The 144179-nt window shown below is 34.5% G+C and overlaps 4 protein-coding genes, 2 long non-coding RNA genes and 1 pseudogene across 8 annotated transcripts; 1 reads left to right on the top strand and 6 right to left on the bottom strand.

Moving 5' to 3' along the window:
• Positions 1 to 75990: 75990 nt before the first annotated feature.
• On the top strand, positions 75991 to 87099 carry LOC141712159 (LEAF RUST 10 DISEASE-RESISTANCE LOCUS RECEPTOR-LIKE PROTEIN KINASE-like 1.2). 3 transcript variants are annotated; one of them, XM_074514983.1, is made up of 4 exons: positions 75991 to 76753; positions 85531 to 85566; positions 85687 to 85944; positions 86046 to 87099. In XM_074514983.1, the coding sequence occupies exons 1-4, from the start codon at positions 76000 to 76002 to the stop codon at positions 86975 to 86977; spliced, it is 1980 nt and encodes a 659-aa protein (XP_074371084.1). In that variant the 5' UTR covers positions 75991 to 75999; the 3' UTR covers positions 86978 to 87099. The 3 variants fall into 3 exon arrangements, with proteins under 3 accessions (XP_074371084.1, XP_074371082.1, XP_074371083.1); XM_074514981.1 differs by lacking the exon at positions 75991 to 76753 and adding an exon at positions 82057 to 82888; XM_074514982.1 differs by lacking the exon at positions 75991 to 76753 and adding an exon at positions 83732 to 84752.
• Positions 87100 to 88145: 1046 nt separating this feature from the next.
• Positions 88146 to 93750, bottom strand: LOC141714139 (PR5-like receptor kinase; annotated as a pseudogene).
• Positions 93751 to 98115: 4365 nt separating this feature from the next.
• LOC141714138 (putative mitochondrial protein AtMg00310) lies at positions 98116 to 98568 on the bottom strand. The gene is made up of 2 exons (XM_074517676.1): positions 98233 to 98568; positions 98116 to 98130 (listed from the first exon to the last, which is right to left on the bottom strand). The coding sequence occupies exons 1-2, from the start codon at positions 98566 to 98568 to the stop codon at positions 98116 to 98118; spliced, it is 351 nt and encodes a 116-aa protein (XP_074373777.1).
• A 1846-nt stretch (positions 98569 to 100414) lies between these two features.
• Positions 100415 to 102191, bottom strand: LOC141714137 (uncharacterized). The gene is made up of 2 exons (XM_074517675.1): positions 101283 to 102191; positions 100415 to 101083 (listed from the first exon to the last, which is right to left on the bottom strand). Exons 1-2 carry the CDS (start codon positions 102189 to 102191, stop codon positions 100415 to 100417), a joined length of 1578 nt encoding a protein of 525 aa, XP_074373776.1.
• Positions 102192 to 102769: 578 nt separating this feature from the next.
• LOC141712158 (uncharacterized) lies at positions 102770 to 105132 on the bottom strand. Its single transcript, XR_012571533.1, has 3 exons — positions 104780 to 105132; positions 103087 to 103261; positions 102770 to 102997 (listed from the first exon to the last, which is right to left on the bottom strand). It is a non-coding gene; the product is annotated as an uncharacterized LOC141712158 (long non-coding RNA).
• A 3094-nt stretch (positions 105133 to 108226) lies between these two features.
• Positions 108227 to 109207, bottom strand: LOC141714136 (uncharacterized). Its single transcript, XM_074517674.1, has one exon. It carries the CDS (start codon positions 109205 to 109207, stop codon positions 108227 to 108229), a length of 981 nt encoding a protein of 326 aa, XP_074373775.1.
• A 16979-nt stretch (positions 109208 to 126186) lies between these two features.
• On the bottom strand, positions 126187 to 127299 carry LOC141711049 (uncharacterized). Its single transcript, XR_012571202.1, has 3 exons — positions 127154 to 127299; positions 126565 to 126664; positions 126187 to 126474 (listed from the first exon to the last, which is right to left on the bottom strand). It is a non-coding gene; the product is annotated as an uncharacterized LOC141711049 (long non-coding RNA).
• Between the last annotated feature and the right edge of the window lie 16880 nt (positions 127300 to 144179).

Raw genomic sequence — 144179 nt, 5'->3', positions numbered from 1 at the left:
GTTGCCTCTGAAGCTTAAGGATCCAGGAAGCTTTACTATTCCATGTACTATTGGGAAAGTGTCTTTTGACAGATGCTTATGTGACTTGGGAGCTAGCATCAATCTGATGCCTTTGTCAATCTTCAAGCAATTGGACTTACCTGATCCCAAACCAACTTACATGACCTTGCAGTTGGCCGACCGTTCTATTACATATCCGACAGGTATTATGGAGGATGTCTTAGTCAAGGTGGATAAACTCATCTTCCCTGCTGATTTCGTCATTCTTTTTATTCGAGGAGGACAAGAAGATTCCAATAATCTTGGGAAGGCCTTTCTTGGCAACTGGCAGAACCTTGATTGATGTGTAGAAGGGTGAGCTTACAATGCGAGTGTTGGATCAGGATGTAACTTTCAATGTGTTCAATGCTATGAAATTTTCTACCGATAACGAGGAGTGCTTAAAAGTGGAGTTGGTTGATTCGGTGGTCACATCGGAACTTGATCAATTGCTAAGGTCTGATGCCTTAGAAAAAGTCTTGTTGGTAAATTCGGATAGTGAAGATGACGAAGGTGATGCGCAATTGCAATATTTGAATGCTTCTCCCTGGAAAAGGAAGATTGATATGCCTTTTGAATCTCTTGGAATGAAGGAATTGAACAAAGCTCCTAAACACCTCAAGCCTTCTATTAAAAAAGCTCATAATCTTGAGCTTAAGCCTTTACCTGAACATTTGAGGTATGCTTTTTTAGGTGATGCATCTACTCTGCCTGTCATTATTGCATCTGACCTTTCAGGTAGCGATGAGGAAAAGTTTTTGAGAATTCTGAGAGAGTTCAAATCGGCTATTGGATGGACTATAGCAAATATCATGGGAATCAACCGTTCTTACTGCATGCATAGAATTCTATTAGAAGAAGGTAGTAAACCTACAGTCGAGCAGCAAATAAGACTTAATCCAATCATGAAGGAAGTAGTAAAGAAGGAAATTCTGAAGTGCCTAGATGCAGGGATCATTTATCCTATCTCTGACAGTTCATGGGTAAGCCCGGTTCAGTGTTTACCAAAAAAGGTGGTATTACTGTGGTAGCAAATGAGAAGAATGAGCTTATTCCTACAAGAACAGTCATGGGGTGGAGAGTCTGTATGGACTATAGGAAGCTGAACAAAGCCACTAGAAAGGATCACTTTCCCCTGCCTTTCATTGATCAGATGCTTGACAGGTTGGCTGGTCATGAGTACTATTGTCTGCTGGACGGTTATTCGGGTTACAACCAGATTTGTATTGCTCCAGAAGATCAGGAGAAAACTACCTTCACTTGTCCATTCGGTACATTCGCCTTTAGACGAGTTTCTTTCGGACTGTGTGGTGCACCAGCCACATTTCAGCGATGTATGGTGGCCATCTTTTCTGACATGATTGGCCAGAATGTGGAACTGTTCATGAATGACTTCTCAGTCTTTGGCGATTCTTTTGATGAATGCTTGCAAAATCTTGGACACGTCCTCAAGAGGTGCGTTGAGACCAATCTGGTTTTCAATTGGGAGAAATGTCACTTCATGGTGCGTCAAGGCATAATTCTCGGGCACAAGGTTTCCAGTAAGGGTCTTGAGGTGGATAAGGCCAAGGTGGGGGTCATTGAGAATCTTTCCCCTCCTATTTCTGTCAAGGGAATTCGCAGTTTTCTTGGTCACACGGGTTTCTACAGGCGTTTCATCAAAGACTTCTCAAAAATTTCAAATCCATTGTGCAATTTACTAGAAAAAGATGTCCCTTTCAAATTTGATGACGAGTACCTTGCAGCTTTTATGACATTGAAGAAGAGTCTAATCTCGACACCAGTCATAACTGCACCTGATTGGAATGAACCTCTTGAGATGATGTGTGATGCAAGTGATTATACAGTTGGAGCAGTTTTTGGGCAGAGGAAGAACAACATATTTCATGTGGTCTACTATGCTAGTAAGACTCTAAATGGTGCTCAACTGAATTACACTACTACGAAGAAAGAACTTTAGCTATTGTTTATGGTTTTAAGAAATTTCGATCTTATCTATTTGGGACTAAGGTGACAGTTTTCACGGATCACGCCGACATTCGATATCTTGTCTCGAAGAAGGACTCTAAGCCTAGATTAATTCGATGGGTTCTTTTGCTCCAAGAATTTGAACTAGAGATCAAGGATAGAAAGGGAACTAAAAATCAAGTTGCTGATCATCTCTCGCGATTAGAGAATCCTAATGCTACTTCATTGGATAAGACATTGATAAATGAGTCTTTTCCCGACGAGCAGTTGTTTGGAGTGCAATAAGAAGAGCCGTGGTTTGCAGACATTGTGAACTACCTTGTGAGTAACATCATGCCTCCCGACTTATCTTATGCTCAAAGGAAGAAGTTTCTACATGAAGTGAAGTGGTACATGTGGGATGAGCCGTTTCTTTTACACCAGGGAGCTGACCAAATCATCAGGAGATGTATTCCTTACAGTGAAACGGGGGGGATCTTGCGAGATTGCCACTCAACAGCTTATGGAGGACATTATGGTGGAGAAAAGACAGCAGCTCGTGTTCTTCAAGCAGATTTCTTTAGAAGACATTGTTTAAAGATGCTCATCAGTTTGTTTTGAAATGTGATCGATGTCAATGTGTGGGTAATATGTCCACGAGGGATGAGATGCATCTTAATGTGCTTCTCGAGGTTGAGGTCTTCGATGTTTAGGGAATTGACTTCATGGGGCCATTTGTCTCATCTTGCAACAATCAGTATATCCTGTTGGTGGTTGATTATGTGTCAAAATGGGTTGAAGTTGAGGTGTTGCCAACGAATGATGCGAAAGTGGTGCTTAATTTTCTTCACAAGCAGATATTCACAAGGTTTGGGACTCCAAGAGTCATAATCAGTTATGAGGGGTCGCATTTTTGCAATCGCAAGTTTACTGCTATGATGAAAAGGTATAATGTGAATCATCGCATTGCTATGGCTTATCATCCTCAGACAAATGGTCAAGCTGAGGTATTAAACAGAGAGATCAAGCACATTTTAGAGAAAGTAGTGTGTCCATCAAGGAAGGATTGGTCTTTGAAGCTTGATGAAGTTGTTTGGGTGTATAGAACAACATATAAGACTCCATTGGGAATGTCGCCATTTTAATTGGTCTATGGCAAGGGGTTTCATTTGCCCTTGGAGCTCGAGCATAAAGCATACTGGGCTTTAAAGAAATTGAATCTGGACTTAGCTGCAGCTTGAAAGAAAAGGATGCTTCAATTGAACGAACTTGACGAATTTCGACTTCAAGCTTATGAGAACAACAAAATATATAAGGAGAAAGTCAAGAGGTGGCACGATCGGGGTCTAGTGCTCAAGAAATTATTCCAGGACAACAAGTGCTTTTATTTAACTCCCGCCTTCGTCTTTTTCCTAGAAAGTTGAAGTCAAGATGGTCAGGTCCTTTTATTGTCAAAACTGTGTTTCCACATGGAGCGGTGGAAATTTTTGAGAATGATCCGGGCCAAGAATTCAAGGTAAATGGTCAAAGGTTGAAGCGTTATTATGGTGATACGGAAAACCGCGAGGTGGTTAGTGCCGTTTTATTGTCAACTTGATCTCGAGATTCTACGTCGAGCTAGCGACGTAAAAGAAGCGCTTCTTGGGAGGCAACCCAAGTATGTTGTACATTAGTAGGTAGAGGAAGCAAGAAGAAAGGAAAAAATTAGAAAAAGAAAAAAAATTCAGGGCCAAGTACAGAAGCTAGGCGCGCCCGCGCTGTTCAAGCGCGCGGCCCCACCGTTTTTCCAGTAGCTGAGCGCGTCCGCGCTGTCCTAGTGCACGGCCGCGCTGGTTTTTCAGAAGTAGAGCGCGCCCGTACTATCTCAGCGCGCGCCCGCGCCGGTCCCTGTACGAAATTTTTTTTAAGGCGGCAGTTTATAAGGTAAAATCGGGATTTTAATTCCAAAATCAATTCAAACCCGATTTCTACTTTTCCACACCCCATAATTCCCTCTCCCAATCAATTCTATTATTGCCACGATTCCCATAATCAATCCCACTTCTATTCCTTATCAAATTCACACCCCTCCACCTATAAATACATACACTTATACACAACTTCTCCACCAATTCACAAACTCTCAAACACAAATTCTCTTTAAACACTTAAGCTTTTATTCACTCTTTTTCAATCCGATGGCACCTAAGACAGAGAACTCATGTTGGAAGCAACACCACCGATTCATCTTTTGCTGGTGGTGTGAGACCTAGGTTTTCTACTCCTGAAGCTGAGGAGGAGTATACGAGGCTTCTCTCAAAGCCTATTGCTAAGGAGAGAGGATTTCTGCCATCCGAGAGGGATGGTAAGTTGTTGGAGATGATTTTGGAGATGGGTTGGGTTCCTTTTTGTGAGACTCCCGCTGCTGTGCCCACGAGTGTTGTGCGGGAGTTTTACGCCAATGCCAAGGCAGAGAAGAATGGCTTTATGGTGGTGAGGGAGATGACTGTTGAGTATAGTGCTGATGTTATAAGGAGGGTGATTGAGCAGCCCGCGAGGAAGCCCGGATAGGATAATTGGAACGATAAGACACCGGAGGACTTTAACTAGGATCTGATCATTGCTACTCTCTGTGTTCCTGAGACTCATTAGAAGTTCAAGAGGGGCACTACTGATTACTCCACATTCCCTGCTTCATGCATGAACAGGTTTGCACGAGCTTGGAACTCATTTATTTGTGCTAACATCATACCATCTTTGCATGTGTATGAGATTACTGTGGAGCGTGCTCGTCTGCTTTGGGGTATTCCGCAGGGTGATTACATTGATTTAGGGATGGTGATCTAGCAGGGGATCTTGAGATTTTTTAGGGGAGGTACTACAGGTGTTATTCCTTATGCGTCCGTTGTAATGAAGTTGTGTGTGGCGGTTGGTGTTCATTGGCCCGCACATGAGCAGCTGCAGCTTCCTAGTGCTCCTATCGATAGTTCTACGCTGCACAAAATGGTTGAGTGGTATGGCAGCAAGCCCGATCCTAAGGGGCTTGGTTATTCTTATGATCGTCTACTAGGAGGACGTCTAGCCCCTCAGTCATATGCCGGTGCACTACTAGAAAAACATCAATAGACATCGGCTAAAAATCAATGTCTATGAATGCAAAAATCCAATGTCTTCGTGGGTGATGTTAAAGACCCCCCATTTAACATCGGTTTTAAACTGATGTTAAATACAGCATATAACATCAGTTCTTTATTTAAAACTTATTTCTGTATCTTGATATTAAATTTCTCATGCATATCTAATCTTCATATATCATCATAATATGATATTTTTATCAATTGAAATATATGTAAGTTAAGCAAAATCTTTCAATTTAACTAATAAACTGATGTTACAAGTATTAGTAACAACAGTTTTCATCAAAAACCGATGTTAACAATATCTTTGACATCAGTTCTTAATTGGTAACCGATGTCTATTTGTAATAAACTGATGTCTATAATGCTTAATAACATCAGTTTTTTATTTTAAGATTTTTTTTTGCTGTAGTATTTAACATCGGTTTTTACTGATGTCAGACTAATGTATTAAGCTTTGACATACATCATTTTCCATTGTAATGATGTTTGTACCTATTTTATTAATGCACATTTTAAATATATAGATTCCAAAAACCAATGAACTACCAAAACCAATTGCTGCACAATACCAGTTATCCATATATCTAACAACCAATATTCAAACATCCGGTACAACGGATGCATCTAATCCAAATATCAAGTACTACACATATCCATCCATATATTCTACTACTGTTTATACAAAGAATTTGACTTGGTACCGACAATAGCATGTAAAATATCATTTGAGGAAAGCCCTTGTTCTTCTGCATTTTCCCACTCCTTAGTAAAGCTCCTGTAGCCTCTGGTCCCGTATGATGACAACAAGTTTTTGACAGACCTGAGAGGATTAATTTTATTGTAGAATACTTCAAAATATTAAAACAGTAACAAATAACTATCCTAAAACAACAGAAATAAAGAAAAACACCAAAAAAGCATGACATTTACATGCCACTTTACTGTCTGAAGACTAGTTGCTAGTTGACGCATATGATTGTTTACCGAAGTAAGTAGCCTATGGTCAGGTTTACGGTTTTATTGAGCAAGACTTTGCTCGAGCAACAAAACTCAAAACACTGATTCCATCCTATAACAAAAATCAACCATTTAAGTCATAGCATAAGCACCAAGTAGATAGTAATATTTCAGTTATCAGTGGAATGATATAGCTGTCCATAGATATTAACATGCCTGGCTTCGCAGGTCAGATGGTATTCCACTAGGATCCTGTCCAAAGATCTTGAAAATAATCCTATTTGTGCGGCTCTGAAATCAGTTGATACATATATGTAAGAGTAAACTTCAAGTTTGAACCCGAAAGCAGATGAATAAATTTGTGCTTGACCTTGAAAAAGGTAAGCCGTTAGTTTAGCATAACCCTGTAGCTCTAATGCATTCACCAAATGCTTTTTATATATAGACAACATTAAAATCAACAAACTTTTTAAAATAAAATGAATAAATATAACCTGCAATCTAAAAAATAAATTAACAAATATATAAATATATACGTATTATATAGCATGCAAAACACTTTCACGCCCTGTGTATTACAGACAATAGTACATTCCATTCAGGTACTAACTCAAAGGTTAAGATTTGTAGGTCACGTTGTGAAGACATATTCTCATTGTAGGATAGAACATTAGTTTATAAATAAAAAGTACAGTACTCTTCAAACACACTGATACTGGAGCAAGCCACCGGGGTTGGCTTTTTTGTGTAGTTCCAAACTTATCACAAAAAGTGTTTGTGAAGTCACTTTGTTTCTAATTTGCACTTTTCAAGCAAACCTCAAATTCTTTGATTCTATAAACAATACAATATATTAATCGACTGACAAACTAAGATACAATTTTATTTAGCTGCATATTAACATAAAACTTAAATTGGGTTATCGGAAGAACAACTAATTTGAATTCTATGAAGTGCAAGTATTTGGCATTCCTGTTTGCAGTAATAAGTAAGCAGTAATGAATAAATAACCATCAAAAGTGCTGAATAAGGTTGTACAAAATTTAAGATGCAAGAAAAAAAATAACCATAATGCTAAACTATACAAGCAACTCCAAAAGGAAAGATATCTAAGAAGTGATTACCTGTATATTTAAATAATGCCACACAGGATCCAACTCAGGTTCCAGATCCAATAAGAATCTCACAATATTCTCAAGCTGCACCAAACCATTGGATAACATTTCAATATTCTATAAGATTATTTAGACTAATTAGCATACATTTGTAACATGTAGTTTAAAATGGAAGAGGAAGGAGGATGAAGGGATTGCAAAGGAAAACAAGCACTCCTATTTACCACTAATAACTGAAAAAAATAAAATACCCACGGTGATGAAACCTAATCACAGTGCAAAGTAATCTGACTTCTTCATTGAACTTTTGAACTGTTTGAAAAAATAGAGTTGTAATCACAAACAAGTCTATTAGCATTTTACAGAGGAGCATGTAAAAGATGTACTAGATGTAAGGATATGTAAATCTGTCAAAAAGAAATATCATATATAATTTAAGATACATAGTCAACTGCTAATTAAGCTCTAAAATGTATATAAATTTTAAAAAAATGAAACTAGAATTGAGTAATACTGGATTATGGCATAATCAGTACTTCTCAATCGTACCTGTTCAGCAATAAATGTAACTCCGCCGTGATTGGTCATCTCATAGGTTTCGCCAAGGATTGCTTCCAGGTTCGTTGTATGGCATAATACACAGAAATAAACCAGCACGCTACAACAAAATAATTGTAAGTTTAGCAGCTAAGAAATTAAAAAAAGAATGTACATATATAGAAGAATGAAGTAATACACAGGAACCCTTACATGCATATACCAATCACATATATGGATCCTCACAATCATCTGCTAGATCTAATAGGTATGAGTATTCCATTTTCTGTAGAGAAATTAAGTACATCAATACAGTTCACATACATGTACTTGTATAAAAAATAGATGTGCAGCTGACACAAACCTCAGCCATCTTTTGAAGCATTGACATGGGCTCAAAAATGAGAACCGGGAGGGTCACCAATGACGTGAAATCAGCACCTAAATACTTGTTCATTATCTTCCAGTAACCATCTCGATCCTAAAAGAAAAATCAAGTGCATTGAGTTGAAAACTTTAGGTTAAGAATGTTTTAAAAAGCGGACGCATTTGCCACCACTGAACCTGCAATTGTGCGTGTGTGTGTACGTATTAGTATATCAAAATTATAATCTACAACTAAAATTAAAAATTTGACATCAGTTACATTACAAATTGAGTGGTAGGTTTATAATTCACTAAATGTTATGAAATTTGGATTCGGAATAATATTTCTGGTTATGCACCTACATGTGTGTATGCAGGGTCAACCAATGCAGACTACTAACTAGAAATTTACAAACAAGTCTTAGGCTGATATTTTATATAAAAGATGGTGGTTTGGTAGAATTTTTATATAATATGGACTGATGGAGTATGTGATAGTTAAAGGGTTCTTGGGCAAACATTATCAACCTCACTCCCTTTTGGCCAAACCTCATCAACCTCACTCATTTTACACGAGGTTTAGGGTTTAAATCTTGTCAAAGGAGAGGTAGGAGTGTGAGTTTAATCTATCCAAAAAAAGACATCAATGTAACTCTTGCTTTCATCTTCCCTTTTGTGCTTCTACTTCAGAATCTTCAGTCCCTCCATCAGGAATTATAACTTCCAAACCCTCATATCCAACCAGGCTAACAGAAAAAAGAAATAATCAAAACATTAAGCAAATGAGCTAGTTGTTTGTTTAACATTAAATATAAAATTTAACACTAAAGTCTAAAGTATACTACAAAAATAAAGAATGAAGAAAATAATGAGGACAAGAAATATGAGAATTTAATCAATTCAAGACAAATACACTGACTTTGGCGCAAAATGGGAAGTGGGAGTACCAAATACTAGACTATTTGAAAGTTATCATTTTACCAGAAACATAATTAAACCTTATTACAGATTTTTTGTGAATACAATAGACTATATTTAAAAATCTTATTGACATGGACTTCACATCGACAACCTGAAACTAGCCTGTGCAATCCCTACCCTAAGACGAAGTAGCATATCCTCTTCTTATATAATTACTCATTGCTAACATTTTATTAATCATTAAGTTACAAATTTACCTACATAGATTCCTATAAATCCCTCTATTAACACCTAAAAATCAGAGGAGCAAGAACTTAATAGGTAGTCATAGGTCAGATTATACAACTGGTCTAGAGCATTAAACTTGGTAAGTCCAAAATGGGTAATTTAGTGCTGAGGATTAAAAAGAATACAAGATCTGACTAGAAAAAAACCATCTATAAGACCTAATGAAGACCCGAAACATAATTTCCAACCAAATTAGGTAAACTAATAAGTAAGCAAAAACCCCAGCTCCCTTATTCCAAGTCCAAACTCAATTAGCACAAAACAAACTTGATATCAAACAAGAATTACAAAAAAAAATCAATAATGAGCAAGAAGAAGTAAAAAGAAAAAAGGACTGAAAGTTGAGCATACCCATTTCTTAACCATACATATACATTTTTTCCATCCAAATCAGGTAAGTTGAGTAATACTGTTAATTATGCCTGGACAAAGAAATATTACCATCTAAATCAGGATTCGATTTCTGCTCTGAGTTGAATAGGAACGTCAAAGATATCACCAGCCAAAACCATACTTCTTGACTAAATCCTAATTTAGAGTAAGTTGTTAACTCTCCATTCAAATTCAAAGAGAGATTGAGACAACAATAAAATAATTAAAAAATTACCCAATTTAGAGCAATCACTAAACTAATAAAAAAATACAAAATTTGGGTTTCAAGTTTAAACCCCCAATTCAAAAAATTAGGGTTTGCAGCTTACCGAATTCAAGTTTTAGCCACCAACTTAGATTTAATCTCGATCTTAGCTTTAAACTCAGACTCGAACAACCTTCCCCGACCCTTTAAATTTTGACTAGAGCATGTAGAGAGATAGAGAGAGCAGAGAGCACAAAGATAGATTATTCGAGTATAGAGAGAGAGAGAGAGAGAGAGAGATGAAGAGCATAGTCGAGCAAAGAGAGAGAGAGAGAGAGAGAGAGAAATCGAGAGATGTTCTTCAGTTGACAAAAGTGAGAGAGGAAAGAGATGAGATTTGGATTTGTTTGGTTTTATGTTTTATGTTTTAAGTCTATGAATTTTAATTTTTAATTTAATTTTAATGTTATATTGAAAAGACGGGGATCTGTGACTTGAAATTTTTCTAAGGAAAAAATGAGGGGGAAATTTTTAAGAGGGAATGAATTATTTGGTTAAGGGGGGAAAGGGGGAGGCGCGCTTGATAATTTTTTTAAAACAGACATATAACATCGGTTGGTCTAAAAAACTGATGTGTATCTTACAAAAAGATATCGGTTGAATAAAACCGATGTAAAAACATCTTTTACATCGGTGCCAACAGCAACCGATGTTTAAGAGGCGATGTCTATTCTACTTTTTCTAGTAGTGGTGATACGCAGCAGGCTAGCAAGGCAGCTTGGAGAGCCGAGTTGGGAGAGGAGGCCGGTCCATCGCAGCAGCAGCAGCAGGAGGCAGTAGGAGCAGATATGGTAGCTGGTTTGAGTTCGACGTAGTATAGACGTCTTGCGAGGAGGATGGATGTGATGCACGACATCCACAGTCAGTTTACACGCGATCTCACCCAGGCACTTGGGACAGCATTTAGAGCTATGGGAGTTGACATCCAGTGGCCAGTTTTTGGTGATGATTCCGTGTATCCACCTCCGGACACACCTGACACTCCAACCGTTGAGGGTGATGATTCTGATTCTGAGTAGGTATGACTGATTCCTTACTATTACCTTCACTGAGGATAGTGAATATTTTAAGTTTGGGGGTAGTAGTTTAAGGAATATGTTCGTGTGAGTCTCATATAGTTTGCATGTTCATGATTGTTTAATTCATATAGTTGCATATATTTTACCATGTATTTTTTTTATTTTTGGTAGTTTTTATGATAATTTGTTCATGTAGTTTCATGCATTTGCATTATATTATGATTCCCTTAGATAATTTTTCCGATTAATTGGTGATATTGATTCTAGTGTAGTGATGTCATATTTAGTGATGTTGAGTCTTGTTGGATTGATTTGCATGCAAGAGACATTTGTATTTCACTAAGTCTTATAGGTTGCTACCGTGCTAGATCATAGTCATGATTTGTTGGTTTGTCGAGGTTTAATCGCTTGTTTATATCTAAAATTTAGGATATTCTCTTAATAATAAAAGACATGAATATTTAAAAATTGGAGGAAATTGGATTTCATTGCTAGTTGTGTGGCTAGGTGTCAAATGGCTAGTAGCCGGCTCATATTTTTATGAGTAGTCTAGGGTTGAATGAGATGGAGCGAAACGCACTCATTCAGAAATTATTAAAAAAAAGAAAAAAAGAAGCAAAAAAAGAATAAGTGTTATGTATAATTGATCACGAGTGGGCTCTTTAGTATTCGAGTTATTAAGTTCTTAGGGGACTTTGTGCGTAGTGACCTAAGGCTTTTATAGTCTGGGATCCGTTAACCTAATGCTCGCTACATGGGTGCTATTGTATAAGTCTTTTGTTGACCTCATTCATTGCATGATCAAATAAGCATATATGTTTTGTTTTGTTTGAATAAAAGCATGAATCCATGATTAACTCCGATATAAGAATTGAAGTGTTATAAGTTATATTGAGTCTAGCTTTTATTCTGTTTATAAACTTGTGATTGTCTTGATAAGTAGTGAGTTATGATTGACGATCTAGTTGCTATAAAAAATCTGTAAGCATTTGCATACACGCACGTCTCTGGTATGTAGATTGATTTGTGAGATGTGATGGATCTTTATGCGAATAATTGCATTTACTAAGGTGTTGCTAGTTTATTGGTTTAGTTACTCTTTGGGGATCATTGCATTCATATTAGTTGCATTCATGCATTTTGATTTCTTGTTCTTTGAGTCTGTTTATGCTTGAGGACAAACATCGATTCAAGTTTGGGGGTGTATTAGGTGGAATTTATGACACTTATTTATGTTCTAATAAGCTTTGAGTTGGTGTATTTGTACTCAAGTTATTTGTGTTTTAACGTGTTTTCAAGTGTTTTTGCATTTCAGGCTTTACTTCGTGAATCAGGTGAATTAGCATTGTTTTGATGCTAATATGGTGTTTAGGATGTGTTGAAATAAAAGCTTGAAAGATTGGCTCGAAGCTGCGAGGAATAAAGAAGAAGAAAAAAATAAGTTTTGGCAGAAGGCAGGCGCGCACACGCTGGTGTTGCGCACGGCCGCGCAGGGGGGACAGAAAGTCAGTGCCCCGACACTGGTGAAGCGCGCGCCCACGCTGGGTCGGGATTTAAAAATCCTGATTCTTGTGCAATTTGAATTCTGGACTCCTGGGAATGCATGGACTGCTATATAAACATAACTTAGGTCATTTTTTAGATATATTCAGATATTCAGAGTTTTCAAGACATCAAGGAAGGAGAAGACGACAAGAGACCTTTTGGCACAATTCAACAAAGGCGAAGATGATCTAGTTTATTCTTGTAAATCTTTGTTTTGAGTTATAATTTGGATGCTTGTTTCTTGTTTTGATGAACCTATATTATTGTGTGTACTTGGTTTTATTTATTCGTATAAAGACTACGTTTGATATATCATGTTTTCATTGGAACCCACATTGGTGATGAGTTTGATTATGGGCTAATCATTATCGTAGGGTTCTAGCAGATTTCTTTATGGATTTCTTTAGTTAAATTGTTTGATGCCTTAATGTGTGGTGATTGTTTGATATCCTAGTTATGGTTATGCTTATTCGTCTTGTGAGCGTCGCGAACTTATAAGATAGCGTGTTAATTCTTAATGAAGCGAAAGTGAATTTAAGGATTTAGAACTTGCCATACTAGCATAGGTTCGTGTATTGTTATGCATGATTCGTAGGTAATTTTAACCATCTTACTTGCCCTATGTAATCAAGATAGATAACTTGTGTTTAAACCGTTATGTTGTCAAATTCTATAGACATATAAGGTCTCAATATAATTGGTGTTTATTCAGCTTCTATCTCTTTTGTGGATATCTGGTAGAATGGTACTCGCGTAACGAAAGTTGGCGTTTATTAGTTTCGTGTTATCTGATTAGTGTCATCATCATTGCATGCTAAGATTGAGATTAATAAAACTATTGAATGAAGTACTTAATGAAGTTAGAATCCCATGTTTGTCATATAGATTAATCCAGTCTATTTTGTTCTCTTAGTTATAATTGTTAGCGTAATTCTTAGTTATAAACATCCTCACTTTGTTATTGTCTTAGCATTGAATAATAACCATACATTGTTGCTTAGGTGCATAATTTAGATAGTTAACCAATATAGTCTCTGTGGGATCGAATTTGATTTATATTGTATACTACTTGCGAACTCGTATACTTGCGTGTAAAATTAGCGTGTGTTTAGCGACTAACAACACACACTCAAATATATTTACACTCAAGCACTTACAGGAATACAAGTGAAAGCATGCCCATAATAATAACTATTAATAATATGTGATTTGTAAAAAGGCCAACTTATAAATAATTGTCAAGCATAAGTTCAAAACAAGACCTACAAGGTCCACGTTATATACAAGGTCTACATAGCAAACAAGGCCCACAAGACACATACGGTGTGGATATGTTGTGCAAGAAAAAATGGAAATGGATAAGAAAATGTGCAAGACAAAATGGAAAGGGACATGATGTTAACACCTGCAAAAAAGCCAGGCACATGATCTGGATTTCGGGACAAAACATAAATGACACATGGTAGCTATTGTCCCCCCACATGGACAAGGGGTCCCCCCACATGGACAAGATGTCATGTGGCTTTCACATGATAAAATGACCATTTTTAAAGGCAACTCGACCAACTCTATAAGAAAGTCGACAGAGACCCAGACTATGAAATAATTGAGTCTCCATTCACTGTGGGACTGGAAGCTCAATCCCGAGACAAGAAGGCAAAACATCCTCAACTGAGATTCTAAAATGGGGGATAAGAACCTGGATGATTTTAACCAATTTTTTGATCAACATATGGCGCTTTATGATTACAATGACTTAACAAAATGTTAGTTATTCGCCTCTACCCTTGAAGGTGATGCTCAAAAATGGTTCTCCTTACTAACTTCTTTGAGCATTGATACTTGGATGGAATTCAGAGTTGCTTTCCTCCGTAGGTTACGCGCAGACCGTCCTCAATACATCCACACTTTTTCCCTTAAAGAAATTGTTCAGAAAAAAGGAGAAAGCTTTGACAATTACATCCTCCGCTTCAAAGAATAAGTAAATTGTGTCACTTATGTAGACCAAGTTGAATCTATTAGTGCATTTAGACGTGGTCTATATTCTTATGAATACAAATATTATGTTCTTTATCTAATCCCCAAAGACCCCAAATACTTAGCCAAAGTCTATGCAATGACATCTGAATATATCACCATAGATAGTGAACTTCGAGTTATGAGGCTTACGCGATAAATAAAGCACTACAAAGTAAAGGGTGATCAACACACTCTCAAAGAGTTCAAATATCATCACAAGGATAAGAAGAATAAAAATAATGGCTCTGGCCATCATAACCACACTGTGCATGATCATGCTCTGCATGTCATTATCCCGACCGAACAGGGATTTCCAACCATGACTTTGGAGAACCTTCAACAATATAACTCCATTATTTTGTAAAAAATTTCACCTTGTTTAGGGCATGATCAAATTGATCTTCTTCTAAATAATATTACATTAATATAATTACAACTGAAATTACATAATCTAAATTATCATACTAAATTCAGAAATCATGATACTTCAAAAGAAAGATTTAGTACAACAAAGTAGTATTTTTAATAGTAGGCTTGTTATAACATGTATTCATATATGTATGACTAACACCTTATATGGTCGTATAAGTCATTGCTGCTGATAGTGGACAACATAAGGACATCACGAAACATTATACTAGATGTGATGAGAGAATCAAATAAACAATGATCTTTTCTCCCAAATATGGTCACTTTGAATAATATAATTTTAACGCAAAGATTTTTATAAATTTATTCATATTCGTCAATTATAAATATTTATAAAATATATTCCGCACCATCAATCTTAATTTCCAAATTAATTATAGTAAAACATGTTAGTGACTCACAAGGTTTTAGGAGCTAGTTATGGTAATAAATTAGTGTGTCTTCCATATCTTATCATTAAACATTTATGACAAATCATTTTGTGATATATTCTCATTTTGAACTAAAAATATGTCCGACTATAAGTTTTATGTATTTTCGTGTTTGCATACCTAAGTGTAATGTGTTGTGCAAGACATGCATGTACTATAACAAGACTAAGTCAAATTGACAGCCCTAAGTAAGTTGTATGATAATCTAAGTTTGCATCTTGTATTGTATCACTTAAGTCTGTAAAAATGAAAATAAATTAGACTGGAGTATTTTTCTGTAGACAGTCTCAAGCCTAAGAATAAACTCTGGAAGAAGATCATGAAGATCATGCCTTAGAGAAAATGTGAAGAAACTTGGAGTTGAATAAATCTGTTTTGGGAAAAACATTCTAAGTCAAGAAATCTATAAGTCATAGATTATGTTTATAGAGAAGTCATCCGAGAACTCCAGAATGACTTATCGAGCAGTCAAGAAAAGCTTATAGAGAAGTCTCAGAGATATTAACAAGACAAATTGAAGACATGAAGATTGGAGATATCGACAAGTCATTTCTTTACTCGAGAACTCTGAGATATCGACAAGTCAAAATATCACTACTAAACTCAGAGATATCGATAAGTAAATTCTACATGCAAAGAAATGAAGACCTCGAAAAGTCAAGTTCATTCGAGGACTCAGAGATCTCGATAAGTCAAAGTTCATTCGAGAACTCAGAGATCTCGATAAGTCAAGATTATACTCGAGAACTTAGTGATCTCAACAAGTCAATTTCACAATCGAGAACTTGGAGACTTCGATATGTCATATCAACTATAGAGTAATAAGAGATCTCGATAAGCCGTTGTACTTATCGAGAGGTCTAGTTCTCTATATGAATAACTGGAGATCTCGATGTAAAGCTCAAGTATAAAATGCATATCAGTTTAATATACGGGATTATCAATCAACAAACAAATCAATCAGTGATTTGAAAAGTCTACAAAAGCAGCTTGAAGAGTACAAGATCAAAGGCCGGGATTAATTGACAAGTCACATACATGCACGATTTGCAAAGATACACTAAGCCAGAAATAAAAAGTTTTATTTAACTTAAAGTAGGGTTTAGTTCATGCTAATGCATGTTGTGTAAAACCAGTGGTTACTTTTCTATAAAGTAAACTCTGGATGCTTTATTTCAGTTGTAACAAACAGATCTAAAATCTTGTAATTCTTAAGAGAGAAGCTAAGTTCTTTATCAAAAAAGAACCTAGAAATTTATAGCAAAATACTAGCTTGATTTTAATATAAAATTAAGTGAGTATTTAAAGATAAGTGTGTTCATGTGCATAATTAAATTATTCGGTTAAAGCATATTATCTTTACAATACAGATTACTTTGTTCACCATTATTAAAAGTTCAAGAAGCCATTAAAATTATTTCAAACACATTCACCCACCCCCTATGTGTTGTATTCATTACCCAACAAGTGGTATTAGAGCAAAATCTAAAAGCAAAGAGATTAAAGATCTTGAAAGAATGAATATATAGAAACTTAGCAGTATCAAAATCCCCACCTTTAATAGATCTAACTATACACTATAGAAAAAGAAAATATTGTTGTTTATTAGGATGGTCAATCCACTATACATTCAGATCCTCAAAAATGGGCCTTTCACTCCCATGGTAAGAGTTGAGGAATCTACACATGGAAACATGGTCATTCCAGCACATTATGCTCCTAAATATCCTTCAGAATATACTAAACCTGAAAAAGAAAGTCTCTCTAGATAGTGGCTTACAGCTAATTTTGTTAGAGTCACTTGACAATGTAATGTACAATAACATTGTCAATTGTGACACAACCAAAAAAATCTAGGAGAAAATAGAGATCTTAATGTGAAGGGACAGAGGAGGTTAGGTCAAATTAAAGGAGGATTCTTGTTTCTCAATATGAAGGGTTTATGGCTAAACCAAAAGAAGGAATCATTGAAATTTTTAAAAGGTTCAAGAAACTGATAAATGACTTGCTGCTACATGATAAATATTATGAATCTAAGGAGGTTAACCTAATGTTTTTGCTAGCCCTTCCTAACCATCTTGAACAAAAGATATTAGCCATAAGAGAAGGAAGAGATTTAAGCAGAATGACTCTAGAAGTTCTATATGAAATCTTGAAAACTTATGAACTTGAGATGCTGCAAAGAAAGTCATTGAAAGCATATCATGATTATATTGTTGATGGTTCAAGTGCTTAGTTGTAAATGACAGAGAAGAAAGTGGAGATGAGCAAGATGATCAAGTTTCAGTTGTTCAAGATATAGAACAAAAGAACAATGGACCTTAGAAGAAAGTTGTGTTGGAACTGGAGGAAGATGAATATTATACCTTGGATGAGCTAGATGAAATGGACCAATCCATGGCTTACTTGGCTAGGAAGTTCTCCAACATAAGTGTCAAGAAGCCAAGGTTTTTCAAAGGCAAGGGACAATCTTCCAACAACAACAATTGGAAACCAAAAACTCAGTACAATTCAGTTAGCAAAGGTGGCTACAAAACATGATATGTGGACAGATCAAAGAAAAGGTGCTTCAACTGTGATGAGTTCGGTCACTTTGCTACTGAATGCCGAAAGCCTAAAAAGGTGAAGAAAGACAAGGCATATCTTGAACTAGAAGTAAAGTATGAAGCTCTCTTGAAGAAGCAGTCTGGAAAAGCTTATATTGCAGAAGGAAAGAGTTGGGATGACACTGATGTTGATGATGAGGATGAAGAAGTTGAAAATTATGCACTCATGGCTTTTGAGTAAGGAGAAGCATCTACTTCAAAATCAAAGGTACTAACTCTAACCTTTATTGATATAAATATTGGTCAATATAAGGAAACTGTGGAAAAGATGAATGTCGAGATGTTTCATATACACACTAGCTTAGTGGCAGCTATTGAGGAAGTCAGTAGGCTAACAAAAACTAATGAGAAGCTTAAGAGTGAAAAGCAAAAGATGGATCTACTGCTTGTGGAGTTTGAGTCAGTCAAGTAAGAAAATGAATACTTCAAAAACAAGCTGAAGTGTGTCAATGAGATTGAAGCTATGTCAAGAGAGAAGATTGAAAAGAATGAAGTTAAGTTGAAATCTTTCAGGAATGCATCTGAGTTGATTGGACAGTACCATGAGAAGAACAAGCCTTGTGCTAGTATAGCCATTGGTCTTGATTATGATGTTTTGAATAACAAGAAGAAAGATATAGGTGGCAAAGGAAAAGCAACATAAAATGAAAATGTTCCAGCTATGCTGAAAAAGGTTGGTTCACATATGTTTAAATCATGTAAAGTAGACTTCAGTGAAGAAGAGTTGATCATAAAGCAAGAAAGTGCTAATGAGGACAATGAGAAGAAAAATACAGAAACAACTCCATCTTTCAAAACTGAAAAGAAACCCATGGCCAACCAAGATTCCAAGATACCTATCAAGGAAATGAAAACTGATGATGCAAGAAAGAAAAAGAAGAATAGAAATGGAAAGATTGGGATAAACAAGAGCATCAATTTTGGTTATGTTGCAGATGCTCCTAGGAAATAATGTCAAAAATATGGCTTTGTGAATCATCTAACTCACCTTTGTAAAAAGGTTGTTAACAAGTCAGTAGAAGGAGCATGCAAGTACAATGAAGCAAATGCAAATGATCCCTCATTCTGTGACAAGTTTGATTGCATCCCTCGTAACTTGAAAGTAATGAAAAGTTGCCACAAGCTGAGAGTAGACCTCAAGGAAGTAAACATTGGGTCTACATCAAAAAGGGAAAATATACAACAATCAATGAATTCTATCTTATCTGAAATAACTCATTCTGATTTTGCTCACCTTGTTAACAAGAAGAAAGTGCTGAATACACTTAAACTCATTGTGTGCAGGGCAAAAAGAAGAAAGTCATATGGATCATAGACAGTGGATGCTCAAGACATATGACAGGTGATATGGCCATGCTATCATATTTTGAGAAAAAGGCTGGCCCATTAGTAACTTTTAGAGACAACAGCAAAGGTTTCACAATGTGATATGGCAAATTAATTTCTGGAAATATTATCATTGAAGATGTAGAACTAGTAGATGGACTTGAAGTGAATCTTCTCAATGTCATCCAATTTGCAGAAAAAAGTTTTAAGGTTTTATTTAACAAAGAAGAATGCACTTTTATCAGCAAGAAAACTGGTGAAGTAGCTCTGAAAGGAGCAAGAAAAGGAAGCTTATTTGTTACAGACTTGGACTCAGCAAATGAGGATGGAATTTGTTGCTTCTACATCAAGGCATCTGTAGAGCAAAGCAAACTATGGCATAAGAAGTTGTCTCATTTAAATTTCAAAGCAATCAACACTCTAGTTAAAAAGGAGCTTGTAAGAGACATGCCTAATCTGGAATTTGCTCGAGATGAAGTCCGTGATGCTTGTCAAAAAGGAAAAATGAAAAGATCAAGTCATAAAATTAAAACTGTGAATTCTATAAGTGCACCTTTGCAACTTATTCACATGGACTTATTTGGACCAGTTAATGTCCAGTCAATTTCGAGAAAAAGATATGCACTGGTGATGGTGTATGACTACTCAAGATATACATGGGTATAATTTATGCACTCTAAAGATTAGACTCCACATAAATAATTAAGCACATTAAGAAGATTGAGAAGCAGGCTGAAGATCAGAATTGTGGGAAAAGATTGAGGAGTGATAATGGAACAGAATTTAGGAATGCAACCTTAACTGAATTTTACAAAGATAAGGGCATTGTTCAAGAATTCTCAGCTGCTAGAACACCTCAACAAATTGGGTTAGTCGAGAGAAAGAACAGAACACTAGTAGAGGTTGCTAGAACAATGCTGCAAGATACAAAGTTGCAAACTAATTTTTGGGAAGAAGCTGTTAACACTGCATGCTATACTCAAAATAGATATCCCATTAACAAGAATCTTGACAAATCACCCTACTCAATATTGTCTAAAAGGAAGCCTATTATAAAGCATCTTCATGTGTTTTGAAGCAAGTGCTATGTATTGAAGGACAACTCTGAATATGTGGGAAAATTTGACTCCAAAGTCTTCGAGATAATTTTTCTGGGATATTCATTGGAAAGAACTGCATACAAAGTTTATGTGATTGAACAAAAGAAGATTATGGAAAGCACATATGTTACTTTTGATGATGACATATTTCCAGGCTTAGAATGCCTTGATGAAAATAAAGCAGAAGCCCTTAAGTTTAAAATCTCAACATTGCTAGTGATTCTGATGATGAAGCTGAAGTCAACACAAATCACAGAATAAATGAAGATTCAACTGAACAAGTGAATCATGAGAGTGGAAGCTCATCTCATGGACCTGAATTTGATAGCACAAACTCAGGGGGAGAAAGAGGAGAAAATTCTGGAAGTCATGCCAATAATGAAGAAGAAGAAGAAGAAGAAGCAGAAAACACAAGTCAACAATGTCAACTGAATAAGTGAATCATGAGAGTGGAAGCTCATCTCATGGACCTGAATTTGATAGCACAAACTCAGGGGGAGAAAGAGGAGAAAATTCTGGAAGTCATGCCAATAATGAAGAAGAAGAAGTAGAAAACACAAGTCAACAAACTCACACAAGGAAATGGGATAGGAGTCACAATGCAGATGCAACCATATGTGATCCCAATGTTGGAGTAAGGACTAGGAGTGCAACTACTAATAAATGTCTTCATGCATATTTTCTCTCACAAGTTGAGCTAAAGAAAACTGAAGAAGCCCTTCTTGATCCTGATTGGATATCTGCTATGCAAGAAGAGCTAAATCAGTTTGAGAGAAACAAAGTATGAAAATTGGTTCATGTACCAAAGAATAGAAGTATTATTGGAACAAAGTGGGTGTTCAGGAACAAAATGGATGAAAATGGAATAGTCGTCAGAAACAAAGCAAGGTTGGTGGTAAAAGGCTATTCACAAGAAGAAGGAATTGATTATGATAAAAAATTTGCTCCAGTGCAAGACTTGAAGCAATAAGGATTTTTCTTGCATTTTCTGCACATTTAAATTTCAAGGTATATCAAATGGATGTAAAGAGTGCATTCCTCAATGGTGAGCTGGAAGAAGAAGTATATGTGCAACAGCCACCTGACTTTGAAGATCCAAAATTTTCAAATTTTGTATATAAGCTACTCAAGGCTCTCTATGGACTTAAAGAAGTACCTAGAGCTTTGTATGATATATTGTTATAATTTTTGATTAAGCATGGATTCACTAGAGGCACTATTGATAAACTCTATTCTACAAGAAGCATGGTGTTGACATGATCCTAGTTCAGATCTATGTGGATGATATCATCTTTGGTTCTACTAATGAAAAGCTTTATCCAAGGTTCTCTAAGCTCATGCAGAGTGAATATAAAATGAGCATGATGAGGGAACTAATTTATTTTCTTGGACTTTAAGCCAGTCAAAGAAGTGATGGAATCTTCATCAGCCAAACTAAGTATGTCAAAAATTTATTGTAAAAGTTTGGTATCGTTGACTGTTCACCTGCATCTACACCCATGTCTACAACTACAAAGTTGGATGAAGATAAAAAGGGCAAGAGTGTAGACATTTCAAGCTATAGAAGAATGATTGGATCATTACTTTACTTAACTACAAGTAGACCAGACATCATGTTTGCAACATGTCTGTATGCAAGATTTCACGCCGATCCAAAAGAATCACATTCCATGGTTGTGAAGAGGATTTTCAGATACTTAAAGGGGACTCCAAACTTAGGATTATGGTATCCTAAGGGAACTGGTTTTGAAGCTGTTGGATACACAATTGCAGATTTTGCTGGATGCAGGGTTGACAAAAAGAGCACTAGTGGAAGCTGTTAGTTTCTTGGACAAAGACTCGTATCCTGGTATAACAAGAAATAACAATCTGTGTCAACTTCCACAGCTGAGGCTGAAAACATAGCTGCTGGAAGTTGTTGTGCTCAAGTGCTTTGGATTAGAAATCAGCTAATGGACTATGGCCTAGTATTACACAAAATTCCAATTATGTGTGACAATACTAGTGTTATGTCTATTATGGCTCATCCAGTTAATCATTCTAGAACAAAGCACATTGATGTTAGGTACCATTTTATTAGAGAACATGCTACAAATGGCACCATTGAGCTCATTTTTGTTACAACGGAAAAACAATTAGCTGACATTTTTACTAAATCTTTGGATGAAGCAACTTTCACTAGACTTGTAGGTGAAATTGGTATGTTAAATTCTTCATCCTAAGTAAAGAACTCAGTTAATGTGTTGCAGCAGATTAATTTCTAGTAAATCAAAACTAATTTGATTTAATTGGAAATTAACTGGAAAATGAATTATAAATATTTTAGAAATCTCAGTATATTTATTTTTCAAAAATTAAAAATTTTAGCATGGAATTTTTCAATTCTAAGTAAACTGTTTAAATTTTGATTTGCATTTTCAATATGTAAAATTAGCACAAGGCAGAATCAAAGTGATCAAAAGTATATAGCGAACTGAATTTTCGATAAGTCTAACTGACTTATCGACAAGTCATTTTGAGACTTCTCGAGTGAGTTCTCGATAAGTCAACTTTCTGACTTCTCGAGGGAATTCTCGATAAGCTTCATTATGACTTATCGATAAGTCATTGTAGAGTTCTCTATAAGTGTTAACTCACAAAGTTTTCTACAAGAAAAATTTTAGACTTATAAATAACTCATAACTGAAATAATTTAATCCAATAAATTATTTTGGTAAAATCCTTTTGGCAAAATTATTCTGATTTTATTTTGATTTATTCAAATTAAAATTGGAATTAATTCAGTTCATTTTGGACAAACTGCGTATTTATTTGACATCTCGATAAGCTTATTTTTAGTTCTCTACAAGAATAAAATAAATTGGCTTATCGATATATTTTTCGCTATTCAAGTTCTCGACAAGTCATTTGCTTTTACTATAAATACTCAGACATCTCGACATACATATACTTACGCCTTCGAGAACTCTAAGTGACCTAGCATTTTCAATTCCAAACCAATTTCTCTCTCATCTCAAATCCTTTCTCTCTAATTTATTTTACCCATTAATCTTCACATACACGACAATGGCATCAAACGTTATTGTACCCTTTATCCCAAAGGAGACTGTTAGGTCCCAATTTGTTTGTAGAAGGGGGGGTTGAATGTAAACTATACCGTTTAATCGAATAAAATACGGAATAAAAAAGTGAAACAAAATTCAAGTTAAATAAAACTTTTATTAAACTTGAAAGGTGTTACAACTACGGTATCGGTTACAAGGGATTAATCTCAAATCAATTATTACAAATCTAGAATAAATTCGACATGAACTTTTTCTATTTTTGCAATTAAAAGATCAAATGCTAAATGCGATTTGAGATTAAGTTCTAGGGATTTTAATCCGCTAGATTGATACACAAGAACAAGATAAAGATTTCTAGTTGATTGGATTTAACTTTACAATCTAGAAATTTAATCTTGAAGAAAGCAGATGAAAAATGAAAATATTATGCCTTTGTTTTCTGCTTCTTTTTCTCTTGACTTGTGTGTTCTGTATGTTGATATCTTTTGAATGTCTTCTGCTGCTTTTATTTAATCCAACAGTCGAGTATAATGTATTGGCATGACAATCTCTTTGAGCTGGCAAGACAATCTGAATGAACTAGCAAGACTTTCGGTATGACTATCAATTGTCATACCGATTGTCATAGAAGTTCAAAATCAGATTGTCTTACTGAATTAATAATAGATTTTAATGTAATAAAAAATCTGATAAGACAATCCTTTTGAATTAGCATGACTTTCGGTATGACTATTGATTGTCATACCGATTGTCATACTAATACAATCAGTTGCCTTTGAGAATTAATAACAGATTTTAAATCAATTAAAATCCTGAAAAACCTTAATATTAATTCTGAATTAATTAATCAATTAATTCAATTAATAATATAAATTAATCTTTGCAGATATGAATTTATTCTCTTAATTAAATTATATGACTTAATTAATTAATAGAGAAGTTAATACTAATCTTGAGCAGCATCCATTCTCCTGTAATATCTTCTGAAAATCACTGAAATATATGAATCAATTCCACCACTTCAACGTTGACACTCGATGTACTATCTGGTTCATGAGTGACTAACTTCCGTGACGTTTCTTCATGTCTTGACTTTGATTTTCTTCAGACTAAATCCTTGTAATTAATTGATACCCTGACGAGATCTCTGTCACTTGGTTAAATCCACAATCTTGATTTATATCATTGAGGCTTGATCAATTTCTTGAGCTTCTTCCAGTGAATTAAGTCTTCAAGTTTGTAGATGAATAATGTTTCTTAACCCTTTGACACATGTTACTTTGTGAGATCTCTCTGATGATAGATCCACTATTTACTTATTACATTCTTATTTGAGTTGAGTTAAATCCTCGAATAAACGAATAGGCTATGACATATGCCTTCCAATCTCCCCCTATTTGCTTGTTAGACAATAACAACAAATACTTAGAGGATAACTCAACTAACAAATAAGAAAAAGATATAAACAGTAGTGCAAAGTAAATAGCAGAAAAGTTCTGGATTATATTTAACATTTTCCAGATTCCAAAAGAAATTTACAAGTGAATACAAGATAGATGTTCCTCTAGCCTGAACATATAACTACATTAGACTATCTTGATTCATAAAGCTCTAATCATATTACATTGAGTTTTGAGCTAATTGATTTCAGTTGTCTTCTCTTCTGACTTCACCTTCTAAATCTTGAAACAACTCTTTGTCAAAGACACGATCCTTTTCTGAAGTGAAGCTTGCTGGTCTGACTGGTTGAACTCCAACTGACTTCAGCTTATTCTTGATCTGATTGTACCTTTTTAATATTCTTTTCACAATAAGCTTGAATCAAATCAGCAGCTTGAGTCTTCAACATGGATGAGTATCCAGCAGTTCTTAAATGATGTTCCATCCAGACCAGATGCTTAGCTGAGTAGTCTTTAAGAGATTGTACATCTAGCTGACAGATTTGAAGACAATCAGACTTAAAGAATCTCACCTGATGAGGATTGTTGACCACTTGAGGACTAGCCCTGCTGGCAAACTCTTTAAGCCTTTCTCGAAGAACTTCATTCAATTCTGAGCTTCTTTTTACCTTGTTGAGAAGAACCCAAATCTCTGACAAAGAACGATTCTCAAACAGATGAAGTGACACCTTGAAAGATCCTTCACTCTGACAATATACAAAAATGCTCATCTCATTTAGGGATCTATCAAAAACAGTTGTGATCCTTGAGACTTCAGTCTTGATAGCATTCATGTACATGTCATTGTTAGGATTTGAGATTTCCAGCTTGTCAAGAAGATGTAGGAACTGTCTATCATTGTTAGTGCTCAGCTGAGGCATATCAAGTACTCTCCTAGCTTCATCCCATTTCTCACCAATCTTCAGTCTGACATCTCTTCTCCTTTCTTGAGCCTTAATGTCATGAAGACGTTGCTTTTGAAGAGTTTCTGTTCTTTGTATGTCTTTCCTCATGTCAATAATCTGGGAGACCTTTTTGAGTTCAGCTTCTTTTCTTTTCATCTCTGACTGCTGCTGCTGAAACTCTTTCTCAATGATAGGATCCACTGTAGCTTCCTCTTCCCAATCTCCAAAATCACTTTCCTCTTCAGCTTCAAATAAACCATCTTTATCTTCCAAGACTGGTTCAGTGGGAATGTCAAAAATGTCAAAGTCATCATGTTCTCCACTGTAATAGACATCATCAGCCTTTCCTTTGTCCCCAGCAGAGGTATCTTTTTCTTTCCCCTTTCCACTATTCCCTTTCTTCTCCCCCTTAGTTGAGGGATCCTCTACTGACTTTCCCTTAGATCCTCCATGACCTCCATCACCTCCCGAGCCTGAGCCTCCACAAGATGGCCCTTCAAAGTAAGTCCTTTGTTCTTCATTGGGACAGTGAGAATTTTTGATCATGTAGTACAGGTGCTTCATCCCTTCATTCAGATGTTCCATACCTGTCTCTATCTTCAGAAATCTAGAGGAATCCAGTAAATGATTCATTTCAACCAGATCTTCAAGAGAAGTCATCCTTGTATGTAGAGAGCAGAAGTCAAAAATGTCATCAGATGATAAAGTTGGAGTTTCCTGAATGGAATTGAGCTTTGGTGTGACAGTGTTCTTGAGATCTGAGATATCATTTCTTATGAGTGCCAGCTGATTGTTGACAGAGGTGGAAGAAGAAGACCGTTCAACCACTTGTGCTTTGAATGCTTGAGCTTCAGCTTGGCTTTTAGCAAGTTCTTCTTTTAGAGCATCAATCTGAGCTAACAGGTTTTCAGTATCAGTGTATGTGTGTGCTCTCACCTGAATTTCACTCATGTTTGGTTCACTCACCTCACGTGCTTGTGTTTCTCTCAATATAATTGCTCGTGAGGAGTCTTCCTGTTGCTGTTCTTCTGTACCTGCAGTTAAAATCACCCTAGCCTCTTCAAGAGAGGTCAGTGGTGGTGCAATGGGAATTTGCGAGTCCCGATCCTCAGTCAAACCTATCATTTCATGTGAAATAGATGTCTGAATTGCTTCAGGGATAGATTGACCGAGTTGCCCTCCACTTTCTCCAGATAAATCTGCGAGTGGAGAATCCCGTGAAGGAGCCAGAGGTGTTTGATCTGGGAGGGGAGAAAATGACTCTATTAAGGGTGGCTGAGAGTCAGATTTTCCCTCAGAAGCATGTGACTGCTCTTCTGCCGTAACTATGGCAGGCACTGTAACAGACTCTATGTGCACTCCTCGCTCTGTGTCCTGAGTATCATCTGTGGATATGTATGGTTCCATTGTGAGTAATGGAATTATGCTTGACTCAGTACAAGATGCCATGGCCCTATGGCGAATTTCAATAGATTCATCCTGTTGAGAGAATGTCTCTAGTAACTGTTCATTGGCCATTTCAAAGTCCATGTCCTGTTGGGAGGACAAGGATGGGCTTTCAGATGCCTCAGTATAAGTTCTTCTTTTCTTTGGAGGAGGCAGAGCTGAGGGTTCACTCACATTTAATAATGCACTACTTCCTATTAATCTTCTGGGTAACATTTTAGACAGTGGGGGAGAGGTTGAGATAGAATGTGACTCTGTGTTTGGCTCTATGACCTGGGATTGAAGCTGTGGTTCTACAACTTCATAGTCAGCCCTATCAACCACTGAGGGTCTTTCAACAGAAGTAGGAATGGAGTGAGAGTGAGGAATTACTACCTGTAATGGAAGAGCATCTGATGTTGGAGGAGCCTGGGTGGCTTGAACCACTGGAGGTTGAGGATGCTGTTCATGACCGGGAAGATTGAAAATAGGTAAAGGAATATAAGTGGCCATGAAAGCAGATACAAGTACTGGAACTTGCATGAATTTGAAGGTTATGTCTTGGCGGGTGTAAATCTTTTTACTTACTGGAGGGGGTTCGGTTACTGCAGAGTTAGCAAAAAGGGCTTTATGTTCAGGTGTGAGAAGATGATCTGCTATAAGCATGAGAAAACGAGCATAGTAACACGAGACCCTACGATTTGTAGAATGATCACGTAAAGCAGTAGTGAGACGTCTCAAGAGAATGGGAAAAAGTAATTTGCCAAAATTGATCCTTTGATTGAAAACAACCGCAAGACCAATATACTGCAGAGTGGAAGTGATGTTGTGAAAGTTGGATTTAGTGCAGTTGGCAAACACTTTAGAAAGTGTATCGAAGAAAATATCCCATTCAGACACCAAATTGGATTTTGAAAGTTTGGTTAAATTGATCACCCCCTGATAGTGAATAGCATGGAAAAAGTTTGTGATATCATTTTCAGAGGGTAAACTACAGAAATTGTCCAATGGAAAATTTAACGCCTGATTGACTACTGTTTCATCAACCACATACTGTGTGTTTGCCACGGTGAATGAAAAAGATTTTGAATCATCGGCCACAGTAGAGGTTGTGCAAATCAGTCTAAGCAGATCGACATTTAAAATCACATTTGATTTAATAGCAGAGCTAACAATCGAATGGTCATTTAAATATCTAATCCAAGGCTTAAATTTTTCCACATCACATTTTTCCGGATTAAAATAACCAACCTGATTATGCGCGACAATTTGGAAATTGAGAGCCATTTTAAAATAATAATAAGACACACACTTTCAGAATTTTAAGAATAATATTAAGAAAATTCGAATTAATTAAATTAATTTAATAATTCGAATTAAATTAATTATAATCGAAAAATTTAGACAGGAATGTATCTCGTTAAAATTCCTAACTCACAAACACAGTTTTGAAAAACCAAAAGACACAAATCAGAAATTAAAAATATAATAAAATAATAAAAAAAATACCCAAAATAAAAAAAACAGAAATTGATTTTGATTTGATTGATTTCTTTTAACAAAAATCCAACAACACTTCTGTATGTATATACTTGTATGTATATATCACAGGAGTGATGATTTTTGTATGCTGAGTAAAAACTCGAGCAAGAAACAATGGTGACTGTGGTTGAATCAAAGAAAGAGAGAGAAAGAAGGAAAAACTGTTGAAATTTTTGAAAAACAAAGAAAATGAACTGACGAAACTTAAAACACACACAAAAACAGGTTAAGTAGTATAACTGGTATGACAATCCGGGATTGTCTCACCGATTGTCATACCGATAGTCTTACAAGGCAAAAACAAATTAGAAAATAGAAGAAATAGGAGTAATAAAAATAATAAATACTAAATATATATAACTGGTATGACAATCTGATAGTCATACCGATTGTCATACCAGTACAAAATAAAACATAATATATCTAAAATTAATTTTATTAATAAAACATAATATATCTGATACCAATAGTCATACCGATTGTCTTTCCAGTTATAAAATTAAACTGATTAAATAAAACAAGTATTAGTACTGGAATGACTTTCAGCAGGACAATTTAATTGTCTTGCCGATTGTCATTCTAGTATAAAATAAATTAGGTATTTTAAATATACTGAATAATTAACATAATAAACAAAATTTAAACTGAAATGACTTTCAGCAAGATAATTTAATTATCTTGCCGATTGTCATATCAGCTTTAAACACAGAAAAACACATATATATATATATATAAATATGTACTGAAATAAAGACTTATATAACTTAGTAACAATTCATCAAATATTTACAAAATTAAAATAATTAAAATATTTCAGAGATAATAATATTTTCAGTCCAAAAATAGATTTCTTTTGAATTTTAACAAATTAAATTCATAGAAAAATATTTTTAGAGAAAATAAAATATTCTGAGACATTAAAATTAACAATTTGAGTAAATAAATAAGATAAGATAATAAAAATTCCATAGAAATAAGCAAGAAATATGATAAAATGATAAAATAAATTTGCAAATGAGTTTTTCATTTATGAAAAATTCATTTGTAAATTCATTCAAGAACAGATCTCAGATATTAACTAAATTAATCACTAAAACTATTCAACATGCCCAATTTACCAACTAATCTGGTAAATGTGGATTCATCAAGTGGTTTAGTGAAAATATCTGCTATTTGTTCTTCTGTTGGAACAAAAAATAGTTCAACAGTACCACTCATGACGTGCTCTCTAATAAAATGATACCTGATGTCAATGTGCTTTGTCCTCGAGTGCTGCACAGGGTTGTTGGTGATGGCTATTGCACTTGTATTGTCACATAAAATAGGAATTTTGTTCAATACAGAGCCATAGTCTCGTAGCTGGTTCCTAATCCACAAGATCTGAGCACAGCAGCTTCCAGCAGCAATATATTCAGCCTCGGCCGTTGAGTTGGAAACTGTTTGCTGTTTCTTGCTGTACCATGAGACTAGCCTGCTTCCTAGGAATTGACAACTCCCTGAGGTGCTTTTCCTATCAACAACACTTCCTGCGTAATCTGAATCTGTATATCCAACAAGGTTAAAACCAGATTCTTTAGGGTACCAAATACCTAGATTTGGTGTTCCCTTAAGATATCTTAAGATTCGTTTAACAGCAACGAGATGAATATCTCTAGGATCCACTTGGAACCTTGCACATAAACATGTAGCATACATAATATCTGGTCTACTTGCAGTAAGATAGAGTAATGAGCCAATCATACCTCTGTAGCTTGTGACATCTACCTTAATGGAGTTTTCACATGGTCCAAGCTTGACAGCTGTAGTTGATGGAGTCCTTGCTGATGCAGAATCCTCTAGATTGTACTTTTTGAGGAGTTCCTTGAGATACTTGGATTGACAAATAAATGTTCCATCTAAGCTTTGATTTACTTGTAATCCAAGAAAGAACTTCAGCTCTCCCATCATGCTCATTTTAAACTTGCTGTGCATTAACTTAGCAAATCTCTTACAGAGATTATCATTAGTAGACCCAAATATTATATCATCCACATAGACTTGGACTAATATAGTATCATTCTTATGTTTTTTAGAAAAGAGAGTTTTGTCTATGACACCTCTAATAAAGCTATTTTCAATAAGAAATTCAGAGAGAGTGTCATACCATTTTCTTGGAGAATGTTGTAGCCCATAGATAGCCTTGAAAAGAAAGAAGACAAAATCCAAATGATCTGGATCTTCAAAACCAGGAGGTTGCTCTACATATACCTCTTCATCCAGCTTTCCATTCAGAAAGGCGCTCTTGACATCCATTTGATAAACTTTAAAGTTTGAGAATGCTGCGAATGCCAGAAATATCCTGATGGCCTCAAGTCTAGCCACTGGAGCATAGGTTTCATCATAATCAATGCCTTCAGCTTGAGAATACCCTTTTGCTACCAGTCTTGCCTTGTTTCTTGTAACCACACCATCTTCATCTAGTTTATTCCTGAATACCCACCTAGTACCAACAGCTTTCTTGTGTGTAGGTCTAGGTACCAGTTTCCAGACTTGTTGACTTTCAAACTGATTGAGTTCATCTTGCATAGCAATCACCCAATCTGGATCAGTTAGTGCTTCTTCAATCTTCTTAGGTTCCATCTCAGAAAGAAATCCTGAGAACAGACACTCATTTTGAGTAGCACGTCTAGTTCTGACTCCAACATCTGGATCACCAATAATCAACTCAAAAGGGTGAGCTTTATTCCAGACAGTCTGTCTTGGAAGATTTGATTTTGATGATTCACCTTGAAATTCATTGTGATGTTGTGTCCTACTAGATGATCCTTCAGCATCTCCCCCTGAGTTGTTGCCATGTTGACTTGAAGATTCTCCATCAGTAGCAGTGGTATCTCCATTGTTACCAAAGTTTCCATCACTATTACCTTGAGTATCATTATGATTAACAGGTTCTTCACCAGCAATAACCTCAGGTTCTTGACCATGTTCTGATTCGGAATCTGACATATCATCAAACTTCAGTTTCTCAGAAGGATCTTCAGTTTGGATACTAGGGAGTTTAGTGTCATCAAATGTAACATTGACACTTTCAGTTACTTTGTGTTGATCAATGATATACACTCTGTATGATCTTCTTCCATATCCAACAAAAATACCCTCATATGCATTTGCCTCGAATTTACCACGACGCTCATCTCCATCCTTGAGCACGAAGCATCTGGCACCAAATACATGAAAGTATTTGATAGAAGGTTTCTGTTCATTCAAAATCTCATAAGGAGTTTTCATGAAGTCTTTGTTGATTAGAGTTCGATTCTGAGTATAACATGCAGTATTGACAGCTTCAGCCCAAAAGTACATTAGAAGACCTGATTCACTTAACATCGTTCTTGCAGCTTCAATCAATGTACGATTCTTCCTTTCTACCACTCCATTTTGCTGAGGGGTTCTAGGAGCTGAGAATTGTCTGGTAATCCCTTTGTCTGTACAGAATCCATTAAGAAGTGAATTCTTGAATTCTGTTCCATTATCTGACCTTATTGCTCTAACAGGGATGTTAGAATCTAACTCAATCATCTTGATATGATCAATCACAACTTGTGGTGTTTCATCCTTAGAGTGAAGAAATAAAACCCACGTATACTTGGAATAGTCATCAACTATCACAAGACAGTAACACTTCTTTGACATCGAAAGAACATTAACTGGTCCGAATAAATCCATGTGCAATAATTGCAGAACACCAGTTATGGAAGATGTGTCAGTGCCTCTGTGACTTGCTTTCTTTGACTTTCCTTTCTGGCAAGCCTTACATAGTCCTTCTGGAGAGAATTCCAGCTGAGGCAGACCTCTTACCAATTCTCTTTTTACAAGAGAATTCATTGTTTTGAAATTGAGATGAGAAAGTCTCTTGTGCCATAGCCAACTCTCATCTGACGATGCCTTTGCATAGAAGCAATTGACTTCAGGATTGCTTCCAGAGTTCATATCAGCTACGAACAGATTTCCTTTCCGGATTCCCATTAAGGAGGGTTTTTCACTTTTCTTGTGCAGAATCTGACACTTCAGCTTGTCGAATAAAACATTGTAGCCGTTGTCACAGAACTGACTAATGCTAAGCAGATTGTGTTCAAGTCCTTGCACAACATACACATTTTCAATGATAACATTTCCAGCTAGCAAACAGCCATATCCCTCCGTTAAACCTTTGCTGTTATCTCCAAAGGTAACCACTGGGCCAGCTTTCTCAACCACATTTGATAGCAGGGCTCTATCTCCGGTCATATGTCTTGACGATCCGCTGTCAAGAATCCACACTACCGGTTGTACCTGTTTAATGCCCTGCAATACAAATGGATTAGACCTTCTTCGGAACCCAAGCTTGGCTGGGTCCGGCATACTTATAAAATTGGCCTTTATCAGGCAAAACAACATTCTTAATTTTAATATTCTCAACGTTCTCAATGACTGAACATTTGACCTTGTGAACAACCTTGACAAATTTCTGTTTAGGCTTAGGCACAAATGTCTCCTTTCTAGCTTTAGGAGGACTAGTAGTCTTAGACCTATCATTCTTTCTATTATTCACATGCTGACGAGGAGTAGTCTTATCATTAGAAACATGCTTACCATTAAAATAAGCAAACATCAGATTAAAAGCACAAGACATACAATCAGGAACACCACATGCTTTATGAGAAGGATTAACAATAGGCAACTTATGCATGGTAGACATGGCATTTGTGTTATCCAACTCATGTGTGTCTGAGTTAGTCTCAGTTGCTTTCACAACCTTGACTGGAACTTTTGACACACTTGACTTGGAGACAGCTTTCTCATTAGCATTATCTTCAGCACGGATTTCTTCTTGAATAATAAAAGAGGTCTCATCAAATGGTTCATCAATTGATTCTTTATAGAGGGGTTCATCAACACCCTTAAGCACCTGTGGTACTTCCCTGCCTTTAGCACAGGCATGAGGAAGGGAGTTTATGCCTAATTTTCCAATAGCAGCATTATAATCATAACCTATACCAGATGTTTGATTAACAGCTTGCTTATTGTAAAACTCTTTGGACTTCGAACAAGAATTAAAGTAAGCTTTAACCTTAGCCTCAAGACCGGTGATCTTGTCTTTGAGAATAGTTTCGAGTTGTCTATAACAGTCAACTCTATTCTCTAGAAAAGATACTTGTTCTTTTAATTTATCTTGATTAATGTGCACAAGTCTTAATTCATTGACCTCTTTCTCAAGATCTTTGATTTGTTGATTTAACAATTCATTATCACGACGAGCACAATCTAAGGAACCTCCTAGATGATAAACTAATTCAGCATCAGTAAATTTTACCTCTTTTCTTGACGATGAGGTGTTTGCATCACTAGCCATGAGAGCAAGATTCCCAACTTCTTCATCTTCACTGTCAGTATCATCCCAGCTTCTTCCCTTTGCCAGGTAAGCCCTTTCAGATTTACTCTTTTGATTAGAATCGTAAGAGTTCTTCCTTGCTTGTTTTGGCTTCCTGCATTCTGTGGCAAAGTGTCCCAACTCATTACAGTTGAAGCATCGAATGGTGCTTCGATCAACCATCCCTGTTTTATACCCACCACTGCTGGTGTTAGAGGATGAAGATCCACCTTTCTGGAATCTGTTATAGTTGGACTTGTACTTGAACTTGGGATTCCTTTTGAATCTGACATTTGAGAATCTCTTGACAATCAGGGCCATTGACTCATCCTCCAATTGCTCCAGTTCTTCCAAGGAATAATAATCATCTCCTGATTGATTTGTAGTAGGAGGATCAAATTATGCTACTATCACATTATCTTCAACCTTGGAAGACTGTACCATTCTTTCTGACTGTTGAGATTGTTATTGATATTGTGGTTGTTGTTGTTGTTGTTCATCAGCTACTAGAGCAGTAGACGTGCTGACCACTCTTCCTTTCCCGTAAACTTCCTTCTACTGAATCTGCTCCAACTCATAAGTCTTTAACACACCATAGAGCTTTTCCAAAGAAATCTCACTCAGATCTCTTGCTTCTCTTATGGCAGTGATTCTATGTTCGAGATGAGTTGGCAGTGTTAAAAGGAACTTTTTGTTGACCTCCCTGATGGAATAGTATTTACCATTAATGTTCAGGTTGTTGATCAATGCATTGTACCTCTCAAACACTTCAGTGATTCCTTCCCCTGGATTGGATTTAAAGTATTCATACTCAGAGGTTAGGATTTCTAGCTTGTTCTCCCTAACTTCCTCTGTGCCTTCATTAATAATCTCAATAGTTTCCCAGATATGTTTGGAATCTTTACAATTCATCACATGTCTATTCATCAAAGGATTAAGGGAATCTACTAAGATTAATTGAAGGCTAGCATCCAGGGAGGCTTCTATTATTTCAGTAGGAGAGACGTCCTCAGGATCTTTCACATAAGTTCTCGCTTTGGTGATCACCACATCATTTTCTATTACTTCTGGCTCAATAACCATAGGAATTTTTGGACCCTTCTTTAACACTTGCAAATATTTGGGATTAGCCACTTGTAAAAACAGTAGCATCTTCTTCTTCCACATAACATAATTTTCTTTATCGAAAAGTGGAATTTTAACGGTTCCAACTTTTTGTGTAGTCATTATGAACTTTTTGAGTGAATAAAAAATTCAAGAAGTGAAAGAAGCACAAAAGTCTAGGATCTAGATTTGTACGTTAATCAGAAGGCTCTGATACCAATTGTTAGGTCCCAATTTGTTTGTAGAAGGGGGGTTGAATGCAAACAATACCGTTTAATCGAATAAAATGCGGAATAAAAAAGTGAAACAAAATTCAAGTTAAATAAAACTTTTATTAAACTTGAAAGGTGTTACAATTACGGTATCGGTTACAAGGAATTAATCTCAAATCAATTATTACAAATCTAGAATAAATTCGACATGAACTTTTTCTATTTTTGCAATTAAAAGATCAAATGCTAAATGCGATTTGAGATTAAGTTCTAGGGATTTTAATCCGCTAGATTGATACACAAGAACAAGATAAATAATTCTAGTGGATTGGATTTAACTTTTCAATCTAGATTTTTTTTTTGAATAAAGCAGATGAAGAATAAAATGTTGTGCCTTTGTTTTCTGCTGCTTTTTCTCTTGACTTGTGTGTTCTGTATGTTGATAATCTTTGGAATGTCTTCTGCTGCTTTTATTTAATCCAACAGTCGAGTAGAGTGTATTGGCATGACAATCTCTTTGAGCTGGCAAGACAATCAGAATGAACTAGCAAGACTTTCGGTATGACTATCAATTGTCATACCGATTGTCATAGTAGTTCAAAATCAGATTGTCTTACTGAATTAAAAATAGATTTTAATGTAATAAAAAATCTGTTAAGACAATCCTTTTGAGTTAGCATGACTTTCGGTATGACTATTGATTGTCATACCGATTGTCATACTAATACAATCAGTTGTCTTTATGAATTAATAACAGATTTTAAATCAATTAAAAACCTGAAAAACCTTAATATTAATTCTGAATTAATTAATCAATTAATTCAATTAATAAAATAAATTAATCTTTGCAGATAGAATTTATTCTCTTAATTAAATTATATGACTTAATTAATTAATAGAAAATTAATGCTAATCTTGAGCAGCATCCATTCTTCTGAATATCTTCTGAAAATCACTGAAATATATGAATCAATTCCACCACTTCAACGTTGACACTCGATGTACTGTCTGGTTTATGAGTGACTAACTTCCGTGATGTTTCTTCATGTGTTGACTTTGATTTTCTTCAGACTAAATCCTTGTAATTAATTGATACCCTGACGAGATCTCTGTCACTTGGTTAAATCCACAATCTTGATTTATATCACTGAGGCTTGATTAATTTCTTGAGCTTCTTCCAGTGAATTAAGTCTTCAAGTCTGTAGATGAATAATGTTTCTTAACCCTTTGACAGATGTTACTTTGTGAGATCTCTCTGACGATAGATCCACTATTTACTTATTACATTCTTATTTGAGTTGAGTTAAATCCTCGAATAAACGAATAGGCTATGACATATGCCTTTCAACTCTGCTCCTGGAACTCCACAGCAAAATGGAGTTGTTGAAAGGAAGAATAGAACTCTCATTGAAGCTGCACGTACAATGCTTGAAGAAGCAAAGCTTCCAACCTATTTCTGGGCTGAAGTTGTGTAGACTGCTTATTTTACTCAAAATGCAACACTCATTAACAAGCAAGGAAAGACACCATATGAGATGGTGAAGAAAAAGAAGCCAAATCTGAAGTATTTTCATGTATTTGGATGCAAGTGTTTTGTTCTTAAGACTCATCCTGAACAGCTATCCAAATTTGATTTAAAAGCTGATGAAGGAATCTTTGTTGGATATCCACTTTCCACAAAAGCCTTCAGAGTCTATAACTTGAGAACAAGAGTGGTCATGGAATCTATCAATGTCTCTTTTGATGACAAGAAGATTACTGGACTTGAAGATTTTATTGATCATGATCAGCTGAGATTTGAAAATGAAGACTCAAATTCTGATACTGATAATCCTGACAATCTAAGTCCTGATACTGCAAACTCTGATGGATTAACTCTGATGTTATTGAAACTGTGGTGACTACGCCAAAGGAAGATGCACCTATGCAGGGGGAGCATACTCAAGATCTTACCACATCTCAAGAAGCATCAGAACATACAACTGGCTCTTCAAGTTCTGATTCATCAAGTTCTGATAAGCCAAGTTCTGATAGTTCTGAAAATCCAAATTCTGAAGAATCCAACTCAGAGAGCATAGTTTCAGGGGGAGCATCAGAAAATGAAAATGAAGACAGCATGGATCATGGGGGAGCATCCAGTTCTAGAGAAAACCTTCCATCTGCAAGGAAGTGGACTAAATCACATACACCTGATTTGATAATTGGAAATCCTGATGCAGGTGTCAGAACTAGAACAGGTACTTCAAACGAATGTGTTTACAATTCTTTTCTTTCTCAGACTGAGCCAAAGAAAGTGGAAGAAGCTCTTCAAGATGCTGATTGGGTGCAAGCAATGCAGGAAGAGTTAAATGAATTTGAAAGAAACAAAGTCTGGACCCTAGTGCCAAGACCAAAGAATAGATCTGTTGTTGTTACAAAGTGGGTATTCAGAAACAAAACTGACAGTGATGGCATAATTACAAGGAATAAGGCAAGGCTGGTTGCAAAATGATATTCTCAATAGGAGGGAATTGATTATGATGAAACATTTGCACCAGTTGCTAGGTTAGAAGCCATAAGGATATTTTGGCTTATGCTGCTCACAAAAAGTTTACTGTCTTTCAAATGGATGTGAAAAGTGCTTTTCTCAATGGAGAATTGGAGGAGGAAGTATATGTTGAACAACCTCCAGGCTTTGTAGATTCCAAATATCCAGATTATGTCTACAGGCTTGATAAAGCACTTTATGGACTTAAGCAAGCTCCTAGAGCATGGTATGAGACTTTAGCTCAGTTTTTTCTGGAAAGTGGATTTAACAGAGGAACTATAGACAAAACACTGTTCTACCTCAACCATGGAAAGGACTTCTGGTCCAGATTTATGTTGATAATATCATTTTTGGATCTACAAATGACAGACTTTGCAAAAAGTTTGCCAAACTGATGCAGTCAAGGTATCAGATGAGTATGATGGGGGAACTTAACTATTTTCTGGGCCTTCAAGTCAAGCAAAATGAAGAAGGCACTTTTATTTGTCAAACTAAGTACACCAGAAACTTGCTGAAGAAATTTGGAATGCAAGATTGTTCAAGTGCATCCACTCCCATGGCCACTGCAACAAAACTGGACAAGGATATTGGTAAATCAGTAGATATTACTGATTACAGAGGTATGATTGGCTCTCTACTCTATCTAACTGCTAGTAGACCTGATATCATGTATGCTACCTGTCTTTGTGCAAGATTTCAAGCAGATCCAAGAGAACCTCACTTAACAGCTGTGAAAAGAATATTCAAGTATCTTAAGGGAACAGCTGATATGGGATTGTGGTATCCCAGAGAATCAGATTTTAAACTAATAGGTTACTCAGATGCAGATTTTGCAGGTTGCAAAATTGACAGAAAAAGCACAAGTGGAAGTTGCCAATTTCTTGGAGGCAGATTGGTTTCTTGGTTTAGCAAGAAACAAAAGTCAATTTCCACATCAACTGCAGAAGCAGAGTATATTGCTGCAGGAAGCTGTTGTGCACAGATTCTTTGGATGAAGAATCAGTTACTGGATTATGGGTTAGCATATTTCAAAATCCCTATTTACTGTGATAATCAAAGTGCTATTGCTATGACAGGTAATCCAGTTCAACACTCAATGACAAAGCACATCAGCATTAGGTACCACTTCATAAGGGAACATGTGGATGAAGGTACAGTGGAATTGCACTTTGGTCCAACAGATCAACAACTAGCAGATATCTTCACAAAACCACTGTGTGAAGCTACTTTTATAAGATTGGTAAATGAACTTGGAATGGTTTCAGGTTCTTTCTCTAAATCTGCTTAGTTTTGTTCTGATGCATCAGACTTTATGATCAGTATTTATAGAAATTACTCTCTTTATGTATTTTGTGCTTAATTGAAAATTTGCTTAAGTACTGACTGTTGTCTGATGTAACTTTCTACACTCTGAAAATGATATGCCTGTTTATGTAACTATTCAATCCTATGAGGATACCTGTGCTAGATGCTGACCTAGTACTCTTCAATATACTAATGATCCCATGTTAGAAGTAACTATTTATGTGGAAATCCATTGACACAAGCAATTTCTGATATTGAGCCTAGTTGAGTTTACTTTGTCTATCTTATTACTAAGTCACAAACTAGAATATTGCTTCTCATCTGTTAAGTTTTGATGCTAGTAAATCTGTTGAATGTACTAAGTGCTGACAAACCTCTTTTATCAAAAGAAAAAGAAAAGATTTAAGGATTAAAATTCAGGTACTCCTTTGAGATCTAGATTAAAAATGTGGAAGGAACGACCCAAGTGCATTGCTGGTATTAAGTAAATATGCATCAGAAAAGCAAAATATTTTCTTGGTAACTTTTCACACTCTATGATTACTGGAGAAATACTCTGATAATAGCATAAATTCTGATAAGTAGTCGTAACTCACTTACACTGAGAAGCCACTGTAAAATGGAATTTAAAAAGATGCACAAAATTAGCACAAAATGGTTGAGGTGGACTCAAGCATGAACTCATTCAAAAGTAGGTTTCAGAATAATGACAGGTTTTTAGTAAAGTTTTAGTTATGCCTTATTTCTAAGATGTACTGAAGTGAATCAGACTTTACTCTTTATCTGATAATTAGCTTAATACACACACTAAACACTCCATATGAATGATGAAAATAACTGTGGTGATCCATGTTATTTTAGATGAACAGTTTCTGTGTCACATTGCACAAATTTTGAGGACAAGTTCTGATTGCATGTTCTGATGATTAAGTTCTGAAGAATTTAAATCAGAATTTGTGCGAGGATTTACTAAAATAGGCGTTCATTTTTTGAGTTAAGAAATTATGTTCTGATAACTGTTAAGTTCTGATATAGGTCTAAGTTCTGATATTACATTCTGATCCTTTACTTGACTTATTTGTGGATAAAATCTAAAAACAGTCTCATTTTAAATCAGAACACGTTTGGGTAGAATATTAACAGTCAATATCATTAGGGATAGTGGTTCACGTACACGTACAATAATTTTTACTTGTTACTTGTGCGCATTAACCCTGACTTACACTTCCAATGACTGTTTTTCGTCTTCCCAGTCTCGGGAGACGAGGTAGAATTAATTCTACCTGTCAGCATTAAATTCCCTTGCATCTCCTGGCATTCTTTTGCCTATATAAACAACCACTTCACATCAGCCTTCACATCAACTCTTTTATCACAAACTCATCTTCATTTTCTTTATATAAAAAACACCATGGTCAATTACAATATGTTTTTGAACTATGAAACTTTCAACATGGAGCTGAGCTGTGAAGCCTGGCAGCAAGAATGGCACGTCACTATCATTCCTGATGAGATATGGGACTCAGTTCCCCAGGAGGTACTCACCCACCTCCTGTTCTTCTACATGGATTAGCATCGCCATCTGGAGCGATTGGAGGAGGAAAGGCTGGAAGCTCTCCGCCAGCAAGAGCGAATCATCCGACTCGCTATTCTGTTTGTCGAGAGTAGGAATAAGAAATGATTTATTTTCTTCTTCCTGTTTTTCTTCAATATCAGCCTTGCCCTGCTTCTTGAGCTAGGACTAAGGCTGTTGATGTTAGGTTTAGAAGCTTAGGAAAATCTTGTAAAAGTTCTGATGTAATTTAAATTTCATGAATGTATTCTCTTAATATATTAATGAAATTTCCTTTTTTTTGCAAGTTCTTGTCTCTGTGATGTTCTGAAATGCATTGATAAATCCTGATAATTATTCATATTTCGATGACCATTACAATTTAAATTTAAATTAAGTTCTGATTTTATGTTATCAGTACTTGTTCCCCTGAATTATTTTGGTCATTCTCACTCGAATTTTTTTTTCAGAATATTGGTGTCGCGGTGAAAAATAATTGAATAAGTGGAAACAGTTTCAATTTTGAATTAAAACTGATTTACCTTGATTAATGGAATTACTGGGTAAGTGGAACGGTTTTCCTTGAAAAACTGCAAGTGGGTAAGTAATGATTACTATTTTCCCGTGCCCATTAACTATTCATTATTACTGCATGTCTGACAGGTGTCCAACAGTTACATTTTTTTTTTAAAGTATAAGTAAAACAGAGAGAGGATTTTCTAATCTTTTATTCACTTTTACACTTTATCTCTCTATTTGCTTTTACTCTCTTTCTACTCCTGACGTTGGTTTTTCATTTAGACATTTTATCAAACACCTAACAGGCACTTTTAAATCTCGATTTTTCTCATGGCACCTAAGGATTTAATCATTGATGGAGCTAAATTTGTTCCAAACAACTATGCTGCAATTCTTGATCATGCTGAAGCTCCATCTGAGTTGCATTTTGTGCAAGATCTTCTTGCACACAGTGAAATCAGGTATGCATTGACCCAACCTTCAGTCTTTTTCGGCCAACAAGTTCAGACGTTTTGGCGGACTGGGCACTTTGATAATGGTGGTACACATGGTACTCCCAGTATTGTTTTCGAAGTGGATGATTCTACACATGTGGTAACTCCTGGTACAATTCGAAAGGCTCTACATTTACCAGAAGGATGTACTTTTTCAACCCCGGAGGAATCAGCTCTTAAAGAATTAATGGCTAGTTTGGGGTATGAGCAGAGTTTGGCAAAGCTTGGGCAGTTGAAACGGGCTCATATCAGAAAGGAATGGAGTTTCTTCTTCGACTGCATCACTAAAGCTTTTGGAAATAAGTGTTCCAACTTTGATGCAATCCCTAAAATGAGTCAGCACATCGGGTATGCAATCATTAACCAAACTCATTTTGATTTTGCAAATGCTATGATAGGTTTTATTGGGGATAGGATGACAGAAGATAGGAATGTTGTTTACTTTGCTAGATTTTGTCAGCTTATATATAATTTTTGTTGTGCTGATGAACCCCAACCTACCACTGACTTAACTGCACCTTTCAAAATTCCAAAACGAGCCTTTAATGATTTGGTAAATGCTGATCTTAAGAAAACAGTGGTTAGACCTTTACAGATTCCTCAGTCTGTAAAACAGATCTTGGTAAATGCTGATCCTGACACCTATAGATCTGTTTATCCTGATATCCAACCTACCACCACATCTCAAACACCACAGCAACCAACAGAACATACCACTCATACTACTCAACCATCCCTCAGAACATATCTCAAATCATATCTCTCCACTTCACAGACAGCTCAACCCTCATCCTCAGCACCTACTGTGAAGCCTTCATCTTCCAAGCCTAAGAGGACAAAGGCTGTTCCTCAAACACCTCAGAAGAGAAGGATGATTGTTTTGAGAGATGAATCTGACAATGAGGAACAGGTTTCTACATCAGAACCTGTTGTCAAAGAAGCTGAGAAAGTTCCTTCTCAGAAGGATTCTGCAATTGGGGAATCTAGGCTTCTCAAAAGGCTTAGACGAATGACTATTGATGAAACTCCCAAGCAATCCATATCTTCAAAGAGATACAAGAAATAGAGGGCAAAAAGGCCAGTTTTAGATGATGAAGAAGCATCAGCTAAAGAAGGAGATCAGGAATCTCTGATCTCACAAGAAAAGGAATCTGCTAAAGTCACTACTTCTCCATTAACTCCAACTCAGGAAGCTGTTACTAAAAAGGCCAACACACCATCTGTGTCTCCTGTTCAAAAGTCTGTATCTCCTGTTGACCCAGGCACAAGTGCTGACATTGATATCCAGACCTTGGTTGTGCCTGAAGTACTTTACTTAGAAGCTCCAACAACAACTAATCCATCAACAACACCTGTTACTGATGTTGTTCAAACTCAAGAATTATCTACTACACCTTCTCTGCATCTAGATGCTGATGATCAGAAAATATGTGAGCATCAGGATATGGCTGTCGATCAGAACTTGGATCCAGATTAGCACTTAGAAGATGATGCTGAAGCCTCAATTGCTTCGCATACTGTTGTTTTGTCAGAAGATGCTAATTCTGTAAGTTCTGATGCTGCAAATGCTGGAGATACTAGTGATGCTGCTCTACAAGCAGATACTGATGAAGCAGGTCCTTCAGGACATGCCCCTCAACAAACAGTTCTTAAATCTGAACTTGTTAAGAAGTTTGTTACCAGAGAAGCACCAGTGCCTTGGAGTGAAACTCCTGCTGGTCAGGAATGGAACTCAATTACTTGTGTTCCATCTGCAAAGAATCTGGCTGAGCACTTGACAAAAGCTGATGAGATGTTAAATACTGATGATTTTAAAACACAGCTTAGAGTCACTGCATTGAGTACTAAACATCTACAAGGTCTCCATTCAACTACTCATGCAGTGCTACACAAGATTCAGGAAGAATTCATCAAACAGAATCAAATTCAGAAAATTGACAAGAAAAAATTCTTCCAACCTACCTTTGACCGAATTGCTTATATTGAGAAGACTCAAGAGAAACAACAAGCTCAGATTGATGATATTCTGAAAAATCAAGCTTCTCAGCAATCTCAACTTAGTGAAATCCAAGCCTTAGTGGAATTGCTTGTCTCTTTTCTATTACCTGCTGATGCCAAAAAGGGGGAGAAAGTAATTAAGTCCAAATGCAAAAATGATAAGACACTGAAAGGGAAGGATGATGAAAAGGATGACCAAGGAAACTCTGGAATGGGTAGAGGTCATAGTCAAGGTAGAGGTTTCTCATCAAGAAAAGCTGAAATCACAAGCCACAGGACAAGTTCTGATGCTGGAAAAAGAATTAGTTCTGCTACTGGTAAAAGGATAAGTCCTGATGAACTTTTAGATCTTGATGAAGAAATGTCAAGACAGTTATTTCTTCAGGAAAATCCAGGAATGGACTTGGAGAGTTTAATGGAAGAAGAAGCCAGACTTAAATCAGAAAAAGTCACATCTAAATCTGAAGCTTCTGGTAAAAAGACACTTCCAAAACTCAAAGGCATTGTGATAAAAGAAAGGACAAATACTGAAGCAATATTGGCTAAATCACAACCGCAGATAGATCTAAGATCCAAGGGTAAAGAAAAGGTTGGTGAACCTATCAAGGTTTATGTGCCTCTTGAGAATGAAGAAATTACTGATGAAGATGCTGATTTTGCTCTGACTTCAAGAAAAGTTCTTAAGACAACCTCTGACATAGCTCAAGTTGTTCAGAGTCAAGAGACAGTAAGTTCTGATATTTCGAAGAAGCAAGTAACCTCTGACATAGCTCAAGTTAACTTGATATCAGAAGATAAATCAAAGACACTCCTACCAGGATTCACTAAAGCAAAACAGACTCAACCTTTGAAGACTGCTGCAAGTGGTTTTGAAGCAAGAGTAGTTACTGGAAAGGAAGCAAGAGATAAAACTGGATTGGGAAGTACTGATAAAAGAAGAATACAGAACACTACCAATGATCCAACTTCCTTGAGTGAACCAGGTATTGGAGCAACTCCTGAGAGATTGAATCAACTAGAATCTGTACAAATGGTTTACCATACCTACTTGAAAGAACACATCTTGTTGTACTTCATGACAGATGGTAGGGTTTATCATATAAGGCAAAATACCATTCCATTGAAGTATTTTGAAGAATTGGAGCATGTACTATTCTTACTTCAAGTGAATGACAGATTGACAGGAAGTGCTACAAACTATTTGAAGGATCAGATTCAGAGACAGAAAATGCTTTATTCTGTTAAGTCTAACAGCACATATGTTCCAAAGTACAGAGATCACAAGGGTGATATAGTTGAAATGAAGCCCAACACTGCTAAGATTATAACTACCTTTCTGGGTTACAGGGCTGTGGAATTCAATCTTGAGTCTGATAAAGCTTATTTGATCAGACTGGATCAGGATATAAGAAAAGCTAAGATTAATGATCTCAGGGCTGCAATCTTTCAAATCGGTGAAGATACTGCAGAGCTTAAAGATGCTAAAAGGAGGATGATTGATGAACTCAAATATGCTGAGAGATGTTTGTTGAAGAACTATCTCAGAACAACTCCTGACATCAGAGAGATCAGAAGATGAAGCCAAGTCAAGATCTACAACTAATTAAATTCTGATATTTGTACAGATTGAAGTTGTTATCAGAAATTAAAGATTGGTAAAGCTTTAAGGACTATAAGTTGTAGTTATCTAGTCTAATTCTCATGCATTTGTACTTAATGTTTTTGACATCATCAAATATCTGTTAAACTTGTATATTATACTAATTTACAAGTTGGGGGAGATTGTTAGATATATTTGATAATGTCATGGCTAATATGATTTATGTTTAGTTTTCAGATTTTACTTAAACAGGATAAATCAGTACTTACTGGAAGTCAGGACTTAAGGATATCAGTACTTATATTATCATGAGATAATCATCAGAAATGGATATCAGAACTTAAGTACTGAAGGACGTTCAGATAAGGACAGCAGCTGATTAAAGGAAAGAAGATCGAGATAAACATAAGAAGAGATATGCATGAAGAAGGAATTGTATGAAGAATAGAATACTTGGAAGAAAAGATAACTGATTGATATATTTTAGGAAGCAGAATTATACTTTATATCAATTAGCAATTATCTTGTAACTGTGTAATATATAAACACAGACATAGGGTTTACACTATAAGTGTTATCATTATCGAAAATACTATTCATTGTAACCCTAGCAGCTCTCGTGATATTTGTTCATCACTGAGAGGTAACAGTTCCATACTGTAACAGAGTTTATTGTTTCAATAAAGTTTGTTTTCTGTTACTTGAGTTTTTAAAGTTCGATTTGATTGTACTTTACACTGTATTCACCCCCTCTATAGTGTGTGTGTGACCTAACATCAATACTGTACATTAACAAAACAATGACGATAATCAACCGAGGTAGTTAAGTACGACAATATATAGGAATAATATAATTTAAAAACTCATTTAACTTATTGGAAATGGAGATATCGATGTGATATGTCTTCAATGTCTGTTTTGTTTTATATATTCCACATGAATGTGATCGAGGTCGCCTTCCTCGCCACTATCGTTCCTAAGCAGGTGTCATGTATCTAGTCGGATCATTCGGGTCCAGATCCGAATCCGTGGGCTCATCATGCAACCTTAAAGTCCCCTTGTCATTTCCCTTCTTTTTGCTTTACTAGAACCTTTTGCATTTCCCTTGCTAGCACCTTTTCCATTGCCCTTGCTAGCACCTTTTCCAATTCCCTTGCTAGAACCTTTTCCATTTCCCTTTTCTTTCTCTTTTCAACTTCCTACCCGTTACCTTGCTTGCCATCGTACACAATACCATTGTAATCAAGATGAAAGGTAGCATCCAAGCAAAAAGATCCTATAAATATAAGAACATACTAGCACAAATTAGGATACATTAAAATGTATATATAATCACAGCACATAAAAATGCATATAAGATGATTGCACTAAATCGAAAATAAAAATCAACACATAAAAATCTTTGATTACGAAATTATCCAATAATTTCTCAATTTATCCAACAATTACACAATTAAACCATCAAATCAACTTATTTTCACTATATATTCAATAAATTAAAGCTTCAAAACTCGTATATAAGGTGCAATTATAAACTTCGATAACAGAATGAAACTACAAGAGCGTAAAGAGCAAACAACTAAAAATTATAACAAAAAATCAATTTTTATTTACACCTATATCCAACAAACTGACGAAAAACCTTATATTTATACTTATACTTATATTCAACAAACCGACGAAAACCGACGAACACTTTTCATGCAAAAAACTCATCAAAACTGAAAATATTCATTATGAAGTGAAAAAATTCGATTTGAACTTTGATTCATACTTTACATATACACAAAATATATATACATACTTCGATTCATAGATTTACACACACACACAATATATATAGTAAAATCGAATGAAAAATACTCACGTTGAGAGAGAAACCTGAAGAATAGAGAGTTGATTTTGAGGTAGAAGCACGATTTCTTCGTTGATTTTGAGCTATACTTTGCTAATTGATTTCTTTATTTTACAGAGAGAGTGAAAGGAAAGAGATAAAGAGATAAAAGGAAAATGAAACGGGTTTTTATGATATATATACCAGGTTAAAACCGACCGAGGTGGTGGTCGATTTTGATCTTGAAACCTGCACAACATGCAAAACGACGCCATTGATATTAAAGGCAGGGTTTTTGATTTTTTGTGAAACAAATTCCGCCTAAATATACGTCGATCGGTTTTATTACTGGGCGGTCGGTTATGCCAACCCTAGAAACCCTAATGGTCGGTTTTGTCTAACCCTAGAAACTCCTAAAATTTAAAACAATCTTATAAAAACATGATTAATTTTAATTAGATAGCCTAATTTTTGGTACATTTGTTCATTTTCATTGAGTATATCCATCATTACGGTTAGATCATGTGTATTGTATAATTTTAAATTTGTATTTATTTATTTCAATTTTTCGAGGATATTTGCTAATTTACTTATAAAAATGTATTTATCCTCGTTAAAATAATATTTTTTTGTGTATAAACATATTTTGATATGAATTTAACATCCATATGGTTGGATCATTTAAAATAAATTTTTTATGCTATGTACATTGGATGTTAAGTTCAACTTATTTTGTCTACAGAATGACGGCATACTAATTGAAGTGATGATGTTTAACACTATAATATTTATAATTCTAATTAAATAGCCTAATTTTTGTTATATTTATTCATTTTCATTAGTTATATCCATCCATACGGTTAGAACATGTGTATAGTATAGTATAATTTTAAATTTATATTTATTTATTTTAAGTTTTCGAGGATATTTGCTAATTTACTTCTAAAAATGTATTTGTACTTATTAAAATAATCTATTTTTTTGTATATAAACATATTTTGACATGAAGTTAATATTCGTACGGTTGGATCGTTTAAAATAAATCGTATAAATTTACAAAATTCAATATTGATTGGCTAGGTCAAAATCGACCGATGTCAAATGTGCACTTTCGATCGATTTTACTTCAGAAGCTACCCTAAATATAGATAAGCGACCGTCCTGTAACCGACCGTCAGGTGAAGAAGACTGTCGGTTATATGAAGAAGATGGTTGTTATATACTTGATCGGTCGGTTTTCTGGGATATAATATGGTAAAAATTGGCCGAATATTGACCATAAGATGGTCATTAAAAAACCATTATAAATTGTTATTACTAATAGAGCATCATAATATACACAAACATTACTAAAATAATTATTTAAATTTAAAAACATCATTAAATTTACAAACAACTTTATTCAATATCGCCAAAACCATAATCATCATCATCATTTTTATTTTCACCTCCTACTTCTCCCTCATCTCCATCTTTGTCATCCTTGTCTTCTACATCATACTCTTCTTCTTCTTCTTCTTCTTCTTCTTCTCCTTGTCTTCTTCTTCTACTTCTTATTCTTCTTATTATTATTATTATTATTATTATTATTATTATTATTATTACTATTATCATTATTATTATTATCATCATCATCCTTGTCTTCTTCTTCTTCTTCTTCTTCTTCTTCTTGTTGTTCTTCTTCTTATTATTATTATTATTATTATTATTATTGTTATTATTATTATTGATAGGGAATAAATAAATCCTGATTACGTAGTTAATGTTACATTAATTACACATGATTTGGGCTACAAGGCCCAATAAGAAGATGTATGACATTCAAACCAAAAAGGTTAACACATTGATCAGGTCTGATGGACCAGATCAGGCCTGATGGAACAAAAAAGGCCCAAAACCCTGAATATTAATTAATTTCGTAATTAATTAATAGGGGAGAAAAACAACTATTAAGATAAGTCTTAGTGGGGATATAAATCCTTGTGGATTGACCTCCAAGGAACCTCATGGGATAAGGAATCAACTTCCTACTTCCTAGGAATCCAAATTCCATTCTAATTCTGAGACTTGACCACCAAGTCTCCTAACCTAAGTCCAATTAAAGGAATCTCAACATCTATATAAGGAGCCTCACCCCACAAATCAGAACTACGTTTTTTGGCTTGATCCTTGGTAATCAACAAGGTACGTAGGCTTCTTGTTAAGACAGATTGAGTTATGAAACACAAGAGCAGTCAAATCGAGCCTCGAAGCTCACGTTCCTTAGTAATAAATACATCAATTATATACCTTAGTTTTTAATCCATAACATTTGGCGCCGTTTGTGGGAAAGCACAACAACAACCATGGCGAGAACACGGAGAACAATTAGAGCCCTTGAAGGAGGAACACCAGCGGGACAACCCAAGTGATTTCGTCAACCGTAGAAGTACCTCCTCATTCAACTTATGCAGCCATCCAAGAAGAAGCCCAGATAGGGGCAACTGAACCTCAGCCACAAAGGACGATTCCCTCGGCTACTCAAGGTATGAATCCCCAACCTCAACAACTACAAGCACCTGTGAATTCTCGACCCATTGGGTATGAGTATTCAACTGTTGTAACTACTAACCCCCCATATGGGATGCCCCTTTACCCTGAGGTTGGAGGAAGTGGGCATGCTGGACGGAGTGAAGCACGAGGGCGATCGCCCCCTATATACAAGGTTTGGCTCCTATCCCTGAGGATCGGAAATTTTCTGGTCCTTACACTGAGAGAGACTCCGAATCTTCGGATGATGAAGTGGCCCCAAGAAGGAGGCGTGCTGGCAAAGAGCCAATGGCTGATGGTCGCCAACGTCCTAGGAGCACCCAAGGGACGAATTCCCAAGAAGTGCAGGAAAGGATCAGGGCTCACGAGGCTGAGATTCAAAGGCTAAAGCGCGACTTGGAGGCGCACCAGAACACCAGACCCCCACTACCTCCAAGGGGGGGAATCCTCCCCCTATCATAGACCTGGATGGTCCAATACAGAGAAGGGATGTTGTCCCAAGGGCTGATCCAAGCAATCTTCTACCCCGTGGAGATCCTGATGATCCTACCCCGCCATTCACTGAAGAGATAATGAATGCCCATATCTCAAGGAAGTTCAAGATGCCCACTATCAAAGCTTATGATGGCACTGGAGATCCCGCCAATCATGTCAGGACATTCTCTAATGCACTGTTGCCGCAGCCCGTGAATGACGCTATTAAGTGTCGGGCCTTTCCTCAAACCCTGTCGGGTATGCCTCAAAGATGGTATAGTCGTTTGCCTCCAAACTCTATCGGGTCCTTCATAGAATTAAGTCAGGCTTTTATTAAGCAGTTCATCAGTGGGAGAGTGCATGAGAAAAGTTCAGCATCCCTCATGAGCATTGTGCAGGGAGCAAAGGAATCCTTGAGAGACTACCTGAATCATTTCACAAAGGAAGTTTTGAAAGTCCCGGACCTTGATGACAAGGTAGCCATGATAGCACTACAACAGGGAACTAGGGATGAGTTCTTCAAGATGTCCTTGGCTAAGCGCCCCTCTAAGAGCATGTTGCAGCTCCAAGATAGGGTCGGGAAGTACATCAAGGTGGAAGAGAGCATGAGGAAGACCGTAGTGAGCAACGAGCCCGCTGGAGGCAAGAAGCGGAAAACTGATCTGGAGTATATCGCTAAAGACAAGTATCCTAGAACTGAGCAAAAACCCTGATTCAACCCCTAAGAAGGGAGGACCTGGGCAAAAATTCGCTGAATACACTAAGTTGAACGCTCCTAGAAGCCAGATCTTGATGGAAATCGAGAAAGACCAAGATATTCGTTGGCCTAAACCTTTGAAGGCAGATCCAGCTAAGCTAAACAAGAGCAAATATTGTAGATTTCATAAAGATGTTGGTCATGACACCGATGAGTGTAGGCAACTGAAAGATGTAATAGAGTTCCTCATTCGGAAAGGAAGATTAAACAAGTACACTGGGGAAGGAAGAGATAGGAATAACAATGGGAGAAAGAACTTCGATGATCGTAGGAGGGACCAAGACGATCAGGGGCAGAATCCCTAACCTAGGGGACCGATGTTAAATACAATCTTTGGATGACCACGACCCCGAGGACCTGTGATAAACACGATTTTTGGAGGACCGACTGCTGCTGGATTATCCAAGAACTCCAGGAAAGCTTATGCCAGGGAGGTTATGCATATTGTTGGAGAAGCCCCGAAGAGGGCCAGGACAGGATAACAATGGCTTTTGATGATTCTGACCTAGAGGGTGTGAAATTTCCTCATGATGACCCTTTGGTCATAACACCTATAATAGGAAACAGCCCGGTTAAGAGGGTCATTGTGGATAATGGTGCTTCAGTGGATATTTTGCTCCATGACACCTTTTTAAGGATGGGATATAATGACTCCGAATTGACCCCAACCGACATGCCGATATATGGGTTTGTGGGAGTGGAGTGCCCCGTGGAAGGGATAATCAAGTTGCCAACAACCATAGGACAGGAACCAAGGCAAGCAACACAGATGTTGGACTTTGTGGTAGTAAAAGCTAGTTCAACTTACAATGCTGTAACGCCCCCAAATCCGGGGTCAGAGGATTTGGTCGTCACTATAAAATCTCAATCCAAATTAAACTGTTTAATCAATAAATAAATGCCAGCGGAAGATAATTATCACAAATGACCCAAAACTAATCCAATATCTTTTAAGATTACAGTTCTAGAAACAAGAATTCCAAATTCCATCAATAAATTTTTCACTTTCTTCTTAAAACTCTTTTCAATAAATTCCAACTCAAAACTAAACCCACTAGTATAACTTCAAAATGAAGTATACTATGCCCAAATAAAATACACAACTATAATATAATATAATATAAACAACTTTACACAATAAAACTTACACTAGTTCGTAAACCCTGGACCAACCACCTTCCAAAAGATTCTTCTTTGCTTTCTCGAATTACGCGGCTAAACAGCAAGCTAATGCTCACTGGAGGTTAAATTTAAAAACAAGCAAGTATGAGCGAAAAAAATGCTCAGCAAGATCATTATAGCAAATATAGGGTCGTTTGATATAAACCAACATCTGCATTAGAGCAGAACATTAAAAATCATAATTGCTGAATCATAAAAATTTAGTTGAGGAACCCCAAAATTGATTCCTTAATTGTATTCAAAACCATTTTGATATTTTTTAGCGAAATGCTTCAACAATACTTTGAATCTTGACGAGAATAAAACTCAAAAAACAGTGTTTACGGAAATATCGTAAACAACAACAATAAGAAGCAATGATTATGGAATGAATCATAAACTTTACTCAAAACCGAACTCTTGATATTAATACTTATTTTGTTGTTATATCAAATTAGATATTAATACGAGCTTTGATGCTCACAACATTCCATACTGAAGTCAACATCAATCATCTATACTAATACCACCTTTGATATTTAACAACAACGTAAGTATCAGCATAAATCTGAATCAAAACTGCATTTTACCCTTATTCCAAAACAGAATAGCTGATAAATCATTTATACTATGAATATCAAAAACGATATGATAACTTAGATTAGGATCATCCTCCGACGGACGTACTTAACATGTTGATCAGCCCGTGTGATAGCACAACGTCATGAATCGTAGAAATGTGACCCCAAAAATACGAGTACTCCGACAAAAAGGCAATATACCTGCCTGTGGCAAAAATTCTGTCATAATATTCCATATGGCACTTAGAAATAGCCCTCCGCTGGACCGTCCGTCCCGGTCACTTATGCAATCATCCAATCTTAAAACATTTTATTAAAAGGGGTCATAATACTCCACACCCTTATAAACTTTTATTCGCCTATTTACTTGGGCATAAAAACCAAAACAACGTCATCTTTCTCAAATCCAAAACATTTATAAATTCGATAGTTGGATAAGTAAAACACTTGACTATTCTGAACATAGAATAGCAGATAAGTACTTGCATAAACATAATCATTTATTTCAGCGATATGTAAAACATTTATCTATTCATAACTGAGAATAGGGAAAGCAATACTTGCATTAGAAGATTTAAAATAAATATCACTTGAACGATAAGTGATGATAGGGATACTTGCATAATATGATTCGAAATAAACATCACTTGAACGATAAGTGAAGTCAGGGGTACTTGCCTTTGGGATTTAGTAGTTAGTCACACTCGCAAAGATGCATCTATTCTTTTCAACACTTCACCGATATGTTGCTCCTGCGATTGCTAGAAGCCAGATATCCAATGTCATTCCATCTCATTCTTTATCCAACACCCTGTCCTGATCACTCGAACGATCCGCATCTATAATTAAAGGATATAGCTTTAATTGTCTAAACGATAATCACTCGACGAACTGCGCATCAAAAGCCTATCGTCTACCCATATGATAGCCCACACATAAATATAACAGACGAACTGCGCGTCAAAAGCCTATCGTCTACCCATACGATAGCCCACACATAAATATAACAGACAAACACAGGACTCTTGATCCACATACACATGTAATTCAAATAACACGTAAACACATAACTCACGTATCACATATAACACACGCCTCGGTTCGTAAAAAGGTTCGACTTGGTACGTTTAAAACTGAAATCGGGTCAAAAATATGATTTATCGATCAATAATTGACTCAGAATCGATTTACAAATCAAGCGACCTTTCAAAAAAAATAATTTGGGTCTCGAAAGTATTTTTATTGAAAGCGTAGTATTTTTCTGAGTCTAGAGACGTTCGTTTCATATTAAACGAACGAGCGGTTTATTTAATACGAATTTTGAACATTTTTCGGAATTAAAATGGTCTTCGAATCATTTAATAATTAAATAATAGGGCTCAAACACTAGAAAATAATTTATAAGAATAATCGAGCCTGGAAAATAATTTAAAATAATATTTTAAAGCTCGAACTATTTTTCGGAATTTTTAAATCAAAAATAAATAATTAAATCTAATTATTAAATCAATTAAAATTAATTAATAATAATTAAATTAATTAATCAATTAATATTTAAATTAATTGGCCAATTAAATAATTAATTATCAACTAAAATTAATTCATTAAATAATTAAGATTTATTTTGTAATTAAAAATAATTTTCAGAAAAGAAAAAAACTTTGAAGTTTTAAAAAATTTTATAAAAAGAAAATATAATTTCTGAAAATAAACAAAACAGAAATCCTGTTTTTATAAACTTCTGAAAGTACAGGGACTGGAATGAAAATATTGCAAAACTGAGGGGAACTACTTGCACTTTGTCCTTGTCCCCGTCACCGGTCGTCGGCGATCGTTACGGCGATTCCGAACTTTTCCTGTGACACAAAATAGGCCCAGAAACATCCCAAAACATCAGCATTCACTCTACTTTGCTCCAGGAACATAATTATGCAAACAAAATCAACAAAAAAATAACGAATCGGCCGGAAAAATGACTGAAAAACTCGCCGCCGGTTGGGTCGATTTTTCCGATCAAAGCCTTCTAGTGATCATCTGTTAAAACCAGTGGTACCATTCGATTCGTCTTTTGACGATCTATAATTATGTGCAATCAATTTCAAGCAATAACCCTTAACCCAGAAAAACCCAATTTTCAATTTAGAACATTCATATCAGGAACCCTAATTTTATTTTCGAGAATCAAACCCCCTTTTCTCTATGTTATTGAACTCAGTTTTTGACGTATAATATACCAAATTGACCAGAAAATAATTATCTACACGATGGAATCATCAAATCATATCAACAACATCAAGAACAAAAATTCATAATTTAATCTATAATTAATTCGAATTAAAATCATTAAATCAGAAAAATACCTTAATTTCTGGGTAAAAACTGATGATTGATTCAGAAAGAAGATTTCGAGAGCTTCGTTTTGATATGCTGCACGCCCAAATCAGAGTACGATAACGCCTTCGTTCGTGTGTTTGATTCTCAGGAACGTATCGATTTTCTAGGGTTTCCTCTGTATTTACGGTATTTTAACTGGTTGAAAATGAATAAACGAAATAAATGAAATAAGAAATAGACTATTTATATTTACGGAATATTGGTTCGTTCCGGATCGTTTTGGATCGATAAATTAGTTGCTTAGCCACTAAGTAACTACAAAATGATCCAAAAATAGATTACTTAGCCTCTAAGTAACTATAAAAACGATACAATTTAATACCAGATTTGGATAATTATCAAAACCGAGCTTTTCATAAAACACCATATACGAAAATAATGTAAAAATATTCCGTCTCTCGAGAATACGGGTTTTGTTGATTTAGTGAAATGATTATCGTATCGAAAATTGTACGCCGGGACGCGTACGGGTCAAACCGTAATCCGGATCAAAAAAGTTAAAACACAGAAAATGTCTGGAATTACCAGATTAGGTTAGGAAGGAGTTTTCAGAAGAGTTTCGGGTTATAAAAACGTAAAAATGGTTGAAGTTGGACGATTCCCGACTTTATAAAATAGTTTTTGTAATTATTCAGAAAATAATTAAAAATTCATAAATCATTATAAAATCATATAACAGTCCAAAAATTACCAGAAAAATATCACAATTATCTATATTTTATTCTGGACATTTAAAAATTAAAATATTCAAATAATATCATATATAAACATCCCAACATCAATTCCAATTATCATATAATTTACTAAAATTCACATAAAATCACATAAATAATTCCAATTAAAATAATAATAATATCTGAAAATATGAGATATTACAAATGCTATCATGGGGAGAACAGGGATACATGCCTTCAAGGCAGTCCCTTCTTCCTACCATTCAGTTATGAAGTTTCCCACCCGTAATGGGATTGGAGAAGAGAGAGGAGATCAAAAAATGGCTAGAAGTTGTTATGTAGCCTCTCTGAGGGCAGATGGAGTTGGGGGGGGCAAGTTCTACCTATTGAAGATCTGGATATTCGAGAGAACGATGAGAAAAGAAGAAAGCCGGCTGAAGACTTGGTTTCGATTCCTTTAGCTCCTGATGATCCTGAGAAAGTTACTTTTGTTGGAGCCACACTAGAAGAGCCCCTTAGAGGGAAGTTAGTGAAATTTTTGCAAGAAAATAGTGACGTATTCGCATGGTCGGCAGCTGATATGCCAGCCATAGACCCGGAACTAATTACTCACAAGCTGAATGTGGATCCGAGTTGGAAGACGGTGAAGCAAAAGAAAAGAAGTTTTGCCCCAGAAAGGCAAGAAGCTATATAACAAGAAGTAGAGAAGCTCTCAGAAGCTGGTTTCATTGAGGAGATACAATTTCCAGAATGGTTAGCAAACCCTGTAATGGTGAAAAAGGCCAATGGAAAATGGAGGATGTGTGTGGACTTCACTGATCTGAATGACGCATGCCCTAAGGACTGTTTCCCGTTGCCAATAATAGATACTTTGATAGATGCCACTGCTGGACATGAGATGCTAAGCTTCATGGATGGATTTAGTGGATACAATCAGATCAAGATACACAAGGACAACATCCCAAAGATATCGTTCATCACTGACTTTGGTATTTATTGTTACCTTGTTATGGCATTTGGTCTCAAGAATGCAGGAGCCACCTATCAAAGGCTGGTGAATAAAATTTGTAAGGATCTTATTGGTAAGACCATGGCAGTTTATGTTGATGACATGTTAGTCAAGAGTCTAGTGAAGACTGACCATATAACCCATTTGAGGGAAGCTTTCGAGATTCTGAGGTACCACAAGATGATGTTAAATCCTACAAAGTGTGCTTTCGGAGTAGGATCTGGAAATTTTTTGGGATTGATGGTCTCCAAGAGAGGAATCGAGGCCAATCCCGATAAAATAAAGGCAATCCTGGACATGGAGCCCCCAAAAACTATCAAAGATGTTCAATAGCTCACTGGAAGGGTTGCTGCATTGGGACGGTTCATCTCAAATTCAGGGGACAAATATTTGTCGTTCTTCAAGTCTTTAAAGAAAGTTAAGGATTTTGTATGGAGTGAAGAAAGCCAGAAGGCATTCGAAGAATTAAAAAAATATATGGCTCAGGCCCCGTTGCTGGCCAAGCCAGCTTCGAATGAAGTTTTATACTTATACTTGGCCGTTTCAGAGAGTGCCTTGAGCGCTGTATTGGTTAAGGAGGAACTAAAAATTTAGAAACCCGTGTACTATGTCAGTAAAATTCTGCATGGAGCTGAGTTGAATTATTCAACTATGAAAAGTTTGCTTTAGCCTTAGTAGTGGCCTCAAGAAAGTTGTGTCCTTACTTCCAGGCTTATAAGATTGAGGTGCTAACAAATCAACCCCTGAGAAATATCATTCATAGTCCCAAGGCTAGTGGGAGGTTGATCTAGTGGGAAATAGAGCTGGGAGAATTTGATATCAAGTATAAGCCACGAACGGCAATAAAAGCCCAAGCATTGGCTGACTTCGTGGTGGAATGTACCATACCCAACCAAGAAGTCGGGGGGCAGGAGGATACCATACATCAAGATAAGGAAGTTGATAAGGGGGACAAGGAACAGGATGATAAGGAGAAAGAATATTGGGTTCTCTATTTTGATGGAGCATCAAAAATAAATTCAAGTGGGGCAGGTTTGGTTTTACAAAGCCCTAATGGATTCTTGATTGAGTATGCCATGAAGTTAGACTTCCCGACCACAAACACTGAGGCAGAATATGAAGCTCTGATAGATGGCCTCGGCCTAGCAGGGATATTGAGAGTCAAGAACTTGAAGGTCTGTGGAGACTTGAAGTTGGTTATATCCCAGGTGAAGGGGGAGTTTAAGGCAAGGGATGATACGATGGCTAAATATGTCCGCCTAGTAAGGGCTGTAATGACCCAATTCGATGAATGCCATGTTGAGCACATTCCAAGGGAGGAAAATGTTAAGGCAGATGCCTTATCAAAGTTTGCTTCATCCGAGATAGAGGAAAGTTTAGGAAGTGTATACTTCCGCGTTCTGAAGACACAGAGCATTGATGTTAAGCTTGTAGCTCCTATAGGTCTGGGGACGTCATGGATAGATCCCATTAAGACTCACATTCAAAGCGGTTGGTTGCCAAATGATGCTACTGAAGCACGGAGGTTGGTTGTTCGAGCACTAAGATACTCTTTGATAGATAAGATCTTGTATAAAAGATCTTATGTGGTTCCTTACTTAAGGTGTCTCAGGCCCGATGAGGCACGCTTGGCTCTTGAAGAAGTACATGAAGGTATCTATGGGCAACACTTGGGGGGCAGCGCACTAGCTCATAAGATAACCCGTTTAGGTTTCTATTGGCCAGAAATAATGGCTGATGCCAAAGAATATGTGAAGAAGTGTGACCGCTGTAAGAAGCATGCACCTGTCGTTAGACAGCCCTCGAGATGCAGACCTCCATCAACTCACCCATCCCCTTTCCTATGTGGGGAATGGATATACTTGGGACTTTCCCCATGGCCACGTAACAAAGGAAGTTCCTGATTGTAGCCACTGATTATTTTACTAAGTGGATTGAATCCAAGCCTTTGGACAAAATCACAACTAAGAAGGTTGCACAATTCCTGTGGGAAAATATCATGTGCCGGTATGGAATTCCTCGCATCATGGTCACTGACAACGGAACATAGTTTAACAATGAGGAATTCAATAAGTATTGTGAGGAGAATGAAATTGAATTACGATTCACCTCTATGGCTCACCCGCAAGCCAATGGTCAAGCGAAAGTGGCGAATCGAATAATCCTGGATGGACTAAAGAAGAGGATCGAGAAGTCGAGGAATAACTGGGTGGATGAAATACTCCCAATACTATGGGCCTATAGGACCACCTATAGAGTCACGAATGGAGCAACTCCCTTCATGTTAGCATATGGGGCAGAAGCAGTTGTTCCTGTGGAGATATCACATTCCTCCCTCGGGGATTCAAGCTTTCAATGCTGAGGAGAATGAGGAAGGGCAAAGGTTAGCCCGAGATGAGGCACATGCGAAGATAGTGGAATATCAGAAAAAGGCTTCGTTCTACTACAACCTAAGGGTTAAAGAAAGGTTCTTCAAATAGGGTGACTTAGTCTTGAGGAAGGTGGAAGCTTCTGGTGTAGGGAAAAAGGGGAAGCTTGCCCCAAATTGGGAAGGGCCATACAAGGTCAAGAGTGTTTAAGGTAGAGGAACCTGCAAGCTTGAAACTATGGATGGTTTTGAATTCCCGAGAACTTGGCATGCACAAAACCTGAAGATTTACTATATGTGAAACGATTGAGAATGATTCTCACTTATTAAGATGACAAGTAGGTTGAAAAGCACCTTGAAGCTTTGCTTGCTTAGGATTTACATATTTTAGTTTTGTTTTAAGGTTTATTAAGACCTGTGTAAGGGATGAATCCCAACAATTTGTGAAATTCAGAAAGTTTTCAAAATATGTTTTAGTCTATGTGGCATGGCAAGTAACCTAAGTGCATAAAATGAAGCATAAAGCTCGATAAATAAAAGTAGTTCGAATAAATAATACAAAGTCTGATAAATAAAGTCTCGAAGACAAGATAAAATAAATAAGCCGCGCAGGGATGGAAAAGCTCTAAGGAGAAGAGGTGCCCTCGGCCTCCATATCATCATCTCCTCCGCTCTCGCTCGAAGTCTCTGTTGTATCGGAGGAAGAAGAACTATCATCCTCAGTAGGCCTGGAAGACGACTCGGGAGGAGGAAGAAGCGGGTCCTGAGGGATACGATCCGAGACAACTACTCGGGTACGAAACCTCTGCAGCAAAGCCTCGTCATCAGGGCAGGCATAGTCCGCTGGGTTAATATCAGGACAGGCCTCGTTCACGGTCCTAAGGGTCGTGTCCCAACCAGTCCTAAAAAACCAAGGGAAGACTGAGTCGTCCCTCACCCTTATAGACTGGGTAAACTCCTCCGAGTCCAGATAGTTATCGATCGCCTTATCTTTCTCGGCCCGTAGCACCACCAGCTCGGCGTTAGACTCCCCGAGCTCCTCCTCCTTACGTTTCAGCTTCCGCTCCAAAGCGGCGTACTTCTTCTGCTGCCTCCTGAAGGCATTATCAGCTTTGTCAGAGGCCCTCTTCCATGATTCAGCTTGCCTCACAGCGCCTTGGAAGTAGGCGTTAGACTGAAACGAAATAATAAACAAAAGTGTAAGGCAAGTGAATGCTACAAGTAAGAAAGAAAAATTTTAAGAAATAATCATACCGAGGCTAAGGACTGAGCTCCCATGAGCTTTATCCTCTCCAAGTCAGGAGTAGCCACCATATCGGTGAAGTCCTTGGCAGTTACGCCATGGTAAGACCAATCCCAGGCGTGCTTCATGGATCCAACCACGGTATCCCCTCGACAGAATCCCCAGAGAGGCTGAAAGGCGCCCGTAGCAGCAGAGACAGGAGCAGCAGTAGCGATAGGGGCACTGTGGCCCTCAACTCCCTCAGCCAGAACCTCAACCATGGGCTCCTTGTGCTTCTGTAGGAAGGTAGGCTCCGTAGCCTTTCCTCGACTATCTAGGCCCGCAAGACGAGCCTTCTTCATCCTGGCAATCTCCTCAACGAGAGGCACATTATCCTCGTTAATCTCCTTAGCAGCTACAAAACAAAAGAAAAAACAAAATAAGTGGTGTTGATAATGCATGAAATGAAATAAAAATGAGAAGGGAAGAAAAATACCCTGTTGAGAAACAGAGGATAGCCCCACGTGGATGTGGGAGAACTCCTCTAAAAGAGTCCAGCTGATAGTGGCACCGTCATCTCGAGTAAGCTCCTCATAAATGATAGTTTCCTCGGGAGTTAAGTGAATGGATTTGAGGCTACCATCACTAACCTTCCCGAAAGAAGATCTGAAGAGGGTGCCCTAGTCACCATTCTCCCACCTTATCCCGACAAAACTATTCCTCCAATTTTGGTTATTGTCGGGAATAGAGGCGCTGTTAAAAATATGCTTATACTTGGGCCTTTGTTTAACATAGACCCAACCATAGTTACCAGAAGAGCTGTTGTAACATTGAAAAACCTTCCTAAAAACAGCTACGGATAAGGGAAAACCTCCCCTAAGACAACAAACCATAAAACATAGAATGTTCCTCCAAGCGTTTGGAGGAAGCTGACATGGTTTTATTTGTAAATCAGCTAGAAGGTGAGGAATAAAGGGATGAAAAGAAAACCTAAGCCCGGCATCAAGGGCATCTGTGTAAATAAAAAGAGTATCGGGTTTCCAGTGACAAGTACGGTCGCCACCAGAAACTGGAACTAGCCTAAGGGGAGGACGAACGTTATAACCTGCATTTAACTTATCATAATCTATATTATGGCAAGTGTTGCAATGATTAAAAGAGTCGAGATGAGCGGTGGAGGGATATTCGTCCCCCCTAGTATTAATCATATCAATCAAAGACATGTAAGAAGAGCGGATCTCGATACCCTTACCTCGTTTTGAAGCCGAGGCAATCTTGGCCGCCCTCTCAGCACCTTTGTCTGCCATTGATAGAGAATGAAGAGACCGGAAAACTCTTAGAGAATGAAGGATGTTGAGAGTGTTGAGAGAAGAGGAAGGAGTTTGAGTAGGAATGAAATGAGAAGTGTGAGGAAATCACACTCTCATACCACCCTTATATAGCCAAAAAGAAGGCAAACTGGGCCTTAGAAAAGCCCATTTGGGCCCAAAAATGGAAGAATCCGAAATGTTCCAGAAAATCTTGGAAAGTTTTTTTAGAATATTATGATATTATTTGGAAAAATCTAGAAGAGTCTAGAAAATCCAGAATGTTTTGGAAGTTGGGCTTAAGGATTAAGGCCCAACCCAAGTTTAAATGGGCCTGGGATATTAAAAACCATGTAAAGGCCCATGACAGAAAATATATCAAGCCCAGAAAAGGGCCCAAATATTTGAATTGAAGGATTAAGGCCTATTTAGGTCAGGGAAAAGCCCAGCTTGAGGCCCAAATATTTTTCAAAAGATAAGCCTAGAAAAAGGCCCAGCTAATTGAAAATGACCAAAAATATAAGCCTAGAAAAAGGCCCAGCTAATTGAAGATGGCCCAAAAACTAAGCCCAGGAAGTTAGGGATAAAAAGTTGATTTTCTGACCTAATTCGACCAAAACTAGTATTATGTTCTTGGTCGAATAATTGAGGTCGAAATGGCTACGATCAGGACTGAAAAAGTGGATAAAACGATCAGAACCAGACCCAATTCGACCAGGAATCATATGGAAAATCTGGTCGAAATGCTTGAGGTCGAATTGGCTTCGACTTGGGCTTAAAATAGTGGTTAATTCGGTCAAAAAATGGGGAATCCTGACCGAAAGGATTAAAAATCTGATCGAAATGCATAAAAAATATATATGGGGTGAAAATCCTGGCCGAAATTCGACCAGGATTTCTGCTCGAATGGTCCTCCTCGAAACCCTGTCGACTAGGGTAATTAGAAGGTTAATTCGACCAGGATCCTGGTCGAACCAGGTATATATAAAAAAAAAGAAAAAGAGAAGAAAAAGGGAAGAAAAAAGAGAAAAAGAGGGAAGAAAATCCTAAAAAAAGAAAATCAAGGAAATTTCTTAAAATATTTTCTGAAAATTATGGATAAATCCCATAATTAAGGAAAAAAATCCAGAAAATTATGGATAAATCCCAGAATTAAGGGAAAAATCCAGAAAATTAAGGATAAATCCCAGAATTAAGGGAAAAAATCCAGAAAATTAAGGATAAATCCCAGAATTAAGGGAAAAATCCATAAAATTAAGGGTAAACCTTGAAATTAAGGGGAAAATCCAGAAAATTAAGAATAAACCCTAAAATTAAGGGAAAAATCCCATAATTCAGGGAAAATTCCTGGAAATCAAGATAATTCCTAATAAATAGGGATTAAAGCAGATCGTTGTGAATGTGTAGGTCGCTCCATACTTTACGCAAAATGATACCCTGTAAGGGAACGAATGAACTTAACTTCTGCGAAACCTAGTCACTGTTTCCCAAAAGTTAGGGGTAAATGATAGGGAATAAATAAATTTTGATTACGTAGTTAATGTTGCATTAATTACACATGATTTGGGCTACAAGGCCCAATAAGAAGATGTATGACATTCAGACCAAAAAGGTTAACACATTGATCAGGCCTGATGGATCAGATCAGGCCTGATGGAACAAAGAAGACCCAAAACCCTGAATATTAATTAATTTCGTAATTAAATAATAGGGGAGAAAAATAGCTATTAAGATAAGTCCTAGTGGGGATATAAATCCTTGTGGATTGACCTCCAAGGAACCTCATGGGATAAGGAATCAGCTTCCTACTTCCTAGGACTCCAAAGTCCATTCTAATTCTGAGACTTGACCACCAAGTCTCCTAACCCAAGTCCAATTCAAGGACTCTCAACATCTATATAAGGGGCCTCACCCCATAAATTAGAACTACGTTTTTTGACTTGTTCCTTGGCAATCAGCAAGGTACGTAGGCATCTTGTTAAGACAGATCGAGTCACGAAACACAAGAGCAGTCAAATCGAGCCTCGAAGCTCACGTTCCTTAGTAATAAATACATCAATTATATACCTTAGTTTTTAATCCATAACAATTATTATTATTATTATTATTATTATTATTATTATTATTATTATTATTATTATTATTATTATTATCATCATCATCAAATTACGCATATTTATCAAAATTTTAAGGTAAGATTTTGGTACATACTCATAGCGGGATAGTCACAAATTGTCCACATAAGAACCGCTCTTATTGTAAAAAAAAATTTCAAAGATTGGTTATATGTTTCCACTCCGGTATTCCAGAACATCTTCAATTCATCGATGAGAAGGCCTTAGACAAATGTTAATATCTTTTCCAATGATATTTGTGTAGGGTTTCGAGCACATAAACGCAATGGAAACAATAATTAAAAATGTGAAAAATCAGAATTTTCAAACCCACCGCAGGATCCATGCAAAAAATAGATATTTAATTCTTAGATCAGATTATTTACTTTAAGAAGCTTTACACATTGGTTGACTAATGAAGATCCAAAGCTTGTTCAATAACCACGTATCCGGCTCTCGCGATCTACGCTCTATCGGTATCCACACGAATGTTTGAACACAAGGATTGAATGTGTACTAGCACAAACTCGTTTCTTCTTGCTCTCTCCATATTCTCCCTTGGTGGCTAGGGTTTTAGTAAAAGTCATGCATACAAAAATCAGCCACAAGAGATATTATATAGAGAGTAGAAAAATGAATTATAACTCTTAACTAATTAGGAGTTATTATTAAGTTAAAATTCCTATTTGTATAATAATTAAGTCACACTTAATTATTTAACAACTGAATTTCATAATTAATATTAGTAAATTCGAATATCAATATTTATCTAATAAATTAAGTCATACTTAATTAATATTATAAATAATTCGAATTACTTTAATATAATTTAAATCCAATTTAAATTAAATAATCCTTCAAGCATTCTTTGTGTGTGACCCTATAGGTTATTATTAAGTTGGCAACGAATTTTAAATCTAATTTAAAATCGTAAACAATGAACGGTATCTAGTATATCATCATTGCTACCCAAGTAATAATAATTGAATCGGTGATCGATTAAACCTTTCGTGTATAATGTACAATGTAATGTAATCCCTTTAACCAAATATTATAGATTAAACTAGAGGCATGTAATGTGTCATCCTCATCATAGTTTAATCCAAGTTTCCTTGATCGATGAGTAGACTATCATATCAAATCAACATTTGAGCGTGACCACACATTTTATAGTCTAGCTCACACAAGAGGCCAATAATATCACTTCTCAAATAGGAGGGTTAAATCCCATCTAGATCATTCATATTTCTCATACGATTCATAATATACCCAATGTCCACTTTTATCATTACTCGGTCAATGATAACTTTTAATGGAATCAATGTATATTAATTCTCGTATAGAAATATAATGACTTCATGTCTAAGGACCATTACATCATTATCACTGTGAGAATTACTTATGACACAATAGATATTTAGAATCTCATATCGGGTCTGTCCAGCACCATGTACATATACATATGCCTGTGTCTTTGAATTTGTGTCACTATACATATGATCATTGCGATGTGATCATCAGTCAACAAACACACCAGTCTTAATGCATTATTATTGTCCCCTAATAATAATACTCGGCCAAGGACCTTTAGGAATATTGATACTATTCTCATAATCTCATTTCTAAGTCACGTACTTAGAGATATAGAATTTTATATCATATTTCAAGGACATATATTAATCTAACATTTATATCACGGTAAATTAAGAATTAATAAATTATAAAGGGAATAATTGATAAAACATAAACATTAATAATCCAAATGTCTTAAACTAAAACATCATAGTGTTGTCTCTCGGGCACAAACGCCAACAATCTCCCACTTGCACTAGAGCCAATCACCCATGTATCTAATACTCATGGAACTAGTATGACAATCATGCTTCTGCTGCAACAAAGCCTTAGTCAGTGGGTCTGTAACACTATCATTACTATGTACTTTACATTTATATCTCCTTGATCATTAATCTCATTAATAAGGTGATATTTCTTAAGGACATGCCTAAACAGTCTCCTCGACCATTTTATAAGCATCAATATATTTGGATTCCATTATAGAATCATCAATGTTCTTGTTGTGAACCATTCCAGCTAACATAACTTATATTTAGACAAAACACAAACCAGACATAGACACATAATTATCCTTGTCTATCCATAAATTAGGTTAAAAAACTTGTATCAGTGTAACCCTTTACAACTACTTCCGTATCTTCTCCTTACATCAAAAATAAATCTTTAGTCCTCTTTTAGTACCTAAGAATATTCTTGACAACTATCCAGTGACCCTCACCTAGATTAGACTGGAATATGTTCGTCATGCTCAAAGCATACGAAATATTAGGACAAGTACATATCATTGCATATATTATAGATCCAATTGTCGAAGCATATGAAGCTTTTCTAAGATTGCCCTTATCATCTTATGATTTAGGTAGTTATCCTATGAGATCACTATCTCATGAGACATCAAAACATATTCTTTCTTTGTCTCTTACATCATAAAATACTTTATCAATGTATGTACTCCGACTAGGTTGATTAATCTCTTCAATCTATCTCTATAGATCTTGATCCCTAATATATAGGTAGCATCTCCTAAGTTTTTCCTCGAGAAACTATTTCTCAACCAAATCTTAACAGCCTGTAAAGAAGGTATGCCATTCCTTATTTGTTATATGTCATCTACATGTAATACTAGGAATGTCATATGGCTCCCACTAACCTTCTTGTAAATACATGGTTCATCATCAGTTTGAATAAAGTCAAACTCTTTGACCATTTCATCAAAATGAATATTCATTCTCCTTGAGGCTTGCTTCAATCTATAAATAGATAGAAGTAACTTACAAACTATCTTAGTAAACTTTGGATCGGAAAAACCCTCAGGTTGTATCATATATACATCCTCTTCAAGGCTCCCATATAAGAAAGCAGTTTTGACATCCATTTGCTAAATCTCATAGTCAAAGTAAGAAACCATTGCAAACAATATCCTGATGGACTTGACCATAGTAACCGGTGAAAAATTCTCATCATAGTCTATACCATGAATTTGTTTGAAACCTTTTCCACTAGTCGCGTCTTATAGGTCTGTGCTTTACCATCCATGTCAGTTTTCTTCTTGAAAACCCACTTGCACCCTATAGGTTTTACCCTTTTGAGTGGATCAATTAAAGTCAATACTTTATTTTGATACATGGATTCCGTCTCGGATTTCATGGCCTCTAGCCATCTCTCGGAGTCTGAACTGTTCATAGCATCTTGGTAGGTGAGAGGCTTATCATTATCCGTAAGCATCACATCACCATCTTGAGTCAAAAAAATTCATAATTTCTCCCAGGATCATGGTGAATCCTACTAGATCTATGAATAACCTGTGTTTCTTGGACAGGATTATTTTCAACATTTTGATGTACATCCTGATCTTATTCCAACTCTGGTTTAATGTTATTATGTGGTTCTCGATCTTCATTGAGATGTATTATCCTCCCACTGATTTTCTTAGAAAGTAGTTTCCCCTCAAGAAATACAACGACCTGAGTAACAAACACTTTGTTCTCGGAAGGAAACGCTTCACGTCCCCAAATTTTCATAAATGACATGCTATGACATTTATCACTCTATATCTCATACGGAGTATTTTAAACCTCTTTAGTCGGAACTTGGTTAAGTGTATATGCAATTGTTTCTAGAGCATAACCCTAGAAACTGAATGGAAGATCCGCTTGACTCATCATCGATCGCACTATGTCCAACAAGGTATGATTTCTCCTCTCAGAATCTCTATTCCATTGAGGTGTTACAGAAAGAGTAAGTTATGATACACTATCATACTCCTTCAAGAAACTCTTGAAATTGAGGTTTAAGTATTCTCCTCCACGATCTGATCGTAAAACTTTTATACTTTTTCCTTGTTTGTTTTTCTACTTTGGCCTTATATTCTTTGAACATTTCAAAAGAATCATATTTATTTTTCATAAAAACCACATATCAATATCTACTGAAATCATCAGTAAATGTTATGAAGTAGTATAAGCCACCCCTTGCCAGCATACGCATTCGACCACATACATCATTATGTATAAGTCATAATCGTTCGGTGGCCCTTTCACCTGATCAGGTAAAAGAAGCTTTAGTCATTTTGCCAATGAGACAAAGTTCGCATCTTCCGTATGATTCAAAATCAAACTTAATCCAAGTATTCATCTATATGTAACTCAGAAATGTGTTTCTCATTAATATGGCTTAACGACAATGCTAGAGGTAATGTTTGATTTAAGTCAACTTGGAACATATAAATTGTTAACTAATTGTGCAACATTATAAGTATTATCATTGAAATAGAATAAACAACTATTGTTTATTTAATTAAAATGAAAACCTATCTTGTCATGACAAGAAATTGACTTAATATATCCGCTAAAGGCAGGCACGTAATAACAATTTATCAAGTTCTCAATCTCGCCTTATGGGCAAAATTAGGTATCGAGTTCCTTCAACTAGAGCAACAACTTTTGCTCCAATTCTAACCCTATACCTGAAGCTTGACCATTGCTAGTCTTCTTCTTTAGATCTTCCAAACAAGCTCGACAATTTAACTTCCAATCATCCAATTATTTCCACAGAAATGACAATCATCTCCTTTAGCAACACCACTATCAGGCTTCAAAATCCCTTTGGGATTGGACTTTGGTTTGGCACCGAATAAGATCAAATCTTTACCTTGCATGTCCACTTTCCTTTCCCATTTGCATTCCATGTGTACATCATCTATATGGACGTAATTCATGCCTTTACCGTGTTATTTTCAGCAGTTCTAAACATGCTTAACAACTCAGTGAGTGTTCTGTCTATCTCATTCCATTTGTTCTTAATAAACTAATAATAGATGTTGTTCAAAGATTGTTTGATTAAATCAAGCTGAGTCTCTAGACTATTCTTGAAACCAAAAATATCAAGGTACATATACCTATCATCTTTAGAACATGTGGTCCAACCGGATATCATTCTCCCATTAATGCAAAAGTATGGTGCCTTATTATTGTCAAATTTTTCTGACGAGCCTATCATTCAAACATCCTTTGAATGTGCTTAATCATATCATAAGCATCATTACGCTCTTGTTTGTTCTAAAGCTCAGTACTCATAATTACAAGCATGAGACATGAAATGTCAGTTGCATAATCAATTTGCTTCTGGTAAGCATTTTTTTCAACACATGTTTCATTCTCAGCTTGAAGAAATAAGGGAGGGGTTTGAGTGACATCCTTGAACCTGAGGATAATCCTCTAGTTCCCATGTCAATTGAGGAAATTATTTCATGTCAGCTTGTCTTTCTCAAGGACTATTACATAGAGAGGTTATTTGTGTTATTTGTAATTTGATATCTTCAATATTAAAGTGCATAAAATGACTTAGTCTATAGATGATCATTAAATTATGTTCAAGTGATTATTCATATATATACACACAATATATATCTCCCACTATTTTTATCAAATCAATAGCCTTAACTATTAATTCGGAAAGAATATCTTCTATATCCTTTCTAGTGAGCCAAGATCCATATTTCACCATGCGTTAGGTCAGCTTTGGCTTTTCTCCTAAAACATGATTATTTAGGTAGACAACATTTGTCAATTATATCAACTATATAACTCTTGGATAGCTTGGTAGAACAATATTTGTTCATATTTATCTAATAAATCTCGCCAAACTCTATGCATCTAAGTTCACAATCCTATTATGGTAACTTAGTTAAGTCAAACCCAATAGTCAAAAAGTATCAATATACTTCAACACATCTCCCACGATAGATGGGAGTACTTCGCTTTGGCAAACCCACTCCTTTTCGATCTAGGGTTAAAGCATTAGACTCATTGGAAGGTATCTGATCAACTTAATATTAACTTTAGGGTTTTGTTAATTTTAAAATGATCATGATCACATCATAAATAGATTCTCAATTTTTCCTTGAATAAAATACTTCAAATCAATATTCGTCAATGGTTTGATTTCTAGGTAGTGAGGGAGTCACAGCGGTCTCGCTTAAAACCCACAACCTTACAAGTTCAATGAACTCACTTTTGACAAAATCACCCCATGTCAGAAATAAAGAAAATTTGTATTTTATTCCGTGTTTCGTAAACACGAGAATCCCATAATCGTTTTTTCATTTTAAAAACTTGAGTCATTACAGATTTTATCTTATTTAGCAAGCATGGCATGGGTGTCGTATCTAATACATACATCCTTAATCGAATTAAGCATGCATCTTAATAAACTACTCTACACATACATTCATCATATATGCATACATATGTAAAGTGCAATAAATAAAAGTGTTTGTTTATGGCTTTATCCTATGTGATCTTCATCAAGTAATGACAAAGATCTAGGTCAATCTAAGGTGAAAAATAAATACAGGCTAACCATTACATGTCTTCTTTCTTGTATTGCTTCCTTGGATGGCCTCCATGTGGGATTACCCTTGATCTTCAAATCTTCATGTATTCATGTACATTACAAGAATGAAATATGAAAACTAATCTAATGAACTTACAAGAAGAACTCGAATTACATTCGAGATTTAATAATTACAAGATTAAACGACATGCAAATCGTATTTGAAAAACCAAAACCAGTAACCTAAGGTCATAAGCTATAACCATCCACCGTGCTCAATTAACACAAAAGAACATGTTAAAATACATAATCTGATCTTAACATATCATCATGATCTAATCATAAAAACCAAATATTGGAAAAATCAGAAAATTCGAAATTAAATCTGATAACATTAAATCACAGATTACAGGGCCTAAACGACGTCAAACGCCTTACAGATCATTCGATGATAGATTTAGCTATCAGTTACGTTCAGACGCTCGATTCCATATAAAATAACGTATTTGTTCGCTAAAATCGAACACCATATACAGATTTCAGCAAATCCGCTGCATCCGATTCAGAATCGTATCAAATACGATTCTTATAATAAGCACAAACACAAAACATGTATATATCAGTATATATATAAATTATATAATCATCATATGATTATACAACTCTCATGAATATCATATATTCAAAACATATATATACAGACGCATATATAAATATAACATGTAAAACATACAAAATCGCATACATAACAGTCATGGAATATTGTATACATGTTATCATCATAAAACAATTAAACACATAAATGAATTAAACACTTTTCGCAAGTAGCTCTGATGCTATTATTGGGTTTCGAGCACATAAACGCAACGAAAACAATAATTAAAAACGTGAAAATCAGAATTTTCGAAACCCACCGCAAGATCCAAGCGAAAAATAGATATATAATTCGTATATCAGATTGTTTACCTTAAGAAGCTTTACAAATTGGTTGACTAATGGAGATCCAAAGCTTGTTCAATCACCACGCATGTTCAATCACCACGCATCCCGCTCTCGCGGTCTACGCTCTATTGGTATCCACACGAATGCTTGAACACAAGGATTGAATGTGTACTAGCACAAACTCGTTTCTTCTTACTCTCTCCATCTTCTCCCTTGGTGGCTAGGGTTTTAGTAAAAGTCATGCATACAAAATCAGCCACAAGAGATATTATATAGAGAGTAGAAAAATGAATTATAACTCTTAACTAATTAGGAGTTATTATTAATTCAAAATTCCTATTTGTATAATAATTAAGTCACACTTAATTATTTAACAACTGAATTTCATAATTAATATTAGTAAATTCGAATATCAATATTTATCTAATTAATTAAGTCATACTTAATTAATATTATAAATAATTCGAATTACTTTAATATAATTTAAATCCAATTTAAATTAAATAATCCTTCAAGCATTTTTTGTGTGTGACCCTATAGGTTATTATTACGTTGGCAACGAATTTTAAATCTAATTTAAAATCGTAAATAATGAGCGGCATCTAGTAATACATCATTGATACCCAAGTAATAATAATTAAATCGGTGATCGATTAAACCTTTCGTGAATAATGTACAATGTAATATAATCCATTTAACTAAATATTATATATTAAACTAAAGGCATGTAGTGTGTCATCCTCAAGTTTAATCCAAGTTTCCTTGATCGATGAGTAGACTATCATATCAAATCAACATTTGAGCGTGGCCACGCATTTCATAGTCTAGCTCACACAAGAGACCAATAATATCACTCCTAAAATTGGAGGGTTAAATCCCAACTAGATCATTCATATTTCTCATACGATTTATAATATACCCAATGTCCACTTTTATCATTACCCGGTCAAGGATAACTTTTAATGAAATCAATGTATATTAATTCTCGTATAGAAATATAATGACTTCAGGTCTAAGGACCATTACATCATTACCACTGTGAGAATTACTTATGACACAACAGACATGTAGAATCTTACATCGGGTCTGTCCAGCACCATGTACATATACATATGCCTGTGTTTTTTACTTTAATATCACTATACCTATGATCAATGAGATGTGATCATCAGTCAACAAACACACCAGTCTTAATGCATTATTATTGTCCCCTAATAATAATACTCGACCAGGGACCTTTAGAAATATTGATACTATTCTCATAATCTCATTTCTAAGTCACGTACTTAGAGATATAGAATTTCATATCATATTCCAAGGACATTTATTAATCTAACATTTATATCGTAGTAAATTAAGAATTAATAAATTATAAAGGGAATAATTGATAGAACATAAACATTAATAATCCAAATATCTTAAACTAAAACATCATAGTGTTGTCTTTAGGGCACAAACACTAACAATTTGGACCCAGTACTATATCGGTCATAAACATATAAGGCTTTTTCATACACATTGATGGTGGAGGATTATAAAAAACTACCACCACGGGCCAGACACTATATATCTTTTTTCCGGTAAGGCCAAAGGGGTTGAACCCATCGGTCGCAAGGCCAAGCCTTATATTACGAATCTCTTGAGTAAATGATGGATATCTATGGTCAATTTTTTTTCACTCTTTTCCATCCGCGGGATGACTAATTTCTCCATATTTCACATTTCTATTCTTGTACCATCCCATGTGATCGGATGTATGTGCCCACATATATAAACGTTGTAGTCGAGAAATCAAAGTTAAGTGTCTTAAGATTTTTGGGTAATTTTTTACCATGTTTCCTGAAAATTTCCCGATAACGATCTTCATTACATATATCACAGACAACTTTATCCTTGTCATCTCCATTAAAAGGCATACAATCATTCTCACATAAATCAATTTTTTCATATTCAACCCTCAAACCCAACATAATTTTTTTTATTACATAATAAGTTTAGAGCAATGTATGTTTTTTTGGTAACACATCTGTAAGAAGTTTAAGCAAAATATCAAAAACTTTATTACTACAATGTGAGTTATTTTTGAATTCCAACAATTTTGTGGTAAAGTTTAATCTTGTGTACTTTGTATTATCGGGATAAATAGGTGCTCCATTTTTAAAAATAACCTCGTACAATATTTTAGCTCTATCATTTGGAGCTTCTTCTACATTCATAGTTCCCGTATATGTGGTGTAATAAAATTCATAATTATTACCGTTAAATTCATGTAACATCGCATTCAAATCTACCGGTTCTTCTACTATCGGAGGTTCCCGAACACAATAACGACGATGTGATGTTTGACTACGTTTTCTTCCTATTTTTTTCACTGTGCGACGTCCACACAGTATAACCCTCAAGCATCCCTTTAGCGAGAAAATGAAATCTAACATCATCGATATTTAACCAATTCAAATTTTTACAACATTTACAAGTACAGTTCATTGTACCATCTTCTTAAGTCCATTTCCGCTTGCAAATTTTTAAAATGTTTCTACATCAATTCCATATTCTGGAGTCAATAAAATTATATCACTCTGCAATTGATTATTAATCCAACTTCGATCAATGGTTTCCATCTACAATAATATATATTTAACATAAAAAATACTCAAATAATTTGACATGCATTTCATAAAAAATTAAAAGCATTTAATCTTCTTATTTAATACCTACAAAACGACATTTAATATATACAACAAACACATACATTGATTACATACAATACAACACACATAATAAATGAAAAAACTTATAATTTCTCTATGACTCCTCTTCAATTCTATTCTTTCTCTTTATTTTTTTATATTTTTGCTCAATTTCAAGAAATGAGATTTTTTAGTTAAAAAAATAAAGTACCAGGATATAACCGACTGATGGCAGTCGTTTATATCGACAACTATTAAACGACATCGTTTTACCTTCATCGAGTACATATTTAGTACTTTAAATTAATTTTATATTATAAACAAAACCGACCAATAAGAACCAGTCAGTTTTATCGGTGCCAAGTTAGATGTGTAACGGACTCACCTGTTGTGATGGATTTTGTTCGTGCCACATCATCCAAAACTACATCGTTTTTTGTTTTTTAACAGTCATAAGCGACCGGTTGACTATCGATTGATTATACTCTACCTGATACACGCCAATCGGTTTTAACCAAATTTTCTTGCAGTAATAGAAGTAAGGGTGCTAATTTCTTGAAATAGGTTTAACATTATTGCATTTGTTAAAGAAACGGTATAAATAAGCCATTCCTTTTTCTTCTTTTATCTATACTATTATTTTAAAGACGTAAAATTAAAAATTTGGTTGTTGGTCCTTGATCACACAATCTAGAGCCGTCGGATCAAATTAATGGATTCCGTTAGATATAATCTTAAAAATTATTATACAAGAAGTATACGGTTGGAATGTTATCACCAATATATTAAAATTATAATTTACAATATATGATGATAAAATAAGTGTGTTGCATTGTAAAATTATTATACTATGAGTATAAGTTTCGAATCCAACAATAATATAATAAAATTATATTTTACACATAATGATAAAAATAACCGTGTATCGAAAGAGTTATATATAATATAGTATTATTACTGTTACTAATGATTTATTATCTTACTTTTGTGCTTGTTTCGTATTTGATTTTAGTTATATGATCTCAAGTTAAAATATAATTGCCAAAACCCTATTTCACTTGTCTCTCTGAGTCAATCGCACACCAGTTTAAAGCCCCTGGTTTCCCTTAAAAATATATAAAAGTACTTTTTCCTAGCTTAGAGAAACGTCCTTATTTATAGTATACTAGTTTCAATTTGAACAAAAGAGTCCTCTCTTTAATATTATATATATTTTTCACTTTGGTATCTACAAAAATCTGATAACACATAAGCAATTATCATATTTTAATCGCCAATTGTTTGAGCTTTAAATTTTTTTAGTAAATATGCATTGTAACATTTAAATTAAGCATCTTTTCGCCCACCGTATTCTGCAACTTGAGCCATCATCTTATCTTTAAGTGCTCTTAACTTTCTGATTAACGATGTTTTAATACGCTAGCTTAGCAATTAACTATTAATCTCGAGTTCTTTTAAAATATATAAAAATGACATCATCAACTGTATGTATACAAGTCTAAATATTATAAAATTTGTCCGCCCAAGGAGGAGAATTCATGATTATAGGTTAATTGTGGTAAAAAAATTACGAATTTACATTAATTTTTGAAAATTGTGCTTTTCATTTCTTAAGAAATTGGCAAGGAGAAAATGGAGATAGCAAAAAAATTAAAAGAGTCGGTGAAACAACCCTGACATACAAGTAAACTAACGACCAATAAAACGCGTTGTATTGTGCATGCAAACCGAATATGTAACATTTCACACCGACCAACCCTTAGCTTGTTTAATAGGGCTTTTTTGTTACCCTCTACTTTTTGTTTGACTATTTTTGTTTTGCCTTCAAAATTTATTACAACTTGTTTAACTACATTTCTTTCCTTAGCCATCACATTCACGTCTATTTCGTACGTAGCTCGCTCATAATGTACTTTATATAACAATAAATTACATTGATAAAGTTAGTTATTAAATAAAACAAAATAGTGGGACCAAGTATTAGGGCTTTTCTTTAAGTATATAAATGTAAGGACTTGATTCTTTTACTGTTTTAATTCTTCAACCATTTATAAGGCCGCCATGATAATGTCTCAAATGCTCTCCTTTCTTTTCTTATTTTCATCTATTTTCATAAACTGTAACGGGCAAGATCCTTGCCCGTCACACGAATGTAATGGTGTTGAGATCAAATATCCTTTCTGGCAGATAGACGGAACAACATCAGAACAATTCTGTGGCTACCCCGGCTTCGGACTCAACTGTTCCAACACCAACCAAAATCCTGTGCTCAACCTCCCTAAGGATTCTTACTATGTTAGTGAAATAGATTACGATAATTTCACATTAAACCTTATCGATATCGATGTTGTTGGTGCAGCATGCCCCAGGGTGCGTCACAACTTTTCTGCTGAAACCTTGCCTATTTATTATCAGACAGATTCTAATTTGAACCTCACGTTTTATTTTAATTGTTCCTCTGCTCCCCCTCCTCCTCTTCTATCAACTCCAATTGGATGTTTGGCTTCTAGAGCAGGACAATCATATGTCGTTGAGGCAACAATTGATTCGAAAGGGTTTGATCACTGGTACGATTATTGCCAGGACAAAGTTGAAGTAGCTGCAGAAAAAACTTCGATTAAAAAGAATGATGTTGGAGGTGTCAGTGGCTTCCGCGATGCGTTGAATGAAGGATTTTTGCTGAATTGGAAAATATTAAAGGAGTGCCTAAAGTGCGAAGAATCCGATGGGCGCTGTGGTTACAACAATACAGCAAAGGAGTCTCTGTGTTTTTGCCAAGATAACAGCACAAGAACAAATAATGAGTCTTGCAAAGGTATGTTACGCTTGTTTTAATGAATTTTTAAAGTTAAAGTTATGAATATGTTTCTGTTTGTTTATTATAGATCGTTGTAAGTGTGTCATAGACTCAGAGAAGTAGTAAGTTTTACTAGATCTGCGACAATGTCTAAGATATTTTAGACCCCCGTACATATTAATGTTAAGAATCAGCTTGGGTTAAGCTGAGAGGCTTGGGTTACTAGTGAAAAAAATTATGTCTTAGTTTCTTAAAAAAAGACAACAGAATCAACCAACCAATGGATTCAGGAGAAGGATTACTAGATAAGCCCCACATATGTGTCAACAGTTTGCTACCTAAACTTGGTGTAGTAGTTGAAATGCATAAGGCTGCATGCAGCACTTTTGTTTTAGATTTATGTAGTCTACTGGTTAATTAATTAAAGTAGTAGTTTCCGAAAATGACTGGGAATCGTATGGTGTGACATGTACTATTTATTAATAAGCCAAAATCATACTCCCTCTGTCCCTCCCATTTGTTTACACTTTCCTTTTTTGGATGTCCCTTCCAATTGTTTACATTTCAAAACTTTCCAAAAATAGTAAGGTTTTTATAATTTTTAAAATAACTACATTCACTACTTCTCTCCACTATACCCACTTTATACATATAATATTAATCGGTCCCACTACTTTACTCACTTTTTTAACTTTCCTCCACTATTTTATCATTTTTCTTAAACTCCGCGCCCCACCCAAATGTAAACATTTGGGAGGGACGGAGGGAGTATTATATTTGATATTTTTAATATTAAAATATCAAGTTTTTTATTCATGATATAATTATTCTTTTGATTCCTATATAGTCATTTTTAAATTATATTATTAATTAATTACATTCTACCTATCATCACTATTCTATTCTTCGTCGACTTCAACTTTTTTTAAATGTCCACGGAAATAGTGACATCTAAGATACTTCTAAATTGGAAAACATCTTTTTATTTATAAATTAAATTTTTTTTAAATAATTTATAAATTATATTCAAATTTAATAAAGTAAAATCATGTTTATTTGGTACTAAAAATACTAGAGTACCAGTATCCACTATATAAAAATTATTATTTTGATTTTTATATAATTATTTTTAAATTATATTATTAGTTAATTAAAGCCTAATTATCAACACAAATTCTCCATTGACATCAACTTCTTTTAATTTATGTCCACCTAAATAACGACATCTATATATACTTCTAAATTCAAATACATATTTTGACTTTTAAAAGATAATTTACGAATTGTATTTAAATTTAATTAAGTAGAATTGAAATAACATCTAGTTGTTTTTAAATTAAAAATATATTTTATTAATAATTATCAAGTAATATTAAATTATCTAAAATAACAAAGATATTTGGTTCATATGATAACTATACAGTTCGTTTAACAAAGAAATCATTTTAGTAATATAGTTAAACACGTAGAATTCTATACTTTCATAACAAACACTTGAATTTAATAACATTTATATATATTTTACATTATTATCATATTAAATTTTTCACAAGTACTATTTAATATTTTACATTAATATTTTAATTTCGATCCATCTTTTACAGGCGATTATGTGGTTATGAGATTCAGTTTTATACTTATAATAATTTGAATTTTTAATCTGTTGTGCTTTGGGTTAATCAACTAGTAAGTGATTAATAAATTTGAATTTACTCGTACAAAACACAAAAGCTTACAAAATAAAAATAGTTACAATTAAATATTAATGTTGTAGCAATAAATATTTATACATTAACAAACTTATACATCTTTTTATAACATTAGATGTAAGTATTAAATATGATATATAATATGTGTAAAAATTATAATATTATTATATATATATTGGTGTAAAATAAACCAAAAATTATAATATTGTCATATACATAAATCTAAGTTACGCTACATAAAAACATCTTACTTAAATTACATCTTACATGAACAATAATAGAAAACACCATCAAAATAATTTATTTTTCATAAAAAAATAATTTTTAATAGTAGAACAACAATATTTAACAACAATTAAGTAGAATTTCTTCTAAAAATTTATAAACAAATGTAATATAGAATTTAGTATAGATTTTTCTATATATTTCTTCTAACAACATAATTATGATTTTTTTGTTATATTCAATTTTTATTCACTAATTTTTCTTTTGTGAAAACTTAGAACATTACTCCAAATTTATATAAGATTTTGTGTTTTTATTTTATATAAGAGTGATTTTAATGAAGTAATGACATACATATATACGTGTAAGTATATTTATATATATATATATGTTTATTTGTGTTGCATTTCATAAATAAATATGAAATAATTAAAATGAACGGAACTCATAATTGATTTTGCAATAGTTGCAACCAAACCACCTAAATTATTTCAGGAATTATCATCCAAGTGTGACCAAAAAATGGCGACGACACTTATTTATGTTCGAGTTTCTTATGTGCTTTAGAATTCCACCCGATTCAACAGGAAATGAAGAATACAAGTATAACACTCATGTTCTACGTCGAGAAAATTTAAAGACTTTAGTTCAATTTATAAGACAAACTAAAGTGCACCACCAAAACCTGATCTTTTAATCGACTGTGATGAGTTTGTGGACTAATTTAATTGGCTAAATTTGCACCTATGGGCTTCGGTTTATTTTGGAGACGTTTCAAAAATAATTCAAAATTTGAGTCGGGTTATTACATATGGTATTAGAGTTTACTTTTAAAATTTTTATGCACTAAGTTGCCGTATATGGGGATACGAATGGTGGTGGTATTATCGCACAATTGACAAGATTCCGGAGGTAGGGTTACAAAATCTGGAAATATCATCCCACAATAGTTAGAGAAGAGTGAGCTGACCCATGAGCTATTCGTTTAGGCTAAATGTTAATGTCATGAGGGGAGTTCGTAATACTCCAGTCCCAAATTTCAAGATGACTATCGATGAGCGTCCATAACTAATATGATGGATCAAAACTGAATTTTATTTTTTTACCCCACGCTAATTGCCTTGCGCCCCTTACCTCTGATGAAAAAATACTCATAAAAATACCCTTGTCTTCTGTACCACAATTAAGAAATTTAGATTATTGTTGCACGGTGATGAAAAAATTCATTATGATATGTTTGACAGAGGAGGGCAGTGAATGATTAACAGAGAGTGTAAGAAAATATAAGCAAATAGGGGTAGTGATTCTTAAGAAAATGTATAGATATATTTTTATATGTTTTTATATGTTACGCACAAGAATAATTAAATATTGGAGACCCTAAACTGTGATTACAGGAAAAAGAAAATAAAATCTAAAAGAATGAACCGATTATTTACAAAAATTCCATTTTCCTACTCCGAAAAGTTACACAGGAGACATGTGTGTGATCTTTAGAAAAATAATCTATGTAGTTGATGTGAGCAAATAGATTTGAAATCGAAAATAATACGATTTATCTATACATATAGGGTTTCTATTTTAAGATTTATTTTATTTAACCATTTATATAGGGTCATAATCTAATAAAACCAAATTAGTGTAGAAACTAGAAATCGGTTCCTGGCCAATTTTTAATAACAATTTTTAACTACACAAATCACTCGTTTATACATCATAAATCACTATTATATATATTAAAAAAATCTCTTAGAAATAAATACATACGTACATATATATCCTATATATATCATCACCATCTTCCACCGCACTTTCATCACCATTACTAGCACCTTTCATGACTAATCACTGCCGCTTATCATCACAACTAGCCGACACCACTTTTCATCATAACTTGCCAGAACTAATAACTACTTGTCACCACCACGCACCCTCCCTCATCACTTACTACCACGAATGATCTCCTACAACTTCAATTTATCATCAACAATCAAGCACCAATAGTTAACATAAGTAGATTTTTTCAATTACGAAAAATTAATATTAATAATTTTTTTTGTAAAACAATGATTAATTGTGTATATACTAGTGATTTTATAGTTGTAAACGGTAATTGCAGGACTGTTTTCACTTTCTTTTTAAAAATTTGTTTATATTTGACCATTTTTTTTTTTTTTCTAAGTATATATTTGACCATTTACTTACACACACATATATATAGCCAAATTATCAAATAAAAACTGAACTTAAAATAGAAATTAGAAACTAATCGAAGCCATTAGATTAATCTAATTTAATGGCCTCCCTAAAAGCACAACACCCTACTAATCTGCACACCCCACACACAATCTGAGTTTTTCCCCTCCGTTTTTAATTTATTTTTTTCCGTCAAACGGTAAGTTTTTTTTTAAAAAAATTTGACTTTACTGTATTTTTCACAATCTCTCAACGATCGATTTGTATATCATATGTGTTATATTTCGAACCAAATTTAGAATAGACAAATCGAAAATTACTTCGAAATATAACACATATGTTATGTAAATCGATCGTTGAGAGATGTAGAAAAATACAGTGAAATCAAATTTTAAAAAAAAAGTTATGGTTTGATGAGAAAAATTAAATTAAAAACGGAGGGAAAAAACTGAAATTGGACGTGAGAGAGTGCATAATAGTTGGGTGGGGTGCTTTTAGGGAGGTCTTTAGATTAGGTTTATTTAATGATTAAGATTATTCTAAGTTTATATTTTAAATTTAGTTTGTATTTGATCATCTACGTATATGTTCCTCATTCACTGGAAACCGTTCTTAAAATTAAAACTGGACATTAAAAAAAATAGAATCACGTCAAAATATAACATATACGATATAAACATTAATCATTGAGAGAGATTGAAAAATACAGTACAATCATATTTTAAAACAAGTGATCGATTGATAAAAAAAAACAAAGGAAATTAGAGGAAATGAATATGTGTATTAATTCTGGGTAGTGGATGTTTGATTAGTCTATAGTTTTGGCTCAAAGGCTGCAATTCGTCCATATAAAAGCACCAGCAAAAAACTTATATAAAATAAAAATGATTAATGTATGAACACGGGAAGCCGAAATACCCCCGTACTTGACCCGCATCAACAAAAATCTAAACTTCCTTTGTCTGTGCTGAAATTATTTACATCCCCCCAACATTTGACATGGTCTTTGCCCTTCTTTTCAAATGTGAGAATTTCGAACACCTTGCCTTTTTTTGATTTATGCTATGTGTTCAACTCCAAACAGTTTTCCCGTACATAAGAAGATTTTACAAATGTTTTCTAGGATTCGTTCTATCTTTTCCCAACATACAAGTCTTCTCTGTCATCTCAAATATATTTCTGCTGATTCTAAGATCACTTTTCATAATGTATGCTCAGCTTCTTAAACCCTACCAGTGTTTCTTAAACCCCATCTGCTTCATCGTCTCATTCCATGTGCTTGTTCTGCTCAACATCCCCATTTATCACGCTCAATTTATTTATCAACAATACTATTTTGAATGTAGTAACACTTCTACTGTTAGATGCGGTAACACGACATTCAGTAATCCTGAATACCCTTTCTGGGGAGAAACTATTCGGTCTAAACATTGTGGTCTCGAAGGGTTTGAGCTCCGTTGTGAAGACAATGATCTTGTTATAGATATTGGTTCAGCTAACAAGCACCATGTAGTTACTATCAATCCTTTAGAAAGTTTGTTAACATTAAATCGTTATGATGACCCTCTGGAGAATATTTGTGCATCTCGGAAGGTAACCAGTACAATATTGAATGCAACACTTTATGATTACGGCGAGAATACTGAAGATGTTAACTTATTCTACAATTGTGACGATGAGATTAGTTCACCCTGGATAGACTATAAATTCACATGCTCGAATGACAATAAGAATTTGGTTTATTTCTTCTCAAGAAATAAATTCGATCTCGTTGATAAGCCTGATTCATGCATTAGCACAAAACTTCAAGTTGATAAGAGGGTGTTGGAGGAGTTAAAAAATAATAGTATACAGGCGGAAGAAGTTTTTAAAAGGAGCTTTGAGGTTCACTATAATGGAATGAGCAGAAAAGCTTGCAAAGACTGTAGGAAAACAGGTGGATGGTGTTGGAGAGGCACGTATTTTACAAACAACACATGCATTTATAGCAACGGAACTGTTCTCCCTCCATATCCACAGCCAGGTGTGCTCAAATCATATACTCTTTGACTTACAGTTCTATGGTAGTATAGTTTAAAATATCATCCAGGACGATGCAACTAAAATATGCATATTGCCAACTTTAAAATTTATTTGTATAATCTTATTATCCAGACCAGATAATTTGCTATGGTTCCGGCCTTGGTAAATAAATAGTACAACCCTGCCCAGTCTTTATTTCTCCAAGCTCTCCAGTTCCTCTGTTTACTCTGCTTTCTAGTTATCTTCAACATTCTATTTTCTCTCATCGCCTAAGATGTTCTTGAGTTTGTATTTCTGCTGCCACTCTTTCTGGTAAGAGATTAGCTATTGCAATGAGCTTAGGTTACCTACGCTGCAATGAGTTTGGACCTCTTGCCCCGAGTCTTTACGAACTCATCAAGCCCATCATCTGCTATATTAAAGCAAACCAAACTTTTAGATTAAATACCAGGGTTTGCGGAGAATAGGATGTATGCAGACCTACTTAAAACCTTGACAATAACAAACTCAGATTATAAATTTAAACTAACCCTCGAGTCTTGACTGAATTGCAATAAAGAGAAGAGACAATAAATTTGTTGTAAATAAATTGATACTAGTAGTACGGGTAAACAATCGAAACATACAATTCATCATCAAGAAAAATATGGGAGAGGAAGTGTCGCATCAGTTGCTGAAATCAACAACTCTGTTTGGCACGCCAGCAATAAAAGTCTGAACTCTTTGTACACATATATACAAGCACTATAGACTTTTGACAAGGTCGTCGGCTCATTATTTCCACATCTTTATAGAGGAAAATTCCCAACACTTGCCTGGTTCAACATTATTGTTTTCATTTTTTTACAAAGTCTTTAAAGCTATAGTTTAGTTTTTCCATAGCCATTGCTTTACAGTTTCTCAATTTCTCTGCTCCTGTGACGCTTCTTTCTTTCATACAACATACTCTGCTCACCTTAAACTCGGCTGATTCATAGTTTTCCTTGTAAAAGATTCGTGCATGATGAATGCTAAACTCTTCAGACCTCGCCAATATTTCTTAAACCCTGTCAGTAACATCATCTCCATCCTTTTGTTATTACTCTACATTCCAATACATCGTGCTCAAAATTATATTGATGAGTACAACGACTGTAAAGAGATGACTACTCATGCCTGCGGCAAACCTATAAAAGGGGGACTTGAATACCCTTTCTGGGGAGACCACGATATTCGACCTTCGTATTGCGGGCTTAAAGAGTTCGAGCTCAGCTGTGAAGAAGATGATCTTGTTGTTGATATTGGTTCCGATAGCAAGTATCGTGTAGTTGAAGTCAATCCGTCATCAAGTGGGTTAATATTACATCGTAATGATGATTCTCTAGAAGATATATGTGCATCTACTTTGACTAGTAGTACAATATTAGATGAAACACTATATGATTACGGAGACAACACTGAAGAAATCCACTTGTTCTACCAATGTGGCCCTGCCGCTGATCCAACAGGGATCACGTTTAAGTTCCCTTGTTCGAGTGGTGATAAGAAAGAGGTCTATCTTATCCCCAATAATGACTTGCCTAAATACAGGCAAAGTCTTGGCTCGTGCAAGTACGCAACACTTCCAGTTAATATGAGTGTGCTTGATGAGATCATACATAACAAACGACAGTTGGCAGAACTTTTAATGGGCGATATTAAGGTTCGATATAATAGTATAAACAAAAATGCTTGTATTGACTGTGTGAAAACTGATGGATTGTGTTGGAACGGCACATCTACTGAAGAAGAAAACACATGCCTTTATAGCAACGGAACTGTACTCCCTCCATATCCAACTGTTCCTCCTCCATATCCAACTGTTCCCCCTCCATATCCACAACCAGGTTTGCTCGACTTAATTAGTTGCTATTTTCTAAGTTTACGCTGATAATAAGATATAAAATTTAGCTTATAATCTCATTTACGATATGGATAAAGGATATAAACTAGTAAGATGCCAAGTATAGCTTTTACAAATTGTTCACGTGTCTTCCTCTGACTCTTCCTTCTTTAAGCAACATACCACTCCGCATAAACTGAGTTAATTCTTAGATTTTGTTGTACAAGACTTCTGCACTCCTGCATAATGTATGATTAACTATGTAAATCTCACTAAAATTCTTGAAACTCTATCTGTATTATCGTGTCAATCCTTAACATCACCTCTCTTCTGAGACATAATGCTAAACATATTTTACATAAGGCCAGTAGTAAGAAACAACTTTTGCCTGCGGTAAACATATGTATTCCCTTTCGCGGTCGTTCATTCTCCAACTTGACTACTACAGCTTATAAACTAGATTTATAGAGTGCGTAATCGTGTCATTATATAGATTCATCTGTGGTAATTATGATGAACACCATGTCATAACGTCAACCAGTTTATGAGGTATCAATATACCCATCAGGTTTGTTAGCACAATACGCGTAAGTTGTACTAATCTCTAGTCACATGGGAAACGTGCTACTTTCCCCTCCCCCTAAATTAGTAGGCAATTTTCCATTTTCTACTGTGAGCTTTGGTAATGAAATTGTTTGAAGTTATGACGTTCGACATGTATTGGTCAGTATTACAAAGGGAAATTTATATTTTTATGCTGATTTAGCTTGCAATATTGACAGGAAACAAAAAGAATTTGGGACCGAAGATTGGCATAGGTAGTGTACCCTTTCCTTCGCATTTTCATCACTTAATCTAATGCAATTTGGCATTTTTCCGATCCCTATATATATGATAAAACTTGTAGCTTTATGTGTTTTTAAACTTTCTCTCTGCAGCAACCGGTGTAGTTGTTTCTGTATCGCTCATTCTATTGGCTCTCTTCCTCTTCTGTCGCCGTAGAAAAGCTAAGCAAAGTTCATACGTTGTTTCTCGAAATATATCTTCTTCTTCCTTCTCAATGTCCGATTCTGAAAAAGGGAGCGGCACCTACATGGGAGTACCAACATTCTCGTACAATGAACTTGAGAAGGCTACCAACGATTTTCATTCTAATAATGAACTTGGGGATGGAGGTTTTGGGGCAGTTTATAAAGGTACCTAGTATTAGTTTAATCTTCCAAGAAACTTTTAAAATCCTCTACTTTGCAAGTCTTCTGAAACTGCAATTTGGAATTTGTTTGTATTTGTTAATTAGGCAAACTTCAAGATGGGCGTGAGGTTGCAGTGAAGCGATTATACGAGAATAGTATCAAAAGAGTTGAGCAATTTATGAATGAGATTAAAATTCTCACACAGTTGCGCCACCCAAACTTAGTTGTTCTTTATGGAAGCACATCTCAACAGTGCAGAAAACTATTGCTTGTATATGAATACATACCTAACGGTACAATTGCTGATCATCTCTACGGAGAGGATGCAGAGCGAGGGAACCTTACATGGAAGACAAGAATGAGTATTGCTGTAGAAACTGCAAGTGCATTGTCATATCTTCATGTTTCAGAAGTCATTCACCGGGATGTGAAGACCACAAACATACTGTTAGACAACAATTTCCACGTCAAGGTTGCAGATTTTGGCTTGTCGCGTTTGTTCCCTTTGAATGCTACACACGTCTCAACTGCTCCACAAGGTACTCCTGGATATGTCGATCCCGAGTACCATCAATGCTACCAGCTTACGTCTAAAAGTGATGTATATAGTTTCGGGGTTGTTTTAATTGAGCTTATTTCATCAAAGCCTGCCGTTGATATCACTAGGCATAGACATGAGATTAACTTGGCAAACTTGGCTATAAACAAGATTCAAAGTGATAAATTGGACGAGCTTGTGGATCCAACTCTAGGATTTGAATCAGATGACGAGGTAAGAAAGATGATCACGGAAGTGGCAGAGTTGGCATTTAGGTGTTTGCAAAGTGAGAGGGAATTGAGGCCATCAATGCAGGAAGTACATAAATCTCTGAAGGAAATTCAAAGCAGAAATAGTGGTAAAGAAAACGAGTTACAAGATACTCTGTTTAGAGATGATGCTTCGTTGTTGAAGAACTATCCCCAAAATCTTTCTCCAAATTCAGTGACTGCAAAATGGGTCAGTAGCAGGTCAACAAACTCGAGTTCAAGCATCTAAGCATTTGTTTATTTGTTCACATGTGTGAGGTTTGTTTCTCCGTCTTCTAGTTAATTGCTGAATTTTGTAATTTTATATCATGACCAGATGTTCAGTTAGTCCATGTACATATTTTTTCGCAACTATATTGTCAACAGATACTACTCTACTTGTATAATCTACTGCAGAACTATATATAAACTATTTTTTACAGAGGAAAATGTGTATGCACATTAGAAAAAAAGAAATACAAATAATCATGGCGCCGTGGTAGGACATTAAAAATTTAAACAGATAGTGTATTCAACTAGAATTATAGGGAGCCTAGCTATTGCATTCACAACATAAGCAGTTCAACTATGTATAGGGAGAGCCTTCCAGCTAGGAAGATAAAAAAAATTGAGAAGCATTTTGCGCAACCACATTAAGAGATTAAAGTTTGCTTCTTATGTCATGACGATCATCTCAGGTAACTGTCCTGGTCTTATAATACCAGCATCATGCTGCCTTGCATTCCTCTTACATTCATTTCTACACATTGTAAGCATACGTGTGAAACAAAAGAATAGTTATAATCTTGAGAGGTTCTCAAGTGACTCCATTCATGAGGAAGTCTAGCAAGGGGGACCAACAGTTGAGCACTGTCTGGCCAATAGTTATAATCTCTTGAATAAGATAGCGGATTATTAACTTCAAGTGCAGAGTTAAATTTTTTGCTTTCAGGTAAGCCAGCAGAGAGGTAGCCCTTGACACAGTCCTGCCTCCATCACTCATATGCATTTTAGACGAATTTCTGGAATTGTGGACAAACAATCCCAGAATCTAGACAAAAGCATGCGTTCTGATTACTGAGACATTTTAATGGAAAGTTACTAAAAATTACATGTTTGAAAACAAAGATTAGTTTAATCAATTTCATAACAAATAATTTAAGAAATTGTTTTATAGTCATAACTTGGTTAATGTGATTGGTCCTGTAGAGATCTTGTAGGAACAAGCATAACAATATGTAATATTCGACATATTCGACTGCAATAAAAGGTTTGGTTGCACAGACAAGTAAGACAAGTAATCTTATTTTCATCTTCATCACGTGAAATCTGAGCAGAAAACTCATATACACGAGATATAACTGTAAATTTAGTATTGAATGTAGTAATTACTTGAGAAAATGAAATCCCTGGATACGATAACCTCATAATCATATTCTGCTTTGTTACGAAAAATTAAAGGTTTCAGTACCCAAGATTTGGAGATGGAAATAATTCAAAAACAGGACAAAGTACACAACCCTGTTTTACACCAGATGACCCAGTAATATATAATAAGTATTATCCAACTAGTTGGATTACTGAATATACATGATCCAATGGAGGCATCCTTCTAAATTTATGTGGATGTAATGGATTCTGTTCCTGAAGGAGGGCAGAGTTCCAGTTTTGTTTGAGAATTTGATGGTGAAGTCGGAAGTGAACACAAGTATGGATTTGGTGGTATCTCCAAGGCTGCTGTCTGCCCTTTCAGCATCTCAATAACCTTTGTTATTGATGGCCTTTGTGATGGATACGTCTGTATGCACCATAATCCGACAATTACCATCTTCCTTACAAGTTCATTTTCTTCTTCAGAAATTTCATTTGCCAAATTTAGCACATCATCACATTGGATTCGCTTGTACAGCCAACGAGGATAATATATCTCACTTGTGTGATCTGCTCGAGCATTAACATTCTTTCTTCCTCCAACCATTTCAAGAATCATCATTCCGTAGCTGTAGACATCAGATTTATGAGACACTTGCCCGAAATTTCTACAAGCAACTTCGGGAGCAATATAGCCGATGGTTCCTCTAGCTTGCAATAAAGATGAGACTGCACTGTCCTCTGTGGTGTATAATTTTGCGAGCCCAAAATCGGATATCTTAGGGCGAAAATCTTTGTCAAGAAGAATATTATGTGGCTTTATATCAAAATGCAGAATACGAGTGTTGCAGCCTCGGTGCAAGTATTCTAGTCCTTGTGCAATCTCAATCGCAATGCTGAACAGTTTCTCCCATCTAAGTTGTCGTGATAGCAAAGAGTTTGTACCATGAATGAACTTTTCTAGAGATCCATTAGGCATGAACTCATATATAAGAGCTCACCGTTTACCCTCATAACAAAACCCGAGGAGAGTAACAACATTAACATGAGAAGTCCTGCTAATGCTTGAAACTTCATTGATGAATTCCTCTCCATTTCCTTTTGTTGCATTCAAGACCTTCACTGCCACATCACGGCCATCTAAAAACCTGCCTCGATATACCTTTCCGAAACCGCCTGTACCTAATTCATCTTTAAATGAATTTGTTATTTTTTTAACTGTAGAGTACCCATATCTTTTGGGAATCAAGGATCCATGTTGCTGTATGAAGGCATCAACATCTTTGGGATAAGAAGACACATTTTTAGAGAACAACAATGAACCATGTTTAATTTTCTTCCAGCAGAAGTAAATAATGGTTACGATTAGCAGAAGTATGATACCTCCTAATACACCACCTGCTGCAGATAGAAAGTGTAAGATACCTAAAGCTACAGGTTTTACCATACACACCAATATTGAAAGAATACTGAGTTACATATAGTAAACGCTAAGCAATGAAAACACTACCTATGCCAAGCTTTAGCGCCAAATTCTTGTGTTCTCCTGTTTGATAGGCCAACATATATATAAATTACTCTTTGTAATATTTCAAATACATAAATCATCAATATTTTAAACAATTTTTTTACCAAATTTCATAAAGGGAAAGAATGCATCTGATATCTCATACTAATATATGTCAACATTGCTATAAACTTTTATAGAGTACAGAGATATTAAGTTAGGGCAAAACTGGAAAAAGACACGTGTCTATGTCTAATCTACTATCTGGAAATGTGCCGATCCAACACAATCCACCAACATTCGAACAGTCTGCACAAGCTTTTCGGTATGTTGCTGTATTATAATGAACCTCGAAGCTGCTGCCAAAAAGTTCTCGCAGTGATTTTGAGTTCATCTCCTCAAGCAGATTCCTTTTAACTGGAAGTACTATGTGAGAACACGCGCTAACATCTAGATCTTGTGGTAATAAATTATCCGGGAAGAAATAATAAAGAACCTCATCTTCATTCGGACAAGTGAAATCAGAAAGAATCAGGGTTTTATTAGTTTCATCCTTACAATGGTAAAACAAGTGGACAACTTCAGTTCCCGGGCTGTAATCATATAGTTTTTTGTTCAGTATAGTTTCTGGAATCGAACTAGAATTAGGTTCGCAAATGTAATCCAGAGGATTATAACTACGATTTAATGTTAAGACTTGTGATGACAGATTAAACTCAAGTACTTGATACTTGTTATTGGGACCTATATTTACTTCAACATCATTTCCGTTGCAGCTGAGCTCAAATTCTTCAAGTCCGCAATCTTTAGATCGAATACCAACTCCCCAGAAAGGGAATCCAATTCCTTCACTTACGGGTTTGTCACAGGCACGAGTAATGGTCTTATTACAAGACTTGTACAATTTAGTATTAATTTTAGCATCATGTGTGGGGATGAAAAGCGATAACAAAAGGATTGAAATGATGAAACTGATGGAGTTTAACCCATGTTGGTGAGGTCCAAAGAGTTCAGTACGCATTATGCAACAGTTAATAATCAACTGAGGATATGGAGTAGGACGAAACAAGAGTAATAAGCAGAAAACTGCAAACATACATTTGATAAAACTTTGCCAATAAAAGTGGTGTGCAGGTGATTGAGTGGGAGTTCATGGGTTCCACTATGGGTTATAAAAAAAACTAGTCCTTTGATATAATACAAATGGGGGTCCAAGATTTTCATTTGGCTTCATTTAAAAAATAAATAAATTTTAGCCTAATATATTGGTTTAAAGTTAAAAGGGATATTAATTTAACTAGAATGTATATGTTTGCCTAATTTCATTGTAAGTAAATTAATTTAGTAAATATTTAATTAAAAAAATAAAATCTCTATTAATTAATATAAGATAAAAGTATAAAATACAAATAGATACAAAAGTAATATGTGTCTTAAAAAGATGACATATTTATATACAATATGATGTGAGAAAAAAATTATATTAAAAAAGTACCTCAAATACACTTAATTTTTTTTTGAATTATATTAAATAAAGTTCAAAAAATTAAGTATACACGGTCAGAGACGGAGACGTCAACTCAAGGGGGTGCGAGGGTACTTGTCACCAGATTTTCCGAAGTAATGCCTATAGACATGTTTTTTGCAAAAAACATGCCCAAATGACATGTTATTTATCAATTAAATATAATAAAATTTAATAAATAATTATTATACTAATATACAATGAACTTAAATATAAAATTGAAGTTAGTTGACAGTAACAACCAAATACAATCATAATACTCATTTATATTAGTAAATTTTTAGATATTAAAATATATGTATATATTTTAAAATTATATTTCTTATTTTTAAATATTTGTAATATTAAAATAATTATTAAAAAATAAATGGGCAGGCTCATGCTGTGACATGCATCCTAACCGCCAGCCATATCCTTGCAGGCTGAACTAAATTTCTTCCATAGGCAACTCGGATTGGAATCATGGATACCCTTTTTGACTAAATTTCTTTTTTGTTTTCAATTTTTGCAATTTTTTTTGTTTTTTTTCCTATATTAACTTAATGGTTTTAAAATATTTTTAAAAATTATAAATACTTTTAATGTTACTTTGATAAATTTTATTATGGGAAACAAAGTGACATGGGTAAAATTTTGAAAATTGTAAAAATTTCATTATTTTATAATTAATATTTCTAGCTATTTTTCATTTTTAAAAATATAATATAAATCGCCCCCCCTCCGGAAATTCTGCTTCTGTCTTTGTCACTGTGCACAATCACCGATTTAAAGTTGACAGCCAAATTATTCCAAGTAACCCCAAACAACCTCTAATACTTAATTTTAATACTAATGTTCAACGCAAAGCTAAGTGCTGGGAATTTCCATCGACATATATACTTAGATATACACCGTAGGTTTAGACTTTTTTGTATAGAATACTACTTTTGCTACCGTGTCGTACAGGTTTGCTTCCATTCCTTTCAGATACTTGTGTGACTGTGTCAACTGTCAAGTACTCAATTTAATTGGGTAAAATTTCGTGCCTTTTTTAGTGTAAGACTTAAGTATAGGTTCAGGTTTATTATTCATTTGGTTATTATCAAAAATCATTCTTCAATTCTTTTGTAAATTTTTTTTTATAGTTAAATTTATTACTTTTTTAGTTATTATCAAGAATCATTCTTCAACTCTTTTGTAAACTTTTTACATAATTATATTTTTATTTATTTGGTTGTTGTCAAGAAACATTCTTCAATTCTCTTATAATTTTTTTACATAATTGATATCTTATCCAAAAATTTGATAAACAATATCTTTTATATTAAAAAGAGTACGGGAGGTCATCTCACTCTTTTTTCTACTTTCTCAATTTAATTATTAAATAGAAAAATTGTTGATTACCAGATCATATCTTTCTAATTAAACTTTTCTTTTAATTTCAAATCTTAATATCCTTTTAAATTTTCTCTACCTATTAATAAAAGTCTTAACTCAAATTTTAATCATCTTGTTATTTTTCTCTGCTATACTAATAAACTAGTAAATAAAGTCGCATTTCGGTGTGGTTTTTAAGTATTCTATAAATTATGATATGAATTAATATAACAATAAGATAAAAATGAATTTGAGCCGCTCTCCCGTTAATGATCAGAATTTGTCCGCTTCAAATATATTACATCGTATACTTCGAATATCTTATCTAGTATAAAATTGAAAATTTAATTTTATAAAAAATTAAAATTTTTAATTTAAAATTAAAATTAAAATTTAATTTAATTTCTAGTTTGAATAGGATGCCATCTAACCTCTTCCTCTTGCATCTCATCATTATTAAATAATAATATATTTTTTCTTTATAAATCCAAACTACTCATATACAAGTATGTTAGACTTGTAATTCATTTTTTTGAATAAAAGATAAATTTCGTCCGCAAGGGTTGACTCACTTGGTTAAATAGAGGAAAACTAAACTATCCTCTTGGTCACAGTTCGAATCCCACGGGAGAAAAATTTATGATTATGCCTCCTGAGCCAGAATCTGGTTCACGTGGTTTGCAGGCTATTGCGTGAGCCTGTAGGATGGGTAAGCGCACCCTAAGGTAGCGGCTGCGTTAATCTACGATAAAAAAAAGAAAGAAAGATAAATTTCATTACTAAGAAATGTCATGCAAACTGAATAACGTGGTTTAGAATCAATAATAGTGCGACAGGCAATCAGGAAATGGCCAACTTCTAATAAGTTATTGTGAGAATTTTGCAGACCTCAGATGTTAATTTGAGAATCTGATTCAATGACTACGTTGTCCTTAAGCAAAGAGACGAGCCACTGAAGCCCTTCAAGGATAACGAGTGCTTACCACTGTAGTGACCATAGCTCTACGTACACACCGTCTTTCCTGCGACTAAGCTTCCATTCTGATCTCGCAGCACCAGGCCCACTGTGAAGACATTTGATCCCAAACGTAAAACTGCATCTACATTTAGTTTGAAGACTCCAGGATCCGGTTTTTCCACTTAAGTGGTGCACTGAAATTAGTGGTTGAGCTGGTAGATGTTTGATTACTTCGTTTTTCCTGAGCTTCCCTCTAACAGAGATTATCTTTTCACTCCAGTCCATAGCTATAGGTGTTGTGACCATTTTATATTTTCTGGCCTTCTTGTTTCAAAAAAAATCAAATCCCCAAAAACATTCTGGCTATCATCAACACCTGATTAGAGGATACACTCCCTAATCTAATAAGTAACTAAGCTGGGGCAAGTTCCTCCAAAGGCATGTCATTATATGAACCTATGCACTGTCAACAAGCCTGAGCAAAAGGGCAATGAAAAAAGATGTGAAGAACTTTATCTTGTGAGGAAGATCCAGATTTCGTAGATTACTCCACCCATTTAATTGAGCCACAGAGCCCGTGTCTACATGTTGATTGTGCCGCATTTGATACCCTGTTTTGATATAATATTTACCATTTCTTATTTTTGACCAAGCTAGATGATATTCCACTGCTGGGAGGTCAGGAATACGGGTCGACAAAATTATTGTTGCATCATCTCTAGAGAACATCTCCGTCACTTTTCCATTGTCCCAAACTCTTGCATTACTTTGGAATAGGCTAGCCACCACTGTGCTACTATCAGCATAAATTCTGCTTTGATCAACCTTAAAACCCTCTTTCCCAGCTAACCAAGGATCTTGAGTGCATTTGATCAATTTTCCATCACCTAAAATCCACCTATATCCTTGCATAACTGAATCTTTTGCCGTGACATTCCATTGCCAAATAAAACTTGAACCTGACACTATGTCATAGATGGCGTAACTGAACATTTGATTAGGGGTGTTACCTTACATTATGTTACTACAGATGTAAATTTTTGCCCTATCACATCACCTACATTATGCTGGTTACTAAAGTTATAGGACTGTGTTGCCATAGACCACTAAGGTGTTAAGTAGAGCTAACAGTATTAAGAATAAAACAAAATTTAAATTTAAACCAAAAATAAAATTTGTTTTTAAAAATATTTGATTTGGATAGAAATTCATGTATTCGTCTTGGAAAGTAATATTATATCAAATAATTGACTTATGAACATTTTGTAACAAGTAAAATAGTTTATTTAAATATAAATTATTTATTAATTATTTTGATAAATTTAAATAATTTTGATTATAAAAAATACTTCTTTAATTATTTATTCTCGACTAATTAAATCCTCTAATAGCTTTATATTTTTACAAACTAATTAGTAGTTTTATTGTAATAATTATAATGTGCAGAATTAAAAAGATTAAAAATATTTGAATAAAGAAAAAGAAAATTGGGACAAATTAAATGGGGTGGGCTTGGGGAAATATATAATTTAGATAAAATAATTCAATAATTTGCCTTAGAATGTAATAGTATATCAAATAATTGATTTCTTTACATTTTATAATCATTAAAATAGTTTATTTATATATAAAATTAAAAAAATTAATAATTAGCTTAACTAATTTTATAAATTTCAATTAAAATGTCTAAATCCGTAAATTAAAGCATGTATTAGTTTTATATTTTCTGCAAATTATAGATTTATAATTATTGTAATAGCTTTATGTCTTTATAAATTTTGTTCACCTGACATTAACCTGTATATATGCCCTCTAGCAGACCTGGCAAAATATAGTTTTTTCGTCGGAAGTTAAAGTCCCGATTTTCAAGTACTCTGATGTGGACAAAATTTGTATCATCCGAACTTAAGTACATAACAGTTCAGCACAAAGAAAGTTTTGGCCTCAATTAACCATGCTACATATCTGTATATAGCTTACTGACTGCTAATTCAGTCTCACTAAATCTGTCATTCGTGTATTGCAATAGCTCCTCGGATGGTTGGACTCCTGGTCAAATTGTTTGTCTGGTTTTTGGAGCTGAGGATACTTAAACCTATTTTACTCTACATGTTGAAGAGAGAAAACCAAGTGCACAGGGTAAATACTTTTGTATCTTGCGGATCTCTAATAACACTAGTTACGCTTAATACATGTTCAGAACATAATCCAGTCAGCCAAGAACATGTTCTATGTATTTTTGAGTTATACTGATGGAAAGATCACTTTATTCTGTCAGGTTAATGATAATAATCTGTTTATTCATATGTTTGTACCTACGTGTGTACTGCGTTTTATGTACTATAGATAACCCCTGCTTGGCCAGATCAAAATATAAATATTTAATAATGATTATAAAAATTTATTTTAATTTTTTTATTAAAATATATAATAAATAAAATTATACGAATATTGCAATTTTTATTTTTAAATTATACTCCCTCCGTCCCGTTGATTTTTATACATGCACGTTTGCACGAGGCTTCCATAAAGTATAGTTTCATAATATTTTTTTAATTTTTTTTTGAATAAAAGTTTAAACATGAAACTTTTATTAAGAAAAAAAATAAAAAAATATTGTGGAGTTATGCTTTAAAGGAGCATTGAAAAGCGTGCCAAAAAGTAATGTATAGAATTTAATGGGACAGAGGGAGTATGTAGCTTTTATTAATTCGAATCTTATTATAACAACAAACTCAACGTGATTATGTATCTATTGTTCAAAAAGACATAACTAATATTTTACATCAAAACTTTAGTCGCAACATCATTGATGGATAATTTAACAAAAAATTAAATCAACAGCAATACGTGATTGCATATTAAATTTCTTATTGTTAGCTGAATTTGTGTTTTTGTATAGTTTGTGATTGCATAATTTTTTCTGATAAAATATTCATTATGTATGTATAATTTTGCAATTGGTGCTAAAATAGCATTCTGTAAGTATGAATCTAGAAATTACAATGTATATACGATTTTGTTTATATAAAAATAATATAAATATGTGGTATATAAGAATCAAAAAATGGGTAAAGTATTACATATAAAATTATAAGTCATACATGAATAAGAAAGAATAAAAATGTTATATTTAGAGCTATAGCAAGTTTAAAAAAGGGTGAAACCAAAAGTTTGTAAAGTATCCCTTAAAAGATTATTTCCTTATTAATTAATAATAACATTGTGGATTCCATTTTATTATTTTAATAAAAAATAAAAAAGAATTCTACGAAAAATAGAAATATCGTAATTGTAATATGATTCCAATCTATATTTTGTTAAAAATAACATAGAACTCTACATGAAAGAGAACTATAGGGGTGAAACCAAAATACAGCGTAACCGTACTATGATGAAACCAAGTACCCTATCAAGAAATAATTTGGAGTTCTACGAAAATAGAGTTGTAATCATATTACGGTTTGAACAATTTTATTTTTACACTTACATAGCACTTTTTTTTTGATAAATTGCACTTGCATTTTATTAATTCTCTTCAAACAAAAGATTACATAGAATAAAGTCCGGAGCATTATCTAACCACTCCATCGGACCTGACATAGAATAAGCAGTCTGAGCTAACATATGGGCCACTTTATTCGCAGATCGGTGTTGAAACACGATTAACACTTCTTGAAAGTGTTTAATTACATCGACACACTCGTCAATAATGGTATGGAAATTTGAATTACCACCAGTACCATGCACTGCATCCACCAACAGCTTCGCATCCAACTCGAACACACACTTCTCTGTTCTCCAATTTCGCACCCACATCAGCGCTTCCCTTAGACTCAATGCTTCAGCTTCACGAGGTTGTCATTCCCCTCGAACTGTTGCACACTTTGCTCGGATAAAACGACCCCTATCATCCCGCACCACACATCCTACCCCTATACTCCCCCTTTAATTGTTGCACGCAGCATCAACATTCACTTTGATCCATCCATTCTGGGGTTTCTCCCACTGTTTCACTATCTGCTGCAACCCTGCTCTATTTCCTTGAACCTGACTATCCTAGCATTGCTTCCACTCCTGTAGCAAACTTACTGACATAGACTTCACACTAAATGCAGAAACATTCTTATCTTGCCATACCAGTACATTTGGTCGCCACCACAAACCCCAACAGTACAGACCAATTGATACACTTTGCTCCAGATTACGATCTCTGAATGCAGCGTTTAGTACCTGTATTATTGGAATACCATCATTTTCTGGAATAATCTCCTGCAACCCTACACTCTGCCATAGATCTCGAGCAAATTGACAAGTAAACATCACATAAGTTGCTGTTTCTGCATACACATGACAACTTTTACACATTATATCAATATCTACTCACCTTTTAATCAGCTCACTTGCCGTAGGTAATACTCCCTTACAAGCTCTCCATAAAAAATTCACAATTTTCCCAGGAAGCTTCAATTTCCATAGCTTCTTCCAGAAAACGTCTTCAGCACTCATACTTTCCCCACAAATTCTTCTATAATAACTCCTAACAGTAAAATTTCCATGGTTCTCTAGCAGCCAATACCATGTGTCAGGTCTACTACAACTGGGTATCGGTACTTGTTCTATCAACCACTGATCCCTTTCGTTACATAAGTTTTTCAGTATCTCCTCATCCTACTCCCTAGCCTCCTGTTTCATAAAATTATGCACTAACGCCCCTTGTAATTCACTATGACATTCACTAGTTAGGTACCCATTCTCCTTACATGGAAGCCACGGTATATGTCATACCCTCGTCGATTTCCCATCTCCTATCTTCCTCCTACAGCCTTGTTTCACTGCACCCTGACTTGCAATAATACTACGCCACATATACGACGGATTAGCACCCAACTCCGCCTCCAAGAAACTAGTATGAGGATAGTATCGAGCCTTCATTAACGTAGTCACCAACTTGTTTGCACTATTAACTAACCTCCATGATTGCTTAGCAAGCATAGCAACATTAAACTCTCTAAGCTTACGAAATCCCATTCCTCCCACCCCCTTAGCCTCACACATCTTCTCCCATCTCATCCACTTTATACCTCTATGATCCCCTCCTCCACCCCACCAATAAGCATTCATCTTTTTTTCAATTTTATCACATATCTCTACCGGTACCAACAACAAGTTCATCCAAAAGTTAGGAATAGATTATGCTGCGGTTTTTAACAAAGTTACCTTTCCAGCCTTAGACACGTTTTGTGAACTCCATGCTTGCAATTTCTGGTCTACTCTGTCAACCAAAAAATTAAAAGTTGCTGCTTTATTACTTCCTATCCTCATGGGCAACCCCAGATACTTCCTCGGGTCTGATTTTTCCTGCACACCAAGCTGATCACACACTTCAGTACGATCTTCTACCCTTGTATTTGCTGAAAACGTAATGGCTGATTTAGTATAATTTATGTGCTGCCCCGAGATATTTGCATACCTCTGCAAGATCAATTACATTGTATTAGCCTCCGTCTTTGTAGCTTGAAAAAACAGGTAGCAATCATCCGCAAATAGTAAATGTGAAATTCTTGGCGCCCCTTTAGCAATCCTACACCCATGTATCAACCCCACCTCTTCATTCCTCCTAATAATTGCACTAAGCCCCTCCGCACACATAATGTAAATATATGGTGAGATCGGGTCCCCTTGCCGAATACCACGTCCCGGACTAACACTTCCAAACACCTCACCATCATGAATAAAACTGTATTTTACAGAACTAATAAAATACATTAATCTGTCCACCCACTTACTACTGAATCCAAACTTGATCATCATATTCTTAATAAACCCCCACTCCAATCTGTCATAAGCCTTAGACACATCTAATTTCAGCCCTGCACACCCCATCTTTCCTTGAGTTTTCCGTTTCATGTAGTGATTGATTTCAAATGCAATAAGTGCATTATCTGTTAAAAGTCTACCTTCCACGAAGGCACTTTGCTTGTCCGATATAATTCCACCCAAACACTTTTTCAGCCTATTTGCCAGCACCTTTGATAATATCCGCACAAGAACATTGCACAATGAAATGGGTCTCAGATCCCCCATTGCCTGGGGAAGTTTAACCTTTGGAATCAAACACACTAGAGCTTCATTCACCCCAGCTGGCAAAGTACCATTCTGCATAAACTCTCGACAGAATTTAATTACATCCATCTGCACAATATCCCAAAATGCTTGATAAAACCCTGGGTTGAAACCGTCTGGTCCACTCGATTTATCAGGATGCATCGAGAACACCGCATCTTTCACCTCTGCCCCAGTAATATCAGCTGTCAACCTATCATTATCTTCATTTGAAATCTGCAGCACTACCTCCTGACCTGACAATTTCCCATCTCCGTTTACTGCCTTGAATAACTCCCCAAAGTATTCCTCAATAACCTTTCTCACTCCCTCCGTAGTCACCTGCCATTCCCCTTCTGCGTTTTTAATCTTCTCCACCTTATTATTTTTCTTTCTCGTTGATGCATACCGATGGAAAAATCGAGTATTACGATCCCCTTCCCTCAACCAATATTGTTTAGCTCTCTGACGCCAGTAGATTTCCTATTTTTCAAGTAGATTTAAATACTCCCATCTCACCTGATTATACCTCCAAATACCGCTAGCATCTCTTCTGGATCTAAGCTTTCGAAGCCAATGCCTACACTCCTGCAGCTGATGTTTAAATTTCTGCCTCAACACCCCCCCACTCCTGTAACCTCTCACCACACCTCAAAATTTTTTCTACAATACCAAATCCTTCAGCCTTCTCCCACTCTTGACTAATAATACTCTTACAATCCTGTTCTCGTATCCAACTGTTTTCGAATTTAAACCTACGACCACGAGGCATATAAACTTTTCTCTGAAGCTCCAAAAATAACGGCAAGTGGTCAGACGTTGCCACGTCCAGCACACACACCTCAGCCATCGGAAAAAACGCCCTTCATTCCTGATTAGCAACCACCCTGTCCAACCTTTCTTGCACCCAATTATGCTGACCTCTAGATCTCTCCCAGGTGAATTTCTCCCCAACAAAACCAAGATCATACAGCCCACACTCTTGCAAAGTCTCTGTGAATCCACTTAATAAATTAACCGGATGATTTCTCTCCCCTCGCTTCTCATGGGCATACATCATGTCATTAAAATCTCCAAACACACACCATGATACTCTTGATCGATCAACCAACATCTTTAGCAAATTCCACGATTCCCTTCTACGATTACGTTCCGGACATCCATAGAACCCCGTATAACGCCATCGGCCTATACATCCATTCTCAACCTCAAAATCAATGAAATTCCTATTAATCTCCACAACTTTACATCCCCCCTCATTCTTCCATAACAATGTTAAACCTCCGCTATGGCCTTGAACATCGACAGCTACATATTCCGCAAAGTGAATACTACGACACAAATCTTTTATTTTTTTTTCTTTAACTAAAGTTTCTGAAAGGAAAATAATATTCGGATTTTTTTGTTGGATAATTTCTTTTAGAAAACGAATTGCTCGTGGCTTACCCAAACCACGACAATTCCATGCCAAGACACTCATTGGGCTAGGCGGGCCTGGAGTCCAGGTCCCGCCTCTAATCTGTTTTTTGGCCCACTAACATTTGGGTCCATAATAGTAACTATATTGTTCACATTTTCCCCATTATGCTGATCTGTATCCACGCGTCTTCTTTTTATATCCAATACCTCCACTTCATTTCCTTCCAAATCTCCCGCCCCTTTGTTATTTCCATATTATCTGTCATTTGAAAATCTCCAAGATCTCCTCTATCCCTTGGAATACGATCTGTTACCCGAACCATATCTGTCCCCCCTGATTTTTCTCTAACCACCCCGTCTTCCTCCGTAAAATTCGCCTCCCTTGTTCTGCTACCTTGTCCACCACGAAGCCCCGACTGCCATGTTTGTGTCCCATCACCACCATTCCTTAACCATTTAGCACCAATATTTTGTATTTTAACGTTTTTATTAGGAGCTCGAAGCCATACTCCATACGCTCTTTCCACAATTTTCTCAGAATTAGCATATACGACTTCACAGTCTCTATCCGAGTGTCCAAGCAGTCCGCACACAAAACAGAACATGGATAACCGCTCATATTTAAAATTTAACCTACTCCATTCCCCTCCTTCCCTTTTCAGTTTCATCCTTCGCTTTAACGGCTTGTTAACATCCATCCTTACGCGGATACGTATGAACTGCTTCCACATGTCATTCATATTCATTGTATCAGATTTGACATAACTACCTATCGAATTCCCCACCGATTGTATAATGCTCTCCCTTATCATACCTTGCGGAAGATCATACACTTGCACCCAGATATCCATCGTATTTAGTGGTACCATATGGGGATCCTCTGCATTCTCGAGCTTATGAAAGATCAAGAGACTCTGTTCAGATGTCCATGGGCCGCCTTCCACTACCTTCTCCAAATCCAACCTATGATGGAAAATAAACGAATATCGTTGTCCTCCCAACTCATGTATCTCCACCCCCCTCCTCGGTCGCCATAACGCTGCTAGCACATTCTGCATTGCAGGAAAATTAATATTTTTATCTGTCAGAAACCTCCCCACCAGAATGAACTTTGGTGTAACCTGCCTCACTTCATCCGATCCCACCAGTATTCCTCCCTCTTCTTCATCTTCCAATGTTAATCGAGCATACACATCCTCCAGAGAACCCTGATTGTTTGCCATAGAAACTAATAATAACACACAAAGAAAATAAATCTGATATGTTTAGATTCAACCCTCACTTGTCATATAAACAAGACATAAACTTGCAATATTTGCAAGACTTGATAATTCTTTAGAACCCGAAAATTTGATACACTTACATAGCACTTTTAAGGGCTATACAAGCCAGTGCTATGCAAGTGCAAGTGGCTTGTATAGCACTTGTTATTGTGCTATGCAAGCATTGCACCTTAGATATCATTTTTTAAAATGCTATGCAAGGAAGTGATACATAAGGGTTTACACTTTAATAACACTTTATAAGTGCTATGCAAGTACTATATATATTATACATTATTACTTCTACAGCTATTTACAAAACGCTATGTTAGTGCTATTATATAAAAAAAATAAAAAATTATTTATTTTTTATTTCTTTTTTACCTAGCAATACCCTTAAAAGTTCCATAAATATAATACAAATAAAGAAAATGTATCAACAATAATATCATAATTTAATAAAAATTATAAAAAACTATAAAAATTCAATAAGAAAGATAAATGCTCAAATAAAAAATGAAAGTACTGCTGACAACCCCTTTATGAAATCAATCAATTTCATTTAGAAATTAATCGAACATAACTGATAATAAATCTTTCCTTACATTGCACTGTTGTGCATAATTATGAAAGAAGGGAAAACAATCAAAAAAAATATTTTGCAAACTACTACACTGCTAGCAACATCATATGTCTGTATAGTTATCTATCATCAAAAGTACACCAGGCGCCCTTCAACACTGCATTCCTAAAGCATTATCGTTATCCTACAAAATAACAATTGTTCACATCATTACAAATGAATCAATTGACTCACAGAAGTTATTATATAAAGTGAACATATATATTTACGCACCTTTTTAAATCATCTCAACTGCATCACAAATAGAAAAAACAGAACGACTTAGAGTTGCTTGATTATTCAATATTCTATTCTGAAATATCCAAAGGCATAAACTGTTATCGAAGATGGGACAAATTTGGAAAGTTTTAAACTCACAAGCAGAGCTTTTCACTTTCACTTTCACGGCCTGCAGGGAGATCAATATTTATTATTAGAATGTACATAAGGAAATTCATATATACTCGCTTATTAGCTAGAACACTAATCATATCATCTCATGAAATCTAAAGCTCCTATTATTTAAAGAGGTCTATCCAATTTACCTTTTCGTTGTAATAAGGGTAGAACATCAGCTTACATTTATGTCCATGTTTAATTAGGATTTCACGACCACATGAGTACTCATATAATTTTTTTTATTAGTGGCCATGTGGACATGAAGCAAAAATTACAAATGAATACTATCTTTTGTTGAAGGAAAAGCACCAGGACATGCTTCTGACTACTTCATACTACTCAAAATTCTTTTAAGATAGAAACAATACAGACAAGACTAACTTTAGTAGAATAACAGAAAACAAATCACAATCCTTTTATTAAAGAAATAATTAGTATTAAAAAAACAAAACAGGGCAGACCCTCTATTTTTTTTTTGCAAATTAACCGTTAGCTATTCAAATTATGACCAAGTAATAAAGAATTTACTAAAGATATTTTAACTAATGTAAACCTTAGATAATTTCTATATAACTTTTAAAATTAAAAGGTTCTGCTACTTATAATTTTGTTCTTCGAAGAGTACTCATTAACATACTTGTGCTATGAAATAAAAGATCTGCTACTTATTTAACTATGTACATCTCTCGCTTATTATTTGGTCCTGCATATGTTTGTAATTGTCTTGTTAATAATTTACTATTGTGGCAGTCCACACATGGATCCCAGCTTCAATTTTGTTGTTTGTGGGGATCTTAAAAATTATGTATCCTGCACTTTTAAGGTAAAATCACTACTAGTAAGTGATACTGTGCCACTCTGATCATTGTTAAAGTTTCCTAGTATTTAACTTTATACAATCTCCATATTAGTTTCATTTTAATATCCAGCGACATTATTTATTCCAAGTAACGATACCATATGACAAACATAGAAGGAAATTTTACAAATAAAGTTCAAAATTAAACTTAAGCTCAGGATAACACAAGTAAGTACCCTATAATCAAAATTAAAAGAGGGAAATGATTCAAGTGACTCACATCTCACAACAAAAGTCAACTAAGCATATATGAACTCAGAAGCCTGAAATTTAATTGAGTTGAAATTTTGATATACATATTGAATATCACACACAAATTAATTAAGAGTATTTCTTTCCACAATATATTGAGTTTAACACAGTAAAATACACACATCAAACATATATAATAAAAATGAATGGAACCAGCTATCACTAGTATTCGTAATATTTAACCATATTTAAATTCTAAGAAACAACAACTTTGCAAAAAGAGACTTAATAACCTTAATTAAGTTGAGAACTCAATTCCAAAAACTTTGTACAGACCCAAAACTTTGTAGATGTGGAGAACAACCCAGCTAGTCATTACCTTAATTGAGCAATTGAAAAGTAAAAACCACAAAACTAAAAACCCTAAAATCAAAAAATCTAATTCAATAAAATAAGCAATTGAGTGTGAGGACTCACATATCGATCTAAATAGCAATTGAGTGTGAAGATTCCACGAAATCATCATAGAAGACCCAGAAGATAGCATAGGACCCAGAAGTTCACAGAACACCCGTATAGATTTGCCCGTGCCCAGAAAAGAATGTTATTTAGTCGCCGATGAAGTTTTTTTTTGCTCAGTGTGGATTTGAAGAGAAGAAGTCATCGATGTAGAATCAACAAGTGAAATTATAAATTAAAGAAAAGAGTTACTTACTAGAATAGCACTTTCAAATACGTTATATTAGCAGGGGATAATAAAATAAAAATAATAAAAAATTACTTAGAATACACTTAGTTGCATAGCACTTCCTAAAATATTATTCATGCCTGAACTTCTGTAGCGCTTGTGTAAAGAACGTTATGTTAGTATACTTATTTATTTTATATTTATTTAAAGTCTTCTTTATTATATCTTCCATAACGTTTTTTTAGAAAATGCTATGCAAATAACTCACTTGCATATCACATAGAAAAAAGTGCTATTCAAGTTGTGTATCCTAAGTTAAAATTTGTAGTAGTGTGAAACCAAAATACAATTTTTTATAATTTTCATACTATTTTATTAAAATGAAATTCTACCAACAAATTAAAAAATTCTAAACTAAAAAATTTCAATTTAAACACATGGCCTATTTACTTGGTCGTGATTTATATTTCTCGGAACCTATTTAGTTGAGTCAATTTATGAACTTATTTATTTTAAAATATAATTAAAAATAGGATTCAAACCTATAAAAATAATAAAAAATTATGGCTTATAAAAAAATTAAAAATGAGTAAAAATAATACATATACAATTATAAGTCATATAGGAATAAAAAGGGATAAAAACTTGGAGTTATAAAAGTGAAACCAAAAGGTGGTGGAACTAAAAAATAAGTGAATAAAGTTTCATTTATTAATAAAGAAAAACGGATAAAAAAAATACATATAGAATTATAAGTCATATAGGAATAAAAAAGGATAAAAATATTACACCTAGAGTTACACTGTAACAGCCCACACTTCCGGACTATTAAATCTAAATACCAAAACTTAAATAAAATAGATTCTTATTCGATAATTCAAATATATCACGAAGGTCAAAGCAGCGGTCAAACTCAATAATCAAAATCATAAAAACAGAGACGCAGCTCCACAAATCCGATAATAATTGTCTAACAGATAATTAAATTCATTCTCTAAAAACAAAATCTTTATTCTAATTCAAATAGCACAAAACGAAGCAGCACAGATCTCCACATAGTTGTCATTCCTTAATCTTAATATGCTCCAAATTCCGAACCTGAAATGTTAAAAGGGGTGAGCTACACAGCTCAACAAGTACAAATTGACTAACTTTTAAACAGAAAAACAATGGGTGTTTTGATAAAACGATTTTTCTTAAAACAATAATAATTTTGTAAAACATTTTCTAAAATAAATCCAACCCAAAGTTTTATATTTTATAAGTCAGAATTTAAAACAGAACAGAGCAGAATTTATAACAGTACAGATTTTATAACAGATCTGAACAGAATAAAACAGAACGAAACGATAATTCTTATAAATACCACAGTCTTGATCTACGGCCACACTTTGCCAGTAGCCGGCATCTAATTCTTATTCTTATTCTTTATACCACACTTTGCCAGTGGTCGGCATCTAAAGTTCAATAATTACGCGCCCTTAATAGGTATCTAAAGTTGCACACTTGTGCGCCTACTAAGGGTATCTAAGGCTAGTTCCGGAACTATAGCGTAAATTACGAACGGGTTCGAAAACGTAGAGACTGGGTTCTAAAATTCACAAATACTTATATCTTATAATTTCAAAATCAAAATTCTTATATCTTATACGAAATTAAAACAGAACTGAAATATCTTTTTCGAAAATTAAAAGTAAGTCAAAAGTACTTACCTGGAAGTCGATACTTAAAATCCGAAATTAACAACGCGAACAATTCCTAAAATTTTATAAGCAGGACTTAATTAATTGTTTAATTCAAAAAAAACAATGTCCACGCATGCTATACCAGAGAACCCACACATTTAGTCATGTACAAAACTTGGCAGAAACTTAAATATTAAAATTCAAATAACAGAAGATCAAAACTTGGCCATATAAAAAAAAATTTAGCAATTAAACATGTATTTGTTGCTAAGGTCAATCGGGCCTTAAGCCCAATTAAGTCATGTTGGTCTAGTTTTCAATTCATTCAATTCATTCAAGTAGAAATCACCAAAACCTTGACATGCACATCTATTTGATTTAACATTTTGCATTTGATTATGTAGACCAACTAACCTAATATACACATCCTGGACACCAAATTATTATTGCTAACAACCAAAACAAGTTGTCATTCTTGGAAAAGAACATACATTAGCATTCCTGTAATCCCTTAAATAAATAATGTCTGTCATGTTAATTTGACGGACACGACGACCACATTTAACATATAAATATAAAACTTTTGGAATGAACAAGGAGCGATACACATAAATTAATAATAAATCTATAACTTTGTTTTCCAAAAATATATTATTTACGATACGATATTTTAAAACTTTAAACTTTCACAAAAGAATTGCTTCATAAATAAAGATAACACATAGACACATATAGAATCCATATTAATTCATATTATCGCAATTTCTTTAATCTAATTAAAATAATATTCTAGCATGCGCAAGTAGTATCAATTTTTACATAAACTAGCTACATAAATCCTAATGTATTAATTCAAAACTAGATCCCACACAAGACATGGCAGAGACAGTTAAAAAAAAATAAACAAATAACATAATTATGCATTCACAAATCAGGTACACAACTCATACTTGATTACTATAATCCACAACAAATAGAACACGAGACAGTAAATCTTAGAGCATGTTGCATGATAAAATTATTTATATAAACTTATTTTACTTTCACAATGACGCAGAACGGACACATGCTCACATAAATATTACCGAGAATCAAAAGTGACGAAAAGTGAAAGCAGGACAAAGTTCGTACCTGTTAGGATGTGTAGAGCCTGTACAAGTTTTTCTATTGTCCAAATGGGTCTTTTTATAAGCACACAAAACCCTAATCATAATTAGGATATAATATAATATTTCCAACTAAATTCCTAAAATAAAATATTTGATACACACAATTACCTAAATTAAAAAGATTTCGATTTTTTTAATCTATTCTCACACTTCTTTCCACAATAACATATCTTTTCCTAACTCAAATAACTTGCACAAAAATATTTCCCGAATATTCTAATTTAAAAATATTTATCTAAACGAATTATTATCTAAAATCTAATAAATAAATTAAAAATAAAATCAAGGATTTTACATTCTTCCCTCCTTAAAAGAATTTGGTCCCCAAATTCACAAGAATGAAATTAAATTAAACAAGTCATTTAAGAAAAGAAATCATACCTTAATTGCGATAGTTTTCATTTCCTGTGAGCTGGAACACACGCCCCTTGCCCATCTTGTTATCTGCTTCCTTCCTTGGTGGCGGTGGCGGGTTGTGCGGACAATTCGAAATCCTGTGTCCTACTTCTCCGCAATGGAAACAAGCACCAGTATTCCAACGGCAGACTTTGTCGGGATGATTCTTGCCGCACCTCGAACACCTTTCTCGATCACCTTGACCTCCGATGTTATCGTACACGTGTGGCTTCTTGAGTGGTCCCCCTTGAAAAGATTGCCCACTAGTTTGAGTGAACCGCCTCTTATTCCAACTGCCGGACGCCTTTTCAGATTCTGCCAAGCCCCTTTCGATCACTAACGCCTTGTTGAGGACAGCCTCGTACGTCTGAAGTTCAAACGACGCCACTGAATTCCTGATGTCACTTCGAAGTCCCTCCTCTAATCTTCGTGCTCGACTGCTCTCATCTGCTACTAGGGTCGACGCGTACTTCGCAAGCTTTGCAAATTCTGCTTCGTATTCAATGACGGTTCTTCCACCTTGTTGAAGTCGAATGAAGTCCCTCTCTTTCTGCAGACGAACTGTTCTCGGAAAGTACTTGTCCTCTAAAGCCTTCTTGAACTTTGCCCAAGTGTACGGTTCATGATTTTCTTCAAGATTTGTCGTCTCATTCTTCCTCTTTTCCATAAGCCACCAATCGTAAGCGCTTCCTTGCAATTGGTACACAGCTAAGGTCACCTTCTGTTCCTCATTGCTCCCCAGAAGTCCGAAAGCTTTTTCCATCTCTTGGATCCACATCTCAACGATAGCCGGGTCTGTAGCTCCATCAAAAGTTGGCGGGTTCAAACGCTTGAATTGAGAGACGATGTTGGGCTTCGGTTGCTGATTCACAAGTACAGCTAGAGTTTCAGCCAGCTGGTCAAAGACGTTTCCTCCTTCATCATTATTGCCCTGATTTTCATTGTTGTTCTGATTTTCTCCATCCATCTTTACTAGAACACACAAAACAAATTCTAAACTTATAGTCAATAATCAAAAAAAAAACACAAAAGTCAAACATATCAAATAATCACACAAATAAATGCCCTAAATCCAAAATAATTTTCTAAGACCTATACGATAGTCTAAAGGATCGCATCCTAGGGAATGTACTAGTTCCATACCTAATACACTCCGAAGGACAGCCTGCTCTTGATACCAACTGTAACAGCCCACACTTCCGGACTATTAAATCTAAATACCAAAACTTAAATAAAATAGATTCTTATTCGATAATTCAAATATATCACGAAGGTCAAAGCAGCGGTCAAACTCAATAATCAAAATCATAAAAACAGAGACGCAGCTCCACAAATCCGATAATAATTGTCTAACAAATAATTAAATTCATTCTCTAAAAACAAAATCTTTATTCTAATTCAAATAGCACAAAACGAAGCAGCACAGATCTCCACATAGTTCTCATTCCTTAATCTTAATATGCTCCAAATTCCGAACCTGAAATGTTAAAAGGGGTGAGCTACACAGCTCAGCAAGTACAAATTGACTAACTTTTAAACAGAAAAACAATGGGTGTTTTGATAAAACGATTTTTCTTAAAACAATAATAATTTTGTAAAACATTTTCTAAAATAAATCCAACCCAAAGTTTTATATTTTATAAGTCAGAATTTAAAACAGAACATAGCAGAATTTATAACAGTACAGATTTTATAACAGATCTGAACAGAATAAAACAGAACGAAACGATAATTCTTATAAATACCACAGTCTTGATCTACGGCCACACTTTGCCAGTAGCCGGCATCTAATTCTTATTCTTATTCTTTATACCACACTTTGCCAGTGGTCGGCATCTAAAGTTCAATAATTACGCGCCCTTAATAGGTATCTAAAGTTGCACACTTGTGCGCCTACTAAGGGTATCTAAGGCTAGTTCCGGAACTATAGCGTAAATTACGAACGGGTTCGAAAACGTAGAGACTGGGTTCTAAAATTCACAAATACTTATATCTTATAATTTCAAAATCAAAATTCTTATATCTTATACGAAATTAAAACAGAACTGAAATATCTTTTTCGAAAATTAAAAGTAAGTCAAAAGTACTAACCTGGAAGTCGATACTTAAAATCCGAAATTAACAACGCGAACAATTCCTAAAATTTTATAAGCAGGACTTAATTAATTGTTTAATTCAAAAAAAACAATGTCCACGCATGCTATACCAGAGAACCCACACATTTAGTCATGTACAAAACTTGGCAGAAACTTAAATATTAAAATTCAAATAACAGAAGATCAAAACTTGGCCATATAAAAAAAATTTAGCAATTAAACATGTATTTGTTGCTAAGGTCAATCGGGCCTTAAGCCCAAGTAAGTCATGTTGGTCTAGTTTTCAATTCATTCAATTCATTCAAGTAGAAATCACCAAAACCTTGACATGCACATCTATTTGATTTAACATTTTGCATTTGATTATGTAGACCAACTAACCTAATATACACATCCTGGACACCAAATTATTATTGCTAACAACCAAAACAAGTTGTCATTCTTGGAAAAGAACATACATTAGCATTCCTGTAATCCCTTAAATAAATAATGTCTGTCATGTTAATTTGACGGACACGACGACCACATTTAACATATAAATATAAAACTTTTGGAATGAACAAGGAGCGATACACATAAATTAATAATAAATCTATAACTTTGTTTTCCAAAAATATATTATTTACGATACGATATTTTAAAACTTTAAACTTTCACAAAAGAATTGCTTCATAAATAAAGATAACACATAGACACATATAGAATCCATATTAATTCATATTATTGCAATTTCTTTAATCTAATTAAAATAATATTCTAGCATGCGCAAGTAGTATCAATTTTTACATAAACTAGCTACATAAATCCTAATGTATTAATTCAAAACTAGATCCCACACAAGACATGGCAGAGACAGTTAAAAAAAAATAAACAAATAACATAATTATGCATTCACAAATCAGGTACACAACTCATACTTGATTACTATAATCCACAACAAATAGAACACGAGACAGTAAATCTTAGAGCATGTTGCATGATAAAATTATTTATATAAACTTATTTTACTTTCACAATGACGCAGAACGGACACATGCTCACATAAATATTACCGAGAATCAAAAGTGACGAAAAGTGAAAGCAGGACAAAGTTCGTACCTGTTAGGATGTGTAGAACCTGTACAAGTTTTTCTATTGTCCAAATGGGTCTTTTTATAAGCACACAAAACCCTAATCATAATTAGGATATAATATAATATTTCCAACTAAATTTCTAAAATAAAATATTTGATACACACAATTACCTAAATTAAAAAGATTTCGATTTTTTTAATCTATTCTCACACTTCTTTCCACAATAACATATCTTTTCCTAACTCAAATAACTTGCACAAAAATATTTCCCGAATATTCTAATTTAAAAATATTTATCTAAACGAATTATTATCTAAAATCTAATAAATAAATTAAAAATAAAATCAAGGATTTTACATACACCTTGAATCATAAAAACAAAAAAAAACAAAAGATGATAGAACCAGAAAATAAGTTAAAACAAAGTATCACTTAAAAAATTTATTAATAAAGAAAAACGGGTAAAAATAATATATATATATATATATATATAATTATAAGTGATATAGGAATAAAAAAGATAATAATAATACAATTAGAGTTAGAGTTATAACATGAATCATGAAAAGTGAAACCAACACGTGGTGGTACCAAAAAATAAGTGAAACCAAGTACCACTTGAAAGGAGGTTTTGCTTATTAATAAAGGTTATTAAAGCTTGACCTGTTTAGTTTCATTTTTTCTGGGCTTTAACAAGTTGATTGTTTATCAATTTGTATTATTTTTATAAAAGACAATACCAAATTACACAACTTTTCAAATATAATTCATTAAGCAATATATATATATATATATACTAGTAAATGTCCCCGCTTCGCTATGACATATTAAGTTTTCATAATTTCTGTATTTATGTTTTTTTCTGACGGAATTAAATGCATAATTATTAAATTATTAATATAAATTCTAATTTTTTTCCCATTAATAGTTTATAAAAATATTTGAACATATTAGCGAACCTTATAACAACATGGAGCCGTACATCAATTAATGACTTTATTTTGTCCATTACAATTTTAATTTATTTTTTTAATATAATTTTGTCAATTACAACATATTAAAAGTAATAAATAATATGAAATTGAAATTAAATTCCTACAAACAATTAAAAATTGTAAAAATTATAAAAGGATTTCTTATTAAAATTTATAAAATGAAAAACAAAAAAATGTAAATGAGATATTAATGTCTTTAATAGTATGAAATAAATAAAAGATAAATATGACAGCATTAATTTAAGTAGTTGGGGGTTACCATATTTGTTAAGGAGTTATAGAGCTTTTTAAGCACTCAAAGTCTAATAGAGCAGTTAGAGCCGTAATCTACCACATTGAGCCAAGCATCCACTTTTCAGAGGTATGTTCCTCTATTCATTTTCTGCTTTCTTTTGTTTTCAAGACCCTTGTTTCAGTTGAATCTTTTCTGCGTAGTCATGGATTTAGAAGATAATCAAATCAGCTTTATATGTCCAAATTCAGCCTTTTATGACAATGGTGATTTGGTACGTGTATTTCAAACTTTTTAAATTCATATGAATTACATTCAGTAATTTTCTCTTATTTACAATTGTTATTATTCCAGTTCCTACCATTGCCTTTTCTGCTGCTTTTGGTCAATCTTTGCCTGCAATTGTGAAACTTCATGGTCCTTCTTTAATGGTGTGGACTGGCAAGTATGTTAAAGAGAGAAATAACATCTCCGATTTGACAAATATGATGTCCTTTTACGGAATTAAACCGTACCACATGGTGCTTATGACTTATGAAGGTGATTTCAAGTTTCAGGTATATAATCCATATGCAGTGGAGATGATTTATCCAACGCATGCATTGGGTTTTGACTCAGTTTTGAAACCTGTTGAAGTGATAAACTTGCTTCCAATTTATCATATAATGCTCGTAGCAATTTTGATGGTATTTATCATTTGAATATTAAAGTGGAACATGTTCTTGGTGCAATTTTTACTTAGATAAACAAAACATTATGAAACATAAATAGTGTTTTCATTTTATCAGTAATTAATAGATAGTTTTAAACAGGTTTTTTCAAAAGAGGGTTGTGAAAGGATTGGGTTGGATGAGAACTCTAGGTCTTTAACTTTATGTTTTGAAGAGAAGAAGTGGGAAATTATTGTAAATTATGTTTTAGGTAGGCCTCTTTTAGGTCAACAATGGAATAGGTTTGTTGAAGAAGCAAACATATCAGTGGGGGATTTAGTTGTACTATAAACTACCAATGAGTATTTAAAGTACAAAGTCTGTTTATTTGAAGCAAATTATCTTTGCGAGGCTCCTACATGTGGAGGTATGTTTTCAGTATACTTTCAATTCTGAATAATTACTATTTTAATTTTAACTTTCAACTATAAATGTATAGGAGGCGTCAACACTGGTAAAGGTTGCAGTAAGTTTTTTAAGTTGATTACAGAGCATACTTTAGAATTTGGACAATTGGTATGGCTTCTAAGCAACTATAATTTTTAGCAGATTTCATATGGTTGTAACATATTCTAATGTAATTGGAATTCAATTTAGGAAGTTCCGCATCTGTTTGTTTCCAAGTATTGCGGCGAGATTGTAAAAAATCTGCACATTTCACTTGGTGGTTCAATAACTTCGAAATTCAATTTATGTCCGGCTGAGAAGAAGATTTATGGAATGCATCGTCTTTAAAAAAATATGCAATTAAAGAAGACTACTGGATTGTGTTCAATTATACTGGTAATTCATCATTTCAATTGTCGCTTTTTAACACAGAAGGGATGAACCACTTCCGCGATTCCACAGGAAACTACAGATTTGAAGATTTTATGATTCCCCCATCTGAAACAGAGGTTGTTGATATAACAGATACCAATGATGTTGTTTCTGAAAGTAAAGACAGTTTTTTGAGAGATATTTACATATGCTGGCTTATTTAAATTGATAATAAATTTTGTATGAATCATATAGAAATTCAGTTTGATATGGATTTCAGCACAAACTCTGATAGCACCAGCTCTGGCGATAGTAGTGAAAGTAGTGAAAGTAGTGAAGGTATTTTGTAAAACTAATCCTTTTCATTTAAATTGGATATTAAAGTAAAGTTACTAAACTACTATGATTGTAGAAGATGTTAACGCTATTGATGAAGAATTGGAGATGTTGACCTTTTATGTGACAATTAAGAAGTCACACTTGGATGACCCCTGCCATGGAGCGGTATGTATTACATTTTAATCATGTTTGTATTGACAAACATTTGTATTGAGTTACCATAACAGAGTTTCTCTGTAACAGTACATTGCACCCAGACTTGCTGCAGTTTATAGTATCTGGAATAAAAGGAGTGCTACAACTCTGATGATGGATGGAAATCAGTGGGTGGTTGATGCTTTGCGGAGTGAAAGGCAATGCCGATTTTCAGTGGGATGGGCTGATTTTGTCCGGGACAACAATATTAGGAAAGATCAGTTGCTAGTTTTTCGTTATATGGGAGATTTTCTCTTTGAAGTAAGAAAGCTGTGAATATTTTATTAAGGCCGTACTTTAAATCTGAACTATTGTCTCCATTTCATTTTTATCTGAACTGGTACTAAAATTGAACTAAGTATTATTGACATTGATTTCAGTAATTGTTCTAAACAGAAATATGTGTTACTGTTTAATTAATTTAGATATGTTCTTCAAATAATTGTACTATTTTCTAGAAATATTTATTTCATTTTTCTGTTATTATAAATAATACCGAGATAGGGCTAATGTCTAACAGAGAAATTCCGGAAAATATAATATAGAAACCTTAGTTGAGGTAACAGAATAGAAAATTACAGGAAAAAAATTAATATTTTTACATTGGATTTTTTTTAAGAAGTTAATAAAAACCTTACGGTTGTCATAAGTACATGGAGCTATTTGGGGGGGGGGCAATGTCCATGGTAAATAGTAGCTTCCATCATACAACTTGTGAAACAGAGTCTTGATTCATTGAAGATGTTGATTGCTGTATTTGATGGTTGTTATACATTAGTTAAGGTTGTAACTGAGGTTAGTCATTAAACTTAGTAAGTATGAGATTGTAAATTACCTCGATACATGATTCTTGTAAAGGCCTTGGGGGGATTTTATTATCAATCTCTGGGGAACAAACATTGACTACATCTTTTACAACATACACAGTAGATTTGAACTGAATGTTCTCATTCTTTATGAGTAACTTAATCATGTAGACATTGTCCTCTAGAGTTTTCAGTATGGATGGAATCATTTTTCCGTTCTTCTCCTAAACAAAATTACAGAATATGTGGGATCATCTTAGCTTTAAAAATGTAGTGAATGTCTACCATGTACTTATTAGTATGTTACAGTTTACCTTTTCCACAATTTCATCTACATCTTGGAAATAGCATTTCTGGGCTGAAGAATTTTCTAGTATAACACCAATTTCCCCTGTTTCGTCAAAAGCGTCAACAAACACTTCAAACCTGCTGGTTATAATTTGGAGGGAAGAACGTATAATTATATATGGTATTAAACTGCTAGAGATTTATTAGTGTTATATCCATGGAGTGTTTGATATTACCACTTTAAAGGATAAGGAACATTTCTTTGACATGTTGTGCAAAATTACATTTCGTCCCCCAATATAGTTGCATTATAGAAAGATGAACAAATGTGCCTGAACCACTTTTCAGAAAACTTGACTTCTTTCACGGTTAGCTCACAATAAACTTTTTTCTGAAAAACAATATAATAAGTTAGGTATGTACACCTAGTCGGCTAAATTTCAGGAAAACTGGCGGATGGAAAAATACCTCTATGTAATCTTCACCAAGTTCTTTGATCTGTTTTACTGTTAGTATTTGTGGTGGTTCGTTTCTTCTTATAACCTTGTGCACATCAGCAAACATTGGTTGTTTCAACCTGTTTATCCCAACAGGTTAAACTATTAGTATAAGTGAAAAATGTTAATAACTAAAACATGCTTGTCTGGGAAGGTATACATTTCCCTCATCTGAAGGACACTATGGTGTTGGCAGTTCAAAAAAATTTGAGTAGCTCCAACGGTAGAAATATCAATTTTACCTAATAAAATAACTAAATTGTTAGTGAATTATGTATTTTATACTATCAATCATAAGTACTGAACGTAATTAACCTTGCCATTCGGTGATTCGTGCTGATGATATTATAATTATAAGAGGATATTCAAAATCAGCTTGAAGGGTATCTTCAAATTCCTCAGCAAAAGCATCCCAAAATATAACACGAACAGAGGTGTTTCCATCAGTCAAATGGAATTTCATCTGCGTCTGAGGCTGGTTCAGTTTGTTGGTGAACCTTGCTAGTCTAAGTTGTGGATCTTGAATGACACCCAGAACATCTGTTTATTTTAAAGAATAAAAAGTTGACAAACCTAGATTAAGTGTTCTAACACTATGTAAAATAAATTTGATGAAAATTTACCTGTTAGATAAGTTGTTTGCTTGGACAAATCCTTCAGATCACCAAGATCATAAAAGTTAAATACCGCGTTCTCTATGCAAACATCATTTTCGTGGTATTCACGAATCTCCGTCTCCTTTGAGAAAATAATATGGATTTCTTTCATGAAGCACCGGAATTTGTCCTCAGTTTTATAGTCTTTCATAGTAAAATTATTGAATAAGTAAATGTTTCCTACTTCTAATGCGGCTTCCAGAGGATCATAAATGTTTCCAGGAACAGATGCATGTATTCTACAACGCTGAAGTGAAGTAAAAATATTTATTTTGATTTGTGCATATTACTGTAACTATGAACTATTATAGTTTATGGGTTACATACCTTGCTATCCAACATTAATAGGTTAAACCCTTTGAAAGGTTCTCCTTTCTTGGTGTATTCTCTCCACATATTCATGACTCTAGCTAGAATTTTCCAATCATATTTTCCTTTCCTAAGATCTTTAAATAAATCATACCTGCTTGTTCCCATTATACTTTGTTTTTTTGATAGTTGGATTTGAATGTCATATATTTTGTTCTCTTTATGACATTTCCTTTATTTCTCAAATTGTTGTACACTTATATTAATTCAATCTCGAATTTAATGTGCAAGCCCAGTGTAGGTGGAAAGTAGATATTTGTCATGTCAAAACAAATAAATAAAAATTGCTGGTTCTCAAACCAATCCTTAAAGTCTGACATCTATAAATTATTAGAGTTGAAGAATAGGATGAAAAGTATTAAAATAGACAAAAGAGAGTACGATATTATGAAATATCTCAACACAAAACATATTAACCAATAATCAAAAGAGGGTAAATATCATCCCAATATTTGACATCCATTAAATTTCTTCAACATTTAGAAAGCTTGATATAATTCCCCTTGTTGCCACCTAAAACACCTGTCATGATTAACCAAATTTAGAATTGTTACCATAACTTGTGAAACTTGGAAATTCATTTACTTTATAAATTTTGAATATTACATTTCTAGGACTTCTTTATCTTACTAACACGAACATTCTCCTCTATCTCACATTTCAGTGCCATCCTATTTTTCCGGCCACGAGTCCGGTTTGAGGATTTCCCAGTAGGAGGGCTTGCATATTCGGGAATTTTCGAGTAGTCATTCTCCTAATAAGGATAATCAAATATAGAAATTCAGAGCTTCATGGACAATATTATGAAACAGTTTTTGGTACAAAAAAAGTTCTGTTTCATGAGTACATAATTACGGTTACCGTAATGTTCCCCAGCTCTTGCATTTCAGGACTGAGAGGCTCAATCGGATGTATGCTATCTATCACCTCCTGGGGAAAAATAAATCAATAGTTTGTAATTACATTGCAGTTCTAAATATATATATAGTATAAAAAAAGTTGTTGTTACATGTAATAACTTACTGTGTTGGTATTAATCTCTTCAATATCCGGGCTTAAAGGATCATTTGGATTGTGACTATGTGTTATTTCCTGGGGGAGGTGGATTGACTTAGCAACATAAACATTAGACTGGTTCTTTATATTATCTTCATTAGGCAGCAAAGTTATAATGTACTGCTTATTAACCATCTCCTTAAGATCCGGTGGGAAGCGGTTTTCATCACCAGCCTGCAAAAAAAAATTGGTTACTACAAACTGCTACTTGTTTTCAGTTATGTCAAGCATTCCACTTTTTCTACCTGGCAATTTTCATTCTCAATTTCATAAACATCCTTCCCAATTATTCTTTGAAGTTCATCATCCGGGAACATAATAGCAACGAAACCAGTGTCATCGGAACATACAGTTGATACTTTAAACCTACATAGCATTAATTAATGTATATTTTGTTTTGATATTAATTTAATAATCTATTCAATACTAAGAAGATATGAATAATAGAATATAAGTATAATATTCCTATTTTAAGTTATTTGCCTCTTATCTGGACATGGCAAATTCCTTTTGCACTCCGGGCATCGATAACGGCCTTGTTCAAGATAAACCTCGCTATCACATTTAACGTGAAAATTTTCATACCAATTATATTTTTCATCAATGGTCTTCACAGTTATGTGGCATATAACCTTTCGCTGTACACAAATTTGACCTTTGAAAATGAGGAATTGGAAATATGTTGTAACTTAAATATTTAACTTATACAACTGTAAATTTTGTTATTAAAAACCTCAATAAATTCTTTAGTAAATTACTTTACTTGCTTCAAAGTGTAGATGGTAGAGTCAAATTTATCTCTGCCATGCAGCTTCTCTATCCTAAAATTTGTACAACCACCGTTAGATAAGTATTTCTATTACATAAGTATATGAACTAAAAACAATCGGAGAGCCAAAAATATATAACCTTTTAAGAAGCAATTGTACACTATAGTGTGGTGGATTGATATAGAAACTTGTTGCCGGATAGTTAGTCAAGTAGATCTCCTTTGTGGCTGGAGTTTAATTGACAAAAATAATGTAAAAGTTATAAACTAAATGGACTAGATTTAATTTTATGTAACATGAGATTATACCTTCATACTTATTTACTTTTACACTTTCCAAGACTAAAACTACTTTTTCTTCGACAAAACCGTCCAAAGCTTTCTCAAAAGATTTTCCAAATTCATTGAAAAGGGTGACATTAACCTCATCACTACACAATGAAAACAAAGTATCATTAATATCCAGCTACCTAATACTTTCAGGAATTTATATTAAACAGTGTACCTTCCATCAGACATGACAAATTTGACATGTAGTTTAGTGTTGTCATCCTTAGCACAAACAACTCTTAGAGTAGACGTTTGCACTGTTCCAGCAACATCTGATCAATTAAGACGCAAACATTAATTCCTTTCTACCCAAACCAAGATGATTTAAAAGCTAAATGTTATGAAGTATAAATAGTAGTTGTACCTATTAAGAAATAATTATTTTCAGAACAGAATTTAGGAACATCCTTCAGGCAAAATAGATCGAAAGCATAATCCTCCGGTACACCAACACCAGTATTCAAAATCTTCATTTCAGTGTGGTTTTCAAAGTATATATGTTTTTCATTTCGAACACACCGGTTTGTCTCATCCCCGTGGTATTTCATAACTTTGAAATTAGAGACTCTATACACTTGACCTTCAGTAAGAATAGGTGTAAAAGCATTCGCTTTCTTCTCACTAATAAATGTGTGGATCATACAACCCTATAAGGCAAATAGAATCATAAAATTATAGATATGGTTGGAAATAATAAATTTTTGTAAAAGGAATATATGTATGTAAACATGGTCATCAATGAATAAGATATTGAATTCACGGAACTCGTTGGTTTTCCTATTGATTCCTTTCCACACGGCTTGTGCTCTGGCATGAATGGACCAAACTAATTTCTCAGTAGTAAGTTCTAACAAAGTGTGGTACCTGTTTTCCATTTCTCCCTTATGCTCACTGGCACAGTTGATATCTTCAAATAAGATAATTTGTAAAAGTGAACGTGGTAAAATGTGAGACATGTTATACATCATCCATGTAAAGTGTTTGGACAAATATTTTAGAAAAGTACAAAATCTTTTATTCTAAATTGGTGCATATTTAATTCTAGTTGTAATATGAATAAACCGTCAATTTGAATTTTGGTATTCATGTTTGTAAAACAATGCGCAATATTCTACATAAAATAATAAAAAACTGCATTGTGATGAATAATTAAATGATATAAAATATATACCATGTTCTAATACGCATTTGAAAATAAAATATTGTTTGAAAATTAGAAATTGGTATGAAACTGCATAAAATACGATGTTTGACACTTAGTTGCCGCTTCAGAAACAACCTAATACATCTAAATACCCCGCTTAAAAATTTATAAAAAATTTATAGTTTTTAAATACAAACCATAACCAATATAATTGACATTGAATGCTTAATTGGGGTGATTATATTGTCAACACCATAAATTATTTGAATAGACAGTAATAAGAAAATGCATTGTGATGATTAATTAAAGGATATATAACCTACACAATGTTTTAATAAGGTTTTGAAAGACAATATTATTTCAAAATTTAAATTTTGAAATTAAAATTAAAAAAAACGATGTTCAATACTAATTTGGCGCTTATAACAAACCCTAATACATCTAAATACCCAAGTTAAAAACAGACCATCAACTTTCTTGCGGTAATATTTTTATTGGTCGGCAAATATTATTCTTACGAAAGATTAGAACGCTAAACTTTGTAAAAATATTATTCTTAAGTTGTTCAATTCATTTAATAAGTAAAAATAATATAAATCAAATTAATATTCAAAACATCCTATCAAATTATATAAATCAAATTAAATTACAAAGCATTTGTAATTTTTTGTGACCCAATGAACTTAAATTAAAAAGAACAAAGAAAAATAGTTTCACTCCATAGAGTATACTTCCTACCATTATTGTTGTGTCTACGGTCCATTTTTTTATATGGATCTTTTTATCTAATATAACTCTATTTTCGATTTTGAATTCTAGATTTGTATTAAAAACTATTACAATTGCTTAAACATATGTAATAGGAAATGTAAACAGATAAACATCTAATTCACAAAAACCGGTGATTTGTTAACAATGTGACCTAGCTGTCACATTATTAGATTTATTCAATTATGTGACATAATATATAAAAGAGATATATAAACAGATGACATAGTAATTTGTAAAAAAAATGTGATTTTAGGTCAACACTTTTATTATGGGATATTCTGATTTATGGTATTTAACATTAATTAGTTGCTTCTAATAATTTATCGGACATATTTAAAAGAGAAATATATAGAGAGAACCCTTTATTTTCCCGAAATAGGCGATTTGGAGTTAAGATAAAATTTGGATTTTAGGAGTAGTGGTCAAGATTAGTTTGAAGTACCAATTCTGAATACCTTTTAGATTTTATTTTCCTATTCATGTTAGATTTTGATAATGATGATCTACCGCAAAAGTAAAACATTGCCTAATGTAATATGCATAACATTGCGCAATGATAAAAGGTATATTATGTACAAACACTGTTATTACTAAATTTATTAATTTTCGATATTTCACATTGAACATTTTCTTGTATTATATTTTAGGAAATAAAGAGGAAATAAAGTTTTAATGAGTGCATATTTGTAGTTACCAATAAATTTTGACAAAATTTTTGGATAATTAGGACATTAGTTAATGTGAATGTTAATGTAATTTATTTCCTATTCATGTTTGCATTTAAGTACAACATTGCATCCTTATAACTTACAACCGTTATATTATGTGTCACCAAGCAAATGCAATTCAATATTTTGTTACTTTAACACTTTCATTTTTGAATTTTATATTTTACGGTATGTAATATTTAGCCGTTGCTTTTAATAATTCCTCAAAAATGTATAATAGAGGAATATAAGCAAAGAACCCTCTACTTGACAGTTACTACTTACTTGGGGGGACTTTGTTCGTAAACACAAATTTTAAATATATCTGTAAAATTAAAAATCAAATACATTGGAAAGTTTGGATGTAAGAAGTTAATATTATAATATTAAGTTTCACAGAAAAAATGTCAGTGAAAACAACTCAAAATCATTACATCTAAAGTAAAATCCATGGAAAGTTTGTATTTTAATTAATTAAGTTGTTCAATTCATCGAATAAGTAAAAATAATATAAATCAAATTAATATTCAAAACGTTCTATTAAATTATATAAATCAAATTAAATTACAAAGCATGTGTAATTTTTTGTGACCCAAAGAACTTAAATTAAAAAAACAGATAAAAATAGTTTCACTCCATAGAGTATACGTCCTACCATTATTGTTGTGTTTGCGGTACATTTTTTTATATGGATCTTTTTATCTAATATAACTCTATTTTCGATTTTGAATTCTAGATTTGTATTAAAAACTATTACAATTGCTTAAACATATGTAATAGTGAAATGTAAACAGATAAACATCTAATTCACAAAAAACCGGTGATTTATTAACAATGTGACCTAACTGCCACATTATTGGATTTATTCAATTATGTGACATAATATATAAAAGAGATATATAAACAGATGACATAGTAATTTGCCAAAAAATGTGATTTTAGGTCAACATACTTTTCGGATTATGGGTGTAGTGGTCAAGAATATTTGGAAGTAGTAATTCCGAATACTTGCTTCGTTTTATTTTTATATTCAGGTTTGAATTTGATATTGATGATCTACATCCAAAGTATAACCTCGCGCAATGTAATATACGTAACAATAATGATAAAACTTTACTTCATATATAAATGATGTTAAAAAAATAATGTACCAAGACCGTTATTATTTTTTAGTATTTCACATTGAACATTTCCTTGTATTATGCTTCATACATATAGGATATAAAGTTCTTATCAATGCATATTTTAATATAGCGGTAAATGTTGACAATTGTTTTTGATAATTGGGACATTAGTTAGTGTGATTGTTAATTTTAATTATTTGATTGAAAGTTACAAACCTACCTCGCTTTTAATTTTAATAAATTACAAATAATAACAATTGTTACCGAGTGGACAAACTTTTGAAGGGCCTTACTTCAATTATATTGTAACACTTTTATTATGGGATATTCTGATTTATGGTATTTAACATTAATTAGTTGCATCTAATAATTTATCAGACATATTTAAAAGAGAAATATATAGAGAGAATCCTTTATTTTTCCGAAATAGGTGATTTGGGGTTAAGATAAAATTTGGATTTTATGAGTAGTGGTCAAGATTATTTTGAAGTGCCAATTCTGAATACCTTTTAGGTTTTATTTTCCTATTCATGTTAGATTTTGATAATGATGATCTACCGCAAAAGTAAAACATTGCGTAATGTAATATACATAACATTGCACAATGTTAAAAGGTATATTATGTACCAACACTGTTATTACTAAATTAATTAATTTTCAATATTTCACATTGAACATTTGCTTGTATTATGTTTTAGGAAATAAAGAGGAAATAAAGTTTTAATCAGTGCATATTTGTAGTTACCAATTAATTTTGACAAAATTTTTGGATAATTAGGACATTGGTTAATGTGAATGTTAATGTAATTTATTTCATTATTTGATAGAAACTTAGCTTGCATTTAATTTTGATACATTACTGTTCATAGAAATTGTTACCGAATTGTCAAAAATGATATGTGCCCTTAATAAATTATAATGCAACACCTTCTTAATAGGATTCATTGATTTAAAGTTATTAACATTAGTTAGTTGCTTTTAATAATTTCTCAAACAGTTATAATAGAGAAATATAAACAAATAACCCTCTAATTTCGTCGTAATCAGTGGTTTGGCTATTCAAGTTCTTATTTCATAATGATGATCTATCTCCAAAGTACTTAACTGTAACGTAGTGCAATTAACTTAATCTATAATTGATGTAAAATTTTATAAAATATATGAACACTATTATTTCTAAAATTATTACTTTTTGGTATTTCAAATTTAACTTTTGCTTCTATTATCCATTTTACATATAGGGTATAGAGTTATATTTAAAAAACAATTTATTCATGTCACAGCAACTAACAAACTTATGTAATTTTAGGCAGCATATAATAACTTTCGAGTTTATTTTTTCTTACATTATTTGCACTATCACTGTTCCACAATAACAGTGATACTTGACGAAATTTGCTTTATTTAAAAATGTAGTTTTTATATGTTCCAACATGCATCAAATAGGAAGCAGATAAATTATTAAAAATTAAATTCTGGGATCAACTGTAGTTAATAAAAATACTCCATTAAATATGATGAGATAGTTTAAGCTTAGGAAAGATTAAGGATTACATGACCTACCATAATTTATTACATAAAAAGGTATTAAAATTATATAATCTTGGACATTTCTTCACGGATCATTCTACCCTCAATCCTTAGCTTCCCGACTTCTTCAAGTAGGATTTCAACCTGCATAGTGAAATTAGCTGAGTTCTCTTTGTGATCACGACTAAGCTGAAGGATCTGGTCCATCATCATAGCAGTGTTTACATTAAAATTGGTCATTGACTTTTCAAGATTCTCCCTGGCATCATATTTGTAATCATCGATCTGCTCCATGATATCATCATCGGACGGGGTCGAGACGGAGTACTGTAATCAGACAAACAGGTTTAAAACAACAAAATCTGAGATAATGCAGCAAGAAAATATTAAAATTTAACAGAGAGTAAAGGTTCATATTTGTCATACTAACTTTGTTAAAGAGAAAAAAAAATTTAAGATTGCTGTTTGTTGCATGCAGAGGGGATGTACTTTTCATACCTTGGGACGGAAGAAGATGCCATAGTCTTTAACTTCCTTGAACAGAGAGCTGTGAGCAGTACTTGTCAATTGATTAGTTTAGGGGTTTATATACATAGAGTAAGTGTGTAGAACAGTAATAGGCGTGCTCTTCTGTCTTACAATGAATTTTTAATTTATTAGAGTACAGTGCTCCTTATAAGAAAATATGGTTAGTCACCATCAATCTACTTTCTTTAAATTCTACTGCACAATAGATACAATGGATAAACGGTTGCTTGTAGATTTAATACTGCAAAATCCAATTATGCATCTTGAAAGAAGTGAGACCTATATACATGAATACAATTTTAGTGCAGAATGTACGTTCGAATGAAGTACTTTTTAAAGAAATATGAAAAAACAAAATGCATAGTGCAAACAGTAGGCGTCCCATCATCTTTGCCAATGAAAAATATGATATTTGTAAGAAACGTACAATATATGTGATTATTTTGCACATATGTTACAAAATATGGTCTACTACCTCTGTCCCGGTAGATAGTATACATTTACTATTTACACATATCTCGAGACTTCTATAAACTATAGTTTCATAATATATTTTTAATTTTTTAATTTCTGAATAAAAGTTTAAACATAAAATTTTTATTCAACAATTTTTATTTTAAAAAAAGATATTATGGATTTATACTTTAAAGGAGTATTGAAAGGCGTGACCGTGGGGAAAAGTTATGTGTAAAATTTGAAATTTGTTAACAGTGGTTGATAGCAAATTTTCATTCATAATTTTTTCTTCAAAACCGAATAAAAAATATAGATGTTTGACACAATAGAAGTTATACATAAATAATGAAAGTGGTCAAAAAACAAAAGATTTCTTCCTTAACTAAAGTATTACTCCATGAAAATAATCTGACATACTACAAATTAAAATAACATTATACTAATTCCCCTTGAATTGGACAAATAAATTCATCCATCGGTGTCAAATTTTTCATCTCCAAGTAATTCCATCATCTCCACGTAATTGTATTCAAAAATATATATAAATAAACGAAAAAAATGGATCAGTTCGTCCGTATTGACAACCTATTGCGAAGTTCGGTGACCCGAGGAAGGTTAAAATTCATAAACACTTTAGTGGACGGTGAATCGGAAAGTGAAGTTACACGGTGTACTGATCCAACACAATCTTACAGCTAGAAATAATAACTACTGCGGGTTGGAAACCATAAAAAGAGGAATCATTCAGAGCAACATTTGTGGAGAGAGCAATTTCATCCCAAAGGCGGACATTAATGTCATAGCTGAAATTATATCAAAACAATGATTTAGAAAATAAATTGTGTGAAGAGGAAAACATTGAAAAATATTAAAAAATACGGTAAATTACTTACACGCAGTCGGTAATCACAAGGTCAAGAAGAGTATGGTATTCATTGTTATGATCCGTAAGTGATTTAACACTCTTCCTGCGCTTAACTACACCAAGGACATCTAAGATACAATTTGCAAAATTAATTAGTTTAAAATACAAAGGTATCAGACATTTTAACAACATCTTTACATAGGCAGCTAAAATCAATATTATCAATGCAATGGCTCTTCTGAAAGTGATGTTCTTTAATAAAGCCAAGATAAGTGAAATAGAACATTTCTTCGGTTATGACCATTTCGGAAATGGGTGGTAAAATAGCTTTAACAACTGTTTCATCTATGAAGTACAAATGGTTTACACCCTCAAAACATTTGTAGTTGGAGGTGTAAGGAGTGACCATAAATTCTTAAATTCATAGATTTGGCCCTCCAATATGTTCGTAGAAAAGCGAGAGGCCAGGGATGGTGGAATCCAAACATGCATTCGGTTGTGCTAAATTGAATATAAAACAATATAGGTTAAAAACTGAATTTTTAATTTATTTTTCATTACAACAAATTAATTGAAAAACTTTGAATATGAATACAAAATGGTAAATATTTACTTACATCTCTATCAATGAAAATAAGATTCAAGCCTGTACCACTTTGGTTGTTGGTAACATAGTCCACCCATTTCTTCCAGATATACACTTTGATCTTACAATCAGGTCCAGTAAGTGGATTCAGGTCTTTCAGAGAATTCCAGTTAAGTAAAGCCATGCAGGATATATTGTTTGAAGAGGAGGGAATCTATCTGAGCTACAAAACCTCACTATAAGTTAAGTATATAGTCCCTTTATGTCTTACTAGTAACAGTAATAACATATGCACTTCTGTTACATATGTTAAAAATATAAATATATTCAACGAAGCAATAATTTCAATATTCTAAATTATAAAGGGCCGAATAAGTCAATTCGACAAAATTTTGAGTTTCTTAATTACGTGGAATTAGAAGTAAAGTACATTGAAAAGTAGTTCAACTGATTAAATGAAGGATAAAAATATTAGAAAAAAGGCATAACTAATTGTCTAAACATCATGTGGGTTTTACCAATACAGATTCAATGACATGGCCTATCTATTGTATAGGAAGGTTATAGAATATTTCCTTGTACACAACATTTCGGGTAACGTTGGTGGACTCGCCTAACTTATTGTCAATGAAAACTCTTAGACCGGAATGAGAGGTCACACGACTAATAGCTACATAAAATTGAACGTGAGTAAAAACAGGGTTCGGTAAATATAAACCAACACGGGCAAGAGATTGGCCTTGGGATTTTTTAATCGTCATTGAATAACAAATTTGTAGCGGCATTTATTTTCTAATAACCTTGAAAGGCAGCTTGGTGTCAGTTGGACTAAGCTCCATCCTTGGAATAAAATGCTTTGTTCCTACAAAGGCACCACATATTACCTCACACTCAACGCATTGTGTCAAACATCGGGTTATCATAAACCGGGTACCATTGCACAACCCAAGTGTCTGATTTAAGTTGCGCATCAGCATTACAGCTACTCTTTCCTTCAACTTAAGTTCATGTGGTGGAAGTCCTGGAATGTTGATAGAATTGAGATACTCGGCAGGAAATGTAAAACTCAATTCAGATAGAGTTCTACCAAACTCCTCAACTCTATCAACACTCTAGTAAGTAAAATCATTCCCAGGAATAATATCCATAATAAGAGAATTGAGGTGACCAACTACTTGATTTGTTGGAGTTAGGATTGCTCTCTCACTTAAATACTTCGGAACCTTGTAATTGGAAAGAAAATCTGGATATGTCTGTTAGATATATTTGATAATGTCATGGCTAATATGTTTTATGTTTAGCTTTCAGATCTTATGTGAACAGGATAAATCAATACTTAACTGTTAATCAGTACTTATACTGGAAGTCAGGACTTAAGGATATCAGTACTTATATTATCAGGAGATAATCATCAGAAGATAGATATCAGAACTTAAGTGCTGAAGGACAATCAGATAAGGACAGTAGCTGATTAAAGGAAAGAAGATCGAGATAAACATAAGAAGAGATATGCATGAAGAAGGAATTCCGTGAAGAATGGAATACTTGGAAGAAAAGATATCTGATTGATATATTTTAGGAAGCAGAATTATATTCCATATCAATTAGCGATTATCTTGTAACTGTGTAGTATATAAACACATACATAGGGTTTACACTATAAGTGTTATCATTATTAGAAAAGATTATTCATTGTAACCCTAGCAGCTCTCGTGATATTTGTTCATCACTGAGAGGTAACAGTTCCATACTGTAACAGAGTTTATTGTTTCAATAAAGTTTGTTTTCTGTTACTTAAGTTCTTAAAGTTCGATTTAAGTGTACTATACACTGTATTCACCCCCTCTACAGTGTGTATGTGACCTAACAATTGGTATCAGAGCCTATCTGTTAACTTACATACAGTTAAAGATCCAAACACAATCATGTCGGACACAGAAACTCCAACTAAGCCTACCACAACTGAGGAACCACCAAAGACACAAATTCAGAGTCGGTATGAGACCATCAGAGTCCCCATACTGAGACCATCTGAATATCCCATATGGAAGGTAAGGATGACCATGTTCCTGGAAGCAACAGATCCAGAATACCTGGATAGAATCAAGGAAGGTCCTCACAAACCAACCAAACTCGCTGTTGCAGTTGCAGGTGAAGCAGCAAAGACCGTACCAAAGGAGAAGAGTGATTATACTGCTGAGGACATAGCATCAATTGCTAAGGATGCTAAGGTACGACACTTACTGCATAGTGCCATTGATAATGTAATGTCAAACAGGGTAATCAACTGCAAGACTGCTAAGGAGATATGGGATGCTCTGGAAACAAGGTGTCAGGGAACTGACACAATTAAGAAGAACAGGAAGACAATACTCACTCAAGAGTATGAACACTTTGACTCAAAGACTAATGAGTCATTAAATGATTTATATGATAGATTTGTCAAACTTTTGAATGATTTGTCATTGGTTGATAAAGAGTATGATCTTGAAGATTCAAACCTTAAGTTCCTGTTAGCTCTTCCTGAATGCTGGGATTTGAAGGCAACGATAATAAGAGACAACTACAATCTTGATGAAACAACTCTTGACGAAATCTATGGAATGCTCAAGACTCATGAGCTGGAGATGGAACAAAGAAGCAAGAGGAAAGGAGGAAAGTCAAGGACAGTTGCTCTTAAGGCTGAAGAAGAATTCCCCAAAGCAGCTTCCTCAAAGAAAGACAAGGGTAAAGCTCTTTTCATAAAGTCTGATACTGAGTCATCAAGTGCTGAGAGTGATGATGACTCAGATTCTGAAAGCTTGCCTGAGACTGATGCTGATGAGGAGATGATGAAGCTGTGTGTTCTTATGGTGAAAGGAATCACAAAGATTGCATACAGGAAGTTCAGGAAGGGAAAGAAGTTTTCCAGGAAAAACATAAGTTCTGATAAGAAGAATTTCAGAAGATCTGAAGGCAGAGGAGGAAAGTCTGACAGAGGAGATTACACCAATGTTAAATGCTATAACTGTGGTGAGAAAGGCCACATATCTCCTGACTGCAAGAAGGTAAAGGGTGACAGAGGCAAGGCTCTTGTCACAAAGCAGAAAAGCTAGACAGACACCTCAGACTCTGAAAGTGAGGAGAACTATGCATTGATGGCAAATGCTGATAAAGAAAGTGCTGAGAGCAGTTCTGAAGCTGCTGAAACAAAGGTACCTCAGACTACTTATGCTTTTCATACTGATGATGTTAATGAGTTGAGAAGATATCTTAAAACCATGTTTGTTAGCTATAGAGACCAAACTTTAACATGTGAAAGATTAACTTCTGAAAATCTTGCATTTAAGAAAAGGAATGATTTCTTAGAAAAAGAGTTAGTCATGTTCCATCAAACTCAGAAGGATAGAGAGGATGCTTTTATGTTAGGAATGAAGTGCTAAAATTAAATGAATCTCTAAAAACTGAGTTAGAAAAGGAAAGAGAGATTATCAGGACTTGGACTAACTCTGGCAAAATAACTCAAAATTTGCTAAGTAGTGGAAACTGGAAAGAGGGCTTAGGTTATGGAGAAGATAAGAATGATAAAGGAATTGAAGAAATTAAGCCTGTTGTTAAGCAAAAGCCAAAGTTTAAACCTATTAAGTTTGTAAATGTAAAGTCTGAAAATGAGAAATCAGAAGATAAAGAGGAATTAACTTCTGACAAACTAAAACAGGAAAAGATAGCTGAAGTGAACATAGGCTTAATGACAAAGAATCAGCTTAAGTATAAGCTGAAAGATGTCAAGAATGCAAACAAGGTAAAATCACCTAGGAAAAATAGGAATGGAAAGGAAGGTGTGAATAAAAGCAATGATTATAAACCTGTTCCTGATGCTCCTAGGAAAACATGTCATAACTGTGGAAGTTCTAACCATCTGGCTTCTTTTTGCAGGAAGAATAAGAATATTAACTCCTTACCTTCAAAATCAGGAGTTAAGAGTCAGTCTGTTAGATACAAACCACAAAATCCTTGTTTTCATTGTGGTAGTTTATGGCATTCCATTTATACTTGTAAGGAATATCATAGTTTGTACTATGATTATTATCAAATAAAACCTTCTTTGAAGAAAGTTTCCATTGTTCCTTCTAGTGTAAATTCTGATTCAAAGTCTGATAGTGTAAATTCTGATAAGAAAAATGTTAACATAAACTCTGATGCTAAATCCGCTGCAAATGTTAACAAACTTAATAAGGCCAAAGGATCCAAGCAAGTCTGGGTCCTTAAAACTAATAATTAGTGGTCTTTGTGATTGCAGGGCAACAGGAAAAATATTCTAGTTCTGGACAGTGGATGTTCAGGACATATGACTGGAAATAAGGCCCTGCTATCAGACTTTGTGGAGAAAGTTGGCCCAAGTGTTTCTTATGGAGATGGCAACATTGGAAAAATATTGGGATATGGCAATATCAATCTTGGAAATTTCATAATTAAACAAGTAGCTCTGGTCTCAGGACTTAAACACAACCTACTGAGTATAAGTCAAATCTGTGACAGAGGTTATCATGTTGATTTCTTTGAAGAACACTGTGAAATTGTGAGTAAATCTAAAGGCAAAGTTGTTCTGAAAGGATACAGACGTGGTAATATTTATGAAGCTAAGCTTTCAACAAGTATTGATGGTTCTGCAATCTGTCTGATAAGTAGAGCATCAATTGAAGAAAGCTGGAATTGGCATAAGAAACTCTCTCATTTAAATTTCAACAATATAAATGAACTGGTCAAGAAAGATCTTGTGAGAGGATTGCCAAACACAGTATTTGCTCCTGATGGTCTTTGTGATTCATGTCAGAAAGCCAAACAAAGAAAATCTTCATTCAAGAGCAAGACTGATTCATCAATTCTTGAGCCTTATCATCTTATACATGTTGATCTATTTGGTCCAGTAAATGTCATGTCTATTGCAAAGAAGAAGTATGCGTTGGTCATAGTGGATGAGTTCACCAGATACACATGGGTGTATTTCTTGCACACAAAAAGTGAAACTGCATCTATCTTGATTGATCATGTCAAACAGCTGGATAAAATGGTCAAAGATTCTGTGAAAATTTTAAGGAGTGATAATGGCACTGAGTTCAAGAATTTGATAATGGAAGAGTTCTGCAAAAGCCATGGAATAAAGTAGGAATTTTCTGCTCCTGGAACTCCACAGCAAAATGGAGTTGTTGAAAGGAAGAATAGAACTCTCATTGAAGCTGCACGTACAATGCTTGAAGAAGCAAAGCTTCCAACCTATTTCTGGGCTGAAACTGTGCAGACTGCTTATTTTACTCAAAATGCAACACTCATTAACAAGCATGGAAAAACACCATATGAGATGGTGAAGAAAAAGAAGCCAAATCTGAAATATTTTCATGTATTTGGATGCAAGTGTTTTGTTCTCAAGACTCATCCTGAACAGCTATCAAAGTTTGATCTAAAAGCTGATGAAGGAATCTTTGTTGGATATCCACTTTCCACAAAAGCCTTCAGAGTCTATAATTTGAGAACAAAAGTGGTCATGGAATCTATCAATGTCTCTTTTGATGACAAGAAGATCACTGGTCTTAAAGATTTCATTGACCATGATCAGCTGAGATTTGAAAATGAAGACTCATATTCTGATACTGAAAATCCTGACAGTCTAAGTCCTGATACTGTAAACTCTGATGGATTAAACTCTGATGTTATTGAAACTGTGGTGACTACGTTAAAGGAAGATGCACCTATGCAGGGGGAGCATACTCAAGATCCTACCACATCTCAAGAAACATCCGAACATGCATCTGGCTCTTCAAGATCTGATTCGTCAAGTTCTGATAAGCCAAGTTCTGATAGTGCTGAAAATCTAAATACTGAAGAATCCAACTCAGAGAGCATAGTTTCAGGGGGAGCATCAGAAAATGAAAATGAAGATAGCATGGATCATAAGGGAGCATCCAGTTCTGGAGAAAACCTTCCATCTGCAAGGAAGTGGACAAAATCTCATACACCTGATTTGATAATTGGAAATCCTGATGCAGGTGTCAGAACTAGAACAGGTACTTCAAATGAGTGTCTTTACAATTCTTTTCTCTCTCAGACTGAGCCAAAGAAAGTGGAAGAAGCTCTTCAAGATGCTGATTGGGTGCAAGCAATGCAGGAAGAGTTGAATGAATTTGAAAGAAACAAAGTCTGGACCCTAGTACCAAGACCAAAGAATAGATCTGTTGTTGGTACAAAGTGGGTATTCAGAAACAAAACTGACAGTGATGGCATAATTACAAGGAATAAGGCAAGGCTGGTTGCAAAAGGATATTCTCAACAGGAGGGAATTGATTATGATGAAACATTTGCACCAGTTGCTAGGTTAGAAGCCATAAGGATATTTTTGGCTTATGCTGCTCACAAAAAGTTTACAGTCTTTCAAATGGATGTGAAAAGTGCTTTTCTCAATGGAGAATTGGAGGAAGAGGTATATGTTGAACAACCTCCAGGTTTTGTAGATACCAAACATCCAGACTATGTCTACAGACTTGACAAAGCACTTTATGGACTTAAGAAAGCTCCTAGAGCATGGTATGAGACTTTAGCTCAGTTTCTTCTGGAAAGTGGATTCCACAGAGGGACAATAGACAAAACACTGTTCTACCTCAACCATGGAAAGGAATTACTTCTGGTCCAGATTTATGTTGATGATATCATTTTTGGATCTACAAATGACAAACTTTGCAAGAAGTTTGCCAAACTAATGCAGTCAAGATATCAGATAAGTATGATGGGGGAACTTAGCTATTTTCTGGGCCTTCAAGTCAAGCAGAATGAGGAAGGCACTTTTATTTGTCAAACCAAGTACACCAGAAACTTGCTAAAGAAATTTGGAATGCAAGATTGTTCAAGTGCATCCACTCCAATGGCCACTGCAACAAAACTGGATAAGGATACCGATAAATTAGTAGATATTACTGACTACAGAGGTATGATTGGCTCTCTACTCTATCTGACTGCTAGTAGATCTGATATCATGTATGCTACCTATCTTTGTGCAAGATTTCAAGCAGATCCAAGAGAACCTCACTTAACAGCTGTAAAAAGAATCTTTAAGTATCTTAAAGGAACAGCTGCTCTGGGATTATGGTATCCTAGAGAATCAGATTTTAAACTAATAGGTTACTCAGATGTAGATTTTGCAGGTTGCAAAATTGACAGGAAAAGCACAAGTGGAAGCTGCCAATTTCTTGGAGGCAGATTGGTTTCTTGGTACAGCAAGAAACAAAAGTCAATTTCCACATCAACTGCAGAAGCAGAGTATATTGCTGCAGGAAGCTGTTGTGCACAGATTCTTTGGATGAAGAATCAGTTACTGGATTATGGGTTAACATATTTCAAAATCCCTATTTACTGTGATAATCAAAGTGCTATTGCTATGACAGGTAATCCAGTTCAACACTCAATGACAAAGCACATCAGCATCAGGTACCACTTCATCAGGGAACATGTGGATGAAGGTATAGTGGAATTATATTTTGTTCCCACAGATCAACAATTGGCAGATATCTTCACAAAACCATTATGTGAAGCTACTTTTACAAGATTGGTAAATGAACTTGGAATGGTTTCAGGTTCTTTCTCTAAATCTGCTTAGACTTGTTCTATGAATCAGACTTTATGCTCAGTATTTACAGAATTAATCTCATTGTATATTCTGTGCTTAATTGATAAATATCTTTAAGTACTGACTGTTGTCTGATATATGTTTCTAAACTATGATAAGTGATATGTTTGTTCTAGTACCTATTCATTCCTATGAGGATAACTGTGCTAGATACTGACCTAGTAGTCTTCAATAAACAAATGATTCCATGGAAGAAGTAATTATTTCAGTGGAAATCTTATGACACTAGCAAATTCTGATAACTGAGCTTAGTTAAGTTTACTTTGTATATCTTATTACTAAGTCACAAATTAGAATAATGCTACTCATCTGTTAAGTTCTGATACTAGTAAAACTGTTGAATGTACTAAGTGCTGATAAACCTCTCTTATCAAAAGAAAAAGCAAAAAGATCAAAGATTAAAATCAGGTACTCCTTTGAGATCTAGAGTAAAAATGTGGAAGGGACGACCCAAGTGCATTGCTGGTATTAACTAAATATGCATCAGAAAAGCAAAATATTTTCTTGGTGACTTTTCACACTCTATGATTACTGGAGAAATACTCTGAAAATAGCATAAATTCTGATAAACAGTCGTGACTCACTTACACTGAGAAGCCACTGTAAAACAGAATTACAAAAGATGCATAAAATTAGCACAAAATAGTTGAGATGGACTCTAGCATGAACTCATTCATCAGTAGGTTTCAGGACAATGACAGATCTTTAGCAAAATTTTAGTTATGCCTTATTTCTAAGATGTACTGAAGTAAATCAGACTTTACTCTTTGTCTGTTTTTAGCTTAATGCACACACTAATCACTCCATCTGAATGATGAAAATTTCTGTGGTGGTCTATATTATTTTAGATAAACAGTCATTGTGTCATTATTGCACAAATTCTGAGGACAAGTTCTAAGTTACACGTCCTGATGATTAAGTTCTGACGTCCATAACTCAGAACTTGTATGAGTATTTACTAAGATGGGCATTCCTTTTTCGAGTTAAGAAATTATGTTCTGATGACTGTTAAGTTCTGGTATAGGTCTAAGTTCTGATTTCTCAGTCTAATCCTTTACTTGGCTTATCTGTGAATAAAATTTGATAACAGTCTCAGTTCGAACTCGAATATGTTGAAGTGGAAGATTAATAGTCACTATGCTAAGGATTAATGGTATTTGTACTTGAACAGTCCACTATTTCTTGTGTCTTGTGCGGTCTAGACCATGATTCCCCTTTCCAATGACTGTTATTCTTTTTCAAAGTCTAGGGAGACGAGGTAGAATTAATTCTACCTGTCAGCATTAAATATCTTTGCGTCTCTTGGCATTCTCTTGCCTATATAAGCAACCACTTCACATCAGTCTTTCCATCACATTCTTCTCACACACTTATCCTTCTTCTTCTATCAAAAACACAATGGTTCGATACAACATGTTTTTGAACAACCAAACCTTCACTATGGAGCTAAGTTGTGCCGAGTGGCAGCAGGAGTGGCATGTAACAGCCATTCCTGAGGAGATCTGGGATTCTGTCCCACAGGAGGTGCTAACTCACCTTCTATTCTTCTATATGGATTACCATCGCCATCTGGAGCGATTGGAGGAGGAAAGGCGGGAAGCTATCCATCAGCAAGAGCGAATCATACGACTCACCATCTTGTTCGTCGAAGATAGGAAGAGGAAGATGACTTAATCTTGTCTTCTTCCTGTTCTTCTTCATCCTCAGCTTTGTCAGGCTTCTTAGCTAGGACTAAAGCTGTTGATGTTAGGATTAGAAGCTTAGGGAAAATCTTGTATAAGTATTGATGTAATTTCCATTTCATAAATGTATTGACTCGATATATTAATGATTGTTTTTACTTCAAGATTTTGTCTCTGAGTTATTTTATCTTGTGTTGATAAATCCTAATTGATAATCTGATGACCATTAAAATTTGTTTTTATTTAAGTTCTGATTCTCTGTCAGCACTTATTCATCGAAATTATCTCGGTCATTTTTAACATGATTTATTTTTAGAATATTAATGTTGCAGTGAAAAATAATTCAATCAGTGCTAACGGGTTAAATTTTGAATTAAAATTGTTTCCCTTGATAAATGGAACAGTTTTTTCCTTGAAACTCGGCAAATGGGTAAGTCATGATTACTATTTTCTCGAGCCCAGTAACTATCCGTTATTACTGCATGTCTGACAGGTGTCCAACGGTAATATTTTTTTTGTATAAGTACAGCAGAGAGAAGATTTCTTTAATCTTTTTAATTTCTTCATCTTTTATCTCTCTTCTTACTTTTACTCTCCTTCACTTTACTTTTTCCGTTGTTTTTCATACAGACATTATCTCAAACACCTAACAGGCATCCTTGAAACTCAATACTTTTTTTTCACATGGCACCAAAGGATTTAATCATTGATGGAGCAAAGTTTGTTCCAAACAACTATGCTGCAATTCTTGATCATGCTGACGCTCCATCTGAATTGCACTTTGTGCAAGATCTTCTTGCACATAGTGAGGTTGGGTACGCCTTAACTCAGCCTGAATTATTTTCAAGTCAACAAGTTCTGAGGTTCTGGAGGACTGGAGTTTTTGATGATGGTGGTAACCGTGGAACTCCCAGTATTATCTTCCAAGTGGGTGATTCATCCTTTGTAGTCAATCCTGGTACAGTACGCAGGGCTTTACATCTTCCAGAGGATTGTACTTTCTCAGTTCCAGAGGACTCAGCCCTTCGGGAGTTAATGGCTGAATTGGGATATGAAAAGAGTCTGACGAAACTTGGACAGTTGAAACGGGCTAATATCAGAAGAGAATGGAGTTTCTTCTTTGATTGCATCACCAAAGCTTTTGGGAACAAATGTTCAAATTTTGATGCTATCCCAATTCTGAGTCAGCACATAGGGTATGCTATTATCCATCAAACTCATTTTGATTTTGCAACTGGAATAATTGGTTTTATTGGGGATAGGATGACAGAGGATCGAGATGTTGTTTATTTTGCTAGATTCTGTCAACTTATTTACACTTACTGTACTGATGAACCTCATTTAGTCAGCACTCAAACCCCACCTTTTAAGGTTGCAAAACGATACTTTAATGACCTGGTAAATGCTGATACTAAGAAGAAAGTGGTTAGACCATTACAGATTCCTAAGTCTGTAAAACAGATCCTGGTAAATACTGAACCTGATACTTATAGATCTGTTTACACTGATGTCCAACCACCTCCAACCACCCAAAATCCATCAACCTCAGTACCTACCTCTCATTCTACTCAACCTACCCTCAGAACTTATCTCAAATCCTATCTCTCCACTTCACAGACTGCTCAACCTTCTTCTTCAGCACCTACTATGAAGCCTACATCCTCTAAGCCAAAGAGAACAAAGACTGTTCCTCAAACACCTCAAAAGAGGAGGAGAATTACTTTGAGAGATGAATCAGATTCTGAGGAACAGATTCCTTCTTCAGAACCTGTGGTGGTTGAAGCTGAGAAAGCAACTTCTCAGAAGGATTCTGAAATTGGGGGTTCTAGGCTTCTCAAGAGGCTTAGACGTATGATAGTTCCTGAAACTCCCAAGGAATCCAAATCAACAAGGAAGTACAAGAAACAGAGGGCACAAAGGCCAGTTTTAGACGATGAGGAGGAAGCAGCTAAGGAAGGGGATCAGGAATCTCTGATCTCACAAGACAAGGAATTTGCTCCAGTCACTTCTTCTCCATCCACTCCATCTCAGGAAGCTGTATCTGACAAGGCTAACTCGCCATTTGTGTCTCTTGTTGATCCAGGCACAAGTGCTGAAATTGATATTCAGAACCTGGTTGTGCCTACAATACTTTTCTTAGAAGCTCCAACAGCAAATAATCCTTCCACAACACCTGTTACTGATGTTGTTCAAACTCCAGAGTTATCAACAACACATTCTCTGCATCAAGATGCTGATGATCAGATTTTAGGTGAGCATCAGGATATGGCTGTTGATCAGAACTTAGTATCAGATCAGCAATTAGAGGATGCTGAAGCCTCCATTGCTACTCACACTGTTGTCTTATCAGAAGATACTGATTCTTTAAGTTCTGATGCTGCAAATGTTGGAGATACTGGTGAAGCTGCTAGAACTGTAGATGCTGATGAAGCAGGTCCTTCAGGACATACTCCTCCACCGACTCTTCCTAAGTCTGAACTGGTAAAGGAGTTTGTTATCAGGGATGCACCAGTGCCTTGGAGTGAAACTCCTGCAGGTCAGGAGTGGACTAAGGAATGGAACTCAGTTTCATGTGTTCCAAATGCTTTACATCTTGCTGAGCACTTGACTAAAGCTGATGAAATGTTAAATTCTGATGATTTTAAAACCCAGCTTAGAGTCACTGCATTGAGTACTAAACATCTACAAGGTCTTCATTCCAATACTCATGCAGAGCTACACAAGATTCAGGAGAACTTTATCAAACAGGAACAAGTTTGGAAAATTGATAAGAAAAAGTTCTTTCAACCTACCATTGACAGGATTGCTTATATTGAGAAAACTCAAGAGAAACAACAAGCTCAGATTGATCAAATTCTGACAAATCAAGCTTCTCAGCAATCGCAACTTACTGAAATCCAGACCTCAGTGGAACTACTTATCTCTCTTTTCTTACCTGCTGATGCCAAAAAGGGGGAGAAGGTAATTAAGTCCAAATGCAAAACCAACAAGACACTGCAAGGAAAGGATGATGGAAAAGATGACCAAGGAAACTCTGGAATGGGTAGTGGTCATAGTCAAGGTAGAAGGTTTACATCTAGACAAGCTAGTCATAGAACAAGTTCTGATACTGGGAAAAGAATAAGTTCTGCTGCTGGTAAAAGGATAAGTTCTGATGAACTTCTAGATCTTGATGAGGAAATGTCAAGACAGTTATTTCTTCAAGAAAATCCAGGGATGGACTTGGAAAGTTTAAAGGAAGAAGAAGCCAGACTTAAATCAGAGAAAGTCACATCTAAATCTGAAGCTTCTGGTAAAAAGTTACTTCCAAAACTTAAAGGCATTGTGATCAAAGAAAGGACACATACTGAAGCAACATTGGCTAGATCACAACCACAGATAGATCCAAGATCCAAGGGTAAAGAAAAGGTTGGTGAACCTATCAAGGCTTATGTACCTCCTGAGGAAGAAGAAATTACTGATGGAAAAGATGATCTTGCTCTGACTTCAAGAAAAGTTCTTAAAACAACCTCTGACATGGCTCAAGTTATTCAGAGTCAAGAAATTGTAAGTTCTGATATTTAGAAGAAGCAAGTGACCTCTGATAGAGCTCAAGTTAACTTGATATCAGAAAATAGATCAAAGACACCCCTACCAGGATTCACTAAAGCAAAACAGACTCAATCTTTGAAGACTACTGCAAGTGGTTTTGAAGCAAGAGTAGTTACTGGAAAGGAAGCTAGAGATAAAACTGGATTGGGAAGTGCTGATGAAAGAAGAGTACACAACACTACCAATGATCCAACTTCCTTGAGTGAACCAGGTATTGGAGCAACTCCTGAGAGATTGAATCAACTGGAATCTGTACAGATGGTTTACCATACCTACTTGAAAGAATACATCATGTTGTATTTCATGACAGATGGTAGGGTTTATCATATAAGACAAAATGCCATTCCTTTGAAGTATTTTGAAGAATTGGAGCATGTACTTTTCTTACTTCAAGTGGATGACAGAATAACAGAGACTGCTGCAAACTACTTAAAAGAACAGATTCAGAGACAGAAAAGGCTTTATTCTGTTAAGTCTGACAGCATATATGTTCCAAAGTACAGAGATTACAATGGTGATATTGTTGATATGAAGCCTAATACTGCACAGATCAGAACGTATCTTGGTATTAAGGGACTTGAATTTAATCTTGAGTCTGACAAAGCTTATGTCATAAGACTAGATCAGGAGTTGAGAAAAGCAAAGATTAATGATCTCAGAGCTGCAATCTTTCAAACTGGTGAAGATACTGCAGAGCTTAAAGGTGTTAAAAGGAGAATGATTGATGAACTAAGATATGCTGAGAAATGTTTGTTGAAGAACTATCTCAGAACAACTCCTGACATCAGAGAGATCAGAAAATGAAGAAGCCAAGTCAAAGATCTACAACTGCTTAAATTCTGATATTTATACAGATTGAAGTTGTTATCAGAAGTTGAAATTGGTAAAAACTTTAAGGACTGTAAGTTGTAGTTATCTAGTCTATTTCTCATGCATTTGTACTTAATGTTTTTGACATCATCAAATATCTGTTAAACTTGTATATTTTGTTAATTTACAAGTTGGGGGAGATTGTTAGATATATTTGATAATGTCATGGCTAATATATTTTATGTTTAGCTTTCAGATCTTATGTGAACAGGATAAATCAGTACTTAACTGTTGATCAGTACTTATACTGGAAGTCAGGACTTAAGGATATCAGTACTTATATTATCAGGAGATAATCATCAGAAGATAGATATCAGAACTTAAGTGTTGAAGGACAATCAGATAAGGACAGTAGCTGATTAAAGGAAAGAAGATCGAGATAAACATAAGAAGAGATATGCATGAAGAAGGAATTCCGTGAAGAATGGAATACTTGGAAGAAAAGATATCTGATTGATATATTTTAGGAAGCAGAATTATATTCCATATCAATTAGCGATTATCTTGTAACTGTGTAGTATATAAACACAGACATAGGGTTTACACTATAAGTGTTATCATTATTAGAAAAGATTATTCATTGTAACCCTAGCAGCTCTCGTGATATTTGTTCATCAATGAGAGATAACAGTTCCATACTGTAACAGAGTTTATTGTTTCAATAAAGTTTGTTTTCTGTTACTTAAGTTCTTAAAGTTCGATTTAAGTGTACTATACACTGTATTCACCCCCTCTACAGTGTGTGTGTGACCTAACAATGTCCAATCAATCATATTTTTAACGGAGTTCTTGATTTCAGGATCACAGAAATGTGCTGGAAGGATAATGTCATCTTCTTCATAAACTTTTCCAGCCTCCTTCGGAACTTCTATGTGACAATTACCAATATTCAGTACCCATTGTGCAAAATTTTTTAACATTTTCACCTCAGTCTCATTTTGTGCTTGGTTAAGCCTCATGTTACGGTACAGTAACATTATCTTCGCTTGCGCCCAAAGACGTGATCCTGTTATACATTTAGAAACTACATCTCCGCGTGTTGAAAGCGGAATGACAGGAAGTATTTATAACGACTCGTGTAATCTTTTTGAATTATTTAATTGTGCAATTATGAAAATTATTAAATAAATAAAATATATGTATTGGTTTTGACCGCTATGTGTTGTTTGATTATTATCCATATGTGATTTATAGTGTACCGGGTTGTCCGCGCGATTAATTATGGGATCGTATTGAATTGTTTTCACTTTCAAAAGAAGATTTAGTGCAAATGTATTTGCATAAATATTGGTAATGTTCCTAAAATTGTTTTTATGATTTTATAATTACAATAATTATTTTTAGAATTTTATAAAATTGAGAAATCAATATTTCATTACTTATTTATCTTTAAATGATTTTCTGAGTATGTTTAATGGTAAAATCCATATTTAATTCTAAAATTCTTCAAAAATTATGAAACTCATATTTATTTAAGTTTAGAATATTCTGAGAATTTTAAAATTATTTTTGGAAATTTTCGGGATTAATTTCACTCGCACGTTATTTCGGTTATTTGTTAAAAGCGGGTATAAAGTGCGTTTTAGAAATCATTGTAAAATTACGAAAATTGCATTTTAATTTACTTCGAGATATTTCTAATATTTTATGAATATTTTCGCGAATTTTAGAATTTATTTTAAGAGCAGCTCGGTTCGTTAATTGCGAAATGCGGGTGCGAGTTGCGTTTCAAAAATACTTTAAAAATTATGAAAAATTTATTTTTAATTACTTTGGAATATTTTTGATATTTTTAAAATTATCTTGATAATTTTCGGGTTAGTTTGACCCGCAACTTAGGTCGTTAAATTTTAAAATACGGATCAAAGACCAGGCCTGCAGGCAGTAAAAAGGATACGTGGCAGTTAATTCGGAGATGTGGCAATTGCAGTTGGTACGTGTTAGTTGCTGGAGATTTTTTTCAGTTTAAATAAAAAAAAATAAAACATAAACACACACGAACCCACCCCTCCCTGTCCTCACTGTCTCTCTCGTCTCAATCTCTCTACACTCACTCTGTCTTTCTCTTCCTGTGTATTTCTTTTTCACTCACCCTTCCCTATCCCCATATCTGTTTCCCGATTATGTGGTTCCGCCGCCGCCGCTCAGTTCGGTAAGGCTGATGTCCGGTTGGTTCTGTTTGCTAGTTCCGTTTTCTGTGCTTGATTGAAGATGTTTGTGTATTTACATGCTGTTATAATTGGGTGTGGTCTGTATTGGGTCGCATGTATTCCTCAGTCGTCATATTTGCCTTGTTGTTTTGCCACCTTTCGCCGGTTTTCGACGAGATGGCGGTGATGTGCGTGTACCCACGCGTGGTTGTCATTTCTTCTGTTGCTGCTGTGTTCGTGTTGGAAACCCGACTATTATTGGGTACCCGCGGATTTTACCGCCGTCCGCGATGAATTTCGACGAGCGGACGGTGGACTGTGATGATTATATTCTGAGTCCTAATTTAACAAATAAATGTAAAATGCGAATAATAATAGTATTGAATTGACGTTTGGGAAATTGGGAATATTGGTTGTTGTGAATTATTGTGGTGAAGTGACGTCGAATTGTTCGACGGGTTAGTCCGATAAATAAAGGAAATGCTGCCCAATTTCTGGGAAACTGAACTACGTAAATACGGGAACGTATTCGATGATTATCTGGATATTGAGTGAATATATATATATATATATGTGTGTGTGTGTATTTTATACGAAACTTGATTGTATGATGTGATAAAATATTTTTCCAAATCGATAATCCTGATTTCGTAAAAATAAAGAGTTTATGTATTTTCCGAACACGAACACCGAACCGATTTTCGAGATTATGAACCCTACTTGTTGTGTGTGTTATCATAATATACATAATTACGAGTCAGATTTGAATATCGTTGGGTAAGAATTAGTATTGAGGATATGTCAAGCATACCTAGACGTCTAATGTAGGGTATTTTGACCCTGTAGGTTATAGTCGGAAACCTGAAAGTGGACGATGGACTAAAGATAACATAGTGGTCAGTTGACGAGCTCAATAGAGTTTCAACAGAAAGACCTAAGTGTCGAAGTCGAAATCCAATGGAAGCTAGGGGTTGGACGTTAGAACCTGAGCAGCAGAGTCGGCTCAGAGTTGATCAATAATAGTTGTAAAGCCTTGTAAGGCAAGTATTTCTGAACTTTTCTTCAAGACATATTACCAATGCTTTCGAACTGTTTCATAACATGTCGCTA

This window comes from Apium graveolens, chromosome 3 (genome assembly GCF_009905375.1).
Source record: "Apium graveolens cultivar Ventura chromosome 3, ASM990537v1, whole genome shotgun sequence".
NCBI classification, from domain to species: Eukaryota; Viridiplantae; Streptophyta; class Magnoliopsida; order Apiales; family Apiaceae; genus Apium; species Apium graveolens.
Note: the sequence above shows the minus strand (reverse complement) of the source record. Positions and strands in the feature narration are given on the sequence as shown.

Coding starts and splice junctions, on each gene's coding strand:
- LOC141712159 (XM_074514982.1), top strand. CDS start 83,888: ATGATGAATGCTAAACTCTTCAGACCTCGCCAATATTTCTTAAACCCT. Junction 85,567..85,686: donor GGGACCGAAGATTGGCATAG/GTAGTGTACCCT, acceptor TTCTCTCTGCAG/CAACCGGTGTAGTTGTTTCT. Junction 85,945..86,045: donor TTTTGGGGCAGTTTATAAAG/GTACCTAGTATT, acceptor TTTGTTAATTAG/GCAAACTTCAAGATGGGCGT.
- LOC141714138 (XM_074517676.1), bottom strand. CDS start 98,568: ATGAATGCTTATTGGTGGGGTGGAGGAGGGGATCATAGAGGTATAAAG.
- LOC141714137 (XM_074517675.1), bottom strand. CDS start 102,191: ATGGCAAACAATCAGGGTTCTCTGGAGGATGTGTATGCTCGATTAACA. Junction 101,084..101,282: donor GGGGGACAGATATGGTTCGG/GTAACAGATCGT, acceptor CCCAAATGTTAG/TGGGCCAAAAAACAGATTAG.
- LOC141714136 (XM_074517674.1), bottom strand. CDS start 109,207: ATGGATGGAGAAAATCAGAACAACAATGAAAATCAGGGCAATAATGAT.